This window comes from Lynx canadensis, chromosome C1 (genome assembly GCF_007474595.2).
Source record: "Lynx canadensis isolate LIC74 chromosome C1, mLynCan4.pri.v2, whole genome shotgun sequence".
Classification (NCBI taxonomy): Eukaryota; Metazoa; Chordata; class Mammalia; order Carnivora; family Felidae; genus Lynx; species Lynx canadensis.
This window is the reverse complement of record NC_044310.1, coordinates 118,418,150-118,560,249: the sequence shown is the minus strand read 5'-3', so window position 1 is coordinate 118,560,249 and position 142,100 is coordinate 118,418,150. Positions and strand designations below refer to the sequence as shown.

Below are 142,100 nucleotides of genomic sequence, written 5' to 3'. Positions count from 1 at the left end.
TTTTAATAGAATATGTGGCAAAGCTGGTTTGCAAAGTCTGGAGGCCAGCTGACCTCCCCCATCAGACTCTCTGCCCTCGAGCAGGGTCTGGGTCTCTGGGGTGAGCCTCCAGGAGCTAGGGAAAGGAAGAAGAAACCAGCCTTCCAAAGACTTGGAAGGTCCGTATTGATCTCGTGGGGGCAGGGCAGGCCTCGAAGGAGGCCAAGGCCTGGGCTGCGTGCCCTCAATATACACTCTCCAATGGGCTGTGATGAGCCTCCCCCCACCCAGCCCTGGGAGCTTTAGCGGGGATTAGTGGGTGTTCTTACTATGCATGGCAAGAGACCCTGAGCCACTGGGCTGTGCTTGTCAATTTGAAATCAGGCTGTGATAGAGCTAGGCCGTCAATGGGAGTTTGCATATTCATGCAGCAGAGCCCTGAGATTTAGTCATGGCTCCAGGCCCAGTTATGCAGGGGCTTATTAGCCTGGGAGTCAACAAGGGAGCCCCACCAGGATCTGCACAGGATCGTTGCAGACACAACCAGCGTGTGGGGACCAGGCCAGGCACTGCCTACCACGTGCCTAACCCTCTCTGGGAGGCCGAGACATAAGCAGAGCGAGAGGCACTGGTTTGAATTCCGGCTTTGATATGACAACGGTTGAAAATGGCCTCCCGCCTCCTCATCTGTGAAATGGGTGCGACTGCGTTTACCTCACAGGCTTACTGGGGGTATCGCAGACACGCTTGGGAGATGCCGTTGGTGACCCCTAAGCCACTGACATGCTCATAGACACCGGCTGTTGGCACTGACATCCTGCCTCTTCTCCTTCCAAGCAGCCTTGGAGCAGCCTGGGTTCGATGCTTCCTGACGTGGGTCAGCTCAGGACAGAAGGGAGCAGCCCTTAACGACACCTACCATCCCCAGGGCTCAAGCACTTACTCTGTGCCTCCTCCTATGTCCTGACATCTCATTAAATACTCCCAGCCATCCATGTGGTGGGAAGACTGGCCTCATTTTACAGATGGGGAAAGTGAGGCGTAGCCAGTTAAACATCGGCCGAAGTATAGCAGAGCCAGCTTATGGTGATGGTGAGTTTGAGTCCAAGTTTACAGACTGCTGTGGAGCTCCACTGGGTATCAGTAGCTTAGGAAAGTGGCAGGTGGCACAGGCGGAAAAGTGACTTTCAAAACAAGTGTTTGAATGCAGATTATGACTTCCCATTACACATCCATTGACTCGTTCATTCCCCCGTTAGCCTTATAAAATAGACAGCATTTTGTGGAAGAGGAAACCATAGCTCAGAGAGGTTGTATGACAAGCCTCAGATTATCAGTGGGCCCGTACGAAAGACAGGGCTTTGGATTATAAATTGCAGAGCCTAAGACCTAAGCTTCACATTTGGGGCACTACCTTGCTGTGTGATCTTGGGCAAATCCCCGGCCCTCTCTGTGCCTCCACCCTCTCCAGAGTTGTTGTGAGAACTTTTGAGCTATCTAACTTGCTGAGCCTCACTTTCTTCCTTGTCTAGATTAAGCAAGATAACACAGATAAAGGGCTCAGCTCAATAAAAAAAAAAAAAAAAAAAATTGGTTAAAACCACATTGTGTTTCTTTCCACTCTGCATCCATGACCTGGTTGCTTTTAAAGGGTTGAGCTATTTTCGTGCTCGCAGTTGCTGCCCACTGCTCTGTCTGGTTCCAGAGCACACGTCAGATGCCCAGTGTGGCCTGGCATCCCTCTGCCAGGGTCAGTCTCTTCAGCCGGCCTGGAGTCACCAGGCATCAGAGGAGAAGGCCCCACCCATCCCGCCTTCGTCCCCCAGCCCCCGGTCCAGGGACTAAGGGAGAAGCAGCAGCACCCAGCAGAGGAGAAGGCCCTTCTCCGGACCTCAGGCCTGGGGACCTGGGGACACAGCTGAGTAGCCAAACGGGAGCCCAGGTCCTGTCTGTTTCGCACTCACGAAACCGCCCTCAAAAAACTGTGAAACTCTGCATCTACCTGGAAGAAGAGACCTCTTAACTAATTCCCACAAAGACCCACGGGGGCAAGCAGACACACAGCATTAAAAAGCACAGCTCTGCCGATCAGCTGCCCAAGAGTCACAACCAAGAGCAGTATTCTGTCTAGGAAATCCTCCGGCACCATCAGGGCCCCGGACTCCAGTCACCCTGCCTCCACGAACCTTCTCCCCTCCTCGGATATGCTGCATCTTTAACAAGGTTCCAGTGTTGAAAGGAACACGGGCAGCAGACAAGGACCATCCTAACTGGAGCCCGGGAATCCCCGAGCTTGAGGTGTCCAGCGTCTTCTCAGTCTCCTCCCGCCCCCGTCACCCATCGCACACGGCCACGAGTTCCCTCCCTTGTCCCTGGGCCAGCAGGAGCCAACCAGGGCTGGCTGGAGTTTATCTCTTTCCTCCATTCACCCAGTCCCAAGGGAGGGGCTGCTGGATGGGGATGATACACCAGGAGGCAGACGGTAAGAACAGGAGGGGAAGCGCTTGAATAATCTACAGACTGGATAAAGGCACCGGTTACATTGCTTTGAAAATAAAGTGGGGGGCGCCTGGGTGGCTCAGTCGGTTGGGCGTCCGACTTCGGCTCAGTTCACGATCTCACTGTCCATGGGTTCGAGCCCCACGTCGGGCTCTGTGCTGACAGCTCGGAGCCTGGAGCCTGCTTCGGATTCTGTGTCTCCCTCTCTCTCTGACCCTCCCCCGTTCATGCTCTGTCTGTCTCTGTCTCAAAAAAAAATAAATGTTAAAAAAAAATTAAAAAAAAAAAAAAAGAAAAGAAGGTGGGATTTTCCCACGTGAGGGTAGAACCCTGCACCAAAGTGGATGAGCAACCCTGTGAGCAGAGGCTGTTCCTCTGCCAGCAAAGGAATGTTTGGAGGATTTGTTTCCGCGAGCTGAGTGCATTGTCTGTGGGACCATGACGCACACCTCGGACAAAAGAGAAATGGGGCACAATGTGCCCCTGAGAGTTGCTCGGGAGTGATCGGTAAGGCAGAGAGCAGGTGCAGAACAGTTCTTTGCTCATATTCTTCATGAGCAAAACCACACATAGGTGCGTTTGCGAAGTCCGGAAGAATACGAACCGAGCCGTCAGCAGAAATTACCCCTGGCGAAGGAGGCTGTATAATACAGGAGAGGGTGAGTTCTTAATTTCCGTCTTATATTTCTCTATACCGTTTACATTCTTCGCCAATGCCTCTTGTGTCAACAATTTTTCAAACCAGTGTCTCTCATGTGAAGAAAATAGAAGAATCCTGACAGTGGTGGGTGGCTCAGTCTGTTGAGTGTCTGACTTCGGCTCAGGTCATGATCTCGCGGTTCGTGGGTTCGAGCCCCACGTCGGGCTCAGTGCTGACAGCTCGGAGCCTGGAGCCTGCTTCGGATTCTGTGTCTCCCTCTCTCTCTGCCTCCTCCCCCCAGCTCATACTGTCTTTCTCTCTCTCTCTCTCTCAAATAAATAAATAAATAAATGTAAAAAAAAAGAATCCTGACAGAAAAAGCACCAATGGAGGGACCCCACTAGAAGTAAGGCTACTGCCCAAACAGTCCCAGACATTTGACAGACCTCCCAGAGGCTCTGGGGAGGGAACTTAAATCAGCCCAGAAGCCACAGTGTGGCAGTGGTCATAAATTCATGACAACTGGAAGGTTCTGCTGATTTCTAGAGGTGTAACCATGGCTTTGAACGTTGCAGTCAGTGCTTCTTTGTATACAGTCCTCCCCATTCATCCAAACCTTACAAACTCAGGGCCGTTGAGTGGACGCAGGTGGGGACAACAGCAGTATTCACCTTGCTGGGAAAATCCCCTTGATCCCGCTAGGAAGTCAGACACCTGAGTGGAAGTCTTTTCCAAAATCAACCCTCTCAGCATCCTCCAGGATTCCCCCGTGCATGCATGCATCCATCTATCCATTGATTACATAAATTTTTATTGAGCATCTACTGTGTACCAAGCACAACTCTAAGTACTGGGCGAAGAGGGGAGGTTCAGTGGTGACCCAGACAGAGGTTGGGTCTACCATAGTGAAGCCTGCCGTCCGTGGGGAAGACAGACAACCAAACCGTGGTATGGGCAGCACCGTGGTAGCGAAGGTCACGGTTTTGTGGACCCTCAGGGAAGGGGCGAAGAGGAGACCCTCGGGCACAGGGGGAGGCTGGGGGCCAGTGGAAGACCTGCCAGTTGAGCCCTGGAGGGGTAGAAGCCAACCCAGAAGGGATAGCATGAGTGGTGTATGGAACAGCAAGAAGGAGGAGAATGAAAAGTTCTGGAAACAAGCTGATTGCCATATCAGGGGAGAGCGGACACATAGGGAGCCTCCACAGAAAGGCTCTGATGCAGCTTTACCTTCAGAGTGTTTGATGGGGAGGCTTGTTTGTATCAATGCACACTGAGTATGGTTTGTCTTTAAGATCTCACCCCCCCCTGCCCCGCCCATATCCCCAAAAGAATCTGGGGTCTGGGGTCAAACAGATCTCAGCAGCAGTCCTGGCCTTCACCTTGGGCAAGTCTCAAAAACCTCTCTGAGCCTGAGTTCCCCATCTGTAAAGCGGGGCTGGTAACAAAATTTACTTCCCAGAGACATTTTGAGGAAACAATTATGCCCTAGCACCAATTCCTGGCACATCATAAGGTCTTAATAAATAAAAACTGTAGTTCTGCCTGGATTGGCCATGATTTGGTGATTGTCAAAGCGCAGTGAAAGGCACACGAGAGCTCATTGTACTATTCTATTTTCTTATGAGTATTTCTGACATTATTATGGTAAAATTTGTTTTTAAAAACGACTGCTCGTATTATTTACTGCAATCGCTGCTATGATTCATGCTCCTCTGGGGAGCGTTCTCCTTCATTGAAGGGAATCAGAACATGGCAATAACAGGAGACCAAAACCTTCCTCTGAAATTCTTCATTTCCACCTGCCAAGTTCATTCTCCCTGACAGTCAGAGGGGCCCTGAGAGAGACCCCGCAACCCCTGGCCCATCCTGATTCCGTGAGTTTGCTCCCATGCCAACATCAGAGCTTCAAAATCAGGTATAAAAAGGAACTATGGAGGGGCGCCTGGGTGGCGCAGTCGGTTAAGCGTCCGACTTCAGCCAGGTCACGATCTCGCGGTCCGTGAGTTCGAGCCCCGTGTCAGGCTCTGGGCTGATGGCTCAGAGCCTGGAGCCTGTTTCCCATTCTGTGTCTCCCTCTCTCTCTGCCCCTCCCCCGTTCATGCTCTGTCTCTCTCTGTCCCAAAAATAAAATAAACGTTGAAAAAAAAAATTAAAAAAAAAAAAAAAGGAACTATGGAACCTCGGATCTTATTTACTTTTAATCTAAAAAGAAAAATCAAGCATTACTAATACTTCAAATATGGATTGAAGCTGTGCACGCAGGGAATTAAGGTGAACAGCCTTACCCGTGACACATAAAAGAACATATTCTCTTGCCTAAGGTTCTGGAAAAAAACGGCGAATCGAAGAAAACATATGGATTAACCCTTGTTTCTTTTCGTTCCAGTGAGAGGAGACCTTTCTCCAGCTTGGTTAGCCCGCTGAAAGAAAGTTACTGACTTCAATGGGTAGATCCATTGGTGAATACGAATACACAAAGATAGACTTTTTTTCTAAGTATGGATTGACAGTAATACACATAAATTATTCACAAGTCAAATACATAGATTGGGTGTGAGTGCTCAAAAAATGTTTGTCCGATAGGACTCATGATCAGTGAAGTTTGGGGCAACTGGTCTCCATAACATGGCCCTCCACGGCGTCGTCACATCTCCGTGCTGAGGGGGACCTGGATGCTTTGTCTTGGGCGCCCAAGAAGACCACCCGCTCACATAGGTAGGAGGAAAGTGTAGCAGACAGCGTAACTTCTCTCCAAATTTCCAGGGCCAGGTGCGTATCTCCCGCACTTCGGACAGTCCTGAAAATAATTAGTCACATAGATGTAAACTGGGAATCAAGAAAGGGGCCTCTTGCCAACCAGGGTCAGCCATGGTCACTGCAGCACAGTCCTCTGCACCTGCAAGATGCACGCCCCCACCCCCGGCCACCACCACCACCATCAAAAGGGAGAAGGGAAAGCTGTTATATGAGAAGGTGATCAATAGACCCTAAGGAGAAGGGCGGGGGCAGGTTGCTGATGGAGACACGTAGATCCAAATAGAGCATTTGGAGTTTGGAACCTAAGCGTCCTCCTGGACCATCAACACTAACCCCAAGGACAGAATGTCCATGCCATCCTCAGGAGTGGGAGCCTCTGTCTGGAGTGCTCTCTGCGGGGAGCCTGGGCCAAAGGAGCAGGGGTGGCTCCTCTTGTCTGACCCTTTGGGGGGGGTGCTGAGACTCCCTACATCGGGGGATGTTAGAAAGGGTAAGAAGGGCATCTCACGCATGCGATCTCTTCCCAAAGGCCTTTGAACTCTGGGTGGTAGATGTGCTTGGCCTGTGCCATCAGGCAGAGGCTCAGCCTGGAGGTCAAGTCCTGGTTCAGCCTTTCAGCTTTGTGAACTTGGGCAAGCGACTGGAACTCTGGGAGCCCTCATCTCCCCACCTCCCAAAGGGACAGGACAAAAACTTTCCTACTTCCTGGTAGATGCCAGTATCATAATCCCAAGGACGAGAAGGGTAGGTGTCCGGGGCAAATGGTTTCTGGCATATTCCAGGTGCACCCCACGACTGATGGCACACAAAGGCGGCAGTGGTGACAGGCCTGGTGTCCCCATCCCTCCCTGCCTCCTTCTCGGGGCGTCCTCCAGAGATCATAGCATCATGGACTTCAATGAGTCCCGAGGGACCTGCCCGGGACTTGGAGAATGTGCAGACACGGAAAGAGGTTGTCCTGAGCTGGTGAGCTCCTGCCTCCAGTCTGCCACCTCATCGATCTGTCATCCTCTTAGCAGCTGACACCTTCAGCAGCACCTCCCAGCTGCCTGGGCATTAGAATTGCAAGAAACCCAGCTGCGCTGGGGAATACAGATGAATCTCAGATTCAAATTCGTCTAAGTATTGTGAACAGCCAGACCCGGGCAAGGCGTTTCTACTGCCCTTCTACCAAAGGGGAGTGGTGGGGGTTTTGTTAGAAGTACAAATTGCTTCTTAATGCGGAGGATAAAGCTGGGCTCGGGCACCTCCTTAGAAATTCCTCCTGCTCCCAGGAAAGCCACCGCTGCATGTCAATTTTAATTTTTGAAATTTAAACCGAGGGCTTTGTGCCTAAGCTCCATTTCATCGGAAGAAGGGGAGGAATAAGTCAAAAAGGATTAAGGGTCCACGGGGGATTGCAGATCCATAGCAATTAGACTTCATTTGGGTCTCAGACATTTGGTTTTAATCGCATTTCTGGATGATACCATCGACAAAGTATCAGAAATTGATACGGATACAACTGCACGTGGGCCCCGACTCTGCCCTCCCCTGTTCCTGGCTCAGCTGGGTTTGGGCTCCACAATTGGGGGTGGGGGGGTAGAGCAGGGTGGGGTGAGGAACTGGGGTTCCTTCTGGGTCTGGAAGTAGGGAGATGGTGGTGTGTGTGTGTGTGTGTGTGTGTGTGTATTTGTTTTCCCCAGCTCTCTTCGAGTACTTTACCCCTGGCCTCAAAGCAGATGCAATCATCACTAATATTCAAGAGAATATTCAAGAGAATGCCAATAAAACATTGTTCAAATAAAACAAGAACCTAAAGAGGAATAGTGAACGTGACGGGACTCAAGGCAGGGGCGTCATTGTCTTTCAGATGGGACTCACAGCTTTCAGCTCTCTCCAAGAACTGAAGTCAAGCACAATGTGATTTGGGAGCCATGAAACACAGTCACATACCCCATTGACGTGGACCTGTGACTACGCGTGTGTGCGCGTGTGTCACCTGGATTAGCGACGACAAACATATTATATCCACATGAGGGGCGTGTGTGCACGCGCGCGTATTTCCAGTTTTCCCCGGGGGCACGCACTCTGGGGTCACCTCTGCACCAACTCACATTTCCCTTCAAACAGCTGATCACGATATGCTCAGTAAGACCTGACAGGTTGCTAGCTAGTTACTTTGTAGACAACTGACTGTTTAGTGGAACTCAGGGCCTTAAAAGCAAAACAAAAACGGAAAAAGAAAAAAAAAATCAAAACCATGCGGGGTGTTTTCCTAAACTCGTGAGTACGGAATAGTGCCAGGAAGTAAAGAGGGGAGAGCAAACAGATACATTCGGGTTCAGAACAGGCGTCTCACCCCACCGTGCAAACGGAAGGGAAGCCCCCCAGAAAAAGGGTGTCCCTCCCCGATCGATCGTGCCTGTCTCACCCCACGGTTCTGCGTCAGTTCAGGGAACTGATGGTCCACAGAACTGCCTCTGTTTACCAGCTCTTTTGAGAGATGTGGACCTAGCCGGTGTGTGAGTAAATGGACTTGTGCTGAGTATAGTATGCGCCTGAGTGGGTGTATTTCTGCCGGGAGGACTTCTGTGCTTCCCTTTGGGGCAAACATCTCAAAGATCACCTGCTGACAAGTGCCTCGTTCCTGGCTCCCCCTCAAAGAGGTGCCTTCTCTTCCCCTTCCTCCTCCAGAAACACTTGCCCCTTGACCTCCTCCCACAAGGCTATCCTCTCCTACAGCCTCTAACTACCCACCCCCCTCCTCTGTGCTCTTCCAGTTAAAGGCTGCCGTCCAGGGGAGGACATCTCCAAAAGGAGGGAGGCTGCTGCCCTACTCCCCACATCTTTTCACCCACCCAAGGTGGCAGGGCCAAGGCAGCGGCTGGCAAGCAGGACACAGATGAGGCTATGCAGGGCCCAGTTAAGGTCCTAATGTCAAGGTGGATGTCTGGAGGCCGGGTCCTGGGGCCGCGCGGAGAAAGAGTCAGAGCCCATGGTCTAAAAACATAATTTAATGCATCAAGGTGGGTCTGACCCGGGAGTGCGGTGGAGAGGTGAATTTTCCGTTTGCTGGGATTCTGCTGCGGGTGGTTTTGGCTGATGGACAGGGAAATTTGCACAGGTATTTTGGGGTCACGAAGAAGGATGCCCCAGGGAGCTCCTGCTCACTTTGGCCTACCTCGATGGCCAGGGCTGGGAGCCCTCCGTCTCAGGGCACTCGGAGAGGGAGGAGGGCTGGAAGGGCAGGCCTCCCGCCGGGCCTGTCCAGTCCAATCACGTTTGCAAAGTCTGCACTGAGCTGCCTCCACCTCCGGGGGTTCAGGTTCCCGCTCACCTCGCCACTAGGGCATCCCCTTCTCCCTCCCCAGGTTGGGGACAGGGACCGGGAGGACAGCCCAGAGCTGAGCGAGCTTGGTGAGTTGCAGACACACTGAGGTCTGGAGGGGGGCAGGGAGGACAGCAGGGATGTGTCTTTTCCATAGATATCAGGAAGAGTTATGAAGCGAGAGTGGTCCTCTCCAGCCAGGGAACAGCTCTCCGCCACGGGCCCAGGGCTGCCCGAAGCCACTCCACCTCGCGCTGCCTGCGCTCCTAATCCGGGTACAGAAGAAAGCCGGAGAACGTGCTGTATTTGTTGTTATTGCCTCCGTGCGCCTTGCCGCCGTCCAGCTTCACGTACACCTCGTCCCCTGAATCGAGGTGCAGCACCACGCTGTTACTGGCGTAGTCGTAGTTCTGGTCGGCGTCCTGAGCGATGGCGCTGGCCCGGACCTGGGGGCGAGCCGCCAGAACAGGTGGGCCAGGGCACCTCTGTCTGGGTCTTACCCAACCCCCACACGGCGCCCCTCAACCCCGCTGGCCTCTGCCCCAGGCTCCAGGGTTCACACTCCCACCCAGGCTTCTCTCTCTCTCTCTCTCTCTCTCTCTCTCTCTCTCCAACTTGGCCAACTCCTTTCCGGTCCCCTCCTCTCCCGGCAGCCGGCAAGTCAAGTTCAGGAAGGAGGAAGAGAGGGGGCTTCATAAACCCTGACCCAGCGGGGAAGGGGCAGAACCAGGGGACAAGGGCCAAGAAGAAAGAAGCCTGTAGGGCAAAGGGCGACGGGGGCGCCAAGGGAGAGCTAAAGGAAAAAGGGAGGGCTAAAGGAGTCCGAGGAGCCCGCCGGACTGCCAGCGGGTACGCGAGCAGCTGGAAAGCGCACTTGGGGTGGCGGGGTCTCTGGGCGCTCCGGGCACAGCCTCCCGCGCCACCCTCGGACAAACGCGACCAGGGCGCGTTGGGAAGCGGGATGCTGAGGCGCGCTCCCTCCCCGGGGCTCGCTTGGGCGTTCGCGAGTGGGGAAAAAGGAGTCTGGTTTCCCAGGCGGTTTGGAGCGCGGGGTGGGGACGAGAGTCTGCGGGGGTTTGCGGGGGCCGGCAGGCGGTGAAGGGGTACTGACCTGCCCGTTCTTGCAGAGGTCCGCCCACATGCTGGTGCCGTCGCCGCCGCGCATGAGGATGTGGTAGGTGAAGAAGTAGATGCCGCGCACCTGGCAGCTGAACTTGCCGGTAGTGGGGTCGTAGTGATTGCCGAGATTGGTGACCACGTCGTCAAACTTGAGCACCTCGTAGCCTTCGTGGGGGCTCTTGAGACCCACGTAGAAAGCGATCTTGGGACCGCTGAAGGCGGCGCTCAGCGCGCCGGTCACCTCGCCTTCAGAGTCGCCACCGCCCCCGGTTCCGCCACCTACCACCCCGACACCGCCTGCCGTGCCTGCCGTCAGCTGCAGCCCGGGCAGCCCGGGCCGCCCCGAGTCGCCCTTCTCCCCTGGGGGACCCCTGGGTCCAGGAGGGCCCGGCTCTCCAGGGGGCCCCCGCGGCCCGGGCTTGCCGGGTCGCCCCGGGTCGCCCTTGGGTCCCTGGATGAAAGGGGGAGGGGGGTTGGCGCTCAGGTCTTGCATGACTTCCAGGGCGGCAGTGCTGGGTCCGGGCGGCGGCGCCTTGGCTCCCGCGGGCCCCGCGCCGGGTGCGGCGCTGTACGGGTCGCAGATCATGCGGCAGGTGCCCATCATCTCGTAGTGCGCCGCGCCGGGGGGCGCCGCCTGCAGCAGCAACGGCACGGCGATGAGCAGCCCCAGAGCCATGGCCAGGAGCACGCCGACGGCCGCCAGGCAGGCGCGCCGCCGCCGCTGCCACAGCCGGGAGGCGACCGCCACCAGCTCCTCCTTGCCGCCCGGGGAGGTAATGGTGGGGCGGCGCGGGCGGCCCCGCTCCCCGCGCTCAGGGGCCGACTCCGCGAGTCCGGGCCGCGTCCCCGACGTGGCGACCCCCTGCTCCGGGCGCCCGACCACTTCTAGCGAGAGGCGCCTCGGCCCCGGTGCCGGTGCCCACCGCGCTGGGGCTGCTCGGGGAAGCCGCGGACCCCGGCGCGCATGGCGGGGGGCGCCCAGGCTGAGCCCGGCGCCCCACGGGTCCGGGCGGCGGCGGCTGGGGAGCGACGGGTGCGGATGCGGCGTCCCGCGCGGGCTCGGCGGCGCTGCCTGGTGCCCGGCTCGGCGGGGCTCGGCGGGGCTCGGCGGGGTGCGGCGCGCAATGAGGGCGCCCCGGCTCCGTGGCGCGCTCTGCTCTGCTCTCCCGCTGCTCGCTGGCTCCCGCGCGGAGGGGGGACCCAGCTACCCTGACGTAAGGAGTCCGGGGCTGAGCGGCGGAGGCGGCAAGGCAGCGCGCGCTGCCATCACTCGGGAGACGGCGCCCTCATGTCATCAGCCCTCGGTCCTCCTCCTATCCCGCGGCGTCCTCGGCAGAGGCGGCAAAGGAGCGGTCTCTCCTGCGGCGCCCGGGAGCCACAAGTGGGCGCAGCGGGCGCTGCCCGGCCCCCGCGCCTCAGACACACCCACCCGCGGCGGCCCGCACGCGCCTCCCACCCACCGCACACCAACGCCCACGCGCGCACTCACGGGCGCACCGCAACGCCTCACCGCCTCGAAGTATCCCGGAACCCCGGTACCAGCAGGGTCCTTGGTGGGTCACCTAATCCACCCCCCTGCCAGCAAGCAGGGCCCGGCTTCCAACCACCGAGTCCAGGGGCAGCTCAGTCCCGTGAGGCCCTGGAACGAAGGACTTTCCAAAAGCCCTCCTGACTTACCTTCTTCAGAATGAAATCAATCTTGCTTCTGGAAGGTCTTTCACGCCCCTGGCCCGAGGACTCCAAAAGACCACCCACCAACTCTTTGAATGACTCTTTGAAAAGCCCAAAAGCCCCAACACGAGTCTTTATTAGCCCTCGGCCCCTTTCTTCCACCAAGAAAATCACGGGCCTTATCCTCTGCCTAAAGATCATTTAAATGCAAATCGCCCCGCATTTGGCGGTAACCTTGGCACAGCCAACTCCCACTCCCAGGCAGATCCACAGACAGGTTCCTTTGAACACCCGCAGCTCCCTCCTACTGAGGTGGGTTTAGTTATATATTTACCAAAAAAAAAAAAAAAAAAAAAGTCCAAAGCCAATCGGAGACAAAGTTTTGAATAAGAAGTGACACCAGATTGAGAGAAGAATTCCCCATCTCTGGTGCAGCATGTGAGGAGAAAGGGAGGATGAGAAGTACTCCTGGGTACAGGAAGACCTCCAGCTCACAACTCAAAAGCCCTGGTCCCCTGGTTCTGTTCTCGTCCCGGGCAGCCGTGCGACTTTGAACATTCGCTTCTCTGAGACCATTTTCCTAAAAGGCCAGCACCTGCTCCAGCCCTCCCCGACATGGGAATGCCTCGGGCTGGGCCTGCGAAGAAAGTCCAAGTGCTGGTGCCAAGTGCTTGGCAACCCGTCAGTATCCCTGGAACGACCGTGCGCCCTCCTGAGGCTATGGCTTCGAGAGGAACATTCATCTACCAGGTACGGTGTTCTTGTGGGTTACTTAAAAATCCATTTTGTTTCTCTGGTCACTCTGGGTCATTTCCCCACCCCAGCCCACGTTGCTGCAGCCTCTTTCTTTGTGGGTGGATTTCCCTGGGCGTCACGTAAGATCTGTCACCTGGTCCATATAGGCCTTTAATGCATATTTGTGGAAAAGATGACTGAATGTAGGCTGGAGCAGACTTTTTACCCAGGAGAGAAAGGAGAATAGAAGCCCATTTGCTGGGCACCCACTTTGGTGCATCAGGTGCTTTCCATGTATGTGCTCCTTCATTTTCTCCTCCCAGCATCCCTACGGATTAGCAGTTACTCTCCTGTTATACAGATGAGAACGCAAAGGCTTTGAAAGTGTAAGGTGCTACCCAGTGTCCCCCATCCACACGACAGAGCTCAGGGCCTCCTCGTTCCCTGACCAGAGGCTCTGAGAACCTGGCAGTGAACTCTGTTGACAGCTAGCTCCTGGCCATTCTTCATTGGCTTGCTGAGTTTTGAGAGCCTTCCATCCCCTCCCTAGGGCCACCCCTAAAACGAGTGAGCCACAGTGATTCCAGGAGCCACACCGCCCAGTTCCAACCCTGGGTCTACAACTTTGTATCTGTGTGACTTTGGGCAATTGCTGCACCCCTCTGAGCCTCCGTCTCCATGTGCGTAGAATGGGAATGCCAAAAGCACCTGTTTCAGAGTTATTGAGAGATTAAATGGGTCGATTAATAGAAAGGCCTGAGACTAGTAGCTGGCTCAGTAAAGGTTAGCTTTGTTATTAACTCTTGATAGCTTAGACCTCCATTGTCATGATTAAGACCTCTAAGATGAGGCATGTAGGTAGTAAGCAGAGTGGAGGGTATATTTGTGATTTTAAAAGGCGAGAGGGGCTGCCTGGGTGGCTCCGTCCGTTAAGCGGCTGACTTCAGCTCGTCATGATCTTGCGGTTCGTGAGTTCGAGCCCTACATCGGGCTCACTGCTGTCAGCACAGAGTCTGCTTCAGATCCTCTGTCTCTCTCTCTCTCCCTCTCTCTCTCTCTCTCTCTCTGCCCCTCCCCCACTCACTATCTCTCTCAAAATAAATGAATAAACTTTTAAAAACTAAATAAATAGGGGCGCCTGGGTGGCTCAGCCGGTTAAGCGTCCGACTTCGGCTCAGGTCACGATCTCGCGGTCCGTGAGTTCGAGCCCCACGTCCGGCTCTGGGCTGACATCTCAGAGCCTGGAGCGTGCTTCCGATTCTGTGTCTCCCTCTCTCTCTGTCCCTCCCCCGTTCATGCTCTGTCTCTCTGTCTCAAAAATAAATAAACGTTAAAAAAAATTTAAAGAAAAATAAAAACTAAATAAATAAAAGTAAAAAAGAAAGAGACCCAAGACCACCCACATGCTCTACCCTTCCCCAGAGCAGAGAAGGCGGACCGGACCGTCCCTCCCACAGCCCCCTCAGACTGCCCTGCTCTGGCTGCCTGCCCTCTACCGAAACTGCCCAGTGTTGGCAGTCACCTGTTCTGCCTGGACAAACATTTTCCAGGCAGACGCTGACTCGGTTTGAATTCCCCAGCCTTGCAGACCACCATCCCCGAATGCTCATGTTTCTGCCTCTGCAGAATCTGGGCAGGGAAGAAGCAAGGAGGGGCGAGTGTTTGAAACCCAGGCTCCCACCCTCGCAGACTCAGGCAAAGCAACGTTCCCTGGGGATCAGCATTCCCGGGAGCACCAGTGGCCTTGCAGGGAGGAGGGCTTCTTCCCAAGACCAGCCCTCCACGAGGAGCAGGGACAGTGGCAGCTAGAACAGGTGGAGAGCAGGCGGCCTCCTGCCCCAGACCGCATGAGTTATCAGGTGCTTCCCCTGCCCCCCTCCCATCCTCCCTCCCGCCATGGCAGAGCCAGAGAGAGTGGCCTGCTGGAGCCATTTGACATCCCTCTTCATCGGCCTGGCTTCTGCTGTCCCTGAGTGATTCTCATCATCGGTGACTGTCTTCTCATTAATATTAATTATGACCTTTCTTAGCATATTGCCTTCCACTTAGATCATGGTTTTACATTTTAAGGCCCAGTAGTGACTCAAATCTGCCCCAAATTGCCACTAGTAATCCAGCCTGCATTTCTTCCACCAACACCTCCACCTTCTCACAAAGCCCTCGTGGTCTGTGATATATAGTTTAACACTTGGTCACACATTGCCTTCTCTGGGACTCTAATGGCCCCCACCAGGAACGAGCCCCACTTTTAATTCATCTGTACTCCAGTGTCCTCAGCCTGGAATGCCTGTCCCTGCTTCTCTCTCTGGACTCATCCCTAATTACTCTTCAAGCTCCAGCTAAGTGTCACCTCCTTGTCCGAAGTCCTCCCTGACCCCTCCCCAAGCAGAGTTGACGATTCCTGCCCATATACCCTTAAAGCACCTTGAATATACACACCCCTGCCATCATATGTCATACGGCCAAATATTTGTTTACTTACTAGCCTCCCCCACCAGGCCATGAGCTCCAGAAGATCAGGAATCATGTCATTCCTTTGTTCCACAAATATTTATTCACCCCCACTATATGCCAGGCACTGTGCTACATGCCGAGTGCACGGTGGGGAATAGAACAGGTGTGGCCCCTTCCATTCTAGCTATCCTACAAGTCCTCCCTGACTCCTTATACCTCTTTCTACTTGGGCCACTTGGGTTTATATTATATAGCTGCTATCTGGCATGGCTGTTTGTTGGCATGCTTTCTTTGAATTAGATCTGTGCCCCCAACCAGGCTGTAAGCTCTTTAGAGACATCACTTTGGATGCATTGACCAATCTCCTGTCTCCGTCCCCAGGGGGAAGGGCAGTATGAGATAACGTCGGAGAGGTGGGCATGGGCCCATTACATAAGGTCCTGGGGTCTGTGTTAAAAGGTGTGGATTTTGCCCCCAGTGTAGTTGAGTCCCCTCGAAGGAGTTTAAGTAGGGAAGTGGCGGGATACCACCTACATTTTGCAAAGATCTGCTTGGCTGCTCCGTGGTGAATGGTGTGGGGGACGGAAAAGAAATAAGGAAACCAATTCGGGGGCTATTGTGTAATGCAGGCAAAAGGTAACAGTAGCTCGGTGGGGGATGGTCGCAGAGAAGTAGGTGGACTTTCCAGGCCATGGAATCCATGAGTCTTGCTCATGGATTCAAGATGGAAGTTAAGAGAGGAAGAGGAAGAGACATCAAGGTTTCAGAGCGCCCTCCGCCCCCCCCCCCCCGCCCTGTTGCCCAGGCCAACCCACCCTCAGCCATGACCTGCTGTGAGAATTAACTCTGGATGGTGTTAAGCTACTAAAATCCCGGGGTTATCTGTTACAGCAGTTGGCCTCACCTGACCGACACAGGACTTCGATAGGATCCTTCCCAGTTGAGAGGCCGGGGAAAACCCTGGATCACAGTGGACTGACGATGCATGTCAGGTGAGGGAGTGGAGACAGTTTTGCACAGACAAGTCTTCGGCAGCTTGAGAGGGAAGGGGACAGAGAGCTGCGGTGGCAGCCCCAGGCTGGCGTTGGATCCGGAAGGTGAGGTTGACGATGGGCGAAACTGAGGCAGGTTTATTTGCTAATGAAAAGGATATAGTATGAAGGGGGAGATCAGCAATCCAGAGGGAGCTGGGATAACCCAGTGCCTGTATTTCTTGGTAACCGACTCACCACAGAAATGCAATCGAAGTCTGATACCTTTAGCAATAATAACAATAGGTAATGTTTGATGAGCACCGACTACCGACCGCCAGGGGCTGTGCCAAGAGTTTTAGATACATTCGTTCTTTTATTTATTTATTCACTTTTAGTTTTTTTAAGCTTTATTTATTTTTGAGAGAGAGTTGGGGGGGGGGAGGAACAGAGAGAGAGGGAGACACAGAATCCAAAGCAGGCTCCCAGCTCTGAGCTGTCAGCACAGAGCCCGACGCGGGGCTCGAACCCACGAGCCGTGAGATCATGACCTGTGTCGAAGTTGGACGCTTAACCGACTGAGCCACCCAGGTGCCCCATACATTAGTTCTTTTAATGTTCTATGAGATGTATGCCTCTGCTTTACAGATGAGGAAATGGAGACAAATCTACATATTTATAAATAAGAGTAAGAAAGGAGAGCAAGGAAGGAGCACTAACTTTACCGGCCAAGCAAGTTCCTGTTGCAAAAACCAAAATGGTCTTTGTTCCCTCCCTTTTTCCCTCCTCCCACCCTTCCTCCCCCCTCCCTCTCTCCTCCTTCCCCCCTCCCGCCCTCTTCCTCTCCCCTCCTTCCCTCCCTTCTCATCTTTCTTTCCTTCCTTTCTACCTTCCTTATGCACTCAATTATCTGCTCATTCATTCTCTCAGTAGGAATTGTATTGGGCACCTACCAAATGCAGAACACTGCTGTGCAGGGGTGGGATGGGGTGGGGTGGGTAGGAGCAGGAGAGAGAGGATTCAAGGTGATGACCTTGTTAAAGAGCTTACATTCCAGTTGGAGGGACAAGACTAAAAACTAGAAAGCACTCAGGGGTGCCTGGGTGGCACTTGATCTCGGCTCAGGTCATGATCTCATGGTTTGTGAGTTCGAGCCCCACATCAGGATCTGCGCTGCTGGCAGTGAGGAACCTGCTTGGGATTCTCCATCTCCCTCTGTCTGCCCCTCCCCTGCGTGTGCGCTCTCTGTCTCGCTCTCTCTCAAAATAAATAAAATTTAAAAAATAATTTAAAAAATAAAAATAAAATTTAAAAATAAAAACCAGAAAGCACTCAGGCAGCTATGTAAAACATCTATTTAGGTAGTGTAGACAAGGGGTGTAAACAGGAGGAGGCTGCCAAAACCAAGTCACGTGGTGAGTGGCTGCAGCATTTAGGAAGCCTGTCCAAAGATAAAGAGACAAAGCATAACCTTAAAGGACAGGCAAGATTTGAGCTGATGAGAGATCTGCTGGGGGAGGGAGATGGAACCTTCCAAGGGGTGTCTGGGGCACAGTAAGAGACTGGTCTCTGTGGGGCAAAGGAATCTGTGCAGGGCTGGTGGAGACAGCGGGGTGCATGTACCAGCTTTTCTATCAAGCCCCCAGCCCCCACAAATATTGGTTAGCGTGCCTCCAGCTCTGTTTTCCTTATGTACCACTGTTGGACTTTCTGGAGATATCATTGTAGTCCTTGCCCTGTAAATCCAGCCCCCAGCTGCTCAGCCTCCCTCTGTGTTTAGTGAGTGATCGTTTTGAAAGAAAGATGCTGGGCAGTAAGCTTGGCATCCTGTGGGGAGACAGGTACCAATTCCCAGTCCTTTCAAGCAGGAACAAGTGCCCCACAGTCGTGGGCCAGAGGGTGGGTGAGGCTGGGCACATAAGCTCCCGGTGTTCCGAGAGGCTGGGCCACCGTGACCCAAGAGCTCCTTCTCATTTCCAGCTGTAGCTCCTGAGATGCTCACGGCTGAAGGGGGTGGGGGAAGAACCCTCCAGCCTCAGCCCCTGCAGATATCCAGACAGTCCTGCTCGGTGACCAATGAGGAAGCGCCTGCCAGGCCCATTAGCCTGGAAGCAGCAGCAACACGTTTGAGTCGAGAGGGTCAGCCAGCCCCGGACAGCCCTCGCCTGGCCCTCTCAGACACTATGACTAGGGCCTTAATTATCTCTTCTCCAAAGAGCTCGCCCCAGCTGGGTCTTTACAGAGCTGTGGGTCTGCAGCCGTCCCCGGTCTGCTTTATGCAGAGCCCAAGTTCCCCGCAATACCCCCAGCTGCCAAAGACAGCTGTCTCAGAAACCCCAGGTCATGGTGAGTCAAGCTGAGGCTCCCCCTCCACTGAGCCAGCCTCACTCCCACAAGGCACCAGCCAGCCCTCTAGCAGGCAGGGTGGTGCAATTTACTTGTTCCTCCGTGCAGCAAATATTTATTGAGTGCCTACTATGCGCAAGATAAAGGGGAATCCCGCTGAAAGCAGAAACATTCTGCTCCTTGCTGGCTGAGTAAGCCTGTTCAGATTACCTTCCCTTCCTCCTCTTTCGCCTCCCTGAGAACATCCACCAACATGGACTTGCCTCACCGGAGCCACTTACGCTCCAGGGCTGGGGTGACACATGTGACAAGTGACAATCTCAGATGGCCCTTGTATTATCCTGCTTTCTCTGAGTGACTTTTCCCCTTTAGGAGGCTGTATGCTCTTCAAGCAAAGACCCTACCATTTGGGCTCCTTGTGCCCACAGGACTCGCCCCGGGACTGAACATTCAACATGCATTTAGGATATGAAGCAGAATGAGACGAGAGAGCCCAGTGCTGGGTGTATTTTTCCCTGGGCAGCACAGCAAGCTGCCAGTAGCTCCAGAGGCCACCAGAAGCTTCTTATTTGTTTGTTTGTTTGTTTGTTTTTGGTTTTTCTTTTCCTTGCAGGCTTTGTGTTTCTCTCGTGCTGTTAATAAAGTTTCCACGTCGTGAAAACACATCTATTGATTACAGAGGGAAGCAGGCTTTTGAGCCAAAAGTTCATTGAGGCCATACGATTGCCCCTAGAGGGAGACTCAGTCCTTTTTCAGACAGATGTGGAATTTAGCCTTGGAGAAGGGCCACCTACCACTGCACCATCCATGGGTAGCTACTCCAAGCTAGGCACTGAGGACACATCCTGGCCCCGAAGATACAGACAAGGCAGGGAACCCAGCACTGTGCCACAGCGCTCCTGGGACCTCGGCCATCTCTGTGCACTCTCGGAGCATGTGGATACGTCTCCTGGTTCCATCACCCTCCCTTTGGTGCTGTCTTCTGGGTTCCCGGCAAGCATTTCTTTTCTCTGGGACCCTGCGTCCATTTGTGGAGACATGAGCAGAGGAGGGTATAGATGACAGTGAGTCCAGCTAAGACCCCATCTGTGCAGATCAAAAATATCCTGTGATTCTATCAAAACCCAGTCCCACTGGTGAGTGCCTGCTTCTTGAGCAGGGCTCAAAGGCTCCCAGGGCTCACCTGGCAGGCCTGCCTCTGTCCGTGGTGCTAATGGCTGCGGCTGCCAGACTTCCTTTGGCAGGAAGGAATCGGGTTTCAGAAATCCAAGAATTAACTCATGTTCCCAGGCTTCAGTGTGAGACCACAGCTTTTTGTGGAAACATCGGATACTCCACATGTGCCCTCCCTCTCCCATCCTTACCCCTGCACAAGAGGCTTCCCCCGCTGGCTGGGGCAGAGGTTGGGTAGCTGAGAACTGTTCTTCCCTCTCTGCCTCCTGCCTTTCCTTCCTCTTGGCCCCTTGCTCTGTGTTGTACCCACCCTGCCCCCCACACACAAACACATACACACACACACAGACACACACCATGAAACTCAGCTGTAATGAGGCAACCACGAACCCTCTCCAACAACTACTTTTCCTCCCCGTCAGGAGAGAGAGAAATCAAGCACAAGGCTAAAAGTGCAGCTGTAACACCACCAAATGGGCTTCCTTGAAACTAATGCTTTTTCTTTCCCTGCATTGTAGTGTGTGGAAGGAGCACACGGCCTTGGGAGATTCATTTAGGGAGGGTGCAGCTCTGTAAGCAGATGGCACCCAGCAGGCCTAATTGGAGATCATCAGGAACCAGAAAAGTCCTCCAGCCCCCAAACAAAGGGCCCAGCCTCCATTGGAGTCACTGTCAGGGACAAGACTGAAATTCCCAAAGGATTTTTCCACGCACTCATTCTTGAAAGAAAAACAAAATGTAATGCTAAGTAAAATTGGTTTGGAAAACTTTTGGCCAAAAAATGTGCCTGTGTGTGTTTGTTTTGCTGATGCATGTTCCAGAACCTTTACTAGGCCAATAGTCATTGTGCTATTTTTCTCTGACGTGTTTGGCCAGATTTGATATACTAACTGGAGCGTGCATTCTGGAACATTCTTGCTTGAGTTGCAATCTTGGCTCTGCCATTGACTAGCTGTCTTACCTTGAGCAATTTCCTGAATCTGTCTGTGCTACTGTCTCCTCTGTGAAATGGGGACAACAGCAGGGTCTACCTCTGAATGCTGCTTTGAATGGGAAATGAGCTAATACATTGAGAGCTCTTAGAATAGTGTCCAGAACGGAGCAAGCCCTACTCACGCCTGACATGACGCTTCACAGGGGCTCTAATATTTGTGTAACCCAATCTGGGAAATGCTGGGTTAAGGCATGGTCTCCAGAAGCTGCCACAGAAATGCCACACAGCCTTTGTACAGGCTGTCTCATTTTTTTCCTCGTGAAATGTTCTGACTACTTCAAACTCCTGATGAATTCCTTTTAGCCTTCAAAACCCAATTCAAAAGCCTCCTCCCAGGAGTAGCCTTCTGTGAATCTCTGAAGCAGAAGCTAGTCGCTCTAAAATCTTGGAGCAACATCTTGGCTTGTCATCGCCTTTGATTAGAGAATTTGCCACAGTCAATTGCAATAATTACTTTATATGCCTCCCTCCCCCAATGTACTATGAACTCTTCGAGAGCAAGAGCCACAGTCTGTTTATGCCTAGGGCCCCAGTGCACAACAAAACACCTGCAACACCCACGGTGCTCATCATGGTCATAATTCATTAACTAACTCGCTGTGCTGGGGAGGGTGACGCATGAAATCCTCCCCCATTCACTAGCATGATGAGGTGAAAAGCATGAATGGCTCATGCCTCCTCCCTCCACTTGCCCGCTGTGTGACCTTGAGCAAGTCACTTCTCTTCCCTCAACCTGTTCCTCGCCTTCAGAAGTTAGCAATGCTCCTTACTTCTTGGGGTTTGAGGAAGGTTTGAAGGTAAATGTCAGCCCTGCCCATCCCCCTCCCCTCCGCACGCACACACATGCACACACACATCTTGGGGTTTTCTGGGTGAAGAATAGAGAGGAAAAGGAGAGCAGGATCCAGGGATATGGAGGAGGAGGTGTGGCGAGGGGCAGGTATGGTAACGGTCCAATTTCAAATGCCCTGATAGCTTCCCCCTAAGCACACCTAACCTGACTGGTCTACTGACTCCATGCAAGATTCTGGAGCATGCACTGAGAAGAAGGAAGCTTGTGACTCACAAAAATGAAGGCAAGAATTCACAACAACTTGGCTGGACCTTCACTTATGCTAAGTGAAATCATTGAGACAAATGCCACATGAGCTCACTTATATGTGGAATCTAAAACACAAACATGAACAAACAAAAACAGAAACAGACTCAAATACAGAGAACAAACTGGTGGTGGCCAGAGGGGAGGTGGCAGGCGGGGATGGGCAAAACAGGTGAAGGGGATGAAGAGGCACAAACTTCCAGTTATGAAACAAGTAAGTCACAGGAATGAAAGGTACAGCCTAGGGAATATAGTCAATAATATTGTATTGACAGATGGCGACTACATTATCATGGCGAGCACTGCATAATGTATAGAACTGTCCAATCGCTATGCTGTGCACCTAATTTAATATAGCATTGTATGGCAATTGTACTTCCATTAAAAAAGAAGTGAGGGCAAGGAATTAACATCACCAAAGGAAGCCCTCCTCCCTCCCACTGTCCTCCCTCCTGCAAGTCTAGGCCCAATCAAGAGTCCACAGTCCCTTCTCTCTCCAGGCCTTGGATTTCCCCTCTGTCAAATGGGTGTGATCACTCAAGCCCTGTTGAATCTCCCTGGACAGATCCTGGGAGGCAGACCAGGAGCAGGGACATTCTCTCAGGGCCGTAACTCCTATCCCCTGGTCACTCAGCCAGTCCCTAAGTCACAGAATAGAGACGCCTCCCCTGCTCTTCCTTCCTCCTCCTGCCAGTGAAAGCAAAAATGGAATCAGAGCTAGAGGCTGGGGTTCACTGGCCCCTGCCAGGAGAAGGGGGCTCCCCCCCAGAAGGACCTATGGCTAGAAAACGGGCCAGTGAGGACAGCTCAGTTGAAACAGTGTTTCAAGTGGAGTTGGGCACGGTGGTCTCCTGAACCCCAGCTGCCAACGATGGTCTCCAAGCTCTCAGCTCCCACTCAGCCCAACCCAGACCTTGCACCTTTCCTGTCCTCTAACACCGCAAATAATCCCGCTCAGTCCCTGTACCACACAACAGAGTCTGACAGTGAGCATAGCTACCTCCCTGAAGCCCTCGTCAAATGCAAATACTCTAGAGGGGAGTAACCTGTTGTGTCACTAACACTTTAGTCTGAATTAGTATGATAGAGACTTTCTGATTGCTAAGACACCTGCACAGCCTGAGAGCTGGGTACCAGGGAGGCGTAAAGGCTGGCCAGGGGAAAGCAGCACGTGAGGTGGAAAGAGAATGGATCCTGGTGCCAGTGCCAGGTTTAGATTCTGCCCGCTTACTGCTGGGCGACACCTTCTCTGATCAGAACTTCCTCGCCTGTCGAATCTGTGCCGTAGAAGCACTTCACAGGCGTGAAGAGGAGCAAAAGAGATCATGTATTCAAAGTGCCTGGCACATAATGAGCACTCGGGGCATTTAGTCCCCTCTCCCCCGCCTTCCTCCCAGAAAGAGAAATGACATGAAGTGGGGGATGGGCAGAGGTGGGAGCCAGGCTAAGGCCATAATCACGCAGTCATGCTGGGAGATTTCTTTTTCACCAGGGCTGGCCTGGTGGTTTCAGCGGGAGGGAGGTAGATGTGGGGTGCAAAGGGCCTCTCTGGCTGCTGTTCATGAGGTTCCCTCTCCAGCAGTGGGAGGGAAGATGGGCTTGGCCCTTAGTCCTTTCCTTGCTCTCCACCTGGAAACCCTCTGCCTGGCCCTTCTCAGCTACCAGTCGGCAAAGCTACTCTACATGCAAGAGGCTACGCCAGCCGGCTGAGTGTGGCCCATGTTGACACAAACACGGGAAGGGTCTGCGGGAAACAGGGGTGGCCACGGCCTCTGTCTCCAAGAGAAACAGCGAGGGAGCTTCAGGGCCAGGCATCCCCATGACACCGTGGGACGTGCGGGGAATGCAAGCGGGCCCAGGACTGGGGCCACCAGTGCCAGAGCAAGGGTGAGCTGACCCCCAGGGGTTGCAGGGGCTGAACTTGGCCCAGGAGTCATTCCAGCTGAATGTTTCCTCCTCTGGAGCCCTCCCTCCTCATGCCCCTCCGAGTCCCAGAGTGGAGAAAAGGGAAGACGTCTCTGCTGTGTGCCTTCTGTGCGCCCGGGCTTTGCTTGTGCCCATGAACTTGATCCATTAAAATCCCTGCCAAATAGGCACCCACCAGGTGGCAAAGTCTGCCCTCCAGTCTGGGATTATTAAGGGGATCTGTGAATTTTGATGGGGGGAAAAACACATCTTTATCATCACTCTAATTGAAATTTAGCATTTTCTTCCATTAGGAAGGTAAGCAAGGAACCACAAGTAGAGGTAGTAACGCTTGTGACTTTCTCACCAAGAAGAATCACAGATATTTCCATGGCATAGAACAGAAATCACAGATCCTAGGACATAGAGTCACATGATAGGTAGACCCCACCAGTTTGGTTAAAGGAATGCACTTACAGGGGTGCCTGGGGGGGCTCAGTCGGGTAAGCGTCCAACTTTGGCTCAGGTCACGATCTCACGGTGCGTGGGTTCGAGCCCCGCATCGGGCTCTGTGCTGCCGGCTCAGAGCCTGGAGCCTGCTTCCGATTCTGTGTCTCACTCTCTCTCTGCCCCCCTCCACTCACGCTCTGTCTCTCTCTGTCTCAAAAGTAAATAAGCATTAAAAAAAATTTTCAAAAATGCATTTATAGAAAAGCACACCTATCAGCCCATCGTAAGTTTGTGCTTTAAAACATTTTGATAATTTTAAAAAACTATGTCCTTTCTAACTTGTGCATTGTATTTCATGCATATGAGAGAATCTTTCAGAGGAGGGCTCCATGGTCTCACCAGGCAACAAAAAGGGTTGTTAGTACAAAGGAGGTTAGGAACTTGTCCTCTGAAGCCAGTTTTGTTTTGTTTTGTTTTTAAAGCTTATTTATTTATTTGGAGAGAGAGAGAGAGAGCATGTGGGAGGCACAGAGAGAGCGGGAGACAGAGAATCCCAGGCAGGTTCCACACTGTCAGCACAGAGCCTTGTCTCGGGGCTTGAACTCAGGAAGCTTCAGATCATGACCTGAGCCAAAATCAAGAGTTGGATGCTTAACCGACTAAGTCATCCAGGTGCCCCTGAAGCCAGGAGTTTCTGGCCCTGGTCTGGAGCATGCTGTGTGACCTTGAGCACATAACTCCTCTGTGCCTCAGTTACCCGTCTATAAAATGGGGATAATACTGGTATTTGTGATATATGATGCTTAGAGGGCTCAGTGTGATAAAAGTCTTAACACACTGCCTGCCATACAGTGAGTACCCTGATATCCAAACAGCCTATCACCCCGATTCATCCTCCCTTCCCAGGCACAGGGCACCTGCCCGGCCTATCTGTAACATATAGAATTCCACCAGCAAAACAAAACCAACAGACCATCTATATTAAGGGATTTGTTGCAGGGAATTGGCTTTAAGTGACTGTGGAGGCCAGGTAGGCAAGTCCGAAATGTATAGAGTAGGCCACCAGGGAGGGCAGGCTGGAACTTTCTGCCACAGGGGCTGAAGCTGCTGTCTGTCCACAGTGGAATTTCTTCTCAGGGAAACCTTAGCACTGCTCTGGAAGTGTTCATTGAATCAGGCCCACCCAGATTATTGTGGCAATCTCTATTTAAAGTTCACTGATCAGAGACATCAGTCTTGTCCGCAAAATATTTCACAGCAACCCTACATTAGTGTCAGATTAACTGGGAACTGTAGCCTCATCTAGTTGACATGTAAGACTGACCATCACACCAGCCAAGGAGAAGACAGGGAGGTCCCGGAGAGTTTCATGGAGAGGGAGGGGACTCGGTGGGAGGGCTAAGGGTGGACCCACTCTATTAACCCACCAGTGCTCCATCCGGCTTTTCATTTAGACGCTTGCTCAGAGCGTGGCCCCCTCACTTTTTTTTGGGTGGGACATCTGCGGCTGTCCAGTGTGCCCACAGAAGATGTGGGGAACTCTGAGAGGTCCCCCGAGGCATTTACAGGATGCGAACTTGGGCCGGGCCTCACCCGGTGAGTAAGATGTGGTTTTGAGGGTCTCTGCCTGGAGGGCATAACAGGTAGGGGAGAAGAGCCGCTCAGAAGTACACGTTAGGTGCAGCCTCCACCCAGGAGATGGGAACCTATCAGGATGGACTCTGGGGAGGGGTCTCCTGGGCTGGTTCGACCCGCTCTGGACCGGCATCTTGACTCTAACTGCCAGGTAGACTTTACTCTCGGCCCCACAGCCACAGACTTCCGGAAGAAGCAAAATGTGTTTTAAGCATCACTGATCCCACCTCTCCGCTGAGAATCCTAGATAAGCTCCTGACGGGGCACATTCTCCTTCAGGGAAGGGGAGTGGGAGGCCCTGAGTCTTTATCATTTATTCTATGAACTCCAGGTGCACGTGGGGCCACACCCCCTGTCTCTCCGAGGACAGTGCCTAAAGACACCCTCGTCCCTTTGGTCCTGTGTCCTATGCACACTGAAGCAAGGGTCGCTTCCGGCTTGGGGTCCAAACTGGAAGGAGACCCAGAGGCGTGCAGCCCTTTATGCTTTCTCTGTGGACGCCCCCTGGTGGCAGCAGGCAGTTATTACGGGCCAGTCCCTTGCTCAGGTTCACGCAGGTTGGGCCTCAGCCGCCAGGCGGGTTGGTTCTGTCTGGGGAGGCCAGGGCAGGGTTTTCAGAGAAAAGGGGACCGCTGATCTAGGTTTTATAAACCAGAGGATAAAGAAAGAAAGGGCTTTGGGGGCCACATGCAAAGGCAGAGCGCATTAAGGAGAGGGGATCTTGAACCCCACAGCCTGGTAAACCATGGGAAGGCCGAGAGAGGAGGGGGTTACTTCCAGTGGGTAGAAAGAAAGTAGGAAAGAGGAGGGGCATGAGAGAGCCCGTCGGCAATGCTGAAAGTGGGAACAAACCTTTGCCAGATCCTGGGTCAATCTGGGCCCTCATTAATTTGGAAACTGGAGAGTCAGATCCTCTAAAGACAGTGGAAATTTTTGTTCTAAAGAACCCCTGTCAAGTCCCCATTTCTGTGACTCATAAAGTGGCCTTCCGGCAGAACAAAACAGCTCACCGGTAACAGGAGGGCTCCAGGGACCAGAAGGGAACTGGGCAGGGAGCTACCACCCACATCAGGCACAGGTTCATTCCCAGGGGTGAGGAAGACCCTGCCCCCACAAGCACTACCACCCAGAGAGGAACTGGGGAGTTTACACTCCACACCTTGCTATAAAATTATGACAAAGGTTGAAGGGTGCAAGGCATGCATTCAGCCCTTGGTCACCTGTTTTCTTATATAATCCTCCTGACACCTCCTCCAGGAATATGTCATTAGCCCCGTTTTACAGATGAGGAGCCTGAAGCTCAGAGAAGTCGAGCAACTTCCCCAAGGTCACACTGCAATTAGGTGGCACAAGCGGTCTTTGAACCCCGTTCCGCATGTAGCCTTCACATCCTTTTTGCTGCCTTCCGCAAAGCTTTGGACATTAGAAACAGGTGTGCAAAATCCATCACAGTCCGCCCTCACAAACCCCCTGGGCAGGTGGAGGGCATGGCCCTCATGGCTATGACCCTAGGTATCATGAGCTCCGTTTGACACACGGTAAGACCGGGACCTCGAAGAGTCAGACCTCGGCAGAGCTGTCGCCAGCCGGGGGACCCTGGACAAAGGACCTCTGTGAGCCTCAGTTTCATCATCTGGACAGTGGGACTAACAGTACGCAGCAGACACCTTGGGTCCGTGACCACCCTTCCAACAGCCAGCCCTGCATCTCTGTGGCCGAGGTGCAGAAAGTGCTGACTGGCCGCCAGAGCCTCCTCTACACTCCTTTGCCCAGGAGGCAAGAAGGAACCAGAGCAGCCCATAACCAACCGGCAGCGGGAGCTGCTATAGAAACGCTCCTTTTAGAGGGACAGCTCCAAGACGCATGCGCACGCGGCACACCTCTCCCAGCCCAGCCCCGCCTCGCTTCTCCGCTCCCGGCAGGTGTCCCCTGGCCTCACCTCCCAAATGGACCCTGGCGCTTGTGCTGCTGTCTCAGGTTCTGCTCCCTGGCAGCGTGTTCGAACTGCATGAGACTGCGCAGGTACCCTCACGGCTTGCTACTCTGTGCCTGGTTGAAGGGAGCATTAAATTGATCATACTTTCAGGTCAGGCGTTTGTATCTCCTCTGTCTTCTGATCCTCAAGGATATAGTAGGTCCCTGGCTTCTTCCTTCCTCTCGTTAAGCCCGGCTCTGGAGCAGCCCCAGGGGGCTTCCATTCTGATGACTAGGAGCACAACTCCAGCCCTCACCCAGCATCCCGTTGGTCATTTGGCACCTGTGAGGTCGGGGACAGAAGACCTATGTGGCCCTGGCTCCTGATTAGGATTCTACTGGCATCTCTGCTGGCCTGGCCCTACCCTCTGACATCTGGAAAGACCCAGAGATGGGTCCTTCCGTGGCCCTTTATCCCGCTTCCAGCAATCTAGAAACCGGATAGGCTGGCTGACAATGCCGGGCACAGCCTGTCTTCCCTTCCTGAGAGACTTCTCTGTAGCTACCCCGCTCCCAGACCCCCACTCACCCCACCCCACCCCCAAGTGACATCCACACAGCCTGGGGTTCCCGCCCCGCACAGATGAGCTTTCACAAATATTGAGAATTTGCACTTTCTTAAAGAGGCTAGACACAGTAAAGCTTAAACCAAGGCGGGGGAGGGGGGGGCACAAAAGTTGGGCTTTCCAGCATTAGCCACAAGATACTACGGAGTGTCATTCAAATGCAGAAGGGACAGTATTCTGCCCAAAGGCAGGCCTCTTGGGGTGGGCAGGTCAGACTTGCAGTGGAAAGTCCACACACACGCTTTCAAATTCCAGACAGCCCCTCTCCTCCAGACCATTCCCCCCCGGATTCAAACTCAGGCTAGTCTGAGTCCAAAATCCATGGGCTTTTCCTCAGAATAGGAGTAGGGATGACGGTGGAAGAAAATAAAGCAGGCCCCTCTCCCTGCCTCCCTGCCTCCTCTTCACACTTTTGCCTTGGAGTCTGGAGAAGACACAGAGGCAAGGTCCCCCCTCTCTCTCTACCAGCTCTAGCTCTGTCCCCTGGGCTGGATCGCATGTGCTGGGCCCACTGGGGCTCCCGTGTGTCCTCCCCTGGCGAGCAGGCCCCGGGCAGCAGTGGTCAGAGAGCCCAGCCAGCCCCAGCCAGCCCCCTGCCCACCCTGGGCCCTGCTCCGAGGACAAGGCTGAACTGATTCTGTCAGGAAGGGTTAGACTCGTCTCCCGGGCTGGCTGGATTCGGGGGGATGAGACAAATGCATTTGGACAGCCTGGATCCAGAGTACTATGTGTCAACCATGCTGGGCCACCTCTCCGGCAGGCAGTGTGCTCCCCGGAAGGACCGGGCAGACTCACATCCATCCTGTCTTGAGAAGGCTGATGTCAGGGCCCGAGGCTCCAGGAGGAGAGAGGAGGAAGCAGGTGACCGCAAGCCGAGGATCCTTGGGGGAAAGGTGTCAAGACTGCTGTGTCCAGGCCACTGTGGAGAGGCCACCAGCCAGCACTTTCGCCCTGTTCCAGGCGGACGCTGACGGGCGCCCGATTCCAGGATACCGTTATAGCAGCACGAGCCCTGCCCAGTTTTCGCCCGCTGGTTGGGTGGATGAAAGGAGGGCTGATGACTGGGTGAGCACAACTGGCCTCCCTCGCTGGGAGAGGGCTCTAGATCACTCCCTGAGGAGACTCCTCCTCTCCCTACCGCCTCTCAGACCCCGCATGCCTCCTGCACAGACCAGCTGGCGTGGCCGTGGGTAGCAGGGACGCTGGATAGAATAAGCGAGAATGGAGTCCTCAAGCCTCCGAGACACCCCCCCCACCCCCCAGATGAGCTTGCAGAGGGAAATTCCACGAAGCTGAGCCCTCGCCAGCCCTCTGCCTGTCAGCGCCCCCGTGGATAGCTACTCCCTCATCCCAGACTCTCCACGGCCTTCCCCAGATAAACGCAAGAACCGAACACTGCCCTGAAGTGATGGAATCCCACTAATAAGAATTTCCATGCATTTGGTCGTCTTGAGGACACAAAACAACTGAGCGTCACCACACAGCATCGGGCAAAGCAGATTTCTTGTCCGTTAGCTCAGCTGGTTGGAAGCTGCAGCCGTGAACGTCGTGGCCACCGAATCTGAGTAACATAGGCGGGTGTTACGAACTGAACATGTCCCCCGCCACCCCAAAACTCATGTGTTGGGACCCTGCCCCGCAACATGACGGTATTAGGAGGCGTGGCCTTCGGGAGGTGACTGGGATTGGGTGAGGTCACGAGGGTGGATCCCCAGGAATGGGATTAGCGGAGCTCTTACAAGAGTCACAGGAGAGCTTGCTTCCTCTCTGCTCTCTGCCACGTGAGGATACAACGAGAAATTGGCCATTTGCAACCCAGAAGAACTCTCGCCAGACACCAGGTCTGCCAGAACCTTGATCTCGCCATCTCTAGAACGGTGAAAAATACATTTTGTTGTTGACAAGCCACCCACTTTGTGCTGTTTTGTTATTAGAGCCTGAGGCAGGACAACAAGTGGGAGCATGAGAATTAGGCTAGCGTGAGAATCGTTCCTGGCCATGATCCCTGGCCTGGCCTCTAATTGGCTGTGTGATTTGGGGCAGACGCTGAAACCTCTCTGAGACTCGTCTGCCTCCTATTTGCCTGTTTTGCCCAAAAAATGATTTGGGAGCAGCTAGAGCCAGCCTTCCTAACAGCGCCTCCTAGGTGCTCATTTGTCTTTTTTCTCTTTAAAGTTTATTTATCTATTTTTGAGAGAGACAGAGACAGCGCGAGTGGGGAAGGGGCAGAGGGAGAGGGAGAGAATCCCAAGCAGCCTCCGCACTGTCAGCACAGAGCCCGACGCCGGGCGCCAGCGCATGAGACCGTGACATCTCGACCTGAGCCGAAGGCAAGAATCGGACGCTTAAAGGCACTTGCAAATACCGGAACTCTTCCTCCACACGTCCCACTGAGAGCCACCTCTCGGTGTGAGAAGGTGCGTAAGCGCCCACGTGCTGCATGAGGCAGGCCTGCCCTGTGCTGACTTGCGAACGAGCCAGGCAGTACAAAAGGGACAGGAGGTGGACATAGGCCCGAGGCAGTCGTCCCCGGTAGACCCCTTAGCTCAGTGCCAGGGCCCGCACCTGCTGTGGGCCCGTCAGCACCACAGAGGCTTGGGCCCTTTCTTGAGCCCTCTTAACAAGTGCTTCCTCCAGATGTAGAGCCTCCGAGGTTGGCCCCGCGAGCGGCTCAGAGGTGAGAGGGTGCTGCCCCCACCCCAAGGCTTTCCATCCTTTCCTCTGATGGTTACCTTGGTACCAACAACCCCCAACCCCACCCCATGAGGCTTTAAGTCCTGCTTCTCCTGTGAAAACTGGCTAAAGGGTAGGCCCAGAACCTTTCCCCCAAACCCCCACCCCCATGACATGAGACAGCAAGACTTTGAGAAAGAAATGGAGGCCTGGAAAGGGGGTTAAGGAGCCCTGCGCCCTCATAATCCAGCTTTCTTCCTGCCACCTTCTTGGCCACTGCCAGGGCCCTGCCTCAGCCAGGACCACCTCTGGGTGCTCACTGAACCCTTCAGACAGCACCAAGACTCTCAGACAGCACCAAGTCCAGTTGGGAGAGGGAACCCACGCAGCACAGCCGCGGCCGAGGGAGCTGCGCTGCGGGGGTGCAGGGAGGGGCCGTCTCCCCTCCGTGGAGAAGGCGCGACGGGGAGGTGAGCAAGGTTAATCAGATGGTTCCACAAGGCTGAAGGGAAGCTCTGCCTAGAACTTCTCCACCTGGGCCACCCACCTGCACTGCCCAGAGAGTTCTGCTCCCCCAAGGCCCCCCAAGCTCCCCAGCTTTAGCAGCTGTTTCCCTACAAAGCCAAATGTGTGTGCAATGTTTCCTAATGAATGCAAAGGCTGTCTGAGGCACTCCAGCCCCCTCATTTAGCTCTGAGGTGTAATTAATACATAAATTAAGCTCCTGCAGACTCACAAATGCCCAGGAAAAAAAAAATGAAAAATATAATTAGTTTGCCCATATGACTCCATCTGTCAGCTCTGAGCTCAACGCCACATAGCAAATCCTGAGGGCTTTGGCCGCGTTGGCCATGCCAGGCGCTGCTCCTGTCCTGCTCTGGGGGAGCCGGTTCTCTGTGGCAGCCGTAGGGAGCCGGAGGCTCGGGTCCTGAGCATCCCGGCCAGCAGAAGCCTCTGGAACACGTGCACCTCAGGCTGGGAGCATCCGGAGACCTGTCGACGTGGCCCTGGGGTGGCGAGGGGTGGTGAGAGCAGCCACGGGGAATCTGTCTTTGTGTCTTCTCGCTGTGTCCTTCTCTGGGCAGAACCGGAAGTCGGGGGAGTGGGGAGCAGAGAACCGGAATGGGTCTAAGACTCGCCTTCCTCCAACCTGTCATCCCTGTCACATACTATCTACAAGAAAGACAAGCCGGAAAGGGTAATGGGAACTGGAGGGGAAGGAGACAAGAAGGCAGGGGGTGTGCAGAGGGGGGTTGAATTGAAAACCACATATGCGGGAAAAACTCTAAAAAATGAAAATGGAAAAAAAGCAAAAATACTATCAGATTTATAGATAATATAAATGGTATATAACAGGGGCGCCTGGGTGGCTCAGTTGGTTAAGTGTCCGACTTCGGCTCAGGTCACGATCTCCTGGTTCATGAGTTCGAGCCCCACATCGAGCTCTGTGCTGACGGCTCAGAGCCTGGAGCCTGCCTCAGATTCTGTGTCTCCCTCTCTCTCTGCCCCTCCCCCACTCGCGCTGTTTCTCTCTCTCAAGAATAAACATTAAAAAAATTTATATTCTAAAAAAATAAATAAATGGTATATAATATATATGTGTGTGTATATATATATGTATGTGTATATATATATATATATATGTAATATACCAAAAGCTTTCACATATAGCATATCACCAGATTTATAGCACTTTGGGAAAAGGACAAACAAGTTTTTTTTCTTCCAAAAATTTATATTACATGTTTATTTAAAAACATGTAAGTAAGGGACCCCTGGGTGGCTCAGTCAGTTAAGCATCTGATTCTTGATTTCAGCTCGGGTCATGATCTCAAGGGTCATGGGATTGAGCCCCGCATCGGGCTCTTTGCTGAGCATGGAGACTGCTTGAGATTCTCTCTCTCCCTCTCTCTGCCCTTCCCCTGCTCATGCACATTCTCTCTCTCTCTCTCTCAAAATAAATAAACTTTTTTTAAAAAACATTTAAGTAAGAGTATGAAGTAAAAAAAACACCCCCAAATATTTCTCCCCCTCCTGCTCAGTCCCCGGGGGATTATATCATTAATAGTTTATCTTTTAATTGCATATCCTTTTTCAGTGCATTAATATTCAAGGCGATGACTGTTAAAATGGTTTGGCAACTTACATGCTCTCAGTCACATGTACCATCACGTGTGCATCTTTCCACATGTACAAAGCTCACCCTCACTGTTTTGAGCAAATACACAGTCTTCCAGCATATGAAGTGGTTTATGTGTGTTTTATTTCTATTTACCACTTAATTTATGTAATCTCCTATTGATGGATTCTGGGCTTCTTTCTAAAATTTCATTCTTGGAAATAAAGCCGTGGAAATATTCAGGGCTGGTATTATTTTTCTTGCGTGGTTTTTTTTATTTTTTTTTACAGTTACTTATTTTTGAGAGACAGAGTGAGACAAAGTGAGACTGGGAGAGGGGCAGAGAGAGAGGGAGACACAGGATTGGAAATAGGCTCCAGGCTCCGAGCTGCCAGCACAGAGCCGGATGCGGGGCTCGAACCCACAGACCGCGAGATCATTACCTGAGCTGAAGTCGGACGCTCAACCGACTGAGCCACCCAGGCGCCCCTCTCGCGTGTTTTTAAAGACTTCATTTCTGGACCAGTTTTCAGTTCACAGCAAATTCGAGAGGAAGGCACAGAGATTTCTCATATGCCCCCTGTCCCCACACACGCACACCCCCCCCTCCATTATCCACATCCCCCACCAGAGTGGCATCTCTGACAACCAGTGACAGCACTGTCACCCAAAGTCCACAGTTTACGTTAGGGTTTATTGGGGTGTTGTACATTCTATGTGTTTGGACAGATGTTTAATAACCAGTACCCATTGTTATAGTATCGTACAGAGCATTTTCACTGCCCTAAAAATCCTCTGGGCTCTGACTGCATTTTTCTTATTTTTAAAGATAGAAAGAAATAAAACAAAATCTAGGAAGATCAAGGGACCCGCCTGAGAGCTGCACAACTAGGAAGTGGTAAATCCCACCTGTAGGAGAAGGGAGAAGGGGAGGAAGGTTCAAGAACAGAGGCAAAGAAAATCAGGGAGGGGCAGAGGGTTGGATAATTAGAAGGCCAGCAGATAATTACGTTTAAAAAAAAGGTTAAACTGTTTTTAAAGCCACCTTTGTTAAAGCGGTTCCTTGCAGCCTTGCACAGAATTGTGAAAGATTGGACCTCCCTAAGTGTCCAGCCATCTAGGGGAGGCTGAACACCTAAGGCCATGATTGAAGACCTGCCAGGGGTGGGGGAAGCAAAACATCATGGTGGCCATCGCGACAGTGACAGAGCAACACAGAAGAGGCCAGGGTGTGGTCTGTGGCGGGTAGAAGAGCAGAATTCAGGATGGTGTGCGGCTTGACCGAATCCCGGTGACGGCACGCATGTGAACGAGAACAGGAAAGATGGGCAAGACGTGGCAAGTGGTTGTATTCGGGTGATGGCCCCATGGGTATGCAGAGTTTCCTTTCTGTGGTGATGAAGCATCCTTGCTTGCCCCCGGGAGGTCTCGTCCAGGACCTGTAGCCACAGACCCCAGCCAGGTGCATCACCCACCGTGTTCTCAGAGCCTGAGGCAGGGATTGGGATGTGGAGCAGTGGAAGAACCTTCCCCTCTCTGAGCTCATCTCTGTCATGGAGAGGAAGGGGGACATTTAACATTTAACTTAGCTGGGCTGTCAGAAGCTAGGATTGGCCCTTCACCATGGATTACCTCCCTCCCAGGTCCCAGCTGATGCCCCCCCCCCCGACCTTTGCTGCTAGCACGAGCAAGGAAATCCAGTGACTAAGGAGTCCAAGGAATACAGCTTCCCTGCCTGGGGCAAAAGAGGAGTTCTGCAGTGACAGGGGTGGGCTAACCCCAGGCCAGGTGTCCTGGAAAGGAGAGGTGACAGGAGAGCAATGTAGGGAATTCTAGGAGGCTCCCAATTTTTGCCATATACTTACACCACTTGTAATAGTGCTCATTTGATGTTTAAACCCACTCCTTCTTCAGGTCCTAGAGGAGAAAGCAGGAAAAAAACCTCTCTGCCCTCAGCCGCAGCAATTTCTTACTTGACACATCCCCCAAGGCAAGGGAATCAAAAGCAAAAATGAACTATTGGGATCTCATGAAGATAAAAAGCTTCTGCACTGCAAAGGAAACAATCAACAAAACTAAAAGGCAACCAACGGAATGGGAAAAGATATTTTGCAAATGACATATCGGACAAAAGGCTAGTATCCAAAATCTATAAAGAGCTCACCAAACTCCATACCCGAAAAGCAAATAATCCAGTGAAGAAATGGGCAGAAAACATGAATAGACACTTCTCTAAAGAAGACATCCAGATGGCCAACAGGCCCATGAAAAGATGCCCAACGTCGCTCCTCATCAGGGAAATACAAATCAAAACCACACTCAGATACCACCTCACGCCAGTCAGAGTGGCTAAAATGAACAAATCAGGAGACTATAGATGCTGGCGAGGATGTGGAGAGACGGGAACCCTCTTGCACTGTTGGTGGGAATGAAAACTGGTGCAGCCGCTCTGGAAAACGGTGTGGAGGTTCCTCAAAAAATTAAATATAGATCTACCCTATGACCCAGCAACAGCACTGCTAGGAATTTACCCAAGGGATACAGGAGTGCTGTTGCATAGGGGCACTTGTACCCCAATGTTTACAGCAGCACTTCGACAATAGCCAAATTATGGAAAGAGCCTAAATGTCCATCAACTGATGAATGGATAAAGAAATTGTGGTTTATATACACAATGAAATACTACGTGGTAATGAGAAAGAATGAAATCTGGCTTTTTGTAGCAACGTGGATGGAACTGGAGAGTGTGATGCTAAGTGAAATAAGTCATACAGAGAAAGACAGATACCATATGTTTTCACTCTTATGTGGATCCTGAGAAACTTACCAGAAGACCATGGGGGAGGGGAAGGAAAAAAAAAAAAAGAAAGGTAGAGAGGGAGGGAGCCAAAGAGACTCTTAAAAACTGAGAACTGAGGGTTGATGGGGGGTGGGAGGGTGGGTGATGGGTGTTGAGGAGGGCACCTGTTGGGATGAGCACTGGGTGTTGTATGGAAACCAATTTGACAATAAATTTCATATTTAAAAAAAATAAACCAACTCCTTTTTAATTGCTTTTAGTTTTTCTTGTTTTCTAATTTTTAAATTTTTTTAATATTTATTTATTTTTGAAGGAGAGAGAGACAGAGCATGAGCTGGGGAGGAGCAAAGAGCGAGGGAGACACAGAATCCAAAGCAGGCTCCAGGCTCTGGGTTGTCAGCACAGAGCCCAATGCGGGGCTGGAAGTCATGAACTGCAAGATCATGACCTGAGCCAAGGTCAGACGCTTAACCAACTGGGCCACCCAGGTGCCCCAATACCTTTAGTTTTTCAAAGATACCTATCATAAATGGAAAACCAGTGCGTAACGATGAAAAGAAAAAATGTTCTCCCTCGTCTTCTCACATACCTCCAGAGGCATGGGCACCATGCTGTGGGAATTACTCGTGAACTGGCAAGTGCAGAAAGGGACCTTGGAACTCAGCAGATTGGAGCCAACCGCCAAAGAGCTGTGTGCCTCTGGCCAGCTGTTGGCTTCTCAAGACTCAGCTTCCACACCTGTAAAGAACACCTTCTTCTAGAGAATTCGTGAAGACAATGGAAAGCTCCTGTCTCAAAATGATAGACCTACTGCAATGTCTCTACAAGGAGAACTCAGGACAAGTTTGTTGTCCGTTCCTGAACCGGAGGGACTTCACGCGTGGAAAAAGGAAGAAAGGGTGAGGAGTAGAGAGGAAAATGGGGGGAGGGGGTAGCTCTCTGGTTCCCAGTCCAGGTCTAAAGGACCATCAGGCATCTACGAGACAGGAAGCCTCAGGCTCCCCACGTAGAAAAACACTAGGGTGCTCCTGGCATGACCAGAAAGCCACCGTCATTCCCCACCTAAGGCCTTTGTAAGGCCCCACTTGAAGGCTTTTAGCTTTGTGATCCAACGCCCGGTTATCTCCTCTTTCTCTGATGCAATTTCCAGAATACGCCCCATTTCTCTTCCGATGTTTTACTCATGTTATATTAGGGACAAGGGCCCTTCGTGAGGCTCCTGGTGGGCTGCCCTTCCCCCACCCCTGGCCCAGCCTTTACCTGCTGCTTTCCTGGCTTGAGGTTCCCCTCAGACTCAAGGGGAGAGAGGGGCTGGTCTGTGGTCTTGTCTTCACCTCCTGCTCTGGCCTCAGCCCGCCCTGTGGCTCCTGCCCCTTGATACGTGGAAATGGCTCCCACCAAGGTCATTAGATTTGCAGGTAAAGCCAGCCCAGTGCACACATCCAGACCCTCGAGTTCTCTGGATGGCACACCCACTTGTCACATGTGATAGCACACCAGGATCTAGGCTGCTCTCGCCTGGAAGTGACCTGCCCCAGGGTCACCTCCTCCAAGGTCACAGGGGCTGACATCCCATCCATCAGGGGCACTGGATGGGAAGCTTTGCTCTGCAGCCCTCCAGGTGCTCACCTCCACCTCCTTGAAATGCTTCCCTTTGGGAAGGCTGTGGCCTTGTTCTTCTGCCTTTTTCCAGGAAGGCAGAGTGATGTCATGAGCCCCCACCTTTCATGATTATGCGCATTTCTAGGCACCTCCAAGATATGCATACTTACTTATTTTCTGTCTAAGAACTAGATTGGGGCACCTGGGTGGTGCAGTTGGCTAAGCGTCTGACTCTCGATCTCAGCTCACGATCTCACAGTTCGTGAGTTCAAGCCCCGCATCAGGCTCTGCGCTGATGGCATGGAGCTTGCTTGGGATTCTGTCTCTCCTTCTCTCTGCCCCTCCCCCGCTTCTGCGTGCTCGCTCTCTCTCAAAATAAATAAACATTAAGAAAAAGAACTAGAGGGGCGCCTGGGTGGCGCAGTCGGTTAAGCGTCCAACTTCAGCCAGGTCACCATCTCGTGCTCCGTGAGTTCGAGCCCCGCGTCAGGCTCTGGGCTGATGGCTCGGAGCCTGGAGCCTGTTTCCGATTCTGTGTCTCCCTCTCTCTCTGCCCCTCCCCCGTTCATGCTCTGTCTCTCTCTGTCCCAAAATAAATAAAAAACGTTGAAAAAAAATTAAAAAAAAAAATAAAAAGAACTAGATCAATCATAAAATACATAGATACATTATAAAGCACATGCAAAATTATACTTTAAAGGGGAAGATACGTTGATAAAATATTTTCAAGAGAATGTTTTGATTGTACTCATTAATAGTACCCAGTAAAAGCCCTTTCATGTTCCCACTAAAAGATATCAGCAATAGCCCTGTTAGTGAGAGCAAGGTGATTGAAAATGTCAGATCTGATTAGTGAGTCACATTTTTTCCCCTTCCTGTGTCTGACAGAGTTCCTCCCAGGAGCAGAATGTCAGGTCTGACACGTTTCTTTTTGTCCACGTGTGCTCTCTTGATCAGTATCCTGGCCAGTCCTTGGTAACTTTGCAGACATCTTTCTAAGCTGGTGCTAACGTCAGGAGGTTTGTTTGGAGGTTTGTTTGCCCAGCATGTGAAACTGCACGTTCGGATAGGCTGGAAAGGGTTTTCTTATTTCTGTTAAAAAATATACACACTTGTTTCATTTAGCATAATACCCAAGTTAAAAAATATATACACTTGATTATATACACTTGATTCATTTAGCATAATACCCTCTGGGCCCATCCCTATTGTCACAAATGGCAACAGCTCATTCTTTTTAGGCTGCGTTACATTCCACTGGGTGTGTGCAGGGGTGGGGGTGGGGGTGCCATATCTTCCTTATCTACTCATTTATCTGTAACACTTGCTTCATATCTTGGCTACTGTAAACAATGCCACAGTAAACATAAGGGTGCATGAATCTTTCTGAATTAGTGATTCTGTTTTATTTTGTTTAATGTTAATTAGTTTATTTATTTTGAGAAAGAGAGCACGAGTTGGGGAGAGGCCGAGAGAGGGAGGGAAATCCCAAGCAGGCTCCACGCTATCAGCACGGCGCCCAACACAGGGCTCAATCTCACAAACCCTGAGATCATGACCTGAGTCAAAATCAAGAGTCGGATGCTTAGCCGACTGAGCCACCCAGGTGCCCCGTGTTTTTGTTTTCTTTGGGTAAATACCCAGTAATGGAATTGTTGAATCATATGGTATTTCTATTTTTAATTTTTTGAGGAATCCCCATACTGTTTTCCACCGTGGCTGCACCAATTTACATTCCCACCAATAGTGCGTTGAGGGTTCCCTTTTCACCACATCCTCGCCAACGCTTATTTCTTTCCCTTTTGATTTTAGCCTTCTGACAGGTCTCAGGTGATATCTCATTGCGGTCTTGAGTTGCATTACTCTGATAATTAGTGGTGTTGTGCCTTTTGGCCATCTGTATGTCTTCACCAGGTGTGTGTGTGTGTGTGTGTGTGTGTGTGTGTGTGTGTGTGTTGAGTTGTAGAAGTTATTTATGTACTTTGAATATTAACCCCTTATCAGATATATCATTTGCAAGTATCTTCTCCCATTCACTAGGTTGCCTTTTTGTTTTGTTGATCGTTTCTTTCTCTGTGCAAAAGCTTTTCATTTTGATGCAGCCCCAGTAGCTTATTTTTTGCTTTTGTTTCCTTTGCCTCAGGAGACATATCTGGAAAAATGTTGCCATGGCCGATGTCAGAGAAATTACTGCCTGGGCTCTTTTCTGGGATTTTTTTATGGTTTCAGGCCTCACATTTAGGTCTTTAATCCATTTTGAGTTTATTTTTGTGTGTGGTTATGGAATGAATAAGTCATGGGAATAAAAGACACACGTAGGGAATATAGTCGGTGGTATTGTAACAGCATTGTACGGTGACAGATGGTAACTACACTTGTGGGGAGCACAGCATAATGTATAGAGACATTGAATCACCATGGCGTACCTGAAATTAATCACCTGAAATTAACGTAACATTGTGTGCCAACTATACTCAAATATAAGTTTGTGTGTGTACATATATATATATATATATTCTAGTATTTTCTTCCTGGCTCCGAGGGTTTTCTCATACACCCCCCCCCCCCACCGCAGAACATGCTCCCCACCCCACCGGTGAAGTAATTAAGAGCTCAGACTCCAGAATCGAGCTACTTGGGTTCTGCCACTATATTAATATTCCAACTCTGTATAACGCAATACCCCAAACAAAATATGTTAGAATAACCAGTACCACGGATTATCTCCCACAGTGGCTGCGGGTCAGGAACTGGGGAGTGGCTTGGATCAGGCCATTCTGACTTGGGGTCTGTTAGGAGGTCACGGTCAGATGTACACTGGGGCTGCATTCATCCAGGGCTTGACCAGGGCTGGGGTTTTCCTTCTACAGAACCTCACTCACAGACCTCGCTCACACTCACAGCTGGCAAGCTGGTGCCGGGTGGGGGCTGGGGGGCCTCGCTTCCCCACCATGGGCTGTTTGAGGGAACTTAGGGCATGGTGGTGGCTTCCCCCACAGCAAATGACGTGAGAGGCCAAGGGGGAGCTGCAAGGCCTGTCCTGACCTAGTCTGGGGACAGGCTAGTTCTGATTCATTGTGGGAAGTGGCTCAGGCATGGGTGAGTATAGGAGCTGAGGGTCACTGGGGGCTCTTCCTAGCTGTGCAAGCTCAAGGAGGTGTCTCTGTGCCTTGTCGCCTTATCCACAAAACAAGAGAAATGACGCCTGGAACTAGTTTATTGAACACAGTAAACTGCACCAAAGCATAAAATGGTTCTATTTTCTCCATCCCTGTCACTTTCCACCTGGGCGCTGTCCCCGAAGGATGTTCTAGGCAGGTGTCCAGTCCAGCCCTGTTTATAACTTTCTTCTCGTCTCCAATCAATCACTTATTTCTTGTGCCCTTGGCCAGCCCAGGCCAGGCCTCTGGGCCCTGCAGCAAGGTGGCGACCCTGGATTTGCCTGTGGCTCCCTGACCTTCCCTCTGCCAAGTTCCTTTGTCCCCCAGGTGGTTGGGCTGGAAGGAGGGGGGGGCCCAGAGGAGTGACCACCCAACCAGGTACAGCTCTGCCCACAGCAGTCCCTGTCAGGCTGATGAGACCATCTGTGTGGCCGATGCCCTAATGTCACTCAATGGGGCATGAGCGGATTCTTTGCTAGGTCTTCTAAGAACTGAATGACTGCAGAGTCCTCTGACAGGGGTGACCCCCCCCCGTGCCCCTTTCTGCGGTCCCTCCCACACTCCATCCCAGAGCAGATGCCAGCCTGCTCCTTTCTACCCACCTGTCTCCCACTAGGAATGAGGTGCCAGTTTGCCCTACTTGCGGGCACCCCAATGGCTGAGAGGCCTTCTCCTGGGCCCCTCCTGGCTTCAGAGAGGCCAGGACCCCCTTCCCTGCCCCAGGAGGAGAGCAAGGACACTGCCATGCTCTGTCCCAGGCCAGCCCTCACCACCCGCCCCATCTCTAGCTCCGTCTCTGCTTGCAGAGTCTGGGAGAGGCTGCTTGACAATTTAATCACCTTGTTAATAAACTTGGACGGGTTCTGGTGCCCTCGTTGTTTTCTGCTCTGTGTAGAGTGGAGCCCTCTGTCCTCGGCTTCTATTCGCAGGAGTCTCATTTCTGAGGTGAGATTCCAAGTCCCACTGCCTAGTGCTGCCTGCCCACCCGAGGGTCCAGGCGTGAGGGATCAGTGGGAGGAAGCTCTCACCCTGTGACGCCTTGATGTCACCGTCCCTGGGCCTCTGTGCTCCTTCCTGTGCATACACATTTGTCACCTCTCCCTGTCCATGCCTTCACTGACTCTCCTCTCCTGTCTGTCTTCCAGAATGACTGTACAGAAAGGGAACCTGACCCTGCCACTCTTGTGCTTAAAATGTCGCCTCTCGGGGTAAGTGCAAACTGCCAAGGGCGTTTGCCAAGGACGCCAAGGGCATCCATGTGAGGGCAGAGGACAGGGTTAACTCCCGATGACCCCAAAAGGCTCTCCAGTTTCCCTAGCAAGGAGGGGACTGCAGGGGCCCCTACCCCAGGCCCCCTGGGTCTGAATACAAATCACCCTACAAAGTGAGGAGCCACGGGGTTGAAGCTGCCCTCCTGGAGCGCAGTCCTGTTGTGAATACAGCTGCGTGGGGTTCGTGGAGCAAGCCTCTCCCCGGGACACTCAGACAGCACCCCAGTCCTGGCTGCGCCTGTGCTTGAGGGGGTGAGCCTACAGCCACTGTGCTATGGTTTGCCAGGACCTTGGCTCAGTGCCCAGCGCCATCTCCCAGGGCATGTTGCCCCTCTCCTCCCCTCCACGTGCGACACTCACGTGCCCACTGCCCTCCGGCCACACCTCTGCTCACACGGTTCCTTCTGAGCGGAGTGCACCTCCATTTCTTCCCCACGCTGCCCCCCGAAAACCCTCACTCCCTAAGTGCACCTGCCCTGCTCTGCGGAGGATTTAAGCGCAGCGGCAGGAGGGCACTTGTCCCAGGGCAGCAGGTGCAGCCCCGCAGAGAACCTTTGGCTCCTGCCTCAAGGAGCTCCGGTGAGCAGGTGACGCACATGGGTCAAGGACACAGCGGGATGCTGGGAACACAGTGTGCACGAGGCCGCCTGCGGTGCGAGGAAGAGGAACGGGTTGTGCCAATTGGTAGAGGGGAGGCTCCCCCACCCCTGGTGATTCTTGCCGAGTGACCAAGGAAGGGGGTGTTTTCCTCTGACACAATGACCCAAGGCGGGACACTACAATCTCCCTGAGCCCATGGTGCAGGTAAGCGAGGCTGGAGCTTTCCAGTAAGTCTCTGCTGGAGGCTGCCGGAGGCACAGAATAACAACAACACACCTAACATCGATTAAGCGCCTACTGTTTCCATACACTTCTACACGCTTTCTACACATTAACCTACTTAATTTTCACTAATAACACTATGAGATGGACACTGGTATTGTCCCCATTTTATAGACGAGGAAACTGAGGTTCAGAAAAGTTGAGAAGTTTACCCAAAGTCACGTGATTGGTGCAGCAGAACCAGGATAGGAGCCGGGGTATGAGTCTGATCCGAAGCTCTCCCTTTTCAAATTTTTTTAAACTTTTCTAAAGGAAAAAAAAATCAAATATACACAAAAATAGAATAATATAATAAAAGATCCTGTACCCTTCAGTCAGCTTCAACAATGATCAACTCACGGCCAATTTTGTTTCACATATATTGGCAACCACTTTACTCCTCCTCTATTATTCTGAAGTAAATCACAGGCATGATACTTTTTATTCGTGAATATTTTAGGACAATTTCCTAAAAGATAAGAACTCTTTTTTTTTAAATATAGCCACAATACAATTATTGTGCCTTAAAAAATTAATAATTATTGCTTAATGTCATCAAATATTTAGTTGCTCAAATTTCCAATTGCCTCACCAATACCATATTATTATCACAGTTTTTTTGAATCAAAATAGAAATTAGATCCATGCACAGTTGTTGGACCTATATTTTTTAGGCTTCTTTTCGTCTGTGGGTTCCCTAAACTCTCAATGTCTCAGGACGCCTGGGTGGCTCCAGTCGGTTAAGCATCTGACTTTGGCTCAGGTCATGATCTCCTGGTTCATGAGTTCGAGCCCCACGTCGGGCTCTGTACTGACAGCTCAGAGCCTCAGCCTACTTTGGATTCTGTGTCTCCCTCGGCCTGCCCCTCCCCTGCTCATGCTGTCTCTGTCTCTCTCTCTCAAAGAATAAGTAAACATTAAAAAAAAAATTCTGCCTCACTCTCTCTCTTTCTCTCTTTCTCAGTGCCGTGATTTAATTGCTAAAAAAACTGGATTGATTTCCCTCTTAAATTTCCCCCAGACTGGATTTTCTTGATTGCAACCCCCTGGTGAAGATTACTCATTCCTCTGTCTTCTGTATTTCTGTAAATTAGTCGTTGGATCTCAATCAGGTTAGGGTTGGAATTCTTGGCAAGGCTACTTCAAAGACGGCGTGATGTTCTCCCAGAAGAGAGAACCTAACTGTGGCTGATGCTCAGTGCTTGGATACCTAATTCACCAGAGGTTGTGATCTGGTGATATTCCAATGCTACCATTTCCTCCTCATGTGCTTTTATCAAGAGACACTTCCTCTCATGTGCTAGTTGGCTGCCCAGCGGTATGATTTCTATGGGAGAGGCAGAATGGTTCCTTCTCTCCTTTTATCTACTAGCTTTCAAAAACAATGTATTCATTTCCTAGCATCCTCTGTAGTGATCAAATAGATCTGGGTTTCTTGGGAGTTTGTTTCTGTTCCTGAAGTATCATTTTGAACATGTGGATTATCTGGCAGTTTTCAATTCATTGTAGTTACCAGGATTAATGATACTCAGGTTAATCCTGTCTTTGGCCAGGGGAACCTCCTAGCCAGACCTGACTCCTGAGCCCTTGTGACACCATCCAGTAGTGTTTGGAAATGTCCTTGTGTTGTGATATGACAGGATGTTCCAGGTCCGCAGCCATCTCCTGTAACCCCTACACGCAAAGTCAGTGATGGCCCCCACATATCTCTGTGGACGTCTAAGTATCTAGCACATCATGATTGTGCACCTCACGGCAGAGCGTGAGGGAGAGTCCTGCACTGGGACACGGACAGCTCAGACTTTCTCGGAGGCAGAGACCAACCTTCCATGCCTCATAGCTCCCACCTGCCCACCCACAGTGCGCTCACGTCTGCCAAACCTAGAACAGAGATGCCCTAAGTCCACTGGATTATTGGGCCTCACAAGCCATGTGGCAGGACCTCCACTCTTCCCATCTTCCAAATTCCTGCTCCCATTGTGGGGATCTTTGACCTCACCGTCTCTTTGAGCCACCGTTGGCCTTCATCCACTCCTCACACAAATGCCAGCTCCACTACTGATATACCTTCTGGCCCATCCGTTGAGAGGGCTGTTCACTTTCAACCCCCATGGTTGGCCCTGCTTTTGGGGCCTCTGCTCTCTCTGTGGCTGCCCCACCTGGGGTCCCACTGTGTGCTAGCCTCTAGGCTGTCCTCTTTATCACCCATTCATCTGTTGGGTCCAGCTCTTGTCTCTCTGGGAACTGTGCTCTCACTCAGTGGTATGATCTGAACTTGGCTTCTGACACCCCTTAAGGCTGGTCTCCAGCCACTATCACCCAAATGTCTTCAAGCCCTGAACACACCTGACTTTCATCTTTCCTTCTCTTGTCCCGCTCCTCTGCAGAGGACCCACTGGCCTGCCCGCTCTCTGCTGGGACAGGAATGCATCTAGAAGAGGCTGAGCCACGGTTCCGGGGAGGAAACTGAGCAAGGCCATTCTTCTTCTCGAGGCTGCCAAGGGAAGTGCTAGGGGACCAGAGGGCTGAGGCAGCAGGTAGCCTGCTCATGTCACTTGTGAGCATTCTCAAACCCTGAGAAAGGTTGGATTAGGTGGCTCTGCCCGCCAGGGTGTGACCAACATCTGACTTTTCCACTTTGGCAAGGGGTGAGGAAGGGTCTATGGGCCAGCATACCACCAAACTTCCTGACTCTGGCAGCAGGCTCGCGATCCACAAGTTTGAGCCCCGCATCAGGCTCTGTGTTGACAGCTCAGAGCCTGGAACCTGCTTTGGATTCTGTGTCTCCCTCTGTCTCTGCCCCTCCCCTGCTTGTGTTCTGTCTCTGTGTCAAAAATAAGTAAACATTAAAAAAAAAAAACTTAACAGCTAATGCACAGCAGAGGAAACAATCAACAAAATGAAAAGACAATCTACAGATTGGGGGGAATAATTGAAAACCATGTATCTGATAAGGTGTTAATAACCAAAATATGTAAAGAACACATACAACTAAATATCAAAAATATAAACAATCTAATTAAAACATTGGCAGAGAAACTGAATAGGCATTTTTCCAAAGGAGACAGCCAGGTGACCAACAGGTACATGAAAAGATGCTCGACATCATTAATCGTCAGGGAAATGCAAATCAAAACCACAATGAGATATCACCTCACATCTGTTAGAATGGCTATTATCAAGAAGAGGAGAAATAACAAATGTTGTCAAGGATGTGGAGAAAAGGGAACCGTCTTGTACTGTTGGTGGGAATGCAAACTGGTGCAGCCGCTGTGGAGACCAGTATGGAGGTTCCTCAAAAAATGAAAAATAGAGCTACCACGTGATCCAGCAATGCCTCGTCTGGGTCTATATTTAAAGGAAATGAAATCAGTACCTTGGAGAGAGATCTGCACTCCACGCCCACTGGAGCATTATTCACAATAGCCAAGATACAGAAACAACTTCAGTGTCTGTCAGTGAATAAATGGAGAGAGAAAATGTGAGATTGATAGATAAATGATGATAGATAGATGATAGATAGACAGACAGATAGACGGACGGACAGATAGATAGATAGATAGATGGAGTATTATTCTACCCTAAAAAAAAAGATTGCCATTTGTGACAACATGGTTGAATGTGGAAGACACAGTGCTAAGTGAAATAAGCCAGACACAAAAAGAGAAATACTGTATGATTCCACTTACCTGTGGCACTTGACTCGTCAAAGTCCTAGAAACAGAAAGTACAAGGGTGGTTGCCAGGGGCTGGGGGGAGGCAGAATGGAGAGTTATTATTTAACGGTACAGAGTCTCAGTGTTACAAGATAAAGAATTCTGGAGATGTGTTGCATAACAAGGTGAAGGTACTTAACACCACTGAATTGCATTCTTAAAAATAGTTAAGATGGTAAACTTCATGCTATGTGTGTGTCACCACCACAACGACAACAACCATAAAAGTTGAACACTCTTCAGCACTGTAACTGGCCTGTGAATTCTCTGGGGACGGCACGCTTTCCCTGGGATCCTGCCATCGGTGATAACTGTGCCCCCCAGGTTGCTACTGTGCCCGTTCCTCTTGCCCCCAGATCCAACCCAGAGTGCGGTCCCTGGATCTGGAGGGGGAGGGCGGGGGTGGTTCTGCCACATCGCTGGCTGGGCCCTGGGCTTTCCCGGGCTAAAGCTGTCTCGGTTCTAAGCAGGTCTATAGAGTTCCCACAGCCAGCCTCAGCAGCACGACTGTAGCCCCATATGGGTGGCCCACCTGCCCAGGGCCCCAGAGAGGAGGCCAGGGCAGTCCCCTAACAGAGGGTAGAAATGATTGCGAGCAGAGAAAGTGGAGATGGAATGTTTTAAGAGGCTTGGTAGGTAGGTTAGGGAGGGAGAGGAAGGAAGGGGAGTAAGCAAAGCAAAATGTGTTGCTTGATTTTATTTTATTTATTTAAAATTTAACATTGTATTTAAAATAAAATTAAAATTTTACTTAAGATGAATTTATTTTACCGAGGGTAGACCGACGCCCATGTGGCTCAGTCAGTTAATCGTCCAACTTGTGATCTTGGCTCAGGTCATGATCTCACAGTTTGTGAGTTCAAGCCCCATGTCAGGCTCTGCGTTGACAGCACAGAGCCTGCTTGGGGATTCTGTCTCTCCCTCTTTCTGCCCTTCCCACCCCATCTCTCTCTCTCTCTCTCTCTCTCTCTCTCTCTCCCTCCCTCTGCCCCTCTCCTGCTCACATGCCCATGCATGCACTCTCTCTCTTGAAAAATAAAATAGAAAAAATAAAATAAAATAAAAGGGAGGGTAGAGGAGGGAGGGAGGAGGCTATAGAGATCCACAGGAGGGGACACTGAGGCTCTGATGAGCGAAGCAGCTCCTGGCCCAGGGCTCTCCCCATGCCCAGCCGCCCCCCCTGCAGACCCTCTGGGTGCCTCAGGCTAGGGGTGGAGGCACCCCCAGGAGGACTTGGCTGCAGGCTGCCAGCTTCCAACCACAGCGCTGCCCACATCCCCCTCTGCCAAGAAGCCTATTTCCCTAATTAGCCTCATTGGAGGGAAATCTCAGATACTTGTTTTCTTAATTCTATAATCATTTGACAAGAAAAAGAAAAAGAAGGGAGGAACCTATGATATACGATGATACATTTGGAAGTGAAGCGTGCTTGCGTGGGCACAGAATATTTCTAGAAGGATATGCAAGAACTGGTAATGTGTTGCCCCCGGAAAGAGCTGAGTGGAGACTGGCGGAGGCAGGGGGAGCCGGGCACCAGGAGGCCGACATTTCATTCTAAGTACTTTCGTGGTGTTTTTGTTTTCTACCTTGTGCGTTATCACTTCTTTCCTCCGCAGGGAGCTTGTTTTTGTTTTGGTTTGCTTTGTCCAGGAAGCAAATTTTATCAGTTAAAAACCTGACAATGACAGTCAGTCATAGCGCCACCTCATGTCAACTAATTTACTCGCAGATTAAATGCAAATGGGCGGGGAGGGGAGCGGCCCGGGGGGCTGGTTATTGGGCAGCTCAACCATATAACCGAAGACCAGGTCCTTTCCACCCCTCCGCCCTGTAGCCTCAGTGTGTAGACTTGGTCCTCAGGCTTCCGAAGTTCATGGTGATGAAAGTCAGGCAAATGATGAAATACAACGATGCCCAGAGGTGGAAAAGAAGCCATGTCTTCCTTGGGTTTATTTTCAGGACTAAAGAAACCTTTCCCCGAAGCCCTTTGACAGATGTAGCCCACATATCTCCGCTGGCCAGAATTACGTGACATGTCCATGCCTGAACCAGGCACTGCTAAGGGAAGGGACGAGTTTGACCATCTTAGAGCAAGCCATGCACCTCAACCCGTCAGACGCTAGTGCTCTTGAAAACGATTGTTTCTCTAACAACTTCCTTTCAATCCAGAAACAAAATTCATAGATAACATAACAATACAAAGTATGCTTTAACTGTAACGTAAAGGAGAAATTAAAAGTACATTTATAATAAAGGAATATACCCTTGAATAAGCCGATGCCCAGACGGTATAGTATATAGAACGAGGTGGAGTCATGACATACTTAGAGCTACACACGGAAATGCCAAAGCTGTGACGGCTACAAATGCAGACAGATGCAGGAGATGACTCAACCAGCACAAGGCCATTGCCACACAACAGCGCGATTTTCCACAATGGTGAGGAACTCTCGATAAAGTTTCAAGCAAAACAGCATGCAATCTTCCCTTGATTTATATGGCAATTGTGTTCTTAGAGCAGCTGGGCTATACCAAAGATGTGCAAAATGATAGTCTGAGTTTAATGTCAAATGCAGTGAAGTTCTAGGCTTAGAGACAGTTGTTGTTGTCGTTGTTGTTGTTGTTGTTTTTAACCTCTATAAATGTCTCATGGGACATCAGAAAGTCACATGGGACATAGGGCCATTTTCTCAAGACTGTCCCACACACTATTGGATATTTAGCATTGCCTAGACCCCACTCCTGCACCCCAATGCATGCAGCAGCATGCCCCCCCCCCACACACACACACGCCACCACCAATTTCCAGAACACACTTAGGGAATGGCACCAGCCCCTTTGAGAACTGCAGGCTTAGACCACCCAGTGCCCCTGACCACGTGACTTCACGGAACTGGGTGCCTGAACAAAACTGGGTTTTGATAGGAAACTCACAAGGCAACTGGAGGTTAAATAGACAGTCAGCAGTCTACTAATCACAGGTAACATCTGGATATATTTGCTTCTAGGGTTTCCTACAGTATGCATATTTTAAAATATGGATAAGAATGTCTCACTGACTGAATGGGCCCACCTCATTGGGAATAAATGAGAAATGGCTCTATTTTCCCTCCCGTCGCTGTTTTTTGGCTTGGCTCTGTCAGTGGTCCTTTCTTAGTCCCGGATGACAGCTCAGGCAGTCCTATAGCTTTTCAGTCACTTTGAACTCCCATGACCCTAGTGGTGTTTTCAAGCAATGAAAGTGCAGTCTTGTCTACATTGAGACTCAGCCTGGCAAAAGCTTCTTACTCCCTCCTGCTCGGACCTGACCGACAGCTAGCACAGGAGGAGGGGGTGGTCCTGTTCTCTTGCTCCCTGTCTACCTCCCTCCCCAAGAAGTTCCTCAATGTCAGTGATGCGCTGATCTTCTGTGACAGCCCCCTCTCTAGTCCCCAGTGGTTCACGCTTTACAGCCTTTTCCCGGGGAACTTTCTCCCACACAGTAGGCTGTTCTCTTGAGTGGGCTTTTTTCAAAACAGCCTAAGCTCAACTTCTAGGGTCTCCCTTTGGTTCCTAGAAAACATGTGCTTCTTTGTCTTGCCCAAGTGCATTTTCCCGGCAACTGACTCTGCCTCCTCACCTGACATCCAGCTCCAGGTCTGTCTCCCACCTTGAGAATTCTCCAGAGAGGAAGCAAAAGCCCTTCTCTGCTCACCTTCAATCCTAAACTGCCATGGAGACTTGCCACGCAGTAGCCAAAATTTCCTCACTGGCCAGCCACTCAGGTGTCCCGGGGCAAGCATGGAGCTAAGGGAGAAATGCCATTCTCTCCTTCCTGTAGGAACCCCACCCTCCACGAGCTTTTCTCTTGGAGCCTCTTTTCTTGGCTCGGGTGTGGACCCCAAATCTTGTCCAACGTGAAGAAAGGGAACAAACTCTACAAATTAACTCCAGTGAATGTCTTTTTGAGTTTCTAACCTTTGGTTTTTAAAGCTTGGGGAAGAAAGAAAGGTTAGGAAATTACTGAAAAACCTAAAGTTCTCTTAGATGACCCCCCCCCTTTGCAATCCAGATCTCTTCCCTTGTGTGTGTATCTCTGGTGTGTATAAATCCAATACTTTTTTTTTTAATTTTTTAAATGTTTTTATTTATTTTTGAGATAGAGAGAGACAGAGCATGAGCAAGGGAGGGGCAGAGAGAGAGAGGGAGAAGCAGGCTCCAGGCTCTGAGCTGTCAGCCCAGAACCCCACGCAGGGCTCGAACTCACGGACTGTGAGATCATGACCTGAGCTGAAGTCAGATGCTTAACCGACTGAGCCACCCAGGCTCCCCAAATCCAATACTTTTTAATAGATTCACTTGTGTGTATACTCAGAAATTATATACTACACTGGGGTGCCTGGGTGGCTCAGTCGGTTAAGAGTCCAATCCTTGGTTTCAGCTCAGGTCACGATCTCCCAGTTTCTGGAGTTCGAGCCCCACGTTGGGCTCTGCGCTGGCAGCATGGGGCCTGCTTGGGATCCTCTCTCTCTCACTCTCTGCCCCTCCCCCACTTGCTCCATCTGTGCCTCTTTCAAAATAAATAAATAAACTTAAAAAAAAAAAGAAAATGTATACCATTCTCTGGGTGGCTTTGTTATTTACATAGATGGCATCTCGCTGTATGTATTATTCTGCAACTTGGTCCCCCCCACATCATGGGTTGAACATCCTTTAGACCCCATCTCACATTCTCTTGGCCTGCCTTTTGTGCACAGTTGCTGTGGCAACCAGCTGTTCCCAGGTGTAGCCTGACAGGTTCACCTCAGCTGCACCTCGAGTGTCTTCCTGCCTGCCCTGGGCATTGTGGTGCATTGGTAAGCCCAAAGGTGCCACTGAGTTCACCCTCCCTGGGCAGTCCTTGACCAATGGGAGATGGGGACCTGTGAGTCAATATATTCCACACTTCTGGGTCTCAGGCACACAATACGATGGCATATTCGACATGGTTTCTCAGGGGCCCCGATTACACTGGATCCCAATTGCCCACAGCAGTCATCGGCTTAATGACTCACACGCTGACCTGCTTTCCCTGCCCCTCCCATTTCACTCAGCCTTCCAACACCTGATCCCTGAAATCACTTCCCCAAGTAAATGACCTGCATCAGGCTTTTGGTGGAACCCAAGCTCAAACACTGAATAAAAAATATTGTTAAAAACATGGGGCGCCTAGGTAGCTTAGTCAGTTCAGCGACCGACTCTTAATTTCAGCTCAGGTCATGATCTCACTGTGTGTGAGTTCAAGACCCAGGGAGCCTACTTGGGACTCTCTCTCTCTCTCTCTGCCCCTCCCTCCCTCCCTCCCTCTCAAAAACAAGAAACAAATCTACATCGATCTATTTGAGCGCCTCTCAAAATGTGACCCAGGGACTCAGTGCCTGAGACCGTTTCTGGTAGCAAATCCTTTCCCTAATCACAGTGAAGTGATTTGTCTTTGTCACTCTTACTCCAGCATGAACCCACAATGGAGTTTTCAAGAAACTACGTTAAATGTTGAGGTGTAATAGTCTGAATGCAGAAGCAGATGTAAGAATCCAGCTGTCTTTCTAGTAAGCCGGAAGTGAAAGAAATTTGCAAAAAGATGCAAAATATCATACTCTTCACTGAAATATTTTCATTTTGGAAAATGTAGCTATGTTTCATTAAAATGTTATTTATATTAATATAAATATTATGTTAATATGTACACTTGACCCTTGAACAACATGGGGTTAGTCATGTGGATTCACTTGTACACAGACTTTTTTCCAATAAATACATATAATACTGTAAATGTATTTTCTCTTCCTTAAAGTTTTCTTAATAACCTTTTCCTTTCTCTAGCTTATTTTCTTGTAAGAATACAGTATATAATACATATGGCATACAAAATATGTGTTAAGCAGCTATTTTATCAGTAAAGCTTTCAGTCAACAGCAGGCTATTAGCAGTTAGGTTTCCGAGTGTCAATTTTTTTAAATTTATTTTTTTAATGTTTATTTTGGGGCGCCTGGATGGCTCAGTCGGTTAAGTGTCCAACTTCCGCTCAAGCCATGATCTTACAGCTCGTGAGTTCGAGCCCTGCATCCGGCTCTGTGCTGACAGCTCAGAGCCTGGAGTCTGCTTCGGATTCTGGGTCTCCCTCTCTCTCTGCCCCTCCCCCACTCATCCTGTCTCTCTGTCTCTCAAAAATAAATAAATGTTAAAAATGGTTTTTTTTAATGTTTATTTTATTTTTGAGAGAGAGAGACATGAGTGGGAGAGGAGCAGAGAGAGGGGGACAGAGGATCTGAATCAGGCTCTGAGTTGAAAGAGCCCAGTGCAGGGCTCAAACTCACCAACCGCGAGATTATGACCTGAGCTGAAGTCGAGAGTCAGATGCTCAAACCGACTGAGCCACCCAGGTGCCCCTCCGGGGGTCAAAATACATACAGGGATTTTCAACTGTGCAGGGAGTCTGTGCCCCTAATGCCTGCACTGTTGAACGGTCAACTGTAATGGATTTTTTTTTAATGAATTGATAAGTATTTTTAAAATTTCTCACGGGGCGCCTGGGTGGCGCAGTCGGTTAAGCGTCCGACTTCAGCCAGGTCACGATCTCGCGGTCCGGGAGTTCGAGCCCCGCATCAGGCTCTGGGCTGATGGCTCAGAGCCTGGAGCCTGTTTCCGATTCTGTGTCTCCCTCTCTCTCTGCCCCTCCCCCGTTCATGCTCTGTCTCTCTCTGTCCCAAAAATAAATAAAAACGTTGAAAAAAAAAATTTAAAATTTCTCAGCCTTCGAATTTCTAATGCTATAAATATCAGTAGATATAACCCACATTAAAAAAAAAAAGGTTTTGAGGTGCTCCATAATTTTTAGGATGGCAAAGAGGCCCCGAGACCAAAAAGCTTGAGAGCCACTGATCTGGTTCATGATTTCACTTCTAAGTCCAATGAATTCCTTCTTATCAGTTTATGTGCCCTATTGATTTTACCTATTCTCTTCTTTTAAAAAAAAATGCTTATTTATTTTTGAGACAGAGAGAGACAGAGCATGAGCAAGGAAGGGGCAGAGAGAGAGGGAGACACGGAATCCAAAGCAGGCTCTGAGCTGTCAGCACAGAGCCCGACGAGGGGCTTGAACTCGTCAACTGCGAGATCATGACCTGAGCCGAAGTCAGACGCTCAACCAGCTGAGCCACCCAGGTGCCGCTACCTATTCTCTTCTTGCACATTTAGGCCATTTCAATACAGGTTCCTACCCTGTGCCCATTTTTCTCCTGGATTGTGCCTTTTCTCTTTTTGATTTGTGGGAGCCCTTCATGCACTCTGCATATCAAACCTCTGTTATATCTATGACCCATATGCCCTTTCTTTCTATTACACATCTTTTGACTTCATGTTTTCTTTCGTCGTGTCCACGTTGCGGCTTTTGATGTCAGATCGATCAGTTTATTCCCATACATTTGTTCTTCACGTTTGTTTAAAAATCGTTCCTACTCCCAAGCCATAAAAATATTTTCCCCCATGTTATCTTCTAATACTTTTTAGTGTTATTATCCATAATGAAGTCTTTAATATACTTTGAATTTTTGTTTGTTTACAATATGAAGTAAAGATCTAATTTCATTTTTCCAGATCGCTAGCCAATTATCCTAATACCATCTATTACATAGTCTCTCTTTACCTCATTGATTTATGACACCAAGTTCTAAGATCTCACAAGTATCCATGTAGACATAGGCTCTCTATTCCATTCTCTATTTGCCTAAACCTGTTCAGTACCTCACTGTTGGAATTTCCATAGTTTTAAATCGTGTCTTCTTATATGATAGCTATTTTCCCTTGTAATTTTTCTTTTTCAGAATTATCTAATAGTTCTTGCCCATTTAGCCTTCTGGGTTAATTTCAAAATGAATTTGCCAAGTTGCATTAAAAATTTTGCTGGCGGGGCGCCTGGGTGGCTCAATCGGTTGGGCAGCTGACTACAGCTCAGGTCATGATCTCACGGTCTGTGAGTTCGAGCCCCGCATCGGGCTCTGTGCTGACAGCTCAGAGCCTGGAGCCTTCTTCGGATTCTGTGTCTCCCTCTCTCTCTGCCCCTTCCCTGCTTGCTCTCTGTCTCTGTCTCTCTCTCTCTCAAAAATAATAAACATTAAAAAACTATTTTAAAAAATTTGCTGGCAATCTCATTAGGATTATATTAAACTTACAGATTAATTTAGTAAAAAATGATTATTTTTTACAGTAATGAGCTTTCAAATTCATTTATCTGAGTCTTCTTTCAATTTCTTCAAAGACTTTTATAATTTTTTGCATAGGGTTATTATACATTTTTGGCTAGGTTAATTCCAAGATACATGGTAGGTTTTCTGTTTGTTTGTTGCTGTTTGCTTTCATTATTATGTTTTACATTATAGTTTTGTTGTCTTTTTTCCTATTGTATTCCTAATTGATTATGCTGATTTTTATAGAGATACAATTGGTTTTTATATGTTGGTTTTATATCTGGTCACTCTTTTTTTTTTAAGTTTATTTTTGAGAGAGAAAGACAGAGCATGAGTAGGGGAGGGGCAGAGAGAGGGAGACACAGAATCTGAAGCAGGCTTCAGGCTCCGAGCTGTCAGCACAGAGCCCAACATGGGGCTCAAACTCACGGACAGCAAGATGATGACCTGCGCTGAAGTTGGATGCTTAACCGTCTGAGCCACCCAGATGCCCCTATCTGATCACTCTTTTCATCTCAAACCTTGTACTTGTTTTAACAGTTTGCCAGTTCATTTGTTGTGAATTTTGCATAGATGATAACATCACCTATCATTATGATACTTTGTCTTTTTCTTTTTATTTCTTTATTTCTGTATTTCTTTTTCTTGTCTTATTGTACCATTTAGCACAGTTTTTAGTAGCAGTAATGATAGAAGATATCATCCTGACTTTAAATCTGTTGTGTGGTGAATATCTTTGGCAAATATTTTAATATTGGACCATTTTTGCATTGCTGGGATAAACCTTACTTGGCTATGATGTGTTAATATTTTAATACACTGCTTGTTTCAGTATAGAAATATTTTGGTTTTCAATGTTTACATCAATGATCATAACTTAATCTATAATCTTCTCTTCCTGTTCTATCATAATCGAGTCTGATATATTAATGGGTTGAAATGAGTAAGGTAGCTTACCATAGATTCTGCATACTCCAGGAAACCGTTTATTCTTTGAACACTTAATAGAATTTACCCACAAATGGTATTAACCAAATGCCTTTTGCAGGGTAGGGCTGAATCTAATCCCAATTCATCTCACTGTTATTGGTATGTTTTTAGTTTTTCTTTTCTTTTAGGACAGTACTGATCATTTTTATTCTTCTTAAAATCATCTTGTTTTGGTTTCATTTCTATTGACATCAAGTTATTCATAGTATTCTAGTATTTAAATCTCATCAGTATTTGTTATGCCCCCCTTTGCGCTCCTTTCACTTGTCTGTGACTTCTTTCTTTTTTTATTGGTATTATTTTCTCCACATTTTTCTAGTTGGGTGTCTTTTAAGGATCAAACCTTTGGATTTATCAAGCAATTGCATTTTTGTTTGTTTGTTTTATGTGTTAAATTTTACTTTTTATCTCTGTTACTTTCCTCTTCTTTCCTTTATCATTTAAAAATTTTTTCTAGATCAGGATGCCTGGGTGACTCAGTCGGTTAAGTGTCCAACTTTAGCTCAGGTCATTCGAACCGCGGGTCGGGCTCTGTGCTGACAGCTCAGAGCCTGGAGCTTGCTTCGGATTCGGTGTCTCTGTCTCTGCTGTTCCCCGACTCACACTCTGTCTCTGTCTCTGTCTCTCTTTCTCTGTCTCTCAAAAATAAACATTAAAAATTTTTTTTTAATTAAAAAATTTTCTAGATCTGTACTCTCCAACAGAAATTTCTGCCATAATGGAAATGTTCTATATCTGCCACTAGGTACTGAGCCCTCAGAGTCTGGCTAGTGTGACTGAAGAATTAAATTTTTAATTTTATCTAATTTTAATTCATTTTCATGTAAATGGCCACATGTGACTAGTAACTTCTTATACTGAACAGTGCAATTCTTTGTCTGAAAGTTGAAGTCAATGTTCAATTTTTCTTATTCCTAATACATGTTTTTATGTCTATAACTATTTATTTGGGAGAAACCCACAGATTTTAGAATGCAAGGTTTTTATTGCTATTCAACTCCAAAGTTGTATTATTTCTCTTTAGCTCTAAAATTCTGGGTTTTTTTCCAGTTGAGATTAGAAGTGTGCTTTTCCTTATATAGAGAGGTGTGAGGACAATGGAATTTTTGTTATTAATGTCTAGTTTCCAATTTTCATGTGGTCGGTAAACATGGTCTGCATCTTACTGGGACTGAGTTTATTTGCATGTTTGGGGTACCTAGAGATTTAGAACCTTGTGTAACATCAATGTTAGTAAATATTCCATATGTGTGTGAAAAAATGCATACCCTTTTCACACACAATCTCCAAAAGCAGTGCAAATTATAAATACTTTCCTGTTGCCGCTGAGGCCTCCCATGCACTTCTTCTGGTGGAGATACTGGGCATGATGTGAACCAGGGAGACTCTTTTTTGGGGGGTGCCTGGGTGGCTCAGTCGGTTAAGCATCCGACCCTTGATTTCAACTCAGGTCATGATCTCACGGTTCATGAGTTCGAGTCCCACATCGAGCCCTGCTTCAGGCTTTGTGTACACAACACGGAGCCTGCTTCGGATTCTCTCTGTCCCTGTCTCTCTGCCTGTTTTCCACTCTCACTCTCTCTCTCTCTCTCTCTCTCTCAAAAATAAATAAATAAACATGAAAAAGAAGAAGACTCTTCTTTTCAAGTCTCCTTACACAGTTGTCATCTTTTCTGTCATTTTTCTTTTCTTCTTATGGCCCAAAAAAGGAAATGTCTGTCCATGCTCACTCTACCATCTTGAAACAATTGATTTTCAGGCTCTCTAGTTCAAGGTCAAAGCTCTTCTGCCATGCCCAGGAGTCATGGAGGAGTTTGCACCTGCCACTGTCCCAGACACTTTGCTTTAATAACCACTTGGGGGGGGCGCCTGGGTGGCTCAGTCGGTTGAGCGGCCGACTTCGGCTCAGGTCATATCTCCCGGTCCGTGGGTTCGAGCCCCGCGTTGGGCTCTGTGCTGACAGCTCAGAGCCTGGAGCCTGTTTCGGATTCTGTGTCTCCCTCTCTCTGACCCTCCCTGTTCATGCTCTGTCTCTCTCTGTCTCAAAAATAAATAAACGTTAAAAAAATAATAATAATAATAACCACTTGGGGGAGGCAGGTTCTGCACGTGGAGGAAGGAGGGTGGAGGCCGGCTGCAGGGCTCACCTGGAGGGGCAGGGAAGGCATGAAAAGGTGATGGCAGCTCAGGAGAGCACAAAGGATGGCACAACCTCTACTTTTGAAGTGGTGGCAGGAGGCAGGTAACGAAAAAATAAACATCAGTCATTCTACGTCTGCCATCAATGAGAAAGAAAAGGCGAGGGCACAACCCATCTGTTGAAACTTGCAGGAGCGTAATGACATCCGGAGTACCGATTGTCTTGTAAGGGTGGTTGCACGTCCGGCGGCCAGAGACACCCTCTCTGCCACTCACCAGCTGTGTGACCTTAAACCAGCCACCCAACCTTTGTGGACCTCATCTCTTGAAACCTGGGGACATTAATACCCATATCGCAGTTTGTAATGAGGCTTTCCAGTCCACGTGTTTATTGTTCAGAACACAGCTTGAAACATCTAGACCTTCTTTTCTAATCTAATCCCCCTGTCCTTCACGAGGACAAAAGCTGAGTCTTACCCACCCGTGAATTCCCAATGCTTAACACAGGGTCCGGTGCTCGAAGGCATTCAATAAACGCGAGGCGAGAAAATAGCACATAAACACCAGACGAGCTAGTTCTCCGTCATTGGTAAGTATGCCAGGTGCACGGCATTGGCAATATTAGCAATGATAGTGGCCCGGGCGGCGGAGAATGAGTGCCTTCAACTTGGCCACTGAAGTCCCCGGTGCCGACAGGGCTGTCCATCAGGAGGCGCCCTCAGAGGACCAAGAAGCAGATATCCGCTCTGACCATTAGCAACACCGGGGCCACCGGCTCAGCAGCCTGCAGCGAGAGGAAGGAGGTAACCAGCACACGAGAGAGCTGTCACAGACACGGTTCGCCCCCTGGAGACCCCAACCCTGGAGAAACCTGAGTGTGAAATCTGTTCTTACTTCAACAGACCGGTCTGTGGTCTCAGGAACAACAAATGCAGACATCTAATGAGTATATGTCAGTGAATGGTTACTGGACTTTGGAAAAGATGGCTAGCTGCTCATGAAGACTGGGAGGCATTTCAAAATATCCAGAGAGGATGAGGGTTTGGGGGCAGTCCTTACCCCTTTCTGTATCACCTTAGATCTTTCCCCTTCCTTTGCCCTCCCCTGCAGGGGCTACTTCTCTGCTCAGCCCGTTGTCCCTGCCCCTGCCACAGGATTCACGGGCACCCATCACCATGCCCCCTTGATGTTTTGTGGCCCTGATTCGGTCTCCGACCAGTCCTTGAGGTTTATTTCCCTGATTCTGAGGAAGCTGGGTGTAAGGTCCTGTTTCCCCTCTCCTTGTTCTTCATCTTCCTCCTGCCGCTGTCTTGCCCCGTCTCCCCTCTGGCTTTTTACTGTCCTGTCTGCCCAGGGGTATCCACGGAGCAGGACCGAGGCTGGCATGGGGGTTGAGCGGAATGTCCAGGGATTAAAAGCAGCCTGAGACTGAAAGAAAGCCAATGTGGTCTACAGATAGCAAGGATTTGGGGAACATAGGGAACTGGGGATAATGAGAACACTCTCATTACAGGAGTTAATCATGTGATGTGCTCAGAACAGTGCCTGGCCCGTCGGAAGTGATCAATAAATGTTAGCCATTGTTATTTCACTCTGCATGGGAGAAGACCAGAACACTTCTCCGAAAAAGGAGCTTGCCCACTCTGGACTAGTTTTCTAGGGCCGTCAGAACAACGTCCCACAGTCTGGGTGGCTTAAACCATCAGAAATCCTGAAGGCTACAATTGCAAACTCAAAGCGTAGATAAGGGCCTGCTCCTTCTGAACGTGGCAGGGGAGAATTCTGCCTTGTCTCTTCCTAGTTTTTGGCCGCAGCCTTCAATGTGACAGCCTCTCTCCAGTCTCTGCCTCTGTTGTCACATGACATTCTTCCTGTGAGTCTGCGTCCAAATTTCTCTCTTCTTATGAGGACATATTGGATTAGGACCCATCCTAATGACCTCATCTTAACTTGATTACATCTGCAAGGATGCTATTTCCAAATAAGGTCGCATTAATAGATACCAGGGTTTAGAGCTTTAACATATCATTTGGGGAGACACAACTCAACCCATAACACCCTTCAGTTTTTTTAAATATGTATCTTCTTGGGGCGCCTGGGTGACGCAGTCGGTTAAGCGTCCGACTTCAGCTCAGGTCACGATCTCGCGGTCCGTGAGTCCGAGCCCTGCGTCGGGCTCTGGGCTGACGGCTCAGAGCCTGGAGCCTGCTTCCGATTCTGTGTCTCCTTCTCTCTCTGCCCCTCCCCCCTTCATGCTCTGTCTCTCTCTGTCTCAAAAATAAATAAACGTTAAAAAAAATTAAAAAAAATAAATAAATATGTATCTTCTTGGCACCCAGACTGTTCCAATCAGGTGAATTTGGGTGGGTGTCTGGCATGAGGAGGCTAACGACTCTTTCTTTCCTGACATTGGCATCCCTCACCGGTACCACCGCTTTCTGGAAGGCTTCGCAAACTCCCTTGAGAGTTCACTCATTGTTAAGGTCTCCACCTGTAAGCAATGACTCCCTAACTTTTATTTCTAGGCCTGACCTTATCTTGCAAATCTAGCTGCTGAGAATATAGAAGATAAAAATCTTTCCTGGGGGGCCGGGGTGGCTCAGTCAGTTGAGGGTCTGACTCTTGATTTCAGCTCAGGCCATGGTCTCATGGTTTATGGGATCGAGCCCCATGTTCTCACTTCAGGCTTTGTGCTGACAGCACGGAGCCTGCTGGGATTCTCTCTCTCTCTCTCTCTCTCTCTCTCCCTCAAAATAAATAGATAAGCCATTAAAAAATAAGTAAACAACATAACTTGTAAAGTTATTCATAGGTCATAGATGATACCACCAGGGAAATTTGAAAATATTTTGAATTGAATGAAAACAATACATCAAAACGTATGAGATGTAGCTAAAGTAACACATCTAGGGAAGTTTATAGCATTAAGTGGTTATATTAGGGAAAAAAGAGATCTCACATCAATAATCGTAGCTTCCGGGGCACCTGGGTGGCTCAGTCAGTTAAGCATCCAACTTGTGCTCACATCATGATCTCACAGTTTGTGAGCTTGAGCCCCACTTTGGACTCTGCGCTGACAGAGCAGAGCCTGTATGGGATTCTCTCTCTGTCTCCCTCTCTCCCTCTCTCTCTCTCCCTCTCTCTCCCCCTCTGTCTGTACCCCTCACTCACTAGTGCCTTTCTCTCTCTCATAAATAAATATGTAAATACATACATACATAAGTAAAATAATCTTAGCTTCGAACTTTAATTAGAAAAATTAGAACAGGGGTTCTAAGCCTGAGTGTCAGACTTTTTTTTAATTTTTTAAGCTTTTATTTATTTAAAGAGATAGAGAGAGTCACAAGGGGAGGGGCAGAGAGAGAAGGAGAGAGAGAGAGAATCCCATGCAGGCTCCACACTGCCAGCACAGAGCTCGATATGGGGCTTGAACCCACAAACACGAGATTATGACCTGAGAGGAAACCAAGAGTTCGACACTCAACTGACTGAGCCACCCAGGTGCCGCTGAGTCTCTGACTCTTGATCTCACCTCAGGTCTTGATCTCGGGGTGGTGAATTCAAACCCTGCATTGGGCTCCATGCTGAGCGTGAAGCCTACTAAGAAAAGAAAAAAGAAAAGAAAAGAAAAGAGAAGAAAAATTAGAACAAATTAAACTGAAAGCAAGCAGAAAGAAGGAGATAATAAAGATAACATCAGAAAACAAATTCTTTCACTGAAACAATATGTTAAAAACAATAGAATCAGGGTACCTGGGTGGCTTAGTTGGTTGAGCACCCAACTCTTGATTTAGGCTCAGGTCATGATCCCAAGGTCATGGGATCGAGCCTTGCATACAAACTCTCACCCATTTCTTGTGTGTACATACATACAAAGTGGTTCGGCCACCTGGCAGTTTCTGACAGTGTTAAACACAATTTACCACATGACCCAGCAATCCCAGTCCTTGGTACTTATCCAAGAGGAACAAAAACATATGTTCCCACAAAAACCTAAATGCAAGCGTTTATAGTGGCTGCATCCGTAATCACCCCAAAACTGGAAACAACCCTCCACGTCCTTCAAGTGGTGGATGGATAAACAAACTGTAGTACATGCAGATGACAAAACCCTGCTCAGCAATTAAAAAATAAAGTAGAAATAAAAATTTAAAAATGAACTGCTGATACACAGGCTACAACATGATGAATCTCAAATGCATTACACTGAGTGAAAGAAGCCAGACTCGAAGGGCTGCGTACTGTATGATTCCATGACATTCTGGAAAATGTCATGGACATCTTATGACATTCTGGAAAAGGCAAGAGTATAGGAACAAATCAGTAGTTGTCAGGGGCTAGAGGCTAGGGGAGGAAATGACGCTAAAGGGACAGCAAGAGGTCATGGTGGGGACTGGAGCTGTTCTGTAAATTGATTATGGGGTAAGTATATGACGATATGCATTTATCAAAATTCATGCACCAAGCAAGTGTGGATTTTCTTGGATGTAGATAAATTTTTAAATGTGAATAAAAGGAATATGGGACCTGGAAGCAACGAGGCAGGAGCTGGGTCAGGGAGGCAGCTGGGCTTAGGAGGGTTAGAGTGACAGTTAAGACCAAGGAAATGGACAAGCCATAGCAAGACGGATTGGGTTGGGTGAGGACCAGGCAGAGGGACCCATCAGGGCTCCAACCAGAAAGGCAAAAGAAACATAAAAGCCTGAGACAGGGGCGTCTGGGTGGCTCAGTCGGTTGAGCACCTGACTCTTGACTTTGGCTCAGGTCATGATCTCCTGGTTCATGGGTTCAAGCCCCACATTGGGCTGTGTGCTGACAGTGAGGAACCTGCTTGGAATTCTGTCTCCTTCTCTCTCTCTCTCTCTCTCTCTGCCCCTCCCCTGCTTGCTCTCTTCCTCTCTCTCATAATAAATAAACATCAACTTAAAAAAAAAAAAAAAAAGCCTGAGACAGATCACAGACATCTCGTCCACGGCTTCCCCAGCCTGATGTATCCAAGCGATGTGTGTTGCTCAGCTGCTCCCCTGGGCCAGAGCAGGTACCTCTTCTGTGAGCAGCTGGGAAGGTTCCAGCATGGGCCATGGCCCCTGAGAATTGGGACAGGGGCAGGTCCGAGAACAACTCTCACATCTGTGTGGAAGGGGCAGGACAAGAAGGGACGGTGAGGTTTTCCGTTAAGAGGCACGGGCTACTCAGTAGGAGCTGTGGGGAGCCAGATTCAGACCCGGACAAAGGCAGTGGGAAAGGCAGCGCTTACGCAGTCTCTCCGGAAGCGTGTACACAGAACTGCTGCGTCCCAACAGCAGGCAGGAGGGGTCTACCACATCCTGGTGACCTCCCACAGTTTTCTCTCTCCTTCCATTTCCTTCAGGGTACAGAAAGCCACTAATGCGTGTGCACAAGCCGACTGCACTTTTTGTCTTTTTGCTACACGACCAGTGATTTGCTCGGACGGACATCCAATGGACGTGGGGTGAGGAAAACCTGATTTTGTAAAAACCCCCTCTTTCTCCATTACTGGCTGGCTCATCCCGCTTTTATCTTTCAGTAAACTGTTCTGCTCTGTTTATGAACAACAGATCCGTGCATATCTTATTTGGTGAATTTCAATGTCTTTCATTTTTTTTGTAAAGCCGGGGACCATTTCACAACTCCTTCTGCACGTAGCTATTTCACGGAGGGCAATCTGTATCTAGGTGTCGACACAGCGCTTTTCCCTTGAGTCAAGCGTATAGTTACTTAACTACAGTTCTGGTGGGGAGTTCTGCTTCCGTGGCCCTGGGGTGAGGCCCAAGGATCTGCATTTTGAACACGTGCACAAAGTGAGCCTCATGCTACGTACGTACACTCACGAACCCGTGGGACACGCTGATCTAAGAAATGGAAAAACTGAGGGGCGGTCCTATGTGTCTGACTGAAGTTGGAAACCTCTGTCTGAGGTGACCCCTGACTTTATTTAAAGGGAGGAAGAGGGGCACCTGGGTGGCTCCGTCAGTTAAGCGTCCGACTTCGGCTCAGGTCATGATCTCGCAGTTCGCGAGTTCGAGCCCTGCGTCGGGCTCTGTGCTGACAGCTCAGAGCCTGGAGCCTGCTTCTGATTCTGTGTCTCCCTCTCTCTCTGCCCCTCCCCTGCTCATGCTCGGTCTCTCTCTGTCTCAAAAATAAATAAACATTAAAAAAATGTTTTTTTAAATAAATAAAGGGAGGAAGAGAAAACCTTTTTTTATAATTTTTTTAATGTTTATTTATTTTTGAGAGATACACACACAGAGCATGAGCAGGGGAGGGGCAGAGAGAGGGGGAGACACGGAATCTGAAGCAGGCTCCAGGCTCCGAGCTGTCAGCACAGAGCCCGACGCGGGGCTCGAACCCAAGAACCGTGAGATCATGACCTGATCCAAGGTCAGGCATTTAACCGACTGAGCCGCCCAGGCGCCCAGAGAAAACTTTTTAAACACTGGCAGGTAAGTGTCTAATTCAGTGCTTGTTGACATCAAGGCACAAGGGGCCTTTAAGAGTCAGAGGTGGGAGAGTGTGGAATGGGGTCCAGGCTATAAGCCCCCGCATGAGGTGTGCGGCTGGAGTGTCAGGCCAGGTCTGAGGCAGCAGAGAGGTACACGGAGTGGCATTTGGGTACAAGAGTCTGGGTTCTTCATATAGGATTTGGGGTGCTAGAAATGGGAGGGGTTCCATCTATCCTTCCCCAGCCCACCTCTACAAAAAAACCAGTTCTTCCTCCCAGGGCTGTGTCGTGAATAATCATAACCCCAACTTTCTGCCCACGATGAGAAGGAGTAGCTCTGGTCTGGCGCATGTGCTGTGGGTCGAGCGTGGGGGTGTAAATTGCAGGGGCCAAGAGACAGGTAAATGGACTTGCAGGTGAAATCCTGGGCCACCCCCTCCAGTCCCCACCCCTGCCCCCTCCAGCCTGAGAGACCCCCTCATCCCAGCCCCCTGGCCACTCCCCAGTGGCTGGGGGGGTGGGGTGAGCACAGCCCCGCCCTGACTGGGAACGGACCGGGGTGTCGGTTTCATGTTCAAGCACTCCTTGTGACTGTTCTCCCTTCCTTCCCTTTCTTCCCACCCCAGGAAACACTCAGCGTGTTTTTTTATTTTTTTCCCCCCTTCATTCTGCTCAGGAGACAAAGGCTCTTCGGCTGTCATGGGTAATTTCAGGCTTTCTTCAAGGCAGAGTGTCTCATCACACCTAAGCCTGACGTCCTTACTTGCCTGGCTTTGCAGATTACTCAGAGGGCACGGACAACAATAGCACAGGGAACAATTCCACTCCTTCCGGGCAGGGATCCATTTTTCAATTATTTCTTTATCCCATTTACTTAATGACCAAATCCAGTGTCATCCCATATTTCATGACTGTGAACAGACCCATGATGAGGGGAAATGGCTTCCATGTCACTTCCATGCCACTACCAACGAGGGGCCCTGCTTCCTCCATGCCTGAAGGGACCCAGGGATGCTTCCAGGCTCTCCCTTCTCTGCACCTGCGCGTCTGCCACGTCTTCAGGATCAGCTGCCCCTTTCTGCCTTTGAATCTTAGGCTCTGGTGGCTCCTGGGCCCCTCCCCTGGGCAGTAAACTTGGGCCCCAGCCCCACAAAGTCCATCTCACCCTGGTCCCCTCTTAAGTATCCTCACCTCCCCACCCCTGCCCTCCATAGAAACTGCTCTACCTGGCGGTGATGCCGACTGTCGGGGACGGCCACACCCCACTGCAAGGCACCGTGTCAAGGGTTCCCCCAATTATTGTGTCCTTTAGTCCCTGTGACGACCCCATTTTATGTGGGTCCAGACAGAGAAGAGAGGTGAAGTGATTCACTCAAGGTCGCACAAGGAGTAAATGAAAGAGCTACAACCTGAACCGAGCTCTGATTCTAGAACCCGTGCTCTCAATTACTTCCCCAGCCAGCCTTTGAAAGGCCCCCAGGGACCTCCCCAAATCAAGCCCCTGGCTCCCCTTGGCTTACGCCCCCTGACATCCAAGCAACGTTTGACCCTTCTGACTTTGGAGACCCCCTTGGCTCTCCTCTTCTGTTTCCCTTCTCCCTCGACCCTCCCTCTTGGCCAACATTGCCCTCCTCTGTCCCTCCCCCCCACCCCAGGATGGATCTTCAGCCTCCTCCTCTCACTCAGCTTTATCCACCTGGCTTCCTCAGTTCCGGCTCTTCTCTCTACCTCCGTGCCAGTCCAATCTGTGTGTCCGGCTCTCCCCAAACTTCACCTCAGCTCCAGAGGTGCCTTTGCAAAGGCTTCACCCACCCTCCCACGCACCCTCCACCAGAATCTGCATTGGAGATAACTGTGCCCCAATCTTCCTGCTCTTTCGGTGGGACACCCCCAGGGATAGCTTGATCTTCCACACGGCCAAACTCTGCACCGGTGGAATCATCTACCCAAGTGTGGGTATTCACCGCCTGTGAATTCTCATCCTTCACGCTGCAGCCGGCTGTCCTTTGGAGGGCATTGGGAGCTCGGAAGTGCCAGAATCTGCAGACCCTGATGGGTGTCATTCTTGGAGCCTCTCGCCTAAGCCGAATCCTCTGTACTTAGCTGGCCAGTCAAGTTGGTACTGAGGCTAACACGAGACTCAGCTCAGAAGCTGCCACCTCCGGGAAGGCAATCCTCTTATGCGGGCATGTTCTCCCCTGGGTTCTGACAGCACCTGGAATGACAGCACCTGGAATGTGCTGTGCTGCTCTGTGCTACGCGCCGTGGACAGTGGTGAGGAGGACATATAGTTCCTGCCCTCATGAAGTTCCCCAGTGTTATGGGAGGAAACAAATAGCCGTGTAGAAAACGCATGAGGGGTGTCTTGGGTCGGGTCGGCATGCGAGCGGCTGGCACTTGCAAGGGAGTGCGGGAGCAAGACTGGGCCGAGGGCAGAGTTGCATGAGATGCAGTCACAACAGAGTCCTCAGCCAGCCCTTTGAGCTGGCTCTGTGCGACACGGCCCTTCGGAGTTTTCTCAAATTGAGGCAAGAGGGCTGGACTTCCCCGACTCCCATCCCGTAGAATGTGGGCTGCTCCCAGCAAGGGCATGGGCTTGAGCGAGGCATCGGCCTCCAGCTGAAGGCGGTTCCCAGAGAAGGCTGCATTCTTTGCACCATTGCTGCCAATACTCACGGCGGCTGGCGAAGCAGGTGCCTCTGTCCAGAAGGCACGGCCCAGCACGCCATCCCCTCCAGGGTACCCACGGGATGCCTAAAGAGAGGATGGCCAGTTCTAAGCTGAGGGGAAAAGAAAGAAGACGACAATAGATCTTCCCACTTGGTCTTGAAATACACATTAGGGCTTTGTAAAGTAGCTGTCTTGAGTTCCTTCCACTCCTCCTCATGTAAGGATAACAATAATGGCGAGCATTTCCTCTGCGTTTATCCTGTGTCAGATCCTATGCCGAGGTTTTCGCTTGCGTAGCTTACTTAATCTTTACAGTACCCTAGGAATTAAGTACTGTTATCGCCATCATCTTACCTAAACACAAAGCAAGGCCTAGAGAGGTAAATGGCCTGCCCAAGGTCACACAGCAAGATAGCAAGCCTCACATAGGCAATGTGTAGGGAGGCTGACCTTAAATCCTGAGGCTCCTGACCTTGGCTCCTGACCTCCTGCTTCAGCCTGAAAGGAAGCAGAGGGACCACACCTGGTGGAATGGGACCAAGGAGACAGAAGGCCAGAGGGCTTTCTCCTGAACATCCACCCTGGGAGAGGCCCTCCCCAAACATGACAGATACGGATTTCTTATCTATGCTGACAAATGGGGGCCACAGCCAGTTTAATTTGATTTAAAGCAAATAAAAGAATGTGACATCTCTCACCCCCAGCAAGAAGCAGTCCCTTTCTTCGGTGCTCCTACAGCATGGAGTACCTTTCCCTGACAATGGTTCTTTGCGTGACTCTCCTTCCTCCCTAGGAGACCCTGATCTCCCCTTAAGGGACAGATGGCCATTTTTTCACCACTTCTGCATCCCACGTACCTGACAAGGGCCCAGCACACTGTGGGCCTGCAGTAAATGGGATCCATTGGAACCAACCTTCTGTGTCAGCACGGAAGACATCGCAGTGTTGCCACTCATTTGCATTTCTGCGTCCCCTCCCCCGTCCCCTCACCTCATAGATCTCCAGGCACCTAGAACAGTGCCTAACCCAGAGCAGGTGTTGCCTGGAAGAAGGGATGGGTGGATGTGTGGATGCAAGGGTGGAGGTATGCATGCGTGGCTGGATGCACGTGTGGCCACGTGGCTTCACGGAGCCCATGAGCGTGCCTATCTGGGCCACTGCCATTTCCTGCTGGCTGAGCACCGAGCTTGCCAAAGGGCCAATCAACTTTAAATGCAAGGAAGTGTATGGCCAGAGGAAAGTTCTGCTGTCTCTCCTTCACCCTGACAGCCCTCACCTTAAGGGCTAACAGAGGCCCTCCAGACCAACTCTACCATCAGGAAGGAAAAGCTTCTGACAAAACACTTTGCATTCAGAAAATTAACATTTCTCATGCAGCCAGAGAACTTCGAGGTATTTGCCCGGCCAAGCACTGGACAGTGCCATTCTGGTGGGGTCTGAGGAGCCCAGGCTGGCAAACTCATTCGATCTCCCCTACCTCCCCACCCATTCCAAATACCCTGGGTTGTGGGACACGTGCTCTCGTCTCATTCTTGTATGTGAGTGCACATCGATACAGCCTCAACTCCAGAGCAATTTGGCCCTATCTAGCAACATTTTTTGAATTATTTTTAGGTGTATTTATTTATTCTGAGAGAGAGAGTGAGCAGGGGAGGGGCAGCGAGAGGGAGAGAGAGAGAAGCCCAAGCGCTATCAGAGCAGAGCCTGACGCAGGGCCCGAACCCACCAACCGCGAGATCATGGTCTGAGCCAAAACCAAGAGACAGATGCTCAACCCACTGAGCCACCCGGGAGCCCCTCTAGCAACATTCTTAATGTGCATTGGATCCATGCATTCTATTCCTAGGAATTTATACTGCAAATACAGTCACATACATGTACAAAAACAAACCATAAACAGTTTGTAAAAGCAAAGCATGGAAACCACTGGACTTTCCATCAAAAAGGACATAAATAAATAAGGCATATTCTGCAGTCATCACAAAGAGTAAGAATCCTACTGCTCTGATCCAGAACAATCTCCGGGCCTCAACGCTAAGAGTGGAAAAGCAAGGTGCAGACCCATGCATGTCATTTGCTACTGTTTACGACCGTCTTTAGCACCGAGGGAAGACAAGGGACTGCACTATTTTGGGGGCCCTCCTGTGATCTTGGGGTCCTCAGCGGTTCGCTGCAGAGTTTGTGGGTAGAGTGAGTGCCTGCCTACTTTGCAGCAGACCCTTCTTTCCTAATGAAGTGTTTTTTGGTCTCGGCCTCTTTGGGATGCTGCAGAGCACCAAGGTCAGAATGCCTACTGAGACGGGCACCGGGCCACCCTCTCCTCTCCAGCACCCCTAGAATGGAAGAGGCCAGCGCTGTAGCCAGGCTGGCATCCCCACGTGGCCCCATGCTGCCTTGTCATGGGCTACGAGCTCTCTGAGGCCTAGACCCTGTCCTACACAGGTGGGTAAGGGGAAGCCAGGAATGCACAAACCAACAGCAGGATGGACCTTGTATCTGGACCACCTTTCCACGTGTCAGGAATGGGCCACTGGGTGAGTCCTGGGGAAGGGTAGCCCCACCTCCTCCAGAAGAGCTTAAAAGCCCTGGATTTTCTCTCCTCCACCTGGGCAGCCAGACGGCAGCAGGTGCCCTAAGTTCAGGGGGTGGATGTTCCCACCAGGGCTTTAGGTCTAGAACGAATGACGCCTGGAAGCAGGGCAGGGCAGAAGTCCTGCTGCCCGACGTGGCACCACGGCCCCCAGCAGCAGAGGCAACAGGGCCAGTGGCGGCATCTGGTGTCCACCCTGATGACCATGGTGTCCTGTCACGTGACCTCAGCTGTCTTCCTGCCGGCCTGTGGTTCCTGCCTTTTTCTCCAGCCTCCCTAGATCCTGTGAGGGCCCATATCTGCTCCAGACGGTCGAGCCCAGGTCTGTTGTGGGCAGCGGAGAACCCCGATGGTCACAGAAGGGGAGGGAGGGAGGAAATGCGATGCGGGCAGATCCCTCTGTGGCATCTGGGGGAATCTAAGGCTATTTTCAATGGCGTTCCCACCGTCCCGAGCAGCCTGGATAGACTACATCATGCCCCTCTCCTGATGCTTGTGTCCCTGGCACATACCCCTGCCCTCACACTCCTTACCTTGTATTGGTTAAACCTCTGCCTCCTTTACTTGCTTGTGGGTGTTTGGAGGGCATTTCATTCTTCCTCTCTCCGGGCCTTAGTTTTCCCATCTTTAAACAAGACATTAGAGGGACGCCTGGATGGCTCAGTCTGCTGAACATCCGACTTCGGCTACGATTGTGATCTCTCCGTTCGTGAGTTGGAGCCCCACGCCAGGCTCTCTGCCGTCAGTGCAGAGCCCGCTTCAGATCTTCTGTCCCCCTCTCGCTCTGCCCCTCCCACACTCATGCTCTCTCCCTCAAAAATAAATAAACATTAAAATAAATAAATAAAATAAACAAGAGATTGGATAACATTACCCTCAAGGCTGCTTCCACTGATCATTTTATGGGTTCATGCATTCAACCAATCAGCTGTCCTGGAAGGCTCTGGGTGGGTTAAAAACTTGAGGAAACTTGGGGCGCCTGGGTGGCTCAGTCAGTTAAGCATCTGGCTCTTGGTTTCAGCTCAGGTCATGATCTCGTGGCTCATGAGTTCGAGCCCTGCATCAGGCTCCGTGCTGACAGTATGGAGCCTGCTTGGGATTTTCTCTCTCCTCTCTCTCTGCCCCTCCCCAGCTCATGCTCTCATGCTCTTGCGCGCTCTCTCTCTCTCTCTCTCTCTCTCTCTCTGAAAATAAATAAGTAAACTTAAAAAAAAAACAAAACAACTTGGGGAAATTTAAGGCCCAGAGAGAGGAAAGATGAGTCGCCCAAGGTTAAACAGAGTCAGAAGTGCAGAAGAGGAGGAGTGTTCATGTTACTTTAGGACTCTGGATTCTCTAAGAATTGATGCCCCTTCTGTAAACAGAACCCTCCTCTCTTGCACTTAAGCGTTTGTTTGCAAATCAATACCCATTAACAATTGGGGGGAGATGGGCAAAGACTCCAGCAAGGGACCCAGATCTCCCTGGGCGTGTCCAAAACAGCAGGGAATCACTGTGGGGGGGGGGTATGGTAAGTCAGCAGAGGGGATGGCACTCCCACCCCCGGCCCCATCCAGTCCCCTGTGAGCCCTCATGGAGCCCCCCCTAGGACCTCATGGTGGATCACTCAACCCCTAGGCCGCCTTCGGAGGCCACTTAACTTCTCTACAGCAAAGTGGGCACAGTTGTTGACCCAGTGAATGAATGCATCTGAATCTTTTCATCTCTAAGTGAGAAGGTGAGATCAGATTAAGACTCCCTGAAGTTCCTTCCAGCTCTGACTGTCATCACCACTGCTAAGTGGCTGTGAAACTGGAAACTGCAGGGTCCTCTGGCCCTTATCAACTGTTTGGAACAATCCTGTCTTTTTCCCCAGCTACATAATGGTGCGCTGGAGGGCAGGGAGTGGGTGCAGGGGTGGGCCAGTGTCTGTGGATTGTGTGGTGGGGGTCTCAGCACTGGCCCACAGGGTCTGTCCCTCGCAGTACCTCTAGTAGCCAGCTCACACCCTCTCGGCCTCCCCTGCAGGCGTTCACCTCCTCTCCTGTCCCAGGGCCTCTGTGCCACGGTGACATGAGTCCCCTGGAGAGCCTGCCCTGAAAGCAGCTCAGAGGTGCAGGGCAGTTAGGGGCCGTCAGAGCAGCTCTGGGCCACGACACGGCAGTGGCAGGGCACAAGGAGATACACTCCCCAGGAGCTTCTGGTAGACAGAGGCCAAGTCAACAACTGTACCCTTGATTTGGCTTTTCCTCCACCCCCTCACTCTGCTCCGTGAGCTCTCCTCCCACGTAAACACAAGCACACATGGCCAGCCCCAGGCTGTGCCCTTCGTGGGACTCCAGGCTGAGACACATGCCCCGGGGATCTGAGCCAGAAGGCAGGAGGGCAGCGGGCTGCCACCGAGGAGGGCTTCCTGGGTGCTGAGTAGGATCTCAGGCAGGAAAGAGGGAACCTGACGTAGAGCAAGGAAGAGAAACACTAAGGTGGAAACGACCAAACCAGGATTTCTTTCAGACAGCTGTAGATACAGGCTTTGGTTCATCCGGGGTTTCTCATTCCACAGACGTCTGTAACCGGACAATTCTTTGTTGGGGATTGCTGTCCTGCTCACTGCAGCATCTCTGGCCTGAACCCACTAGATGCCAGTGGCACCCTCCCGGCCTCCCAGTCGTGACAATCAAAATGGTGTCCAACATTTGCCAAATATTCCCGGGGGGGGGGGGGGGGGGGGGGGGAGGGTGAAACTGGCCCAAATGAGAAACACTTGGCTTATCAGAGATGATTCAAGAAACACACCCCAGGGGACAGTTTGAGGGCTGTTCACTAGGGAGAGTGGTTAACCTTGTGGAATCTGGAATGCCTCAGTCTCCTCATCTATAAAATGGGGGTGATAGTAATGGACTTAGCTCATGGGTTGGCTGTAAGAACTTGATGAGATCATTAATATATGTCAGGACGCACATGACAGAGCCTGGTACATGTAAGGGCTGTTAAGTGTGCCCTTCTATTATGTATCTCTCAAGGCGGAAGGACCCTAAGGCAAGACAGGAGAGTGGGAGCTTCCTTTAGGGGGATCTTGGTTTCTCCATACTGATTTCCCAGCCTAAAGAAAATACATAGGCAGAGTTAGCAAACACTCAGCAAAGAATAACGGCAGGCTAGTCTGTGGGCGACAGCAAGAGGCATGACTGTTCCTGCAAATCCCACTGGAGAGAAGCCACGAAGCCGGAGGCAAGCCGCCCAAACATTCTGCAACTAGAGCTTTGGGGGTGTTTAGGGGGTGTTTTCCCGGCCAGTCCGGCAGCCTGCCCCCAGCTCTCACTGGGGCTTATTCAGCTTAGACTCCGTGTTCTCAGGCCCCCAGGACAATCAGAGCCTGCTCTCCTTTCTGAGCCCCCAGAAAGCCTGTCCCCAAAAAGTGGTTACAAGGCAGGCTTTCCAGACAGGCACTCGCTGAGGTCCGGGAACACTGGCACATAACTGACGTGTGGGTCTGGGAATAACTCTGGGAATAGCAGAATGGCCCACAGTGCAGTTTCTAGAAAGAAGCTCCTAGATCCCACCTTGTTTCGGGGACCCCTTTCTCTCCAGATCTTCCTCCTCTCCAGCTCGGAGCTCTGAATCGTCACCCTTCCCTACCAGGTTACCTGAAATTCAAAATCCCTGTGATTTCAAATGCAGGACAGTTTATCTCCCAGGAGTCTGGACCCTCTGCCCCGGGGGGGGGGGGGGGGTAGGGTGAAGGATTAGAGGGGAGGTTGTTTTTTTGTCCTTAAAGGTGGTATCCCCAAAGAGCAGACCTCTCCGAGGGAAATTCTGCCTTTCTCCTAGCCCAGGTGGCTCACACAGTGGCCTGACTTAAAAAGTAATGCAATCCTTCTCAGTAGAGAAACGTCCCCATGTCCCAATAAGAAAGAAATGGCACCTGTAAGAGAAGGGCTCTCGGAAGAGCGGGGCGAGCTGATCTGAAGCACAGGCCCTGGCTTCTGGCTTACAGGTGCTTAATTGTGGCTTCCGCATCCCTGCCTTCCAGATGCCCACATGCAAAGGGCTGGAGAAGGCCTAGCAAAAGGGAGGGTCACGGGCGGCTGGGAGACCCATCGTCAGCAGCCAAAGCTTCCAGGAGGGCTCATAGCAACAAGAGGAAGCCTCGAGCCCCTTCCCTCTCCTACCACCCTCCTCCCCAGCCCCGTCCTCCTCTGCCCAGCTCCCCCTGCAGTGCTACTACCCCCACTGGGCCTCTGGTGACTCATCCCTCCGTGGCTCCGGCCTCCTCAAAACGGGCAGGATTTTATAGACTAGGAAGTCAAGTTGAAGTGGGGGCCATCCCAGAATGTCCAAGCTGCAAAGGCTCATGAACGTTTTCAGCTATGACCTTCTCGGTGCTGGGAGAAGGAAATGGGAACAGGGAGATGAGAATGACTACGTCAAAGGCACCCAGGTCCGTTAGGGAGCCCTGGGTCCCTGCGGGGTGCAAAGTATACCTCTGACCCCAGCCGCGCCCTTGAGCGCCTGCTCCAGGGGGGTGTGTGGCTGGGACAACCCTCCATCTGTTTGTCACTTACACGGGCCTTAGTTTACCGATCCCGAAAGACCACGCCCCACCACCCACAGCCACCGGGATGAGCTGACGGCACCACCTCCCGACCCTGCACACGCGGCTGCCCGCCAGCGTTTGCAAATTTCCGTTGACAGCTTTATTAGAGGGTTGAGTCAACAAGCCGTTTCCTTAATGAAACGGAATAGAATTCGATTGAAAATATCAGATGCTACCACATGTCCTAAGGGTAAGTTTTGTCTGTTAACACTTCTGTTTCAGTGGTGGATCTATAATCTATACTTAAGTGTATATGTGCTGGGTCAGGTTGGACCACCCTGGAAAAAGCTGGAGAGCCGTTGCCCTGTAACCGTTTGGCAAATCGGCCACCTAACACAAGCTGTCAAAAACGGGTATTTGCCAACTGAGAGGAGATACCTTGAGCCCGGAAGGACTCGATTCAGGGGCCATCACCACAGCAAGAAAGTTGAGGCCAGATACCCACTCACACCACACTGAGCTCAACTGCCCTTAAAGCACCGTCCACCACATGATGCCATTTCATTTTCACTGCTGGAGGATCGGTGTTCTCGGCTGAGAAATGGGCAGACGGAGGACCTTCCCGGAAGGGTGCCGAAGATGTCAGACGCAATGAAAGCGGAGAGCCGCACACAGCGAGTGTTTAACAACAGCAGGATGGCAGCTGGCGGGTGAGGAGGCCCAGTGCCTGCCAGAAAGAACTCCAGGGTCTTCGGGCCCCTCACTCAGGAGATTCTCCTGCCCCCGCTCATGTAGAACCTCTGCCCAGCAGTGTTTAAGACCAGGCTTTTGCCTCAAGAGAGAGCCTTCGGGGACTGACTGGGAAATGTGGGCCTGTCTTCAGAGGACACGCCACGGTGGGACGCCATCAAGGGGAGAGGGCGGAGCCTTGGAGTAGGGTCAACGGTGGCTTCCTAGACCCAAGACTCGCGTGGGGACCATGCAAGAGATGCCCCTCAGGGTCACTGCCTCAAACACACTCTTTTTTTTTTTTTCTAATGTTTTAAGTTTATTTATTTATTTTTAAGAGAGAGAGTGGGGGAAGGGACAGAGAGAGAGAGAGAGGAGAGAGAGAATCACAAGCAGGCTCTACACCGTCAGCATGGAGCCCGATGTGGGGCTCAAACTCACAAACCGCGAGATCATGACCTGAGCTGCAACCAAGAGTCGGACACTTAACCCACTGAGCCACACAGGCGCTTCTCAGACACACTCTTGAGGAAGGATGTGCGGGACCGACTCCGTGCCTTTCTCTTCTCTCCTTTTCCAGAAGGCTCCGCCAGCCTCTGGCCCACCTCTCTGGTCCACATCATGCATTTGAGCACCTGAGGGGGTGCCTCTCTCCAAAGTGCATTACTAAGGCCTGTGGTTAATTTTTCAGCAGCTGCTTGCCTCGCTAATGGTCTGGGAAACCAACCGGGCCTCCACCCCTGCGTAAGTACCCGGGCCTCCCCCACCCCTGCCCTTTTTGGGCAGGAAGCCCGGCGCTGCCCAGCGGCCAGCCTCACCACGCTGCCGTCAACCCCCATTTGTCCTCTGCCAAGGACTTGGTCCTCTGCCATGGGGCCTGGAATCGTATTTTACCCATAATTGTACCTGGTCCCTGCATGATAAGCCTGGAGAAGTGAAAAGTTGTGTCTTATTTCAGCTGGAGAGCCAGTCACATTCTGAGGTAAACGCTGCTTGGGAAGAAATGCCAGGGCTCCAAGGTTGATGGGAAAAGGAAACTGGCTTTCTGGCCCTGGAGACTTTCCACTGTCACAAGTGCCATCAGGATGCCCGGCTCCTGCCAGCTTTCGCTATTCCTTCTGCCAGCACCACAGCGGCCCCCGTGGGGGTTCACCGCGCTGTGCCTGGCCAGGCCCCAGGCCAGAGACCGGGGTGGAGTATGTGGGTCTCTGAGCCCATTGGCCTGTGACCCCTCAAAAAGAGATCACCCTTGCTTTTTAGGCCGCCATCATTATGGGGTAAGTACCTGCCAACATCTACAGAAAGTTTACCTGGCCATACCCACCATCTTTTATTTCAGAGCGTTTCCCAGAAAACTGCCCACAAGGGCTCCCAAGGGAGGCCCCGCCTATGGCCACATGAGATGCCTATACCCCAACGTGTGCAGGCTTGATTCCATCCACGGAAACCACCGATGCCCCCACTTGAGGGGGAACACGATCCCTGATGGCCCAAAGCTCAACCAGGCCGTCTCTGGGCAAAATGTCTTCCACAGCTCGGAGTTAACCCAAGTCCCACACCCTGGGCTCACACAGTCCTCTATCTGACCCTGCCACTCCACTCATCATGCCCGTGCCAACGTGGGTTCCCTGGAAGGGAAGGGTGGACCAGGAGGGGGGGGAGGGGGGGTAGTTGTAGCTCAATCAGCGGGAGGTTTCAGGCCAGTGCTCTCCAGGCCCAGAGGGAACTTCCTTGCCCAGTTCTGAGGCCCCTCATCACCCACCCCAGGGGCATGACAGGCTAATAGAACATCCATTCTCCACAGCAAGAAAACCACCCAGGGTGTGGTCTAGGCCTGGACATGGCTGACTTAAGAAAAGAGGAACAAATACCCTGGAAGCCGACACAAACTTCAAGTACCGGCCTTCAAGGTGCGCTGGCGGTCTTGTGTGCAGACCCTTACAGAGCACCTGCCAAGCGCCGAGCAGGAAATGGAGGGGTGGCCCGGGACTAGCATGCTAAGTGGGCCTGGGGCCCACGAACACACACAGCAGGGCCTTTAACTACCAGGGGGCACAGCAATGGAGATGGCAGCGGTGAGGAGAGAGCACGGAGTCAGAATCGAGCAGCCCTGGACTGAATTCTGGTTCCGTCACCTCCAGCTGGGCCAGGGGGAAATCCACCACGTTATCCAAACCTCGCTGTCCTTTCCTACAGAATGAGGACACTGGCCCAAACCAGACCATCTGTGCCTGGCATCTTCCAGTCTGGTATCCCCTCAGCACCCCTGGTGCCTTTCCTGCACAGTGGGGCCTAGGCATGTGGGGAAGAGGGGGGGTGCAGTTCATAGTTGCTGGTCTCCTGTCTAAGCCTGTTGAAAAGAGGGACCGTGCAGAGCAGAGGGAAGGTGGTGGGCCTCTCCCTGTGAAGTCCTGGGAGGCCTTAGGCAAAGTCAAAAGCGACAGGAGCACCCCATCCCCCACCAGCCGCCATCCCAGGGGCACCCAGCCTAAGGCCAGCTGTATTTGCATACTATTTGCATAAATTTGCATAAAGACCGTAATTGGGTGTCTTCTAGCCAATTATTCACTCCGGCATCTCTGCACTCCAGGAAAGGGTCCTAGCAGAGATGTGGCCCTGTGGGGCTTTGTGTCAAAAGGGCACCGAGAGCCCCAGCCCCATTCCACCCCTACCTCCCCAGCCCCTGCGCAAAACATCTCCCTTGGGCCCGCACCTCCCCTCCCCCATCACCTGCCACCCCTGAATCCTTTGGGGGCTACTGTCTACTGTCCAGTTTCCTGGGGAAGGCAGGCTTACACCTCCACACCTCCCCTCTCTTCAGCAGCCCTAATTTAACCAGATGAGTATCTTCGATGTGGAGGACATGTTTGAGATGTCTGACACAGGGGTGGTCAACCTGATCCCACCTGTAGATGGGTAGGCGGGACCCTGGGTTGTGGGGCCTGGAGTCCCTGCCTTGACCAAGGTCCACACCCCCCCACACACAAAAACAGAGCCCTCAGGCTCCTCAGGGCATTTGCAACCCCCTTCATTTTACACCTGGGGGAACGGAGGCCCAAGGAGGGGAAAGGTCTTGGCCAAGGTCACAGTGGATGCAGCAGAGCTGGCACCAGAACCCGGAGGACCTGACACCCTCATGGACTCAGCAGAGGTCAAGAACCTGCCCAGAGGCTGCAGGCCTCACAAAGCAACGTCCAGAATCAGAGCAGCCAGATGGGCCTGGCGCAGAAATGGGGAGACAGGGGTCCTACCCTCCCTTCCACCCTGGGGAATGAGGGTTTCTGGAACTTCAGGGAAGACCGTGACCCTGAATGGGAGCGTGGAAGGGAGACTGGGCCTTGCAGCCACCCAGTCAGGCCCTCCAGCCAGGGCTGGGCCAAGGGACAGGGTGAACCCAGGGTCCTACCACTCTCTTTCCACGCCCTCCCCTCTGCTTCTAGATAAGGGGTATGTGGGGCCTGCAGTCTGCAGTCCCACCCGTGGCCCAGTCCCAGGGGATGGGTTGTGGAGGGGGACCAGGAGCCAAGGGAATCTAGGTGAAGGGAGGAATGGAATTAACATGAGTTCCAGGCTTCATTTTACCACCTGTACTTAGTTTACTGTCCTAGCTTCATCATCCCCATTCACAGACATGTTCCGCTGGCAGGAGTGGGAGGCCCAGCAAGGGGAGATTCAGCGGTCAGCTCCAAGGTGGAGCGTGGCCAAGGCTCCCGACTCCCAGACTAGGGTGCCAGGGCACCCTCTGACCTCTGGGAAGGAGATGGGGGTGGGGGGTGCTGGGCATACACTGCCTGCGGGTTCCTGACCATGAGGTCAGGGTGCTAGGGGAAACAAAGGCAAGAAAAATGCTGTTTAAATTCAATCCCTTACAGCTTATAGCCCACTGATAGATCCCGGACACCTGCCCCACGCAGGTGAGATCCCTCCAGGAGTTTGTGGCTGCCTTAATACCTTGGTGTTTACGTGTCATTAAAAACGAAAAGCAACCTTATCTTCACAATAGCTAAATCTTCAGGGTCCTCGAAGACTCTGCTTTCCAGCCCACGGAAATTCTTTAGAAACTAACTTTATCTCTCTCCTCCCTCCCTCCACAAACTTAAAAGTATACGGTCCAACCCCAGGGCAGCTCTTTCCGCCCACAGGTCCTGGGACCGTGCTTGAATAAGGCCATCTTTTTGCACCAAAAAACGTCTTAAGAATTTTCTGAGCTGTTTGCTCACGAACCCCACTTCAAATTTCATCGTTTTGGTGCCCTTGCATGGGGTTTCAAGGCTTTTCATCAGGACTCTGAGCCTCCGTGCAAACCTGGTGAGTAATTACTCTTCCTTTACTTTCCAGGGGCTTTTTGGGGAGTGTGGTCTTACTGGAACACTTTCCTTTCGAGTGCTCAGGCTGCCCTTCTCTGGCCCGGAGCTCCTAGATCTATGGGGAGGAGAAAGCCTGTCTTTTGGCCAGAAGTTAGTACCCTGGTCGGAATGGTAATAAGACCCAGAAACTTGAGGCCCTCTCTTTATTCCTATTCTTATACAGAGTTGTTCCTTTTCTTTTTGGGGCACGGGACAGCCATGTAAGTCACCAGGACGGCTACCAATCTTGAAGACGCCCATGTGAGGTGGTCTAATGTGATCCCCTCCACATCTCTGGTCTAGCCGCTTCTGGCCACAAGACCTCCACGGGGAGCCGGGCTAAAACCAGTACCCAGTTGAATTAAACTCAACCAGGACTGGGGCGCCTGGGTGGCGCAGTCGGTTAAGCGTCCGACTTCAGCCAGGTCATGATCTCGAGGTCCGTGAGTTCGAGCCCCGCGTCGGGCTCTGGGCTGAGGGCTCAGAGCCTGAAGCCTGTTTCAGATTCTGTGTCTCCCTCTCTCTGACCCTCCCCCATTCATGCTCTGTCTCTCTCTGTCCCAAAAATAAATAAACGTTGAAAAAAAAAATTAAAAAAAAAAAAAAAAAACTCAACCAGGACTGTTTCCTAGGGAAGTTGGCTGTAAAAGACTACATGTGTTAGAATGTTGCTTAGACCATGATGGATTCTTTTTTTTTTTAATTTTTTTAACTATTCTTTTCTATTTTTTTAAATTTACATCCAAATTAGCATATAGTGCAACAATGATTTCAGGAGTAGATTCCTTAGTGCCCCTTACCCATTTAGCCCATCCCCCCTCCCACAACCCCTCCTGTAACCCTCAGTTTGTTCTCCATATTTATGAGTCTCTTCTGTTTTGTCCCCCTCCCTGTTTTTATATTATTTTTGTTTCCCTTCCCTTATGTTCATCTGTTTTGTCTCTTAAAGTCCTCATGTGAGTGAAGTCATATGATTTTTGTCTTTCTCTGACTAATTTCATTCAGCATAATACCCTCCAGTTCTATCCACGTCGTTGCAAATGGCAAGATTTCATTCTTTTTGATTGCCGAGTAATACTCCATTGTATATATATATATACCATATCTTCTTTTCCATTCATCCATCGATGGACATTTGGGCTCTTTCCATACTTTGGCTATTGTTGATAGTGCTGCTATAAACATGGGGGTGCATGTGCCCATTCAAAACAGCACACCTGTATCCCGTGGATAAATGCCTAGTAGTGCCATCGCTGGGTCGTAGGTTAGTTCTGCTTTTAGTTTTTTGAGGAACCTCCATACTGTTTTCCAAAGTGGATGCACAACCTTGCATTCCCATTTTTTAATTTTTTTTTAATGTTTATTTATTTTTGAAGGAGAGAAAGCATGAGTGGGGAAGGGACAGAGAGAGAGAGACAGAATCCGAAGCAGGCTCCAGGCTCCAAGCTATCAGCACAGAGCCCGATGCGGGGCTTGAACTCACAAGCTGTGAGATCATGACCTGAGCCTGCCAAAGTCAGACGCTTAACCGACTGAGCCACCCAGGCACCCGACCGTGATGGATTTCTATCTTTACTGTTTTTCATTAGTGTCCCCTGCTGACTACTGCCATTACAAAATGGGATAATTTCCCCCCTTGTAAAATTTTTGTAGTGTTTTCCATGGGTTAATAAAGGCACTGCATAGACTTCAAGGCAAGGCAAGGTGAAGTTTTTCAGTCCATATGCCAGCATCCATTTTACAGTCCATAATGCAATGGGAAGTGGGGAGGGGGGGAACGCTAGCATCCCTCCTCCAAGGACCCTTTATAGCTGGCCGGTGATCATAGTGATTTTGCTTGAGGTGGGTGGCATAGTGATTTCCAGAGGTGGGTCACTTTGACAGCAGGAACCTCTGACATATCCTGTGTTGGAATGCCACCTGTGAGTCGGGTGGGGGGGGGGATTTTTGGTAATGGACCTTCTCTACTTTTCTAGGAACACAGGATCTTCTTGGGATGACTTTGAGTCCACTGGACTAAATTCAGATTGCAAGATCTAAGAAAGAAAAAACTGACCTTCTTTTGTAATACTTCCTGGCCTCAATATTCCGTAGGAGATGAGGAAAAATGGTGCACATCAGCTCCTTCTCCTCCCCGCCTCGCTGTCAAGGAGCTAAGAGCACCCCCTTCAGATCTCCCCACCGGTGCCCCAGGTAAAAAATTGACAAAGATGAACAAATTGCTTGACTTGTAAGTGGACACCAGTAGAACATATTTGGTATTTAAGTTGGTAATTGGTCATTTAAGGTTAGGGCACCTGGGTGGCTCAGTTGGTTGAGAGTCTGGCTATTCAGCTCAGGTCGTGATCTCAGGGTCATGGGCTAGAGCCCCTCATCAGGTTCTGAGCTGAGCATGGAACCTACTTAAGATTCTTTGTCTCCCTCTCTCTCTCTGTCCCTCTCCCCTGCTTGCACACTCTCTGTCTTAAAAAAAATAATAATAAAGTAATTTAAGTTTGTTGGTTTAATTGAGATAGACATGTCTTTAGAGTTATCAGCATTAGCTATGAAACTTTTTCTACCTACGTTTACTGAAGATCAAATAAGCTTGTATTGTATTGTCTTTTGCAATTTGTTCACAAAAAAAAGATGGCAAAAAGATGATGGTTACTTTGATCTGTCTCAAAGTTTTCTTTCTTTTTTTTTAAGTTTATTTATTTTGAGAGAGAGTGAGGTAAGGGCAGAGAGAGGAGAGAGAGAATCCCAAGCATGCTCCACACTGTCAGTGCAGAGCCTGATACGGGGCTTGAACTCACAAATCCTGATGTCATGACCTGAGCTAAAATCAAGAGTTGGATGCTTAACTGACTGAGCCAGCCAGGTGTCCCATGTCTGTCTCAAAGTTGTCATGGATAATTAAGATAGTTTTCAAAGTCTTTGGTAACCTGAAACTTTAAAGTTTTATTTGGATGATAAATTGGAATTAAATTCACTGGACATCTAGATCTTTTCCAAATAGGATAAAATGCTAAAGCATTGATTACTGAATGTAGGCTTGTGTTTTTGATTTATTGCAGAGGAACTAAAAATACTTCATTCTGTTGGAAAACATGCTTTGTGCTTAATTCATAAATTTGCAATCTCAAAAACTCCGGTATAACAGTTTACAATTGGTTACTGCTTAGTTTTCGCTGGAGACTAAAGATTTCTAAGAGTTAAAATTCTGCAAAATGTAGTTAAGACTGCTGAAAATAAGGGAAGCCACTCTATAGGTAGAAAAGTAGATATGTAAAAATGATATAAGAAAAATACATTTTTGTTAAAGGTAAAAGAAAGTAAATTTGTCCTAAATGACACTGGTCGTTGAGAAAGAAATGGCTTGGGACAAAACCTGAATGCAAAGGAAAATTGTAGAAGATTTGTGAAGGGGAATCTTTGGGAAGAAATCATTATGTATGATCAGGACAGACTAAGGTTGAAATAAATGGATTTTAAAAGTATACTGGTCAAAGATTGAAATTCTCCTTTTCTCTCCGTTCAAAGCAAAGTTTTCTTAAAGTGTTGGTTTGCACTTGATAAGAAAATGTAAACAAAGTTTGTTTTCTCTTTTCTTTGTCTGCCTGGAAAGCCAAAGCTTGTGTTGTGTCTTTATCAAGGCTTTGATAACTTAGTTAAAACCTCTCAATTTTAAAGGAGCTAAGTTTCGCTAACAACTACCTAACCCTACCTATTTGCCTTTAAAATCTTATTGCCACCTTGGTTAAGTAAATAATTAAGTTTTATAATGATCTGTAATCTAATCTAGGCATGTGCCTTCTGAGGTTTTTAACAAGCTTCCCAGGATTTAAGTTGTAAAGGAAGTCTTTTTGACCAATTAGGCTTTATTGGATACGTTAAGTTATCTAGAAAGCATTGTCAAATAAATAATGGTAAGCCTCAGGTTGTGTTGCCTGGGTAAATGCTATACCTGTTCGAATATATTTATGTATATTTCCTGAAGTTTCAATATGCTTTGATAATAAAGTCACCACTTGATATTCTGTTTTAAATTTTTTTTTTCTAATGTTTATTTATTTTTGGGAGAGAGAAAGAGAGAGAGAGAAAAGGGGAGGGGCAGAGAGAGAGACACAGAATCTGAAGCAGGCTCCAGGCTCTGAGCAGTCAGCACAAAGCCCGATGCTCGAACTCACGAACTGTGAGATCACGACCTGAGCCAAAGTTGGGCATTTAACCAACTGAGCCACCTAGGTGCCCCAGTCACCACTTGATGTTCTGATTATTGAAGTGTTCTGTGTCACAGAAGTAACTGAATTGCTTTGTCAATTGAGTAATAGTCTTTTGTTATTTACAAAATAAGTTTCACCTTCAAGGAGATTCATAAAAAGGATTTTTTTTTAACAAACACAGGTTTTTGATATCTTTAAAATCATAAAACTGAAACAGGCGGAAGTTTCCAGAACTAACAGAAAAGGCTACATTCAAACCAAACAAGAATCAGAAATGTGGGACTAAATAAACTGGAAAAGATGATTATAATTTTGTGACTCTTGTTTGAAACATTGCTGGTTTTCTAACATTTGCTCTTCCAGATTAAGGAAATTTCCCCTTAAAATACATATGACTTACAGAAATGTTATAAAATATTCCCTTGTGAACAATTTGAAGCATTTAACGATTTTCTCTGCCTACACCCTCTGAAATTCAAACCGTCTCAGCAAATATTTTTCCTTTCATGGCAGTGATCATCATTTACATAAGTTCAATGAGAACCTGTTCTCCTTGTAACAGGACACCGTTGGAAACATTGGTTACTCTGCCAAGGCTTTGACTGGAATGTCATATTTGAGAGTCACGCATAGAGTCAGATATGACCAGACAGCTTTAAGGAACTAAGGTTGGCTTTCTGAAACGTGGAGCCATAAAGCCCCTTGGAACTATTGGCCGGATACCTTGCTTACAGAGTTTCCAGCAGCCTCCCCAGGTGATTAAAGAAGGTCACTTCCTGGCAGGTGCAGGAACCTCAGGATGCCTTGGAGACCTCGTGAAGAAGAATTCACCCAAATCTACAAGTATTGCAGGCATGCCTAATGGCGAGCACTTGGCTTGGCCTCTGGCCTAGAGAGCCTACTACAAATTCAATCGAATTTCCTTATAAAAAGTTCCAGCAAAGCAAATTGTAAAAGATTATATAACCAATCGCTATTCTTGCTGAGCTGATGTAAATAATTAGGCCAAGTTCTCTAAAACTGGACCTGTTTTACAAACCAATTAGTCTTGGTTTGGCAATCTCTGAAAATAAGGGTAATCCTGGAGGGAAAACAAATTATGTTTCAATAACACATCTTTGCGGATGTTAAATTCTAGTCCTGATTGTCTTTAAATGTTTGTTCCTTGCCTAAACTAGACAACTTGGGGTAAACCTCAGAGAAATTGTCGCAAAACTCATATATAGACAACCTTTGTGACTGTTGCTCTCTGGACCATCCAGAAGGATCACCACAGACATTTGAATTACAAACCAGAAAAACCCATCTGATTCCCGCTACCTGTTCCCACTCTATCTGAGGATGCTTCAAGCCTGACATCTAGAAATCTCACTGGCAGCACTTGAGACCCAGACACTCAGTTTATAATTTGCTCTAACCATTAACCTACATGCTTTTGTTTCCATAAAAGTGCCTCTTATTAATTACCTGAAAAAAACAACAACACAATAGTGACTATATGATGGTTAACACCACCTACTACATAATCAAGGTCCTTCAATGACTCTCAAAATAACTTATTATTGAACACTAACTCAAAAGCATTAAACAGTTCTACAAAATGAAATGCCATTAGATGTTTTAACTGCTTCACAAGGTGGAACCTGTGCTCTCATAAAAACAAAATGCTGTATATACATTCCAGATGGCCACGAAAATATTTCTGAGTTTCTAACTGACCAATGCTCACATTGGCACTTTAAATTTTTTTTTTTAACGTTTATTTATTTTTGAGACAGAGAGAGACAGAGCATGAACGGGGGAGGGTCAGAGAGAGGGAGACACAGAATCTGAAACAGGCTTCAGGCTCTGAGCTGTCAGCACAGAGCCCGACGCGGGGCTCGAACCCACGGACCATGAGATCATGACCTGAGCCGAAGTCGGACGCTTAACCGACCGAGCCACCCAGGCGCCCCTCACATTGGCACTTTAAAAAGATCCCTCTCTTTCTGTTAATAATTGGTGAAACTCCTGGACTAAAGAAAGATTTTTGTCAACTATCAAAGCACTCTTCCCAAACAAGAATCCAGGGCCATATTCTACCAAACTTTTAAAGAAAAATTAATACCTATTCTTTTGAAGCTTTTCCAAAAATAGAAATAGAAGGAAAACTTCCAAACTCATTTTACGAGACCAGCAGTATCTTGATTCCAAAACCAGAAAAAGATGCCAAAAGGAGAACCATAGACCAATTTCCCTGGTGAAAATGGGTGCAAAAATTCTCAAGATACTAGCCAACCAAATCCAACAATACATGAAAATAATTATTCACCGCAATCAAGTGGGACTTATTCCGGGGCGGCAGGGCTGGCTCAATATCCACACATCAATCGACATGATGCATCACATAAATAAAAGAAAGGATAAGAACCACATGATCCTCTCAGTAGATGCAGAAAAGACATTTGACAAAATACAGCATCCTTTCTCGATAAAAACCCTCAAGAAAGTAGGGATGGATGGAACATAAGCAAGATCATAAAGGCCAGATACAAAAGACCTACCGCTAATATCATCCTCAATGGGGAAGAACTGAGAGCTTTCCCCCTAAGGTCAGGCATACGACAGGGATGTCCACTCTCACCACTGTTGTTCAACACGGTGTTGGAAGTCTTAGCATCAGCAATCAGACAACACAAAGAAATAAAAGGCATCCAAATTGGCAAGGAAGAAGTCAAACTTTCACTCTTCACAGATGACATGATACTCTAAGTGGAAAACCCAAAAGACTCCACCCAAAAACTGGTAGAACTGATACATGAATTCAGCAAAGTCGCAGGACATAGAATTAATGTACAGAAATCAGTTGCATTTCTATACACCAAATATGAAGCAGCAGAAAGAGAAATCAAGGAATCGGTCCCATTTACAATTGCACCAAAACCATAAAATACCTAGGAATAAACCTAACCAAAGAGGTAAAAGATCTGTACTCTGAAAACTGTAGAAAGCTTATGAATGAAATTGAAGAAGACACAAAGAAATGAAAAAGACCTTCCACGCTCATGAATTGGAAGCACAAATATTGTTAAAATTTGATACTACCCAAAGCAATCTACATATTTGATGCAATCCTATCATGGAGCTAGAACAAACAATCCTAAAATTTGTATGGAACCAGAAAAGACCCAGGATAGCCAATGTAATGTTGAAAAAGAAAGGCAAAGCGGGAGGCATCACAATCCCAGACTTTAGCCTCTACTACAAAGTTGTAATCATCAAGACAGTATGGTACTGGTGCAAAAGCAGACACGTAAACCAATGGAATAGAATAGAGAACCCAGAATTGGGCCCACAAATGTATGGCCAACTAATCTTTGACAAAGCAGGAAAGAGTATCCAATGGAAAAAAGATAGTCTCTTTAGCAAATGGTGCTGGGAGAACTGGACAGCAACATGCAGAAGAATAAAACTGAACCACTTTCTTACACCATACACAAAAATAAACTCACAATGGATGAAACACCTAAATGTGAGACAGGAAACCATCAAAATCCTAAAGGAGAAAACAGGCAACAACCTCTTTGACCTCAGCCACAGCAACTTCTTACTAGACGTGTCTCCAGAAGCAAGGGAAATAAAAGCAAAAATGAACTATTGGGACTTCATCAAGATGAAAATCTTCTGCACAGCAAAGGAAAAAAATCAACAAGGCTGAAAAGCAGCCAACGGGATGGGAGGAGATATTTGCAAATGACATATCAGATAAAGGGTTAGTATCCAAAACCTATAAAGAACTTATCAAACTCAACACCTAAAAAACAAATAATCCAGTGAAGAAATGGGCAAAAGACATGAATAGACACTTTTCCAAAAAAGACATCCAGATAGCTAACAGACACATGAGAAGATACTCAACATCACTCATCATCAGGGAAATACAAGTCAAAACCACAGTGAGATACCACCTCACACCTGTCAGAATGGCTAAAATTAATAACTTAGGAAACAACAGATGTTGGCAAGGATGTGGAGAAAGGGGAAAACACTTTTGCACTGTTGGTGGGAATGCAACCTGGTACTCCCACTCTGGAAAACATTATGGAGGTTCACCAAAAAATTAAAAATATGGGCACCTGGGTAGCTCAGTTGGTTGAGTGACTTTGGCTCAGGTCATGATCTTGCGGTTCATGAGTTCGAGCCCCACACCAGGCTCCGTGTTGACAGCTCAGAGCCTGAAGCCTGCTGTGGATTCTGTCTCCCTCTCTCTCTGCCCCTCCCCCACTCATGCACGCACTCTCTTTCTCTCTCTCTCAAAAATAAATAAACGTTACAAAAATTTTTTTAAAAAATTAAAAATAGAGTTGTTCTACAACTCAGCAATTGCACTACTTAGGTAATTATCCAAAGGATACAAAAATGCTGATTCAAAGGGCACATGCAGGGGCACCTGGGTGGCTCAGTTGGTTGGGCGTCCAACTCCGGCTCAGGTCATGAACTCATGGTCCGTGGGTTCGAGCCCCACGTCGGGCTCTGTGCTGACAGCTCAGAGCCTGGAGCCTGCTTCAGATTCTGTGTCTCCCTCTCTCCCTCTGACCCTCCCCTGTTCATGCTCTGTCTCTCTCTGTCTCAAAAATAAATAAACATTAAAAAAAAAAAAAAAAACAAAGGGGCACATGCATCCCAATGTTTATAGCTGCACCATTGACAATAGCCAAATTATGGAAAGAGCCCAAATGTCCATCAACAGATGAATGAATAAAGAAAATGTGGTATATATATATATATATATATACATACATAGTATGTGTATATATATAGTATGTGTATACTATGTATATATGTATATATGTATATATGTGTATATATATATGTGTATATATATACACACATACTATGTATACATGTATATATATGTGTATATATATATATACACATACTATGTATATATATGTGTGTATATATATATATATATACACACACACACACATAGTATGGAGTATTACTCAGTGATCACAAAGAATGAAATCTTGCCATTTGCAACAATGTGGAACTACAATGTATTATGCTAAGCGAAGTAAGTCAGAGAGATAAATATCATATCTCATTCATGTGAAATTTAAGAAGCAAAACAGATGAACAAGGGAAGGAAAAATAAGATAAAAACAGAGAGGGAGGCAAACCATAAGAGACTCTTAAATCCAGAAAACACACGGAGAGTTGTTGGAGGGGTGTTGGGTGGGGGGATGGGCATTATGGAAGACACTAGTTATGATGGGCACTGGGGTTGATATGTAAGTGATGAATCACTCAATTCTATTATACTCTATGTTAACTAACTTGGATTTCAATAAAGTTTTTTTTTCAACGTTTTTTATTTATTTTTGGGACAGAGAGAGACAGAGCATGAATGGGGGAGGGGCAGAGAGAGAGGGAGACACAGAATCAGAAACAGGCTCCAGGCTCTGAGCCATCAGCCCAGAGCCCGACGCGGGGCTCGAACCCACAGACCGCGAGATCGTGACCTGGCTGAAGTCGGACGCTTAACCGACTGCGCCACCCAGGCGGCCCTTCAATAAAAATTTTTAAGAGAGGATTCTTATTTGGGCTTCTTTTTGTTATTTTAATCATGTTTTGCTGTTTTCTTCCATGTCTCTCCACCTGGTGCCAAGACTCCTTCACTGCAAGGCAAGAAGTTCTACTCAAGAAAACTCCCATATGCTATCAACTCTAGATACAGCTGCCTTAGCCTTTCCTAACTCCTAGTAAATTCTCAACTGACCAACCTCGACCGGTAGGTAGGGACATCTCTATGCCCCTGTTCAGCAGACAAAGCCACAGAAGGTGAGACGTTCCACCTTCAAAAACCTTTAAAGATTTAAGGGTCAAAGTTGTTGGGGGGGGTGGAGGGGGGGTGGCAGGGAATGATGAGGGAAACAAAGGCAAGAAAAATGTAGTTTAAATAAATCCCTTACGGCCTGCAGCCCACTGATAGATCCCAGACACCTGCAGCTCGTGACATCCCTCCAGGAATCTGTGGCTGCTTTAATGCCTTAAAGTTTACATGTCATTAAAAACTAAAAGCAACCTTATCTTGACAATAGCTTAATCTTCACGGTCCTCAAAGACCCTGCTTTCAGCATACAGAAAGTCTTCAGAAACTAATTTTATCTCTCTCCCCACCTCCACAAACTTAAAAGTACACAATCAGTCAGTCCTCACAACCCCAGGGCAGCTCTTTCTGCCCCCTGGGTCCTGTCCTCCCCTGCTTTGAATAAAATCATCTTTTTGCCCCCCAAAACGTCTCAAGAACTCTTTCTTAGCCCTTTGCTCACAGACCCCATTTCAAATTTCCTCAAGAGGAGAAAGAGTTCCCTGAGCGCTTTTCACAGGACACAGGACAAGGAAGGAGACTTTACTAAGGCAGAAGTGGGGGGCCTGACAGGAAGCACGTTTCTCACGGAACTGCCTTTTTCAGTGTCTGTCTTCCTCTCCCCGAACACCCTTTCTTCTCCTCTCAGGTTGGGTGACTGTTTTAACAAGCCCTCCTAAGTGCCAGGCATTTATCTGGTAATTTCTCAATTCTCACACCACGTGAGGGGGTATATTCTCCCAGATTACAGCTGAGGGGATCAAGGTTCAGTGGGGAGACCACTCTTGAACCCAAGTCAGTGTGTTTTCTTCCCCTACAGATGCTTCCAGAGACCAAGCCCGGCCCCCCTCCTCCTCCCAGGAGACCCCGGGCCTGGCTGACTGTGGCTCCTGGCCCTTGGCACAAACAGCAGTTCTGGGGCCATTATCCCCCTTATCTTTTCCTGCAGGGCCCTTGCCTTTTGCATGCTGTCAAAGACCAGCAAACGTCTGAAGGTGGTTCTGATGACACATTTGCACACGGGTGGGTCAGTGAAACCGGCACTGGCACCCCGCCAGCCAGAAGCAGCCTTCACAGACCCGCTTGAGGCTATGCGCATCCCCAGTGGACAGACTCATGGAGCTGCCACCCCTGTGGAGCCTGGGGACAGCTTGATGGAATGTCACCTAGGCAGGGCAGGCAGGCACCGTGAGGGGTGTCTGGGAGAGAGCCCCACTCCGTGGCTCACCTCCCCTCTGGTCACACTGTATGGACTGCCCCTGCTCTGCCCTTGCACCACGCCGGGCCCAGTCCTTGGCACTAACGGGGGTCACCGAAGACGTGCTGGCCATGGCCCACAGGAGCCTTCCACTTAGCGGGGCAAAGGTAGTGGAGAGACGCGGGAGTCAGGGAGACCTGGTTCGGATCCCAGCTCTGCCGCTTCTTCTGGGCATGAGGTCACTTTCCTCATCTGAAAAATGGGGCTGATCCCATTCAGGGATGCGGGGGCCAGGGAGGCTTACATGGAGTGATTTCAACCTGCCACAGCGCTGGCTTCAAGGTGGGACCTCAGCACATGTCACTTCCCTTCCCTTCCCTTTCCTTGAGAGCCAAGACCCAGGCACCAGAACTGAGCAGGTTCAAACACATCCCCAGGTGGGGGAAGGGCTTATCTCAGCCACTGACCACAGTGTGTTTGTAGATGAGCCCAAGGTCAGTGACCCCGCCTCTGCCCTGCAGAGCTGCTGCCACACTCCAGTCCTTGAACAGCCTCACCTGACTCTCTCCCCCGCCCACACACCCCCTCCCCGCCCCACCCCTCGAAGTGAGCGAGCTGAGTGCAGATACCCCACCTGGGGACCCAGCAGCAGAGGGAGCAACACATGGAGAGATGGCTACTGAGGCCTCTGCTGAACGGCGTCCCCCCGCCCCAGCCTGCAAGGAGGCCCCTGGCACGAAGGACAGTACCTTGCACTCCCAATCAGGTGAGACGTGTGCATGGGCACAGAGGTAGCAGGAAGGGGCATGGTGTGAGCCCCCTGTCATGATTTCCCCGGCTGTGACCCCTAGCTGGGTGGGTTTTCTTTCCTCCGTAACACCCAGCTGACGTTCGAAGGCACGTCCTTCTCCCTACTCCTCTGTTCTCTCCTCAAAATTCTAGTAGAGGACGTGCCACGACCCTGCTCTTGCCATGAAAGGGTGATGGCCGTCAAGGGGGAGAGAGGACTGGCCACTAAGGCACACGGATGTTTCCTATTCCTTTCGCCTGCACAATTGGCTTTTTCCAAAAGCAACTTAGGATAGCTTCGAGCAAAAAAGTTTAACGACGCGGCTGATCGTCAACTTGACACAAAAAATCATGGTCTAGGGGAAAATACGTGAATATGCGTCTGAGTATCCTGGTCCCCACGGTAAAAGGAGAAGATCAGTTACTGGAAAGGAGTAAGCATACTCATCTTCCATTTCTCCTCTTGGAGTTTTGTATAAGAGGCATTGTTGTGAAGGACAGAGTCAGTTACTCCATATTTATACAAATTCACAAGGAGATTGAGTCAGCCTATTTGATGACTCATAAGAGACTCTGAGAAAGCAAAGGATACGGTGTTAAAGTGCCGCTCAGTAAGGGTGAGAGTGTTGTCTGCTCACGGTTTCTGATCCTCGGCCTTGGCCCTGGTGTTCAAGGAGTTGCTGGTTTCATTTGTCCCAGTCCTTCTCAAACTTGAACATACACATAAGCTCCGGCAGACCGGGTTGAAATGTACTTCTGATTCAGGACTTCTGGGGTGGGCCTGAGACTCGGCAATTCTAACCCCCCACCCCCACCCCTACCCCCAGGCCATCACATGCACCACATGTGGAGCAAGGACTAACTAAAACCCCGACTTCTCCAGTTGTGTGCCTTTGCAACCCCCCGCCCACAACTGAAAGGCAGTGTAATGCTACTATAGATGGATGCTTCTGGGCCCACCGAATGCTCCTACATTCTCACTGACCACCGGTGGTCTAGTCACAAGCCAAGACGCTTCATCTTACACAGAGTTAAGTACCTACTAAGTGCTAGTGACTCCCTGAGAGGAATGGTTTCTCCTGCCCACCCCACCCCCAGTCGTTATCCCCCTCCCCTTTTATTAGCACTTGCCTTTAATTTTTTTTTTTTTCAACGTTTATTTATTTTTGGGACAGAGAGAGAGCATGAACGGGGGAGGGGCAGAGAGAGAGGGAGACACAGAATCGGAAACAGGCTCCAGGCTCTGAGCCATCAGCCCAGAGCCTGACGCGGGGCTCGAACTCATGGACCGCGAGATCGTGACCTGGCTGAAGTTGGACGCTTAACCGACTGCGCCACCCAGGCGCCCCAACACTTGCCTTTAGAACCTTCTCCACACTCTCGTGCTGGCCAGTGTTAAATCTCCTGTGGATATACAGCTCATTTCACTGAGCTCAGAGGGCTTTTCCTCTTGGGAGAGCCCATGTTTCAACATGGACTCTGGAAGAGTCTGGAAGAGACTGGAAGAAGGCCAGTCTCGGGGCTCCTGGGTGGCTCAGTCCAACTCTTGATTTCGGCTCAGGTCATGGTCTCACAGTTCGTGAGATCAAGCCCCCGAATCCGGCTCTGTACTGACAAAGCGGAGCCTGCTTGGGATTCCCTCTTGCCCCCTGCCCCTCCCCCACTCTCCCTTTCTCTCTCTCAAAACAAATAAATAAACTGAAGAAGAAGAAGGAAGGCAGTCTTACACCAGAGTACCAAGTTCTGGGGTGCAGGGGTGGGGGTCCCAGTGCCCTGTAAGCCGCGCCTTACAATGTCACACGATATTGGTTCAAAATAAGGTGCCAAGTGGAAACAGTCTGTAAACTTAAATCCGAATTGCAGCCTCATTCCCTCCGTCACGTCGGGGAGCAGCTCTCTGTGCCCGGAGGCTGGGAGGACAGCACTGGTGAGGAGCGCCCTCCCTGGGTCTGTAGCCCCGGCCCAACAGGACTAGGTCCAGGTGGCCTGGCCCGCAGGCGTCAGAGCACATTGGGCACATAGCTTCTCGTGGCATCTCCTCATAGTCAATTAGGGTGTTTATTTTGTGAAATGGATGGGCTCTGTCCTAGCCTACAGATGCCGGATCGATCCAAGAAGCTGAGAGTGCACAACGTTCTTCTCTCTGGCTCAATGAACTTAGATTCTCTTCCTGGATACTGTTGTCTTCCTAGCCCAAGGGCTAGCCTTGTCTTCAGAAAAAAGGGCTACCTCTGGAGGCCGACACCAGGGGCTCTGTAAAGACAATATTTAGCAGCTCTAGGCCCAGACTTCCAACAGTGCATATACCAGGTCTGTCCCAGAACCATGCTAGCTCTGGGGAAGGCAAAGGAGGTGCTCGGGAGCCATGGGGGAAGCTTCCCAGGGATGCTGAAGGAGGTGAAGAAGGGTGAGAATGGGGGTACCTTCACTCAGCAACCCTGCGCCAGGCACTGTTCGAGGTACTGGAAATGCAGAAGTGAATGAGGCAGATGCAACTCTGGGGGGGGGGGGGGGGCTCGCATTTCTGTGGGAGGGGACAGTTAATGAACAACAAATAGGAAAAGTGTGTTTGACAGCATGTTAGGGAAGAAACACTTTGCATCCGACTTCGGATCAGGCCATGATCTCACATTTTGTGGGTCTGGGCCCCACATCAGGCTTTCCGCTGTCGGCACAGAGCTGGCTTCAGATCCTCTGTCCTCCTCTCTCTCCGCCCCTCCCCCACTCACATGCGTGCTCTGGGGCTCGCACGGGCTCTATCTCTCTCTCTCTCTCAAAAATAAACATAGGGGTGCCTGGGTGGCTCAGTCGGTTAAGCGGCCGACTTCGGCTCAGGTCATGATCTCTCGGTCTGTGGGTTTGAGCCCCGTGTCAGGCTCTGTGCTGACAGCTCAGAGCCTGGAGCCTGTTTCAGATTCTGTGTCTCCCTCTCTCTGACCTTCCCTTGTTCATGCTCTGTCTCTCCCTGTCTCAAAAATAAATAAAACGTTAAAAAAAATTAAAAAAATAAACATAAAAAAAAAGAAAGAAATAGGGCAAGGTACATGGATGAGGGGACGATGGGGTAGATCTCACTGAGATAATACTTCAGCTAGGAACTGAGAGAGGGAGAGAGGGCCATAGGGACGACCAGGGTCCAGGCAGAGGGAACGGCAAGGACTGTGGCCTGCCTGAGGACCCTGCCAAATCTATCTGAGGAAAAGAGAGGAGGCCATCCTGGCAGCATGGGGGTGAGTGGGAGGCGGGGAGCGGAGAAGTAACAGGATCTGCCCAACATCTTGAAAGGATGGCTCTGACTGCTCTGCCCTTGGCCTGACCAGACACGAGGCCGACGCAGAGGAGGTGCTCAGCCAATGCCAACATACCGTCCTCTCCCCTAGATCAGGACAGAGCTCATCTGCTTCCAAAAGTTTGCCTCCCCACCCCCAAACATTCAGGAAACATTTCTTGAACCCTCATCCACACCGGACCCCGTGCCAGATAAGCTTCCACTCAATGTGCTCCCAATCCAGGGGGAGACGGACAAGCAAAGCGCCAAAGGCCGACAGGGTGGGTGATGTCTGTCCACTTAAGGGCATTCAATTACCTACGCCCCGACCCTTTCAGGCCCCTGGGTGTTCTCCCGAGGAAGCGCATGCTTAGGACATTCCTCCCTCTGTAGCCCTCTGCCAGGCCAGCCTTCACCTCTCCAGCTCATGGGGAGCCCCACAAACAGCCCCACCAGGTGTCCTTGGAAGGATGCTGGGCAGATCCAAGGGTCCTTCCAAGAATGGCAGAAGACCTCTGAGTGCTTCCATTTCTCAAGCACGGTCTCCTCGTGCCGTCCACTGGCATTGCAGGAAAGATGATCAGAGATGGCCATCTGCCAGATACTTAAAGAACACCTAGTGCGTGGGGGTCACCAAAGGGGGCTAGGAACTGGTTCCTATCTTCCCAAAGTTTATAACCCACTGCAGCAGCAACCCACCATCCAAGGGCAGGGACCAGGCATGGGGCACCTGGTTCCCTGGCACATGGAACACTGTGTGGTATGGCAGGATTCCCTGAGTGTTGAACGGAAAAGGGACCTTTGAGAACTGCTGCAGGAGCTCAGTGGGTGTTGCCTTGGGGTAGGGCGGGGCAAAAGGAGGTGCGAGAGGATCTGGGCCTTGGGGCCTCGCAGGGAGAGCTGGGGACGCAGGGTATTCTAGGCTGGAGGAAACTATGGAGGCGGGGCAGGCTCTGGCTCTCTGGGGCGGATCTCAGGGGGGGTGGGGGTGGGGGTGGGGAGAAGAGGCCCTTCATAGCAGCCTTCCCACCAGGAGGAGGTCACGATTCTGCCTCTTCACCCCTCTATTGTGCTCTTTGGGGTCCATTTGCAGGGCTCAGCCCCTTGTGTCTGACCTCGGGGCTCAGATAACACCTCCCCAGGGCTTATCTCCCCGCCCAGCTTGGCTCCCTGGAGTAATCAGAAGCTCCTTATCAGGAGCTGAAGGAATATGTCCCCCAGGCATATTCTAGACCGAGTCCCAAGGTCTGGAAACCCCCAAGTCAGCCTCCCAGATGACGGACCCTAATGCCAACAGTACCCCACCTAACCAGAGCACCCTCACCTGTAAAGGGAGGGGAATAAACCAGCAGCACCTGCTGTGAGTCGCAGGTGAGAAAGGGCTTCAGATGGGAGCACCTCTAGAAAGATACCCCTAAGGTATTCTCGCCTTACAGCCACCCACATGGGGGAAGGGAGGCCAGTAGACAGTGTTGGGGGCCACCTTTCTCAGGGGCAGGGGATTGTCTGGGGGCCCAGCAAGTCAAGACAGGAAGGCAATCTCCATTGTCCCCAGCAGCTCCTCCCAAGGGCCCTCCACAAGCTCCCAGGCCTTGAAACCTGAGGACTAGGGGCAAGGACCAAAAGTCTGCCCAATGAGTGGACAGGGACAGAGAAATGCCAGGACCATTGTGCCTGGATGCTGCCTGCCTTGCTGAGAAGGGGCCTCTACTGCCTGCTTCCACTGCAAAAATGACGGAAGCAGGATCCAACCTGACACTTTGGTCTCTTACCATCTGTGCAAACCCGACCTACCACTCACCCCCGGTTATAAAATGGTAATGGATTTGAGGTGTCCCTCCGATTAAGGAAGCGGGACACAGAAGTCACTCTGGTCTCCGCGCCCTCATTGTCCTGGTTAAGTGGTGGCTCGGGAGTTTTGCACACTTGAGCCCCGGCAGGGAGGAGGGGAAGTAGATCAGGAAGGGGGCGGGCTGGCTCTGAACTTCGGGCCCGGGGGCGGAGGGTCGTAGGGTGCCGCCGCCCGGCTGCAGGGCCAGAGCACCCTGCAGCTCCCCGATTGCGCTGCTGGGGGCGGCGGCGGAGGCTGATTAGCAGGGGCGGGCTGGCGGGCCGCCACCTCCCCCGCAGGTCCGGCCCCGGGGGCGGGCGGGGCGCCGGGAGGGGAGGAGCCTCTGGGCCGAGCCACCGCCTCCAACGCGGACCTTCAGCCGCCGCCGCTGCTCCGAGCGGCGCGCCGGATTGGTGAGTGACCCCCTCCGCCGCGTTTCGCGGGGCTGTGGGCTGCGCCCTGCCTGGGACCCCCCACCCCGCCCCGGCGGCTGCCCCCGCTGCACCCCTGCGCCACCGCCGCTCCAAAGCCGGGCGCCGCCACGCGTCTGCGGGCGACCGGGGCCGCTGGGACCGAGCCACGTGCGCCCGGCGACAGAGAACCCGGATCCCCGGTCCTCCACTGCGCGCCTGCCTTCCCTGGGGACGCCAGCAGCGTGCGCGGTGCCGGGAGACAGGGCCCGGGGACGCCCTGCCCGGGGCGGGACTAGGGAGAACGCGCGTCCGGACCCGGGTTGCAGCCTTGCGGACCGGCCAAATGCTCGGGTCCTCGGTCCCCGAGGCTCCGGCCGGCGGGTCTCAGGGAAGGGCGGGGAGCGGTGGGCGGGACCTTCCCCGCCAGGCCTCCCAGCCGCTTGTCGGCCCCAGAGGAGCAGGCCGACCGGGGCGGGGCGCCCGACCTTGGACTGGAAGGGGCCAGGCTGACCAGTGCCTGCCTCTGGCCACGAGCTCTTGCCTGGGAAACTCAACTCTCCTGCCTATTTCCCCGAAATGTGGGGGCAGGCTGCCCACAGGGGTGTGGTTGGAACTTTGGGCGCTCTGGGTAGATGAAAGGTACACTGAGCTAATGTCTTTGGGGCCCAAGAGGCGGAAACCACGGAGAAAATGTAGGCAGGTCCTGCAGAAGCCGTGGCAGAGGGCACCGAAAGGCCTCCCAGGTGTCCAGGGCCGCCTCTGAAACAGACTCTGGGAAGTGGGGTTCTGGAAATAGCCCCAGGGAAGTATTTCTGTCTATCAGAGTGCAGTGATGATATAATTAATAGCGGACATTTATTGTGCATTTATCTGTGCCAGGCAGCTTGCTATGCATGCACTGTCCCAGTTAATCCTCGGGCCAGGAAGGCACGACTGTCATCTTGTTACAGATGGAGAAACTGAGCCCCAGAAAGCATGGCTATTTGGCAAAGATACGCAGGTAGCAAGTTGCAGAAATAGGGATTTGTACACAGATTTATCGGACTTAGAAGCCCAGAGCCTGCCAGTGAGACCGACCGGCCATGTTCTCAGAGGTGGAAGCCCAAAAAATGCAGTGATGGGGTCCAGGATATCCACAAGGCCAAAAGGGTCTCACAGGGGTGTGCCCCCTCAGCCACCTGCATGGTTTGTTAAAAATACAGATGCCTAGATCCCATCCACCTGGACTGAATCAGAGGCTGCATGACCCTGCACCCAGCCAGAAGCACCTGGAGGACTGAGACCGTCTTACCCATCTCTGTGCCTGTCTCTATCCCCGGTGGCCTGGGGGAATGGGGAGAGGGGTGATGGGGCAGCTGGGAGCATGTGCTTGATCATTGTCTGATGGAGAAATGGACTTAGGGGGGCATCAGTGAGGTATAGAAACTTTCCTGAAGGAGGCTTTGAATGACGGGCAGGTGGCCTTAGCCAGGCAATCTGGGAGGAAGGCCTGGAGTGACCTCAGAGCCAGCCCAGAGCTCATTCCAGGCCACCTGTTTACTAGGAGGTTGGACAGCCAGTCCCAAGCCTGCTGAGCTCCCCAGGACCTGTGGTCACCCTGGGATCACAGATGTGCCCTCTTCAGTTCATTTCCCTTCCTTGCCCCCTGGCCCTTCCCTCCTTGTGCTTATCAGAGTATTGGGCAGGGCTCCAGGTAATTAAACAGTGAGAGTTAAGGACTATAGTCCAAAGCTGCGCACCTGAGCCCTGGAAGGGGGGGTCAGGCAGCTTCAGCTGCCTCACGGTAAGTGAGAGCCCTTGGCTTTGCAGTCAGATGGAACCGAGTCTGAATCTCAGCTCTTCACCATGTGACCTTGGCCAAGTCCTCAGCTCTCCACACTTGCTTCTTCATCTACCTTGCCAAGGGACGCTGCACTTGATATCTCTATAAGACAGTGACAGTAATACCTGCCTGAGGGATTAGTTGTGTGAAGTGATGAGTTTTAGGAGTGCAAAAAATATCAGATCCTTCCCTCTTCCCCCAGGATTTGAGTGTTAATCAGCTGGAGACCTTCTAGGCTCATTGCTCTTCTAGTCCGAGCCCCCTCAGTTCCCTAGAAAAGGTAGCTAAAGCCCATAGAGTGGCCTCCACATCCTCTTCTATGTTTCAGAGATGGCCGCAGGGCTCAGGCCTCGAGGCTCCCTGCTTAGTGTCCTGGCCAGTGTCTTCCAGACTGGAAGGAAAAGTCTGTGCCTCCTGCTTCGTTCTCTGACCGGCCTGCAAAAGAACATTTCAGTGGCTGGGGTGATTTTCAGGCAGGTTGGGATGGAGCCGGGGAGCCGGGTCTGCAGGGATGTCTGGGCTCTCTGCGGCTGGGTCTACCCCTCCCTGCCCTCCCCACTGGTGTGGTGGCCACGTCTCCCTTGCCTGGGCGGTCCAAGCTTCATAAGATGAGCACTCCGTGAAATTGCTTTCTAGCATCTGGACTGAGGATGAGCCTCTTGTTTTAAAACCAGGAAGCTTGCCTTTCAAAGCAGTCATTAAAACCTAAAGCCAAGCTGGCTCCTTTCCTCCCTGCCGGGGGGGTTGGAGGGGGGGGGTGTGCTTCTTTTCCCACTCATATCCTGTCCTTGCCAACCCAGTTCCAAATCCAGGAGGCTGTGGAGGTTCCAGAACTTGGAGAGGGGAACCAAGGCGTGGGGAAACCACTCTAGGTGGTTTCCAAACATTGGACTACAGAACTCTCATTTCCTCCTGCTGCCCTCTGCATCTGGGCCCGCCAGCTTTCTGACCTGTCCAGACATCTACAGACCAGCCCTTCACATCCTTGGCATGCCATGGGCACTGCTTGGATTACACCTGAAATGACAGTCATCATCACTGAACATTCAGTTCCCCACCTGTCAGGCCCCAAGCGTGACATATCCATAAGCACATTTGAACCTTAGAGTCTCTTAAGGAGATAGATGTAACTTTCCCAAGTTAAACACGAGACTCCAATCCGTTCTTTCTATCCCAAACTTGAGAGACTACTAACTATATCTGCTTGTCCAAATTCTGCCTCATCATTTATTCACTCAACAAAGGGTACTGAGCACCGTCTTGGTGCCAGGTCCTCAAGACTGAGTCCCACTTCTGGTGGGATGAGTGTCCATGGTCATTTCTAACCCAGCAAAACCCCACACTCTCCACTTCTTTGTGTTTTAAGTTTTTATTTATTTTGAGAGAGAGAGAGAGAGAGAGAGCATGAGCAGGGTAGGGGGAGAGGGAGAGGGGGGAGAGAGAATCCCAAGCAGGCTCTGCACTGTCAGCGCAGAGCCCAGTGTGGGGCTCGAACTCACAAACTGAGATCATGACCTGAGCCGAAATCAAGAGACATATGCTTAACCAACCGAGCCACCCAGGCGCCCCCCTCCCCCCATATTTCCAATTAGAAGTGAGGGGGCTCAGCATCATTGAGTCCCAGGTCCCACAGCTAATGAGAGCCAGGATCCAAAACCAGAGACGGCAGAGGGCGGGCGGGCGCAGCCACTGCTAACTTATGCAGGATCAAAAAGGCCTGTATTGTCACTTCAACCCCCTGGGCAGAACCCCCCAGGTTCCCCCTGGGGTGTGGAACCCTATCACCGGAGAATTACCTGCTGCTCGGCTCTTCCCAATCAGTCCGTGCTTGTAAATCACCACAGTCACCTGGCAGAATGTGCAACAGGTGGGCACTAATTGTCCTGCAATCAGGCACCAACTTCTTCCTACCTCACCCTTCCGCTTAATGAGAGCCAGGTGGGATGGAAGCACACGTTCCTAAGCTTTCTAGAGCTATCAGATTAGGATAGCTCGGATGTTTAAACTGAAAAACAGAGCCCCAAGAGTATAATAAAATCAATCACGGGTAAACGTGAAGGAATTTGGGGGCTGGCAAACGGGCCATCTCAGTTCCCAGGGAAGACAGCGGTGTCCCAAAGCCGGCGTGCTGGGGTCTGTGGTGGCTGACCCTTCCTGGTGCTGTCACCCCCGATGCTTGTGGTGTGGCCATCAGGCCCGTGGGGAAGGCAGGCTTGTGATTTTACTGGTGGGCTTGGGAGGTGACAGTATGCCCTGCGGTCCGGGTGAGGTTCTCTCTGAAGGTGAATCATGCAGGCACACAGCGGGAAGGTGTTGGCTGGGACACGGGCCCTATAGGTGGAGTCTGCGCAAAGATGGGGTGGCCTGCGGCGTCAGGAGGGTGGGCCGTTTGGAATCCGAGGGGCCTGTGCGGGGACTGGGTGACCAGCCAGGCCTGTACGTGGGATACAGTGGGCAGGGTGGGGGAGTCGATCACCACTGCCCTGTGAGTCAGCCACAAAAAACCTGGGTGCAGGGCTGGGCGGCCACAAGAGGTTAAGACCAGGCGCTTTTTTAAGACCAGATGGCTGCAGGGTGGCCAGAAATAAGGTAGTGGCTGGCCCTGGAAGGGAAGGAAACAGGCCGGTGCTGGGCGGGGCCGCCAAGGATTGTGTGGGGGGTTGGGAACTTCTAGCCAGGAAAGCCCTGCCCTCGCGGTGTTCCTGGATTGGAAGGCTGACAACGCTCTGTTGTGTATTGCCTCTTGGGCCTGTCGTCCTCCTGTAACCTTTGCTACAGTTCTTCTTGGATGTTCTAATCTAGCATGGCTGTGTGTGGCGAAGGGGGAGGGGGAACTCAGGGCACAGCTGAGGGCTCACTAAAACCCCAGGAGACCGGGAACCACAGCTGACCTGGACCCCTGTGGGAACAGGGGGCGTGCTCCTGTCCACTCACAGCTGGGGGGTTTGCTTTCCGAAGAAAGTGTGAGTTCCTGACAGTACAGCTTCCTCAAAGGGATCAGAGACCACCCAGAAGCTGTGATAGGGACAGAGAGTGCTGAGCCCGCCCGAAGTATGAATCGGGGCAGGGGTGGGGGTGGGGGGGTGAGAGGGGCCCTCTGGGACTGCCTGGAAATCTGCAGCCTAAGCTCCCCCGCCATCCCGTGTTCACTACGACCCCAATCCGTGTTCACTACCGTTTGAGAACACTGCCTGAGCCCCCGTCGGCCCAACAGGCATCTACGGGCCTCACGGCAGAATTACCACGAGCAGGGCGGTGTGGATGCACAGGGGTGTGGGACACCAGGTCTCTGCCCTTTGGAGAGCTCACAGTCTAAGTGGGAAGCTGAGTGACAATACACAGCACCACCAGGCAGCAGAGGGAGAAGATTCCAGGACAGCATGCAGTGAACGGTCCACAGCAAAACACAGGAAACGTGTAAACCAAAGCCGTCCTGAGATGTGGGTTCAGGGGCTTTCATTTTCACTGTTTTGCTTAATCATCAGAACAGAGAAGGAAAGGAACCTGCCCAACGTCACACTGCTTACGCAGCTGAACCTGAATTCACACCTAGGTCTGTCTACCTAGATCCTCTGTGAACGCAGAGCCGGGAGAGACAGTTGAGGGGCTATGGGGGCTGGGAGGCGTCCTCAGTCCCCAAGGAAGGGGGATTTGGCTGGACAGGATGTCAAGATGTAAGGTGGAGGTAATAAGCTTTGGCAGAAGTGGGGGGGTGGGTGGCAGAGACCAGAAAGAAGGGAATGAAAAGTGAGCTAAGGCAAGGGAAGTCTGTCGGTGTGCACTGGCCGACGCTGGACTTGGGAGATTCAGGAATACCCCTGCCCACAGGAGGTTTCTGGTAGAGGAGACAAGGCACTGGGCCATAGCAGTCAGATGGCCATGCAAGCGCTGTTGGGCTTGTAATAAGAGAATAAACCCGCCCGGGGCCCGGCCGTGCATATTCTGGTTATCCAAATGCCCAGGGTGACTCAAAGCTCCTGTTTTCCAAGGTCACCAGTTTTCAAACAAGTTGGAAGCAGTTGCATATACTTGTCCTAAGACTGGGCTTGGCATCATTAATGTCAATGATAAAAAAAAAGCCTCGAAACCTCTGACCTCCGTGTGTGCCGTCAGCCTGGCCCCCAGGGTCACTAGAAAAGCCACCAGCGGCAGGAAGGCACGCACGCATCCCTGCTTTACCCTCGGGACAATACTGTCTCCTGTCTGTGGGTCCTTCCGTCTGTCTTTCTCCACACTGTGGGTACCGACAGGCAAATAAAGGCGACCATGAAGTCTTTGTTGGCACAAAATGCTGAGAAAACCATCACAAGCCAAGGACAGCTGCAGTGATTGCAATAAATTACCCCCACAGCAATTGATAAATTGCCACTTTCTGCAGCCATTATGTTTGGCTTTGTAATCCGAAGAATAAACGCACCTCTCTTTCTCTTTCTCTTTCTCTTTCTCTTTCTCTTTCTCTCTCTCTTTCTCTATCTCTTTCTCTTTCTCTTTCTCTCTCTCTCTCTTTATCTCTCTCTCTCTTTCTCTCTCTCTCTCTTTTTCTCTCTCTTTGTCTCCCACTCTCTCTCACACACACACACACACACACGGAGGTGGCCCACCCTGCATTGGATGACATTTATTCATTTTATGCATCCTGGGCTCTGCTGGCTGTCCTGCCTCAGTTCCTGTGGCAGAGACGCTGCAGTCTGAGCCACTAATTATTACCAGTGAGGTTTCCTCCCCAAACAGGAAGTATCAACCAGAACTGCTCTCTCCCAGCGCGCTCTGTAACCAAGCATCAGTCACCACTCCCCGGCCAGTCCCTGTGGCCAGGAGCTGGTGTGTAGGCTGAGGGGGGCAGCAGCACAGCTGTCCAAGCCCGGCAGGTCCCTCGCCTGTGAGGGTCAGCCTGAGCCCTGACTTCCAAGACAGAGTCAGGCTGCCCGCACACCGGAGGGGGACCAAGCAAGAAGCTGTGGCCTGGATCCCCGTGGGGCCATCAAGGGACTCATGCGTCAGACACTGGCATTGGCCAAATGTCGCATCAGCCCGTTGTTGGTAAGTCTGGTTAGGGCACAGATCCAGGGTGGCGCGGGTGGCGCGTGGGCCTCTCCCACCGGCACCACCAACCCCTGGCCCGCTTACGGGTGCCCCAGTATCTCGGGGAGTCAGAAGAACTAAAGCTTCGTGACCTCGGTTCAGGCACCGCTCATTTGCAACTGGCGGCGAAGGGTGAGTGCGGTGAGATGGATGAAGTTCTTGCCAAAAGAAAGTGGGAAATACTGTCATCGGTACGTGAAGTCAGGAACGTTACTCAGTAAAGGGCTCGAGGGTGGATCAGACAGTGCCTTCAGTTAGTGAGAGCGGCGGCTTTGTGGACTCTGGCGGGTCAAAACAAAGATGTTCGTGTTTATGATGCAATTCCGTGGAAGGCTGGCTCAGTGGGAATCGTAAATTTTACTTATTGGTAACCATTTCTGGGTTGGTTTAGCACAGAACTGCGGCTCTAAGTAATCGAACCGGATTTTTCTAGAATAATTTTAAAAAATCTAGATGTTTGGAAAAAGCCCTATCAATTATTCATTCACTTCTACTTTGCAAAGCGGTATGGCGAGAAACCTCTTTTTCCTGTCCGCCTAAACTTGCACGTAGATATATTTGTGTGTGGATGGGCCTGTGTGTGTGTGTGTGTGTGTGTCTGCCCAAGCTTTTTGTATTCTCTTTTGTAGGAATTCTCAGTCTTTCTTTTAAAAATACAATGATTTTTTTATGATGTCGAAATAACGATTCCAGGCAGTAGTGCAAGAAATACAACAGTAAAATGTTTGTAAGAGTCCATCAGCAAGGAAAAATGCCCACAGAGAAAATAGAAATGTACCAATTAAGACGTGTGCGGCTCTAACCCAGCTTTTAAACCCGGATTTGAGACTGGCCTCCTCTGTCCTGTCCCCGCTGAGGTCAGCTGTGAGGGGTCTGGGGTGAGTGCCTGGGTGGAGCCTCCTTCTTGCCTCTCAGACCCCTCAGGGAGAGGGAGACGGAGGGCCTGGGACCCGTGCTGTGGTGGTTTGGAATCCAGGATAGAGGGCAGCCCCGGATTTGCAGAAACAGCTGAGAATGAGAGGCTGGAAAGTGTGAGTCTGGGCAGCCCAGCAGGGCAGACAGAAAGGCGGGAGGAAGGGAGCAGACCACCCCAGAGCCCCATGCAGACCAGGTGACTGGCTATTATTCATGCCCCAGCACGAGCTGCCCGCCCTCACCACCCAGGAGGCAGCTTGAATGCAGGGACTAGCTGGGACTCAGGCAAGAGCCAACTCTGGGACCTTAAGGAAGTCTTAACTGGACCTCAGTTTTCTCATCTGCAAAATGGAAGTGATGATAGCCTTCCGCAGGCCAGACCCCGAGGGTGCAAGTCCGCTGTCAGCATCTCTCCGCACTGTGAGTCTGGCCACACCTCCCAATGTCTGCTGTTCATTTGACGCCTGATTATTGCAAATGTGCCACGTGCCAGGCCCTTGCGAGGTGCTGGGCTGTGTCTGTCCCACTGCCCCTGTAATAGGGTGGACCTCACAGCCCTGGGGAAGCCCGGAATTTCTACACGATGTGACTTTAGGGGCAATCATGTGGAGGGAAGAGGGAACTAGAAGACTTCCTTTAAGCTGCTTCTATTTGCATAGCAAGTATTGCATAACAATACTTAGATTGTTATTTCAGATTCATAAAATGGGAAAGGTTTTACAGAAGCTGTTGTTCATTTCACCAGACTGGGAATTTCAATATGAATTATATTAGTTTTACTATCAACATTTTTTGTCATTTTTTTAAATGTTTTTTAAATTTATATCCAAATTAGTTAGCATCTAGTGCAACAATGATTTCAGGAGTAGATTCCTTAGTGCCCCTTCCCCATTTAGCCCATCCCCCCTCCCACACCCCCTCCAGTAAGCCTCTGTTTGTTCTCCATATTTAAGAGTCTCTTCTGTTTTGTCTCTCTCCTTGTTTTTATATTATTTTTGTTTCCCTTCCCTTATGTTCATCTGTTCTGTCTCTTAAAGTCCTCATGTGAGTGAAGTCATATGATTTTTGTCTTTCTCTGACTGACTCATTTCACTCAGCATAATACCCTCCAGTTCCATCCACGTCGTTGCAAATGGCAAGATTTCATTCTTTTTGATTGCCGAGTAATACGCCAGTGTGTGTGTGTGTGTGTGTGTGTGTATACCACATCTTCTTTATCCATTCATCCACCGAGGGACATTTGGGCTCTTCCCATACTTTGGCTCTTGTCGATAGTGCTGCTATAAACATGGGGGTGTATGTACCCTTTTGAAACAATACGCCTATATCCCTTGGATAAATACCTAGTGGTGCAGTTGCTGGGTCATAGGGTAGTTCTATTTTTAGTTTTTTGAGGAACCTCCATACTGTTTTCCAGAGTGGCTGCACCAGCTTGCATTCCCATCGTTTTACTATCCACATTAGCACATGGGGAGGGGTGGTCAGGGACCCCATCACCCTCTACTCCTAAGGGAAAGTACCCACCATTGTATCTGCCAGACCTTGAATTTTGTCATTTGGAGGGAAGGGGCTTTCCAGGCAAAAAGATTAAATCTGGGCCTCACCTGCCCCTGGACACCCCTGCCTCATGCAGACTGGGCAGACTATTCCGAATGGTTGTTCCCTGCTGGGTCAGAAGCCCAGAGGCCCTGGAACCGCTGACCCAGCATCCCTGAAGCCCTTTTTCATGGGTACCCACATACCAGGCTGTTCCCCGCTCTGGCTCACATCTGGTGTTTGGTTTTCCACTTTGGCCAGAGCTGCGTGAGTCTCGTTGGGTTTAAACCCCTCTGTGCCTAATAAGTCTTCTGTGTGATTAAGTTTATCAAAGAGTGAAATGCCTGGCCAGGTCTGACAACCTGACCAGGCTGTGGTAGGGATTAGAAATTATGGTAGTATTTAATCACCCCGGGGTATGGGAGGGCCCGCTAGGTTCTGAGAACGGCCAAGACTCTTAGATACACTCTGCCTTCAGGCACAGAAACTAGCAGTGAAGTCATTCAAGCTGCAGACATTAACTGAGCACCTAGTCGGTGCCAGTCCCCAGTCTAGGTGCTAGAGACACAGAAACGAGTAAGAAGTGACCCCTATTGTAGTGGGGTGACAGTGCCAGATGCAAAGTGCGTCCCAGAGTTCAAGATCCCCTAGGATCCGGGAGGAAGCCGGGACGTCTCCCAGGGCTGCCTGGACCAGCTTTTTGAGCTCTCAGGGATTCTTGGCAAAGTCAGAGATCTGCCTGGAGCCAGCCCATGGTGGGGGGACGGGTGGGGGACTAATTGCATGACCCGCCCCACAGAGAGCATTTGGAGAGCAGAGGCTGACTTCCAGTGCCCTTAGGAGCCCAGAGAAAGATGCTACTGGAAGTCAGTGCCTCTCAGAAGCTTCTTTGAAAAAGTGGCCCATCAGCTGGGGAAGCGTGCATCCCCAACCAAACTCAGGAACCAGGCCAGGGAGGCAGGCTGAGCTCCTTGGCAGAAGCCCCTGGAGCTGCCCTTATTTGCCTTGGCTGCTTCTGCCCCTTTCCCTGCCTCCACACCTCCTTCTGCCCAGTAATCGGGGGCTCTGATCTCTAATTCTGCCAACCCACACAATGGCGAGGGGAGGGGGTTGGGGTGGCCACAGACCACAAGGGACCCCTCTGGCCCCAGGGATTGCAGCTGCAGGTGTCCCTGGAAAGCAAGAAGCCACCCAACCCCAGACGCTGAGGCTTGCAGATTCAGCAGCCGCCGCCTGATAGCCTCCAGCCTGGCTGGATTAACCAGCCCTCAGGGAGCTGGCTGCCCCCGTATGCCAGCGCCCTGACCTCACTGGGCAGAGATAAGCCACTCCCTGGCTCCCCCAGTGCCTGGGCATGCCCTCATGAAAGCACTTTTCTCCTCACCGTAGGATGTAGCTGGCTTTTCCCCTGATTGCCCCAAGAGGCTAGACCATCTTCTGGCCTCCTGCCAGAACACCTCATGGGCACGCAGTAGGTATTCAGGGAATAACAAACCATTTTGCAGACTAGGATTGGTAGGACCATTGCATCAAACTGCACAGGATGTGCACTGCACAACTGTAGAGGTTACTGTTTATGGGGATTACAACGTTGGTGGTGCCCCCCGGGGGGTCGTGTAGCATGGGAACCTAAGGGCTTACCATTTTCCCTGCGTCAAGACCCTGGCCTTGGTGCTGACCGTGGGGACTTCCCCCTTCCCCCTGCCAACCAGCGCTGACCACCTTCCTGCCTATGTGCTGGCAGCGGGTGGTAATGAACCGGTCCAGTGAACACTTCTTCCTGGCCCACCTGTCAAATTGTGGTAGTGGACGAGCCCTGGGTATGAAGTCAGGCCATCTGAGTTCTTGGCTATCCAGAAAACTCAGTCCTCCCGGAAGACGTCTCCAGTCAGGGTGTCGGGGAGCTCCTGGGTCGCCCAGGATCTGTGTAGTTGCCCAGTGGTACCCCTCTCTTCTCCCTCAGCCCGCAATGGGCCTGATGACCCACGTGCGGGAGGGGAGAGGCCCTGAGAGCACCTTGTGGAGAGTCTGCCCCACTGGCTCTGGGAGCAATGTTGCCACGGCCCTGATCCCCTTTCCGCTGGAAGGACCCAGCTCTGGGCGGGTCAGGGGATTGGAGCACATGCACCTGCCTCCCATGGCTGAGAGGAGCATGGGGAGAGAGCACTGATACTAGGGGTCCCAGGGGACAGGGAGGACTTAGGGGAGGAGGCAGGCTAAGGGCTGGGCCTGACTTTAACAACCCAGGAAAAAAGTCACATCTGGAGTGGTTCACCCCTTGCGCAGCCCCTTTTATGCTCATCTTCTGAAGTGGTCTTCAAAGTGTGGTCCTGGGAGCATCCGCAGCAGAAATTCTGGGGATGGAGCCCAGCAGTATGTTTTGTGTTGTTTTTTAATTTTTTTAATGTTTTATTATTTATTTTTGAAAGTGAGAGAGATAGAACACGAGTGCAGAAGGGACAGAGAGAGAGAGAGAGAGAGAGAGAGAGAGAGGGAGGGAGGGAGACACAGAATCCAAGGCAGGCTCCAGGCTCCTAGCTGTCAGCAACAGAGCCAGATGCGGGGCTCGAACTCACCAACCTTAGAGATCGTGACCTGAGCCGAAGTCGGACGCTCAACCGACTGAGCCCCCGCCAGGCGCCCCTCCCAGCGGTTTGTTTTAACAAGCCCTCCAGATGACCCAGGTGCAGCTCGGGTGTGACCTCATTTGTGCCTGGCCCTGGGCTAATTGCTGGGGTTACAAAAGTGAGTCTGACTCCATTCCCAACCCCGAGGAGCTGAGAGCCCGGGGAGAAGAGAGACGGGAAAGAGAGCAATACCGTCAGCGGGAAAGGGCTACTCTCAGGGGTGTGGAGGCAGAGAGGCAGCCTGTGCAGGTTTGATCCAGGAGCTGGGGATCCTGGTGAGGGAGGGTGGCTTGGGGACACCAGTGGCACAAGGACCGTCCCTTGCAGGGAGCTGGATGTTGGACTAGCGGTCCCCAGAGAGCTCAAGGGGCCAGTCCCAAACCACACTGGTGCCTCACTCCTGACCACCAACCTCTCCCTGCTGCCCCCCTGTCCGTGTTCTGCTGCCCACTCTTCTTCCACTCCCTGAGCCCCAAAGAGCAGCCAGTCTCTCCCTGCAGTTTGCCTTGGTGCGAAATGTGTGCACAACCTCCAGGCCGTCATCTCAGGGCACATTTTTAGAAAATTACAGAGTAAATGTTTCCATTCAGCAGAGAACGCCACGTATTGACTTAGGTGCGTCTATTTCTGCTTGACACAGACAAAAGGTTTTTAAAAATCCTAGGTAGAGAGGAACAAAATGAAGAGTGAGTGAATTTAACAGGCTCACGTTGTGGCACTTCGCTTGTCCCCCATGATCTTTACTACAACTCATTCAAATGGGTAACATGTGCAGATGAGGAAACTGAGGCTCAGGTAACATGACTCGTCGAGGCCGCCTAGCTAATCAGTGGCAGGGGCTGAAATATGACCCCAGCCGCCTCCACGCCTGTGTTCTTGCCGGCCTACCTTGCAGTTGACTACGTTGACTGATTCTGAGTAAATCCGGAACACCCAGATGTTTTCCTGAACCGACGATCTAATGGCTGCACTCAGGGGAGGCAGCCTAGCCTGGCTGGACAAGCTCCCAGTGCCCACGATGGCTCTCGGGGGCTGATCCTCTGCCTAATTAAGGAGGGGATGAGTCTGGGGGAACGGATGAGACCTCGTGCTAGGAGATTAGCAGCTCTGTGCTAGTTTCCAGCTGTGTGCCCTTCTGTAAACCCTCTGTCGTTTGGCAGAGTAGCAGGTGATGCTTCCCTGCCCCTCTCATTGGAGCACATCTGCCTTGCTCGTTGACCCATCCTGGGGGCCAGAAGGGTGGGCCTCGTACCTCAGCACCCTCCTTGCACGCCACGCACTGTGACCCTGACTGGCCGTCTGCTTGCATGGCACGGAGTGCAGAGAACCAGCTGCGTGAGCGGAAGCCACTCGGAAGCTAAGTGGACTAGCCCATGGTGCCATCTCCCCCACAACAATAATTAATAGCGCTGACTACATAAGCCTCACTTTTCTAGAGGCCGTGGGGCGTAGGAACTCAGATATGTGGGAAACAACTAGGGAATAACTTAGAGCCGCCGATGCCAATGTCACAGAATCCACGCATTGAGTTCATGAGAAGCCCTTGGACTCTCACCCAAGGCAAGTGTACTCTTGGTTCACGCACCTCAGTAACAGGCTGTGCTATCTCCACTTCTTTTTTTTGTGTATGTATTTTGAAGTTAGTTATTTTGAGAGAGAGGGAGACAGAATCCCAAGCAGGAACCACACTGTCAGTGCAGAGCCCGGGGTGGGGCTCGAACCCACAAACCTCGAGATTGTGGCCTGAGTTGAAACCAAGAGTCAGACGCTCAACCGACCAAGCCACCCAGGTGCCCCTCAATTTCTCTCTCTCTTTTTTTTTTATAACGACATAATTGAGCTACAATTCACATACCATACAACTCACCCATTTAAAGTATACAACCCAGTGGTTTTTGATATATTCTCAGAGCTGTATAACTTTCGCCACCATCCATTTTAGAATAGTTGCATCACTGGGGCGCCCGGGTGGCTCAGTTGGTTAATCTGCTCTTGATTTCAGCTCAGATCATGATCTCCTGATTCGTTGAGTTCGAGCTCCGCATTGGCTCCACGCTGACCATGCAAAGCCTGCCTGGGATTCTCTCTCTCTCTTTCTCAAGTATGAATAAATAAATTCTAAGAAAATAGTTTCAGGGCACCTGTGTGGCTCAGTAGGTTAAGCGTCCGACTTCGGCTCACGTCATGATCTCGCGGTTTGTGAGTTCAAGCCCTGCGTGGGGCTCTGTGCTGACGGCTCAGAGCCTGGAGCCTGCTCCGAATTCTGTGTCTCCCTCTCTCTCTGCCCCTCCCCCCTCACGCTGTGTCTCTGTCTCTCAAAAATGAATAAATGTTAAAAAAAAATAGAATAGTTTTATCACTTGAAAAAGAAACCCTGTACCAATGAGCAGTCACTTAACATTTCTCCCACCCCCCACCCCAGCCCTTTTCCTGGCAACCATTAATCCACTTTCTGTCTTTATGGACTTGCCCAGTCTAGACATTTCACATAAGTGGAGAGTCATACGAGCGGCCTTTTTGTGACTGGCTTCTTTCATTTAACATAGCGTTTCCAAGATCCAGCGTGTTGTAGCCTGTATCAGGACTTTACTGCTTTTTGTTGCTGAATAATACTCCATCGTGTGGATAGAGTACGTTTTATTTATCCTGCCACCAGTTGATGGACGTTGGGTTGTTTCATCATTTGGGGTATTGTGAGTACCAGGAATCTTGGCATACACATTTTTGTGGGTTTTCACTTCTCCCGGGTATACACCTAGGAGTGGAATCGCATCCACATTTTATATTCTTATTACGTCAACACTGGAGGCGGTTTCTAGAACTTCGAGATCCTCACCAACGCTTACTCTCTCCGTCTTGTTTTTTGACTAAGCCGTCCGGGTGGGTGTATGGTGGCGTCTCGTGGTTTTTTTGTTTGTTTGTTTTTTAATGTTTGTTTATTTTTGAGAGATCAAGAGCGCAAGCAGGGGAGGGGCAGAAAGAGAGGGAGACACAGAATCTGAAGCAGGTTCCAGGCTCTGAGCTGTCAGCACAGAGCCCGACGCGGGGCTCGAACCACAAGATCATGACCTGAGCCGAAGTCGGGTGCTTAACCGACTGAGCCACCCAGGCGCCCCAAAGGGTTTTAATTTGTGTTTCCCTGGGAGCTAATGACGTTCAGCATCTTTTTGTGTTCCTCATGACGATTTGTCAGCACAAATGATAACATTTTAAATGTATTTAACTTATAAGTAAAAAGCGGTGATAGGAATGCATCCCAAATTTAATTTTACCGACCAGATAAAATTTAAACCAAGTTTGAAGATAACTGTGGGCCGCTTGAGGGCGAGAGCTGTGCCATAGCCCTCTCTCGTGCCCAGGGCCAGCCAGGGCCAGAAACGTTAGCTCAAGCCTACCTCTGCACAGGAAGGGGTGGAAGGCACCCTGCCTCCATCCAGCTGCAAGGGTGCCTCAGCCAGCCTCCCCACCCCCCACCACATCTGACGCCACCCTGACCCCTTTGTGGCCGTGGACTGCCCTAGCCACTTGAGCCTGAAAGGTTGGTCGCTGGCCACCCAGAAAAAGCTGTAGGGCTGGCTGCCCGCGTCATGACTGGCTACCATTAGTGACCTGCCTGACAGTGGGCAGGAGGGGGCAGGGGAGCCCGCATGGCTCCCAGCCACAAATACAGCCCAGTCATGACCTTGCCGGGAAGTGGGAGGAACCAGGCAAGCCTGGGCAAACACCCAGAGTGTTTGGGACCCGTGGTTTGTGCCAGTTCCCGCACAGCTGAGCCTCAGTGCCCTTTTGTGTTTTGTCCGCAGCTCGGTCCGGGGGTGGGGGTGGGGGGGCAGGTGGGCAGGCCTGTGTGCCACCTGGGGGACCCCAGCCTGCCACCCCCACTCCAGCTGTAATTTGATCCCCTCCCTCCTCCCTCCTCCCTCCTCCCTCCTCCCTCCTCCCTCCTCCCTCCTCCCTCCTCCAGATCTGTAAATAGAACAACCCAGGAGCCAGGACCCAGCCAGGATTAGTCACTCACTCTCTTACCTTTGGGCCACATGGACAGGCAGCAGGGGCTGCGCTGGACCCCTGGGGCCTCTAGGCCTGCTGCCACCTGACCTACCTTGGCCGGCCTTCACGCCTGCAGCAGACTTTGTGCTGGGCACCGGGAGGGCAGAGTGCCGAGAGGCGACCACAGCCCACGAAGCACCTCAGAGAACAGTCCACACACAAGCCCACGTGCACACACGCACACGCGAGCACACGCATCGGCCAGAAAAGCTGACTCCGAGGGGCACCTGGGTGGCTCAGTCAGTTAAGGGTTTGACTTCGCCTCAGGTCACGACCTCAGGGGTTCGGGCGTTCAAGTCCTGCGTCGGGCGTCTGTGCTGTCAGCAGCTCTCCCCCTCTCTCTGCCCCTCCCTCTCTCTCAAAAATAAACAAACACTGTAAAGAAGAAGAGAAAAGAAAAGCTGGCTCCCAGCCCTCGCACGTATTAACTCATCCTCACAGCATCCCTTGGAGAAAAGTACAGTTAGCACCCCCATTTAAAGGAGGGGGACTGAGGCCCAAAGGCACCCTGCTAGGAAACGATGCAGGGTCCTGATGTGACCCCAGCACCATCAGAACTGTAGAGGAAGGAGCTGTCCCGGGATGAGAGGCTTCACAAGGCGGGGTGACGACCCCGCATTTTCCTGTCCCGGGGACTGAATCTCAGTGGCAAGAAGCACTCAGGGGTGCCGTGTTTGGTTTCTATTCGGCCTATGACTGAAAGCAGGCCCCTTAGGACATGAAGTCTGAGGCCTTTAATAGGCCGGGATGTAGGCTGTAGGGTTGGGCGTGGCAGCTCGGTTAGAGAAGCCAACCTGAGAGGCTCCGTGACGCTCCGATGTCCCACGGCCAGTTCCAGGCACATCTGGGACCACCCCGAGTCCCCCTGCCTGGGCTTCCCTCCTGCTGCTGCTGGCCTCCCGGAAAGGAAGCAAATACCAAGTCAGGTTCTGGGCCGTGAGCCTCGAGCACCAGCCCCAAATACGCCCTCCCCACCTGAGGATGCTAAATCTGGGGTTCAGTGTGGACAGGATTCAAAGACTAGGTGTTGCCGATTCTCCCCCGTTTGGGTTGGTTCCGTGTGCCGCGAGGCCGTAGAAACCATGTGGGGCTCCTGGGGGGCCAGCAGATGCCCTCCCTGGCTTCCATCTGGAAGTGGTGTCTGTTCCCGGGCTCCATCCGCTGGTCCTCTGTGTCCAGGCAGGCGTGGACACATCTCATGTGTCCCCTACCGCACACATGCACACGCACATGATTGTAAACAGTCTGAGAGCGGGGACCGCTCAGTCTGATGAGTCTTTCTCATCGTTTCTTCTCTGAAGGGTGTTCAGCACCTGGTAGTTACTCCAGCGATGGGGGGGGGGGGGGGAGCGGAGAGCAAAGGGGACTCTTCTGTCCGGGAAGGACCTACCTGGGACCCTCCAAATTGCTAGCAGATGATCTGGAGGCTTCAGGATTGTTACCCACCCCCTCCCTATAAGGGCCAACCCCCAGCCCCCTCGCCCAGGGCTGGTGTCCCTAGGTGGCTGGTGCAGTGCCTGGGGAAGGTCCCCGTGTATCTGACTGACACAGGGAACACGGGTGTCCCCGTGGAGCGGCTTACATTCACCTGCCCCATGCTGGCCCTGGGGCCTGAGGCCTCCGGGCTGTCCCGATTCTCCCCCCTTGCCCAGGGCTGCAGAGGTGTTGGCAGGGTCTTCTCAATCCTTCCTTTGCCTCGCCCCTGCTGCTGGTGCAGTGCCGGCACCGGTATTTGCTTACGACTCCTGACCGACACCCACCGAGTGCCAGCTGTTCTAAGTGCCTTACGTATATTGACTTACTTATTCCCACAACCTCCCCTTAAGGCAGGTGCTGTGATTCTCTCCCTTGTGCAGCTGGAGAGACCGAGGCACTCACAGGCCCAAGGCCACGGGTAGCGAGTGACAGAATTAGAACCAGGCAGAGTTGGGTGCCGAAGGTGGCCTTCAGCAGACATGCAACTCCGGGCCTGCGCTCCGGGGAGCATCAGGAGCCCCACTTGCATCTACAAAGGGTAGCACATCGCTGTTTGGAAAAATATCCTTGTTCCTAGAACCAGGCAGAAAACTCTCTCCGATTTTGCCGGGAGGGACCGCGCCCATCAGAGTGTGCAAATGAGTCCCACGTGAGCTGAAGGAGGGGCGGGGTCCTGGCTGCAACGCATGTCCCCTTCGACCCCACCCCCTCTTCTCAGCCACAGGGTCCCAGCTCTGCCGCTCACTGGGGTAGCTCTGGGCGGGCCCTCTGTCTGGGCTGTAAGACTCTTGGGGAATCTTAGCTGCAGAGGCCGACAGACCTGTGCTCCCTTCTACTTTCCCCGTTACCCTCTGTGCCGCCTGGAGCACGTTCCTCGACCTCTCTGAGCCTCAGTTCCCTCCTCTTCCAGTTGGGAATTCTAACCGCACCTACTTCCTGGGGTTCTGTGAGGCCTAGGTGACTGTCACTGTGGAAAGCCTTAGAGAAGTGTCCGGCACGTGGTAGGTACCCCGTAAATAGGAGTTGCTGCTGCCACCTTATCAAATGTCCTGGTCACAGTTTTCAAAGCCTTTTAAGATTGCATTATCTGCCATCTCAGAGCAGAGAGGGTGACCTGCATTTACAAAGGTCGAAGCTGGGGCCCAGAGAGGCACAAGGGCTTGTCCGAGGACACACAGCTAGTCCACGGTAGAGCCGAGGCGCAGCCCCCTGGTCCCCCTGCCTCCCCCTTGCATGAGACCTTGAACCCACCATACACACACACACATGCCTCACCCAGGACACTGCTGTGGAAAATGGGAAGACGGGGTTAAAAGCCATCCCCCATTGCTCCACTGGTTTGGCAGTGGCTCTTAGCCCTTGGCCCGAGGATTCGCATGGAACCACAGGCCGGCAAAGCCTCCGAACTTCTGCTTAGAATCATGCTCTTACATACACAAAATAACATAGGGTTACAAAGGAGACCAATTATAGTGAAACCCAGCTCCCAAAATATGTGTTTAAATGTGCAAAAGTACTATGCATGCTTCTTTATGAGTACACTAAATAACAACTTCTGGTGGCAGGTCTGATATTATAATGCTATTTTTTTCTCCCACCCCTATTGAGGTATGATGGACAAAACTGTATATATTCAAGGTGTACAATGTGATGTTTTGCTATCCATAGATGCTGACGTGATTACCACAGTCAAGGTCATTAACATAGCCACCACTTTATATAATTACCGTTTTTTTGTGTGCATTGGGAACACTGGAGGGCCCCCTCAGCAAATTTCAAGTATATACTGCATATATATGGTATATACGTATATACAGTTATATGACTATGGTATGTGACCATATACAGTATATGCATACATACGGTTATACGACTATACGTTAGTCACCATGTTAGACATTAGATCCCTCAAATTTGTTCATTTTATAACTGAGAATGAATGCCGTTTGACCCACGACTCCCCACTTCCCCACCTCCCAGCCTCTGGTGACCATTCTACTTTCTGCTGCTAAGTTTGGCTTTTTTGGATTCTACATATAAATGAGATCTTGCAGCATTTGTCCTTCTGTGTTGACTTACTTCAGGTAGCGTTAATGCCCTCCAGGCTCATCCATGTTGACACAAATGTCAGGGTTTCCTTCTTTGTTGAGGTTGAATAATATTCCATTGCGTATCTATACCATATTTCCTTTATCCATTCATCATCAGTGGACTCTTAGGTTGTTTCCGTATCTTGTCTACTGTTAATAGTGATGCCATAAACATGGGGTGCAGATATCTCTTTGAGATAGTGATTCTGTTTCCTTTGGATAAATACCCAGAAGATGGATTGCTGGATCATATGGCATTTCTATTTCTAATATCTTGAGGAGCCTCTATGCTGTTTTCTATAATAGCTGCACCAATTTACGTTCCCACCAACAGTGCACAAGGGTTCCCTTCTCTGTACATCCTCATAAACATTGATTATCTTTTGACTTTTTGATAAGAGTCATTGTAACAGGTTTGAGGAGATATGTCATTGTGGTTTAGATTTACATTCCCTGATGATTAGTGATGTTGAACATCTTTTCCTATAGTCAGCCATCTGTATGCCATCTTTAGAAAAATGTCTATTCAGGTTCTTTGCCCATTTTTTAATTGAATTATTTGTCGGGGGAGGTTGTCTTGTTTTGTTTACTATTTTTTTTAAATGATTATTTTTGAGAGAGAGAGAGTGCAAGCAGAGGAGGGGTGAGAGGGGGAGACACAGAATCCCAAGCAGGCTTCAGGCTCTAAGCAGTCAGCACAGAGCCCAATGGGGGGCTCGAACCGTGAGGTCATGACGTGAGCCGAAGTCAGATGCTTAACCAACTGGGGCACCCAGGAGCCCCTGTTTTGTTTACTACTGAGTCGTATGAGTTCTTACATATTTTGGAAATTAATCCTATGTTGGATAGATGGTTTAGAAATATTTTATCCTATTCCATTGGTTGCCTTTTCATTTTGTTTCCTTTGCTGTGCAAAGGCTTTTTAGTTTGATGTCATCCCACTTATTTGTCTTTTGTTGCCTGTGCCTTTGGTATTAAGTCAAAAACCAAAACAAAATAAAATCATTGCCAAGACATATGTCAAGGAGCCTTTTCCCATGTTTCCTTCTAGAAGTTATACAGTTCAGGTTTTACATCCTTTTTGAGTAAGTCCTTAATCCATTTTAGGTTGGTTTCTGTGTATGGTGTGAGGTAAGGGTCTAGTTTCATTCTTTTGCATGTGTATATCCAGTTTTCCTAGCACCATTTATTGAAGAGACTGTCCTTTCCCCATTGAGTATTCTTGGCACCTCAGTTGAAGATTAGTTGACCTTATATGCATGGGTTTATTTCTGGACTCTATTTCATTCCATTGATCTATGTGTCTTTTTATGCCAGTATTACACTGTTTTGATTGCTATAGCTTTGTAATGTAATTTGAAGTCAGGAAGTGTGATGCCTCCAGCTTTGTCCTTCTTGCTCAAGGTTGCTTTAGCTATTGGGGTCTTCGGCAGTTCCATACAAATCTTAGGATTGTTTTTCATATATCTGTGAAAAATGCCATTGGAATTTTGATAGTGATTGCTTTAAGTCTATGGATCACTTTGGGTACTATGGACATTTTAACAACATTAATTCTTTCAATCCATGAACATAGGCTATCTTTCTGTTTATTTGTGTCTTGAATTTCTTTCGTCCTTGTTTCAGAGTTTTCTATATACAGATCTTTCACCTTTTGATAAGATTTATTCCTAAGTATTTTATTCTTTTCGATGGTATTGTAAATGGAATTGTTTCCCTAATTTCTTTTTCAGCTAGCTCATTGTTAGCACTTAGAAACATAACTTGGGCGCCTGGTGGCTCAGTCGGTTAAGTGCCTGACTCAATTTCAGCCCAGGTCATGATCTCACCATTGGTGAGATTGAGCTGTGCTTCCAGCTTTGTGCTGACAGCATGGAGTCTGCTTGGGATTCTCTCTCCCTCTCTCTCTGGCCCTCCCCACTTGTCTCCCTCTCAAAATAAATAAATAAACTAATAAAAGAAACACAACTGATTTTTGTAAGTTGATTTTGTATCCAGCAACTTTACAGAATTAGTTTCTTAGTTTTAACAGGATTTTTTTTATGGAGTCTTTAGAGTTTTCTATATGTAGGATCATGTGATCTGCAAACAGAGACAAATTTTACTTCTTCCTTTCCAATATGGATGCCTTTTCTGTCTTTTTCTTGCCTAACTTCTCTGGGTAAGATATCTCGTACTATGTTAAATAGAAGTGGCAAGAGGGGCATCCTTCCTGTTCCTGATCTTAGAGGAAAAGCCTTCAGCTTCTCACTATTGAGTATGATGTTGGGTATGGGGTTGTCATATATAATTTTTATTATGTGGAGGAATACTCCTTCAATACCAATATTTTTGAGAGTTTTTATCATAAAAGGATGTTTACTTTTGTCAAATGCTTTTTTTCGCATCTATTGATATGACCACATGGTTTTTATCCTTCATTCTGTTTATGGGTATCACATTTTATTTATTGGTTTGTGCATGTTGAACCATCTTTGCATCCCAGGAATGAATCTCATTCGATGGTGCTATAGGATCATCTTTTTTTTTTTTAATGTTTATTTATTTTTGAGACAGAGAGAGACAGAGCATGAACAGGGGAGGGTCAGAGAGAGAGGGAGACACAGAATTTGAAACAGGCTCCAGGCTCTGAGCCGTCAGCACAGAGCCCGACGCGGGGCTCGAACTCACAGATCGCGAGATCATGACCTGAGCCGAAGTCAGACGCTTAACCGACGGAGCCACCCAGGCGTCTCAAGTATAGGATCATCTTAATGTGCTGTTAAATTTAGTTGGGTAGTAGTCTGTCGAGGATTTTTTCGTCTGTGTTCATCAAGGATATCAGCCTGTAATTTTCTTTTCTTATAGTGTGCTTACCTGGCTTTGGTACCAGGGTAACACAAGCCTCATAAAATGAACCTAGAATAGTTGGAGAAGGGTAAGCATTAAATCTTGAAATGCTTGGTGGAATTCACCAGGGAAGCCAGCCAGTCCTGGGCTTTTCTTTATTGGGTGATTTTTTTGTTTTGTTTTGTTTTTTCACTGATTCAGTCACCTTACTCATTATTGGCTTGTTCAGACTTTCTATTGCTTCATGATTCAGTCTTGGTGAATTGTAAGTTTTTAGGAATGTATTCATTTCCTTTGGGTTGTCTGATTTGTTGTCATATAATTGTTCATAATATGGTCTCTTATGATCTTTGGTATTTCTGTGGTATCGGTTGCAATGTACCTTTCATTTTTTTATTTGAAGTCTTCTTTTTTCTTTTTTTTTCTTTTTCTTTATTTTTATTTTTATTTTTTGAGAGAGAGACAGAGTGCAAGTGGGAGAGGGGCAGAGAGAGAAGGAGACACAGGATCCGAAGCAGGCTCCAGACTCTGAGCCGTCAGCATAGAGCCCGACACGGGGCTCGAACTTGGGAACCTCAAGATCACCCATGACCTGAACCGAAGTCGGACACTCACCCGACTGAGCCACCCAGGTGCCCCTCTTATTTTTTCTTAGTGTAGCTAAAATTTGGTCAATTTTGTTTGTCTTTTGAAAAAAAAAAAAAAACAGGTCTTAGTTTTGTTGATCTTTTCTATTCTTTTTCTAGCCTCTATTTTATTTGTTTCTACTCTGAATTTTATTATTTACTTCTCCCTGCTAGAACTTTGGACTTTCTTTTTTTCCAGTTCCTTGAGGTATAAAGGTAGGTTGTTTGAGAACTTTCTTTTTTCATAAGGTGGCATCAAGCTACAAACATCCCTCTTAGAGCTGCTTTCGCTGCATCCCATAAGTTGGGTGTGCTGAGCTTCCATTTTAATTTGTTTCAAGATTTTTTGGATTTCCCTTTTGATTTCTTCTCATCAGTTGTTCAGGAGTGCATTGCTTCGTTTCCACTTTCTTGTAAATCTTCCAGTTTTCCAGTTACATGCCATTGTGGGCAGAAAAGAAACAGGGACGCCCGGGTGGCTCTGTCGGTTGAGCGTCCGCCTTCAGCTCAGGTCACAATCTCACGGTTCACGGGTTTGAGCCCCGCGTCCAGCTCTGTGCTGACAGCTCGGAGCCTGGAGCCTGCTTGGGATTCCGTGTCTCTCTCTCTCTCTCTCTCTCTGCCCCTCCCCGCTCTCTCTCTCTCTCTCTCAAAAATAAGTAAACATTAAAAAAATACAGAAAAGATGCTTTATATGATTTAAATCTTCTTAAATTTGTAGGACTTGTTTTATGACTTAACATATGATCCATCCTGGAGGATATTCTGTGGATACGTGAAGAAAACTTGTATTCTGTTGCTGTTGGATGGGACGCTCTGTGTGTGTCTGTTGGGCTTATTTGGTCTGAAGTATAGTTCAAGTCCAGTTTCTGTACTGATTTTCTGTCTGCATCCATTGTTGAAAGCGGGATAGCGCAGTCCCCTATCGTTATTGTATTGCCGTCTATTTCTCCCTTCACATCTGTTAATATTTGCTTTATATGTTTAGGAGCTCATAGGTACTATGATTTTAAGTTAGTGAAAAGCTTAAATAGTATTTGAAGAACTCTTTCACAATTAAACTTGGGATATGACACCGGCCAGTACTGGTGACAACCTCACAGGTCCTGCTAATACTATTGTGTTTTGCTACGAACATTCATACTTGAGGGAAATTGCAAATTTCAGTTAGAAGTCGGTGACAGGGGAAGCGAGGTGGCCCAGTCAGTTAAGCATCCGACTCTTAATTTTGGCTCGGGTCACGATCTCACGGTTCTTGGGATCGAGCCCCGCATTGGGCTCCACGCCGACACCACGGAGCCCGCTTGGAATTCTCTCTCCTGTCTCTCTCTCTGCCCCTCCCCTGCTCGCACACTCATGCTTTCTCTCAGAATAAATAAACGTAAAAAAAAAAAAAAAAGTTGGTGACAATGACAGCAGAATGTTCCCTTACCCAAGTTTACTAGAAGCTTCTGGCCCAAGTCCGGGTTTTCCCCCATGTTCTCGCATATGTCAGGCTCAGTAAAGGAGATCTCAGGGCCCCACTCACTGTCATGTCTCACTCCAGTTCTACCCCCTGAGAGCAGGATTTCAGTGTTCACTCATTCATTCAGCAAACATTGAGCACCATCTCTGTACTAGGCCGTGTGACCAATGGGGAGACCCAAAGTCAAATAAGATGAGGTCCCCCTGCCTTCAAGCTGCTCATCCTCTACTCAAGGAAGAGCACAGAGGCGCCTTCCCAGAACACAAAATGTAAACAGGCACAAGAACACATCGCCCTTCCTGGTAATCAGAGAACACCCAGCGGTGGTGAGATGGGGGTCCCTTCTGGGCGGTAATCGTCACATCCTCCTTTGAAAAGAAGGATGGCACTGTGTGGCACCCCTCATGGAAATTCTATACGCTTCTCTCGCAGCACGCTTGCAGATTTGTCCCAAGAAAACAGTTCAGGACGAAGGCCAAAGGGTGGAAGGCAGAGGTCCTCCCCTTTCTTCCTGAGTTTGGGCCCTCCCTGGGAAGGCGCTAGGTCTCACCCAGCTTGTCCCCCCTGTGCTGGCACATGTTAACACTCCTGAAGGGCTGTTGGGGATTCTTTGACCACCATGTGGTTACAGTGGACAAGAAAGAGGAAGGTGCTACGAAAGACGGTCATCGGAGCTCTCCGCTGATCAAGTTCTGTTTTTCTTTCCAGCCACCAAGATGTCAGGAGAGATGGACAAGCCGCTGATCAGCCGCCACCTGCTGGACAGTGATGGGAGCCTTGCTGAGGTCCCCAGTGAGGCCCCCAAGGTGGGGATCCTGGGCAGCGGAGACTTCGCCCGCTCCCTGGCCGCACGCCTGGTGAGCTCTGGCTTCAGCGTGGTGGTGGGAAGCCGCAACCCCAAACGCACGGCCGGGCTGTTCCCCTCGGCCGCACAAGTGACTTTCCAGGCGGATGCAGTGGAGTCCCCTGATGTCATCTTTGTGGCCATGTTCCGGGAGCACTACTCCTCACTGTGCGGTCTCAGTGACCAGCTGGCTGGCAAGATCCTCGTGGATGTGAGCAACCCCACAGAGCAGGAGCACCTTCGGCACCACGAGTCCAATGCTGAGTACCTGGCTTCCCTCTTCCCCACCTGCACGGTGGTCAAGGCCTTCAACGTCATCTCTGCCTGGACCCTGCAGTCCGGCCCGAGGGATGGGAACAGGCAGGTAGGTGCCAGGGGAATACCTACCATCATCACAATAAAGATAAGTGGCTAACATTTGTTGAGGGCCCTCGGTATGCCAGGCTCTTTACGCGCATTATCTCAGCGCGCCTCCCGTCGCTGCAAAGTTCCATTTTACAGAGCGGGAAACTGAGGCTCATGAATGTCAATGAACTTGCTTACACCAAGTCCCACAGCTGGAGAGCTGGGTGTGAACCGAGTTCATACGGATCTGAAATCCATGTTCGTTCTTCTGTGACAACTTGATTTCCCAGTGGGCCAAGAGGAAGAGGTTGATGGCTTTCTTTTGACTACTTGGAGTCAAGGAGAGGAGAGACTTTGCTCTGAGAGTGGACTTAGGAAAGTAACACATTTATGTGCCAGGTTCTGAGGAAGCAGGCAAGTCCCAAACTTCAGCTCTTTGATTCCAAGAGCTTCCAAGAACTGAGTCGGTTTCTCAGAATTGTCAATAGTAGGTTTTGTCTAGAGGTGGAAAATGGCTCCAGGAAATGGCCAAAGCTGCATACAGTTCTTGGCAGGAGGGGCTTTTGTGAAGATGAGGTGGTTTTAAACGCCAAGAGGCCACCTCCATTTTCCTGGAGGAAGGACGTCTGGCTCTAGTGTGAGAACCTCTACCAATTTGTCCAGCTCAGATGCCTCCTCTGCCCAGCTCTGTGCCAGCCTGTGGGAGAGCCCACAGGTGTCTCTCTACCCCCGACTGGAGCACCCTACCTACAGCCTGCGTCATGGGACTCCCACGTGTGGATAGGCAAGGGACAGCAGGTGAGGGCTGGGTGGCAGGGCCTACAGGGAACAGAACTGGCAGCTGGCTAGGGCAGCCTTCAAGGTCAGCTGTGGCTCGGTCCCGCTTCATGTTGTCAGGTTCAGGGAGCGGGGAGGACGTTCCAGGCTGAGGGGACAACCTGCAAAGGTACAGAGGTGAGAAATGATGCTCCTGGACCTTAGTTTCCTCATCTGAAAAATGGGGACATGCTAACCTACAGGCTTGAAGGCTGCCTGTGTAAAGCCTGGCCCATAGTAGGGGCCGAGGCAGTGTTGGTGGACCAGACCGACCATAATAGTGTCAGCAAGGCCACGGTGTTCAGAGATCTGAGGACGCCAATGTGCCCATGGGGAGCTCATGGTGGGAAGCCGTGGGTACGAGGCTGGGGCTGGCTCGTGGGTTGGCTGAGGGCCACAGGGGGCCGAGGGACACCATTGAAGGGGACACTGTGGACCGAGGGATGCAGCTGCAACCACAGCTGCACGCTCTGGGCCACATGCAAAGCCCAAGTACTGGGCGACCCCCAGAGCAGGCCACCGTTCTCAAAGCACCCGTTCCAGGGACCCCTGGAGGGCTGCCTAGGGGGGGTACGGTGCTTGCGGTTGCTGATGGCAATGAACCGGACGAAATGCTCACTGTCAGGTGAGCCCTGGGTCCTCTCTTTACGTAGGGGGCGTGCTGGAGCAGGGGAGCTGGGAGGCTATAGGGGGCCGAGGAAAGACCCTGGCCCGGGAGTCAGAGACACCTTCTGTGGTTCCCTGGCCTGGGTTCCCTCAGCCGCTTAGTGAGGAGTTTGGCCGAGACGCTCTCGGAGGCCCCGGCTGCCCCCGGGGCCCGTGACCCGATCTGATCCCCCGCCCCCGCCTCCCCACAGGTGCCCATGTGCAGCGACCAGCCGGAAGCCAAGCGTACTGTCTCGGAGGTGGTACGGGCCATGGGCTTCATGCCCGTGGACATGGGGTCCCTGGCCTCGGCCCGGGAGGTGGAGGCCATGCCCCTGCGCCTCCTCCCGGGCTGGAAGGTGCCCGCCCTCCTGGCCCTGGGCCTCTTCACCTTCTTCTACGTCTACAACTTCATCCGCGACGTCCTGCAGCCCTACGTGCGGGACGGCAAGAGCAAGTTCTACAAGCTCCCCGTGTCCGTGGTGAACACGACGCTGCCGTGCGTGGCCTACGTGCTGCTGTCGCTGGTGTACCTGCCCGGCGTGCTGGCGGCCGCCCTGCAGCTGCGCCGGGGCACCAAGTACCGCCGCTTCCCCGACTGGCTGGACCACTGGCTGCAGCACCGCAAGCAGCTGGGCCTCCTCAGCTTCCTCTGCGCCGCCCTGCACGCTCTCTACAGCTTCTGCCTGCCCCTGGGCCGCGTTAACCGCTACGAGGTGGTCAACCTCGCCATCAAACAGGTACGGCGCCCGCCAGCCGCCCTCGGCCGCTTCTGGCCCCGCCGCGCGATGCCGAGGGTCGGGGAGAGTCCCAAAGCCCGCGGCCACAGCGCCAGGCGGGGGAGGCTGAGGAGAAAAGCCAGGCAGGGAGTAGAGTAGAGCACAGCTTTAAAGGTGGGCAGGGGAGGCCTTGCCGAGAGGGGGATGACAGGCGAGCAGAGGCGAAAGGAGAGGGAGTGGCCAGTGGTGGCTGGCCCAGGGGGTAGCGAGAACAGAGGCCCTCCCGTGGGCGAGCTTCCTGGCGCATTTGGGGAACCTGGGGGAGCCCAGCGCAGGCGGGGTGGGCCAGGCCTGAGATGTTGAAGCCAGACCAGGGAGGCCCCGACGGCCAAGGAAGGGCTTTGGCCTTAGACTCTGGGTGAAACCCGGAGCCGACGAGGGGTTCTGGGTAGGGGAGGTGATCTGTCTGACGTTTTACCTGTCTCACTCACGGCCTGTTGTCCATGCGGCACGGAGAACCACTCTTATAGAGGGGGTCAAAGGCAGGTGCCGCGAGACCCGTCGGGAGGCTGCACGGGAACCCAGACGGGAGTCGGTAGGGGCTTGGAGTGGGGTGGGAGCAGCCGGGGGCACGAAAGTACTGAGAGCATATTTTGAAGCCAGAGTACACAGAGTTTGGAAGCCTGTCGGTTTCAGGGTATGTGGGGTGGTCAGGGATGACTCCGGGGTTTTAGCCGGAGCATCTGGACTGATGCAGTTGCCAGTCAGCGGAGGTGAGGAAGGCTGCAGGAACAAGGTATTTTGGGGGGCGGGAGGGGCGGGAGGGGCGTGCTCAATTTCATTCATTTAGGAAACCCACGTGGTGCTTTTTTTGCCAGAAGGATTCCTGGGAAATGGAGAGGCCCTCAGGCCAAGCCGGGTAGCAACACAGGCAGGGTCAGCTGGCACCCGTACCCACAGAAAAGGGCCCCCTGCTGCTCCCTCCTGGTTTACAAGCTCACAGGGCCTGGTTCTGAGTTCCAAGCTCAGGTCTGTAAAGCAACACCGCCTTTCTTTATTTTCCCCCATCTGCTCGATTCGCCCTCCAGTCCCCCGCCCCCAGCCAGGGACACGGGTTCCTTCCCACCGTAGGCCACTCGTCACTCAACGGAGTTTGGCCCGAGTGCCGGGAAGATACTTTTCATCCACCTTTCCTTCAGCCCAGGTGGCCCCTGAAGTTTCTGTTGCTGCTTGGGACGCAGGGATCTTACCAGGGCCGGGCCCTTCCCTGCCATGCGGCCACCTCCCCAGAGCAGGAGCTGGAGGCAAGGCTGGGCCGCTTCCAGAGAACCACAGATCCCAGCTTTTATTCCTCTGGGGGCCCCTGCTTCCCTGCTGGCAGCTTCTCAGATGCCATGGTTCTTCCCCACCCACAGACACCTGGCATCATTGTGCCTGTGGGCTTAGGCTTTCCTAAGGGAAAGAAAGAACCCCAGATTTCAGGCAGAGAAGCAATACACCCACTAGAAATGAGAAAAAGGGAAAAAACAATAGTCACAAACCCTTAAGAAGAGCGTGCTATGTTCCAGGTACCATTCTAAGCGCTTTACGTACCGTGAATTCATTTAACCCTTATTCCTGTAAGGCAGGGGCTATATACTACCCTTATTTTATGGATGAGAAAAGTGAGGCACAGAGAGGTTATGTAGCGTGACAGAGTCACACAGCCTGGGATTCAGATCCGGCCATTCTGCGGACCCATGCTCATACCCTTCCTGCTTCCTGTGGGGAAAATAAATCCGAATTCACAGTTGAGCAAATGATTTCAGAACTCAGGTCATTCATTCATTCCCTGAGCACCGGCTCTACCAGGCCCTGGGGCCCCAGAAGGGAGTAAGACAGTCTGGTCCCTTGCCATAGCTGACATGGGGTGGCGTGGAGGCCTGAAGGCCAGAGTCCTAAACTCTTGGCCCCCAGCATCACTCATTAGCACAAAGACTTTGACCTTCAGCAAGTCACAGTCCCTCTTTTGTCCTCAAGGCCCTGAAGTCGTGAGGCCCCTCCCAGTGCTAATGTTTTTGATGCTCTTTGATGAGATTTTCTTCTAAAATGAGCCAGCCTGCTCGGCAGGACGCTCTGCACGGCTCCTCGGGGACTGGCACCGTGTTGGCTGCCCGCAAAGGGTGGCAGGTGCTTCAAGCGGTGGGTGGAGAAGGTGGTGATGCCTCCTCCCTCCTAGAGCCCCGGGTAAACCCCTGCGCCCGCTGTACCCCCGTCCACCCTCTGATTGCCACTCTCTAAATTCTCTGCCCCGCCAAGGCTCCGCTTGATATTACGTTAACCCAGTTTTGCCACCGTGCAAATACCAGAGCGCAGAGGGGCGCGTGCGAGGTAATTTTCCCGAGGTCCACAGCCCTGTAGGGCTGCAGGTCCCCGTCGGAGGTTGCCAGGCAACCATCACTCCCATAGGACACGATCACTTGGAGACGGTGAAGGCCTGTCATGCAAAGGGGCCTTACATTGTCCTACAGAGTTCTGGAGGGCAGAGCCAGGGCTGGCAGAGTATGTCGGGGAGGAGGGGGGGGGGGTTAGATGGAGGTGAGGGGTTGACACAGAGCAGCCCGGAAGTGGTGGGTCTCCTGAACCTGGGGTTGTTGGGAGTAGAGGCTGGACAGTCTGTGGGTCAGCCACGCCCTCGGGCTCTAGGATGGAGGGCTGAGGGCTGAAGCTCTTCTGCCTCTTGCCTGTTCTTGCCAGGCTCTTGCCTGATCTGTGGCCTTTCCAGCCTGTCCTCAGGGGCCATCCTCTGGGGGCCTCCAGGCAGGCAGGCGGTCACCACCTCGGCTGCCCTACTGGGCCTCTGGAGAAAGGGAGCACGTTAGCCGGGACACGGGAGACTCTGCAGGGGTCCCTTCCATCCCCGGAGTCTGCAGATTTGGAAGCAGAGCTACATCCCAGCTGTAGAGAAAGCCCCCGAGACCGTGTTTGTGGACAGTAGTATCACCTAATAATTAATATTTGCGTAGCGCTTTCTGGTTTGCTTGTGTGGCTCCCTAGGAGTGCGTTTCAAGATCAAAATCGAAGATCAAAATCGAGATCAGAGGAAATGTTTAACCCACACAACTGTTTTCTTCTTCCCCTCGCCCCAAACCTAGTCCAGGCTGTTGGAGAGTCTAAAATTTGCGTCTTAGCCGTGTCCCTGCTGAAAAGTGCTCAATGGTCCTGCACTGTCCTCGGGATAATGATAGACTCCTCACAGCACAGCTGTGCTCTCTCCCCGCTGCTCCTGTGACACTCAGGGCCCATGTTGTCCTCCGAGTGGGCAGAGCTCATTCCTCCTGGCCCAGACTCCCCACCCTGGGACACCTTGACAGTCTGACGAACTTTTATTCCTTTATTTATTTATTTTTTTAATGTTTATCTGTTTTTTGAGAGAGAGAGAGAGAGACAGAGACAGAGCATGAGCCGGGGAGGGGCAGAGAGCGAGGAAGACACAGAATCCGAAGCAGGCTCCAGGCTCCGAGCTGTCAGCACACAGCCCGATGCGGGGCTCGAACTCACAAACTGTGAGATCATGACCTGAGCCGAAGTCAGACAGACACTCAACCGACTGAGCCACCCAGGCGCTCCTTTTATTCTTCCTTTATTTTTTTTTTAAATGTTTTTATTTATTTTTGAGAGAGAGAGAGAGCATGAGCAGGGGAGGGACAGAGAGAGAGGAAGACACAGAATCCGAGGCAGGCTCCAGGCTCCGAGCTGTCAGCACAGAGCCCGATGCGGGGCTCGAACTCACAGACTGCGAGATCATGACCTGAGCTGAAGTCGGACACCCAACCGACTGAGCCACCCAGGCGCCCCCCTTTTATTCTTCCTTTAACACCCAACCTCTGTTAAGCTCCCCCTGCCTGCCTGTCTCACCCATACCCACCTTTGTAATCTGTTGTATTTCGTCCACACCTCTGGGGTTATTATCATGCACTCCTTTGTAATCACTCATTTACAGGTCTGTCTTCTGCCCCCACTCAGTTCCACGACTGGGTCTTCCACCCCTTGAGGTCCACGGTTCCTAACACAGATTCCCGGTGCATGTCCGTGCCACTATGAAGCCAATACCAGGCATCTCTTAGGAGGAGGACACATTGAGCGTAGGTAGGGCAAGAAGTAGTGTAACTGCCTCGCTGCCATTAAGAGCAACGGCACAGCCATTTATTTTACTAATCACCTACTGTGCGTCAGTCACAGGCTACTCATTTCACAAACATCATCCTTTTTCCCCCTGCAATAAACAAAGTGAGAGACAGCGGTGCGATTAGCCAGGAAGAGACTGTCGACGGTCTCGTGACTGCCCCCTAGTGGCAGCATCGGCAGGAACGCCAGCCTTGAGATCGAAGCCATTCTCCCACTGCCAAAGGCTGCCTTTCACACCCTGCCTCCCCCTTCTCCGAGTTTGGCTGGTGGTCAGCACCACCCTCTTCCCACCCACCGCCCACCCTTGGGACGTGGAGAGGGACTTCAGCCACAGCCTCACTGGTCCTCCTGCCCCTGGGTCCTTCAGGATCTAGCCTTCAACGCACAGGGAAAGGAAACCCCACGTGTGAACGCCGCCATTCCATCCCTTGCTGGCAAGCACTACCCTGGTCATTCTCAAGGTGGCCAACTGGGTTAGCAGTAAACGTGGGAGAATTACCAGGGGAATGAGGAGCTGTCGAATCTATATTCCAGGCAGTCGTGTGTGACACTGGTCACTGGGGAGCCCACCAGATACAGCACAGTGGCCCAGGAGGTTGGTTAAGAATCCCACAGGCTAGGGGGCGCCTGGGTGGCTCAGTCGGTTAAGCGTCTGGCTTCGGCTCAGGTCGTGATCTCGTGGTTCGCAAGTTCGAGCCCCGCGTCGGGCTCTGTGCTGACAGCTCAGAGGCTGGAGCCGGCTTCGGATTCTGTGTCTCTGCCCCTCCCCTGCTCGTGCTCTATCTCTCACAGATAAATAAACATTAAAAAACTTAAAAAAAAAAATCCCACAGGCTATAGAAGGCAGCCGGGATACAGGTCCTCACGCAGGTTCCTCGCCATCCATTGCTCCCCTGCCCACCTCACCCCTCTGCTTCGCAGAGTCACTGCAGAGTGGAAATATCAGAGGAAAAACACAAGACATTTTGCAAGCAAGTGTGGTATGTGTGTGTAATCATCCAGACTCTGACTTATGACATTAACTGCCTGATTTTACCGAAACGCAGAAAGGAATGACTAATGAGGTGTATCTGAAGAACAAACAACTTACAGGGAGCTGACTTTACTCGGTGGCAGTTGTCAACACTGCGAAGGTGTGAGTAAGACTCAGAGCCCGTGATGCAGGGGGACCTCTCCGCCCTCTGCAGGGTAGTAGTGGTCAGACCCTTCCGGCAAATGCTGACACGTGCTCAGTACACAAGCACAGTCGTGGGATTTCAGACGTGGCCTCTTCTAGCCCTCAGCAGAGAAACAGAGACCCAGAGCCGGGATTGCCCAGTCACATACAGCTAGTGGTCAGGATGAGAACCTGGGTCCCCGGACTCCTGGTCCCTTAGTGGCTTAAAGACACCAGCGTGAGCCAGCCTGCCCTAAAATAGAACAGAGGCGATCGTGTTTCTCAACTGCAGGAAAAGCACCGGTTGGGGGGGGGGGGCAGGAGGAGGATGGCATTTTCTAGGTTTCTTTAAACTTTGTCCTATCAGGTTTTCAGCCATTTTGCTCAGCTCACCAGATTTTTTTTATTTTATTTTTTTTTAATGTTTATTCAGTTTTGAGAGACAGAGAGCGAGGAGGGGTGGGGCAGAGAGAGAGAGAGAGAGGGAGACACAGAATCCGACACAGGCTCCGGGCTCCGAGCTGTCAGCACAGAGCCCGATGCGGGGCTCGAACCCACGAACCGTGAGATCACGACCTGAGCTGAAGTTGGATGCTCAATCCACTGAGCCACCCAGGCACCCCTCACCAGATTCATTTTTAATATTGTCTCTGGTAACTGGACTTGGGTTATTTTTTTCTTTCCTGCTGAAATAGTGTCTCAAAAACCTGTATGAGTCATTCTGTTTTGCACAGCAGAGACCTGCCGGCTGAGGCAGAGTCACATTTCCTGACAGAAAATACTGTTCCTCGGTCTGCAGCTGTAGCGCGAAAGCAGTGGCATTTCGTGGTGCTTCTCAGAGAACACCTTGACTTCCAGGAACTCTGCTACCTGGTCTAGATGGAAAATGATGGTTCTGCTGCAAGGACCTTAATGGAAGCTTCCTCGTGTGTGCTGCTCATGGCGTGGCAGGCATGCGGGCACTCCACGTGGGGCGTTGGTGGGGAGAAGTCTCTGGGCCCTGCAGGCCTCCCTGATGCGTGTGCCCTTTGAGCTCCGCGGGGGATCCCAGAGCTCCGTGAGGGCAGGTACCCTTGCTCCCGGCAGCCCAGGGCACAGCACACAGCAGGCGCTTCATAAGTGCTCACTGCTCGGCGATGGATGTCCATCCCTGTTGCCTGGCACAGTGGTTGAGCCAAAGCCGTATTCCTCGGGCAGAAATGGGGGACAGAGTGGAAGATGGTAGCTGGTGGCTTTGAGTCAGGAAGCGCTGAGGGCTTTAGTGTCTCTGCGTGTCTTTGTGTGCGTGCCCTCAGCGGAAGCCAGTGGCTGGGGCAGCTTGGGGGAACAGGAAGGTAAAGGGTCGAGGGTAAGACAGTCTGGAAGGGGAGCCAGGCAGCAGGGGCATGAACCCATCTGGCTGAAGGGATTCCAAGCTAGCAGAGCTCTTCCTTCCTTTGGGGGATCTGGGGCCCGGAAAACCACGTGATATGGTCATGTTTGAAGGGTCTGTATGTCTTACTGACTTCTCGGACCCCTTGCCGTTAGCTCACGTGCCTGTGCTGCTTCACGGGCCCCGGGAAGCTTTGTGAAAGCCGAGACCCAGACTGCCAGGGTCCTAATCCCAGCCTCGCCGTCCACTACCCTGTGTGTCACCTTGGCAAAGTTACGTGATCCTCGTGCCTCATTTTCCCTCATCTATAAAATGGGGATCACAGCGACCCCTACCTTGTGGCGTTGTAAATTGGGGGAGCCGATGCCTAAGAAGCACTTCGAACAGGACCAGGCGCACGTTGAGTGTGGCGGGCACGTTAGCCAGCATGGCGTTTCTCCAGTCCTAAAACCCCAGCTCGCCCACGCCCCAGGCCGCTGACCTCTGCCACTGTGCTCACGGTTTTTCTTCCATCTCCATTAGGTCTTGGCCAACAAGAGCCACCTGTGGATTGAAGAGGAAGTCTGGAGGATGGAGATATACCTCTCCCTGGGAGTGCTGGCCCTTGGCACACTGTCCCTGCTGGCCGTCACCTCACTGCCATCCATTGCAAACTCGCTTAACTGGAGGGAGTTCAGCTTCGTTCAGGTAAGGTAGTTCTGCCTGCGCTAGTGAGCCCTAGCTCACTTCCTCAGCTTACGTTGGCCCCGACCCTCGTGTGCAAGCATCTTCCCTTCTGGGAACCGCCTCGGCTTTCACAATGTGTGCAACAGGACAGTTCAGTCAGACGCCAGGGCCTTCCGGGGCCTTGAGGGCTCAGCCAAGTCTCTTGATAAACGGGGTGCAGACGAAGCTCCGTCCTCATGACATCTGGGGAAGCCGGGTGTAGGCGCATGACAAAATCAGACAACAGGGATGCCTGGGTGGCTCAGTCGGTTAAGGGTCTTGATTTCAGCTCAGCTCACGATCTCACAGTTGGTGAGATACAGCGCACAGCCTGCTTGAGAGTCTCTCCCCCTCTCTGTTTGCCCCTCCCCCGCCCCCCATCCCTCTCAAAAGTAAATAATTTTTTTTTTTTTTTTTTTTTTAAAGAAGAAAAATTTAGACGACAGGACACTGAACCCCGGGCTAAAACATTCTCAGTTTCCATAATCCTTGAGCATCTCGCCCGTCTAGCTGGGATCAGTGAGCCTAGCCGGCCACCCGGCAACATCATCTCAACCTGGCCCTCCTGTCCCCTTTAGGCCCTTGATTCACACAGGGCAAAGAGGAGGTGAACATGAGGTTCACCAGGGTATAGGGGGTAAAACACAGCATTTCCCAAAGGACCACGGTTCCTCTGAAAACTCCAGAGGAAAGGAGGTCTCTTGTCAAATAAATTTGAGAAAAGATTTGCCTTCCCCTAGGAGCCTCACAGTGCACTTTGACCCAGCAGAGATTCTGGTAATGTCTACAAGACACCCACCTTGACTTATTTCACCATTAGCCCCTTCCCTCCCCCGTTTTTTGTTTCTTTCTTTTTTTTTTTTTGTTTTTGTTTTGTCTTGTTTTTTTGTTGTGATTTTTCAGATAACGGTAACTTACGCTGCAGCAAACACAGTTGAGGAGATGCCGCTGACGGCACAGGGTCTTTGCACCTGTATTAGTTCAGCAAATACTTACTGAGCGCCTACTGCATGCCAGGCGTCGTGTTAGGTCTGTGATGTGACAGGGAACAAGACAGGCACAGCCGCGTTGCAACTGAAAGGACAACTGAGACGGGGACATTTTTTTTTTTTTTTTATCTTTCTTTGGCATCTCCCACTGTTCTCTGCACAAAGTACGCGGTCAGCCCCCATGTGTTGGTGGATTAACTCATCCCCTCCGTGGATAGGTGCTGACTAATGCTGGGTTCTGCCATCGATACTGTATCAGGGCAGAGAACAGCTATCATATCCACCCCCATTATCAACAAAAAATCTGTCACACATCCTCTCTGTGTGGCGAGGACACGGTACACGATCCGCAGAGGGATCATAAGAGCGGTGCTCTTACGTAATCCAAATTAATTGTTCCTGACTGGGGACGCTTACATACCCTAGAACAAAACAAAGTTGTGGTGGTTTTGTCTTGTTTTGTTTTTTAAGTGGATGTTTCTGAATCTCCCTGGCTCTGCTCGTCTCCAGAGGTCCCCAGAGGAGTACTCGGGGCTAACGCAGGCCAGCATCGGAGGGGGGGAGAAAGGAATTTTATTTATCTGCCGCTAATCCTCATGTGGCGCACACCCAAATCTCGGATTTTCCCGTTCCTGCCCGGAGTATCCTGGGGTGCGGGGTTCATCCACAATTAAAACAGATGGCGGGTTGCCCCCCTCACCAGCAAGTTGCTCCGTTAAGCAGCTGTAGATTACAGGCCCCAGCTCTGGCTGCCGGAGAAAGCCAGAGGATTTGATTTTGTTAGCAAAAGGTGCCCGGAACCTTGGCAGCCGCGCTCGACTTTACATATTTAAGAGTTGAAATCTAAATATGGAAGCCCCTCTGTCACCGCAACAGCAGGGGGGTTGCGAGGCCAGGAGATGGGTAGGTAACAATGGCAGGGTTTTACTTGTGGAAGTCAAACGCTCTGTCTCCCAAGAGTGCAAACCGTCAGTGCCCGGAGCCCAGGGTCCAGCTCTGCCTCCCCCTGTCCCAGCTCGAGCTGGGGGCCGATGACCCGCGCCCTCCCCCAAGCCTCGCTTTACACTCTTAGAAGATGGGGTTAATGCCTACAGAGGTGTTGTGAGCCACCGTGGGGGTGATATGTGGAAGAAAACAAAAAGCATTTTGCTATTATGCTTGGGGCGTGTGGCCACATCTCCACTCTCCCTGACGAAGCTACCAACCACCCATTTCTGAGTTCACGAGATGCTGAGACACTCCAGCCCTGGGGGTCCGAATGATCCAGGGCAGTGTTGGCAAACTGGGGTCGATTCTCACTGGTGGGTCACGAAATCAATTTGGTGGATCGCAACCAGCTTTTTAAAAACGAAATAGGATGTTACAGAATGTCAGAGTGCCTTGCATGTTCCCCGGATAGGTATTTTTTCCAATAGTCATGTTTGCATACGTGGTTGTGTACTGGGCAGTAATGAAAAATGTGATGGTTCCCGTAAGCCTCCATCACAAAGTTTGGAGTCCCAGAACTCCCTTGGAGAAATAGATACCCAGACCACCCCTGACCTATGGACTCAGAAGCCCGAGAAGTGTGTTTCTGTAAGCGCCTTGGGGGACTTAGGTGCACATGATATGTGTAGTAACCTCTGGTGGGGGGTGGGGGGTGCGGGGTAGGTAGGGGGTGGTGGGGGACACACGTTGTAGAGCCAGCAGATCTGGGTTTCAGTCCCAAGACTGTGGCTGCCCCGTGAGATAGTTTCTTAGCCTGTCAGAGCATCAGTGTCCCCATTTATGTCCGTGCCCCCCCTCCTGTGGTCCTCGGGAAGGTGTGAGCTGAGGACACGTCAAATGCGCAATACATGTATTTAGTAGCGGCTGAATGAGTTTTGAGATAAGTTGCAACCTTCCCCATAAGATTAGCACTCCCATCTCCTTCCGCTGCCACACATAACCACCGCAGGGCACTAAGGCTTAGAAACTGGCTGTTGGAGGGGCACCTGGGTGGCTCGGCCAGTTGAGTGTCTGACTCAGGTCCGATCAGGTCATGATCTCACAGTTCGTGAGTTCGAGCCCCACATCGGGCTGGCTGCTGTCAGCACGGAGCCTGCTTCAGATCCTCTGTCCCCCCCACTCTGCTCCTCCCCAGCTTGCATTGTCTCTCTCTCTCAAAATAATAAATATTTAAAAAAAAAAAAAAGAGAGAGGAAGGAAGGAAGGAAAGAAAGAAAGAAACTGACCATGGAAAGCCATGGTTCTCAATGGGCTTGGCCTGCCTCCTGGGTCTGTGGTTTATTTAGCTAGGAGTCACCAAAACGGTGTGTTGACTCCAGACCAGTGACTTGTGGTGGTGTTTATCCTTTTGTTCCTAGGACTGTTTTCAAAGTTTTGAGTTTTGTTTGCTGTTGTTATTGCTTTGGTTTGGTCTCAGCTGTGCTAACTGCTCTAAGCCAGGTAGACGTTGTTAGATGGCAAAATACCCGGAACAGTGCAGCCCACCTGGACAGAGAAATCGGGGTTCTGCTCTTAGAAGCCCAGGTCGGCCCCAAAGGTAGGGGAACTTCCTGTGACCTTGCCCACTCCGGCCACCAGCCTGAAATAATGACAGAGACCAGCTCTGACCCTGGCTTTGTGAGCAGTTGGCCAAAGCCCCTCTGTGCCACAGTAACTGAGTACCAACAGAAGCCACCGACAATCTGGCTGTTTCTTTTTTGCTAACGAGCTTACGTATAATATAAATGGCTTTAGCTTGGGGAATACAGGCGTTGTCGGGATGGGGGCAGTGTGTGGGATCTTCACACTGTTCCCAAGGACAGAGAGTTTTAGGAAAACAGACTCGCTGGAATCATCCAGGCGTCCCATTGGGACTGGAAAGTCAAGAGGCCCTTTGTTACTGGCTGGTCTTTGACTTTCAGCCCTCCCTGTAAACCGTTAGCCCGAGGCTGGGGCTTGCTGCCATCGGTCAGCATGGAATTTTGGATAGCAAGAGGATGAGGACGTATGAACAGGAGCAGCATCTCTGGACCCTCCCAGTGCATGTACACATGCCCAGCACAATCCATTACTCCAGACTAGGAGCTGGGGGTGGTGGCCCACGTGGGTAGGGAGCTTCAGGGCATGTCACTGAGGGAGACCTGAGGCCTCACTGGGGCTACAGGGGCTAGGTTCCTGGGCCTGGATGGGTTCTCATTGCTGCAGCATCTGGGGCAGCCCCACAGTGCAGAGTGGGGGCCCATCAAGGCCTCAGTGGATCTTTGTGGAAGGCAGATATAGGGCCAGGTTGACCCTAATCAAATAGCCTGGGCAGAGGGCACACAGGGACTTCTCAACATGATGCTAGAAAGGCTTGGGTGATAAGAGTCTCCTAAATTAGTTGTTCTTAGTCCTCCCCGCACAGGAGCATCATCGCTGAATTTCTAAAAGCTAACGATGCCTCAGCCCCACCCCAAACCAATCTAGTCTGCATTTCCGGGCCAGGCGTGGGCATTCATGTTATTCCCCAGCCCCCCAGGCGATCTTACCATGTAACCAGATCTGAAAACCACAGTCCCAGACTCAGGGGTAAAAGGCACTTCCCAGGCATCTGAGCAAAGCCCAGGAAATCCACCTGAGTTAGGGAAGCAACAGTTGGGGGCCGGGGAGCTGGTTGAGGGACCCCAGCGTGGCGTCTGGCTTGTTCAAGATTTATTCCTGATGGTCCGTGTTGGGGGCCTTTCCTTCCCCCTCAATTTTTTTTTTTTTTAATTGTAGTAAAATATGGGGCGCCTGGGTGGCGCAGTCGGTTAAGCGTCCGACTTCAGCCAGGTCACGATCTCGCGGTCCGTGAGTTCGAGCCCCGCATCGGGCTCTGGGCTGATAGCTCGGAGCCTGGAGCCTGCGTCCAATTCTGTGTCTCCCTCTCTCTCTGCCCCTCCCCTGTTCATGCTCTGTCTCTCTCTGTCCCAAAAATAAATAAACGTTGAAAAAAAAAAATTTTTGTAGTAAAATAACACAAAATTTACTCTCTTAACCAGTTTTAAATGTTCAGTTCAGTGATATTAAGTACATCCACGCTGCGGTGCAGCCCTCCCCACCATCCATCTCCACGGCTCTTTTCATCTTGCAACACTGACCCTGTGTCCCCATTAATCACTAACTCCCCACTGTCCCCAACCCCCAGCCCCTGGCAATCACCACTCCACCGTCTCTGACTTTTACTGCCTCACAGAAGTGCCCTGATGTAGTATTTGTCTTTTTGTGACGGGCTCATTTCACTTAGCATCATGTCCTCGGGGTTCGTCCATGGCAGAGCAGGTGTCAAAACTACCTTCCTTTTCACTTTTAAAAAAAAATTTTTTTTAACATTTTATTTATTTTTGAGACAGGGAGAGACAGAGCATGAACAGGGGAGGGTCAGAGAGAGGGAGACACAGAATCCGAAACAGGCTCCGAGCTGTCAGCACAGAGCCCGATGCGGGGCTCGAACTCACGGACCGCGAGATCATGACCTGAGCCGAAGTCGGCCGCTTAACCGACTGAGCCACCCAGGCGCCCCCCTTTTCACTTTTTTTAATGTTCATTTATTTATTTACTTTGAGAGAGAGAGAGAGAGCACAAACAGGGGAGAGACAGGGAGAGGGAGAGAATCCCAAGCAGGCTCAGTGCTGGCAGCGAGGAGCCTGAAGCGGGAGCCCCATCTCACAAACCATGAGATTGTGACCTGAGCCGAAATCAAGAGTCAGGCGCTCGACCGACTTGAGCCACCCAGGTGCCCCCAAACTGCCTTCCTTTTTAAAGGCTGAATAATATTCCACTGTTTAGAGTGATGACACTTTGCCTATCGATTCATCTGTTGGTGGACGCTCAGGCTGCTCTCGCATTTTGGCTATCGGGCACAGTGCTGGTACCAGCATGGGGTATATACCAATCTCTTCAGGACCCTGCTCGTAGTCCTTTGGGCGTGTATACCAGAAGTGAGAGTGCTGGAGCCCATGGTAATTGTATTTTTAATTTATTGAGGAACCTCCCTCCTGTCTTCCATAGCAGCTGCAGCCTTTCATATTGCCACCCACGGTGCACGAGGTCTCACATTTCTCCATATACTCTCAACACTTGTTTTCTGGTTTTTTGACGGTAGCCATTCTAACAGGCACGAGGCAACATACTGTGGTTGGATTTGCATTTCTCTAATGATCAGTGATGCAGAACATCTCTTCCATTGCTTATTGCCCATTCAGAGATCTTCTTTGGAGAAACTTCTGTTCAAGTACTTTGCCTATTTTTGAATTGGGTTGTTTGGTTTTTTCTTTTTCAAGTTTATTTGAGCGTGAACGGGGTAAGGAGAGAGAGAGGGAATCCCAAGCAGGCTGTGCACCATCAGCACAGAGCCTGACGCAGGGCTCGAACTCACGACCTGTAAGATCATCACTTGAGCCGAAATCAAGAGTCGGACGCTTAATCAACTGAACCGCCCCGGTGCCCCTCTGTCATTTGGTATTCCGTTGTTGAGTTTAGGAGTTCTCTATGTATTGCGGATATTAATTCCAAATATTTTCTCAGTGCTGGAGACCTTTGTAACCCCAGTCTTCAATATCAGTAGATCAGAACTAAGAAAAAGTTGGTGTGGTTCAGAAGTTGCTAAGAGATTTGGCGTTCTTGATAGATACTTCTGGAAGTGACGAGGATTTGGCTGTGACTCGCAGGTGGGGAGCCTTCCACCTGGGGACTGACCATTTTAATTTGACCTGACTGTGGGGAGTAGCACAGATCCAACGATGGCTTTTCCCAACAGGCTGTGTTGAGCCAGGAAATTGTTAAAGATGGGACAAAGACATCCTTGAAGTGGTTAAAAGCTAAGGAAAAACAGAGATGCCTAGGAGGATAGAAACTGGGGGTCTTCCGGCAACTAGTATTTTTCAGGGCTCAAAAATGCTGTACTTGGGAACCTCTCTATGAACATATAGTGGCTAGTCATTAGAAAATGTTTGTTTCTTCATAGAAGTACTGTAAGCAATTCTCCCAAACAATGTTCTTTCGCATACTGAGGTGTCACATCTTGGTGGGAGGAGCGAGAATGAGGCACGGTAGCAGAATTGGACCCACTTCAAGCCGTGCCTGAGGGGTGGGCAGACAAAACCGTCTCCCAACCAAACCCCTGGATCGATGCTGACAAGCTGGGCTGGAAGGAAATCCAGGAGGCCCAATTGTAGCTTCCCCGTGGAAGGCTCAAAAGCAACCCATAAAGAGTACCCTGAGGGACCGTCATACTGCCACATGTCAATTAAACCCTTACAGGCTCTCCTTGGAGAAAATGCAAATGTGCACACTGCTTGACAGGTCCCTGCTATTTTCATCCCTTATGCAATGAACACAGGGCTCTCCTGCCCCAAATCTCTCGGTGGTTCCTCAGTACCGCCCAGTGCCTCTCCCCCACACCTGCCACGAAGCCCTAACCCTTGGTGCCCTGTGCTGTCCATCACCCCGGCCTCGTCTGGGGGGCTGCAGAACGCCCATCCATACAGCGCTTCCCCCACATCTCCAGCTTTGGGAAGCACGGACTTCCCACTAAGGCTGATTTAGTGGCTTGCCTGGGGTCACAGTGTCATGCGAGACTATACCACCAACAGCAGACTCTGGAACACCTCATTTGTCATCCACAAGAACTTGACCTGCCACAGAGTCCGAGGCTAGAGCTACAGATCAGCACTTCCCAGCTATTTACGGGCCGCAGCTTCTGTTTAGGTTTGTGAGTCTCCATCTCTGCACATCCCCTTCCAGGCAGGAGAGTGCCCTAGTGGGGTTTCCCGCTGAGGTGTTCGTGAGTCGGGGCGTGGACGGGAGGGGAGGGACCGGCACCCATCAAGCCTAGGGCTTCACAAATAGCGTCAGGTGACCCGGCCCGCAGGCCTCTGAGCCGCTCTCACGACTGGTGCCAAAGCCACCTGCCAAGTACGCTTGTCACTTTGTGTTTATCTTCAAATCAACCTAAAACCAGTTCACCATTTTATCTCCCCTCATCTCAGGCCGATTATTATTTGTGAAACTACGGCTTTGGTATGCTGGGAGACACCTGGTACTCTAAGATACGTTAAAATATGAGCAAAACTAGTACGATGTTTTTAAACGTCTTTGAACTGCATTCCACCGGAAGTCCTCTGGTGGCTGGCAGAATAACACAGTTTGGGGAAGAAACCGCCTCACTTTATCAGATGCTCGTGATTCAGTCAGTCCTTACATACCTGCAGGCTGGAGGCATGATTGTCATTTTTCCGTTGGGGAAACTGAGGCTCAGAGAGTTCAGGGAGTAGTAGTAAGATCATGCAGAGAGGGGGTCATGGGGGCTGGGACTGGAACCCAGAGTCTTGACTACCAAAGCAACCCCCGCCTTCCTTCCCCTCTGCCAGGCAAGCCGATGAGCCTTTGGTGGAATCGCTGCGTCTGTCGTCCCCCTGGCCCTAACTCCATCCTTCCTTTCTTCCGCAGTCCACCCTGGGCTTCGTGGCCCTCGTGCTGAGCACCCTCCACACGCTCACCTACGGCTGGACCCGTGCCTTCGAAGACAGCCATTACAAGTTCTACCTGCCTCCCACCTTCACGCTCACGCTGCTGGTGCCCTGTGTCGTTATCCTGGCCAAAGCTCTGTTCCTGCTGCCCTGCTTCAGCCGCAGACTCTCCAGAATCCGGAGGGGCTGGGAGAAGGACGGTGCCGCCAAGTTTATGCTGCCGATGGACCACGCCCTGGCCCAGAAGACGAGCCACGTGTGAGGTGCCCGCCTCTGGCCCCAGAAACCAGACACAGGCAGGACAGTGCCCCGGGCCTGTCGGGGCTGCTTTTCTCGATCGAGCAGGACGGTGAAATTGTGCACACATTGGTGGTGTGAGGTCTGAATTCCTGGGACACCAATGTAGGTGGCAACATTCAGAATGGCACACACGTGTGTGTGTGTGTGTGTGTGTGTGATATATATGTTCATGTATATTTCATATATATATACATATATATATATATAACAGGATTTGCATTTATACTTAAAGAGTTGAGCCCCTGAGATTTCAACTTGTAGATTTAAAAGCAAGAGCCAGATGTTAGAACAGCAGCTCACACTGTTGTGATCTCTGCAGAAATAGACACACACTCTTTGCACAGAAAAGACAGTAAGAGGCTCGTACCTTGGTGGATTCCATCCATTTGTGTCCCACTCCCTTTTTGCTGCTTTCCCAAGGCTTTTGTCAAGTTGGAGCCCAAAGGGGGCAGATAAGAGCTCTGCCTGGAGCCTCATGGGATCACAGGGTGGAAGGGTCGCCAGCGAGCAGGGGGTGGGCTCCTCCCTCATTCACCTTCAGCGGCAGCAGGAGGTCAGGCGGTTGCTAGGACCCTGGGGGGTGAGCCTGGTGTCTGTGCCCTGGGAGCAAATTAAAGATGAGTCCTTTGCGGGGTCGGGGGGGTGGGGGGGTGCAGGGGGTCGGGGCCAAAGCTGTCCCCTCTAATCCTCCTTGAGCTGGGGAGATTTTTTTTTTTTTTTTTTTTTCCTGAAAGTCAGAAGTCACCACAGCGGCTACACATTGATCCTCCTGCGGGAGTGTGAAGTCACCTCCGCGTAGGAGCCACTAATGAACCGTCTTGAGAACAAGGGTAATTTTTTTTCCCTCCTTTAAGTTGGTGATGACTGTTCTTCAAACCACTGTGCCTTCTCACCTTTCAGATCATTAGTTTGGATATCTCTTAGGAAGGCCCAGAGCAGGCCCTCTGGAAATCAGTTCGAGGGGGAGGGGGAAACGTAGCAGACAGCCCTCAGCATCACAGCTGAGGCTTTTCTCAGACCCACCCAGGGCACCGAAGGACTGACTGTCCCCGCTGAACTGGTCCTGTGGAAAAACCTTGGGACCTCATCAGATGCCCTCTGCTGCTGCCAGGCAGAGAACCTGCCAGAAAACCTCACTGGCTCCAAGTTCCACACTGCTCCAGGGAAAACAGGGAGCACGTGGGCAACCCCAGTCAGTTACACTCAGAATAGTTGGGAGGGTCTTTTCTACCAAAGCTGCAAACTCGTCAGACTGCTGCCCCAAAGCACAAGAGGCTGGACCCCAACCAGGGCCGCAGGACACGTGTCCTCGAAGCCCATGCCAACCCTTGCTGGTTCCTACTGAAACTGCTGTGATTTCCCCTGTGGATAAATAGCTGTTCTTGGCT

At 50.9% G+C, this 142,100-nt stretch overlaps 2 protein-coding genes across 5 annotated transcripts; one reads left to right on the top strand and one right to left on the bottom strand.

Annotated features, from left to right (window-relative positions):
• Positions 1–8,857: 8,857 nt before the first annotated feature.
• Positions 8,858–10,980, bottom strand: C1QL2 (complement C1q like 2). 3 transcript variants are annotated; one of them, XM_030326905.1, is made up of 3 exons: positions 10,591–10,980; positions 10,297–10,545; positions 8,858–9,631 (listed from the first exon to the last, which is right to left on the bottom strand). In XM_030326905.1, the coding sequence occupies exons 1-3, from the start codon at positions 10,978–10,980 to the stop codon at positions 9,452–9,454; spliced, it is 819 nt and encodes a 272-aa protein (XP_030182765.1). In that variant the 3' UTR covers positions 8,858–9,451. The 3 variants fall into 3 exon arrangements, with proteins under 3 accessions (XP_030182765.1, XP_030182766.1, XP_030182764.1); XM_030326906.1 differs by having other exon boundaries at positions 10,297–10,550; positions 10,599–10,980; XM_030326904.1 differs by having other exon boundaries at positions 10,297–10,980.
• Positions 10,981–96,621: 85,641 nt separating this feature from the next.
• Positions 96,622–141,348, top strand: STEAP3 (STEAP3 metalloreductase). Of its 2 annotated transcripts, none has more exons than XM_030326139.1 (5): positions 96,622–96,682; positions 121,909–122,408; positions 124,063–124,590; positions 131,787–131,951; positions 140,393–141,348. In XM_030326139.1, the coding sequence occupies exons 2-5, from the start codon at positions 121,917–121,919 to the stop codon at positions 140,672–140,674; spliced, it is 1,467 nt and encodes a 488-aa protein (XP_030181999.1). In that variant the 5' UTR covers positions 96,622–96,682; positions 121,909–121,916; the 3' UTR covers positions 140,675–141,348. The 2 variants fall into 2 exon arrangements, with proteins under 2 accessions (XP_030181999.1, XP_030181998.1); XM_030326138.1 differs by lacking the exon at positions 96,622–96,682 and adding an exon at positions 103,290–103,544.
• Positions 141,349–142,100: the final 752 nt, after the last annotated feature.

Coding starts and splice junctions, on each gene's coding strand:
- C1QL2 (XM_030326904.1), bottom strand. CDS start 10,980: ATGGCTCTGGGGCTGCTCATCGCCGTGCCGTTGCTGCTGCAGGCGGCG. Junction 9,632..10,296: donor ACCTCTGCAAGAACGGGCAG/GTCAGTACCCCT, acceptor GCTCGCCCCCAG/GTCCGGGCCAGCGCCATCGC.
- STEAP3 (XM_030326138.1), top strand. CDS start 103,523: ATGTCGCATCAGCCCGTTGTTG. Junction 103,545..121,908: donor GTCGCATCAGCCCGTTGTTG/GTAAGTCTGGTT, acceptor TTTTCTTTCCAG/CCACCAAGATGTCAGGAGAG. Junction 122,409..124,062: donor CGAGGGATGGGAACAGGCAG/GTAGGTGCCAGG, acceptor GCCTCCCCACAG/GTGCCCATGTGCAGCGACCA.